The 135,349-nt window shown below is 32.5% G+C and overlaps 5 protein-coding genes and 1 long non-coding RNA gene across 14 annotated transcripts; 3 read left to right on the forward strand and 3 right to left on the reverse strand.

Annotated features, from left to right (window-relative positions):
* Positions 1-11,707: 11,707 nt before the first annotated feature.
* Positions 11,708-18,098, forward strand: LOC112285804 (synaptotagmin-5). Of its 7 annotated transcripts, XM_024526978.3 has the most exons (16): positions 11,708-11,839; positions 12,081-12,464; positions 12,761-12,865; positions 13,182-13,232; positions 13,395-13,515; positions 13,940-14,061; positions 14,183-14,284; positions 14,648-14,722; positions 14,939-15,033; positions 15,145-15,343; positions 15,639-15,782; positions 15,881-15,976; positions 16,444-16,568; positions 16,807-16,966; positions 17,101-17,214; positions 17,541-18,098. In XM_024526978.3, exons 2-16 carry the CDS (start codon positions 12,132-12,134, stop codon positions 17,775-17,777), a joined length of 2,079 nt encoding a protein of 692 aa, XP_024382746.1. In that variant the 5' UTR covers positions 11,708-11,839; positions 12,081-12,131; the 3' UTR covers positions 17,778-18,098. The 7 variants fall into 7 exon arrangements, 5 of the variants coding, with proteins under 5 accessions (XP_024382746.1, XP_024382749.1, XP_024382745.1 ...); XR_002970837.3 differs by lacking the exon at positions 11,708-11,839 and having other exon boundaries at positions 11,987-12,464; positions 16,807-16,914; XR_002970838.3 differs by lacking the exon at positions 11,708-11,839 and having other exon boundaries at positions 11,987-12,464; positions 16,807-16,914; positions 17,101-17,235; positions 17,541-17,730.
* Positions 18,099-18,438: 340 nt separating this feature from the next.
* LOC112285805 (uncharacterized) lies at positions 18,439-20,653 on the reverse strand. Its single transcript, XM_024526984.3, has 4 exons — positions 20,342-20,653; positions 19,851-20,031; positions 19,392-19,533; positions 18,439-19,138 (listed from the first exon to the last, which is right to left on the reverse strand). The coding sequence occupies exons 1-4, from the start codon at positions 20,352-20,354 to the stop codon at positions 18,926-18,928; spliced, it is 549 nt and encodes a 182-aa protein (XP_024382752.1). The 5' UTR covers positions 20,355-20,653; the 3' UTR covers positions 18,439-18,925.
* Positions 20,654-20,792: 139 nt separating this feature from the next.
* On the forward strand, positions 20,793-28,436 carry LOC112285803 (putative DNA helicase MCM9). The gene is made up of 22 exons (XM_024526976.3): positions 20,793-21,218; positions 21,512-21,730; positions 22,002-22,104; positions 22,217-22,316; positions 22,512-22,650; positions 22,899-22,965; positions 23,099-23,276; positions 23,386-23,485; positions 23,661-23,758; positions 23,956-24,021; positions 24,437-24,529; positions 24,845-24,961; positions 25,053-25,125; positions 25,393-25,459; positions 25,725-25,806; positions 25,922-26,043; positions 26,304-26,374; positions 26,630-26,739; positions 27,123-27,170; positions 27,421-27,573; positions 27,769-28,032; positions 28,165-28,436. Exons 2-22 carry the CDS (start codon positions 21,561-21,563, stop codon positions 28,371-28,373), a joined length of 2,430 nt encoding a protein of 809 aa, XP_024382744.1. The 5' UTR covers positions 20,793-21,218; positions 21,512-21,560; the 3' UTR covers positions 28,374-28,436.
* A 21,828-nt stretch (positions 28,437-50,264) lies between these two features.
* LOC112285662 (GDSL esterase/lipase At4g10955) lies at positions 50,265-51,371 on the reverse strand. Its single transcript, XM_024526647.2, has one exon. It carries the CDS (start codon positions 51,369-51,371, stop codon positions 50,265-50,267), a length of 1,107 nt encoding a protein of 368 aa, XP_024382415.1.
* An 18,052-nt stretch (positions 51,372-69,423) lies between these two features.
* Positions 69,424-71,912, reverse strand: LOC149988411 (uncharacterized). Its single transcript, XR_016504629.1, has 2 exons — positions 71,225-71,912; positions 69,424-70,807 (listed from the first exon to the last, which is right to left on the reverse strand). It is a non-coding gene; the product is annotated as an uncharacterized LOC149988411 (long non-coding RNA).
* A 30,368-nt stretch (positions 71,913-102,280) lies between these two features.
* Positions 102,281-113,264, forward strand: LOC112286136 (uncharacterized). Of its 3 annotated transcripts, none has more exons than XM_090252292.1 (4): positions 102,281-103,112; positions 104,942-105,110; positions 105,342-112,573; positions 112,672-113,264. In XM_090252292.1, exon 3 carries the CDS (start codon positions 108,394-108,396, stop codon positions 110,566-110,568), a length of 2,175 nt encoding a protein of 724 aa, XP_090108418.1. In that variant the 5' UTR covers positions 102,281-103,112; positions 104,942-105,110; positions 105,342-108,393; the 3' UTR covers positions 110,569-112,573; positions 112,672-113,264. The 3 variants fall into 3 exon arrangements, with proteins under 3 accessions (XP_090108418.1, XP_090108416.1, XP_090108417.1); XM_090252291.1 differs by having other exon boundaries at positions 102,284-103,112; positions 104,942-106,643; positions 106,838-112,573; XM_090252290.1 differs by having other exon boundaries at positions 102,283-103,112; positions 104,942-112,573.
* Positions 113,265-135,349: the final 22,085 nt, after the last annotated feature.

Below are 135,349 nucleotides of genomic sequence, written 5' to 3' on the forward strand. Positions count from 1 at the left end.
TCTTGTATTGCATCAACTTTTCTAAGCCATTCTTTATAAAAATAAATGTATTGAACTTTGCTTTAGATGTTGTATTATCACAAATAGGAATAAATAACAAACTTCACTTAATGGTTTTTCATTCAAAAAACTTTTCAACAATGAAAATCAATTTCAAGATTCATAACAAAAAAATTCTTGCAATTATGGATTCATTTCAAGAATGGCATTATTATTTAGAAGATACTTCTAGTTCAATCAACATATATACGGATCACAAGAACCTTAAATATTTTATATCAATATGTGTTTTGAATCATCACCAAATCTATTGGAGCATATCTTTGTGAAGATTTGATTTTAAAATCACATATTAATCAAGAAACCAATAAGATATTTCAAATACTCTTTTTAGACAACCTTATTTTGTGTCAAAAGAAAAAAATATAGCTTTTGATTAAGAACAAACTATTTTCTTGAAGTTAGAGCAATTTTATCTTAGAGTAATAAAATCAACACTAACTTTTGATTCAACTTTTTAAAAACAATTTTAATCAATTATGTGCTATAATTCTTTTGTTTGATATTAAAAAAAATTCCAAAATCTCATGATACTTTTAAATTTAAGTTCAAAAAAAATCTATACTATTTCAAGGAATGCTTATATATTCTAGAAGACAAAGTAAAATTAAATATTCTTCAAGCTCGTCACAACTTTCCAAGTATATGACATTTTAGATACAACAAGACTTTGGAGCTAATATTTAGAAATTTTTAGTCACTTCAAATGTAGAAGGCAGTTAAAGACTTTGTACAATCATGTGATGTTTATTTAAGATCAAAAATTCTTTGTCATTAATTTTATGGATTCGTTTAACCATTGCCTATTCTAAAACATCAATTGTCTTTTGTTTCCATAGATTTTATTATAAATCTTTTAATTTTAGATTCTTATGATACTATATTTGTGATAATAGATTATTTCGCTAAGATGGCATATTTTTTATCATATATAAAATCTATTACAGGTGAAGAAACAATTAAGTTCTTTATTGATAACATCTATTACCATCATGAATTATTCAAGAATATTATATTTAATAGAGAGACTTACTTTGTATCAAGATTTTAGAGAATTAAATTTAATATTTTAAAAATATATATAAAACTATCTTTGGCTTTTTATCCCCAAATTAATAAATAAATAAAGCACATTAATCAAGTTTTAGAATAATATTTGAAGTATACCATTAACTACCAATAAAAAAATTAAACAAATATTTTGTTATTAGTAAAGTTTTTCTATAATAATACAATATATATTTCTATTCAATAAATATATTTCTTTACTAATTATGGTTACCATCCATAACTTGATACTTTTGACATTTCAAAAGTTAATAATCTTATGATAAAATATTTGGTGAATTGTTTATTTGAGCTATATACAATAATGAAGGCACAATTAAAAGAAGCTTAAGAACAATAAAAGATCATCGTGGATGCATATTATAAGGAACAACCTCAATTCCACATTCGCAATAAGGTATAGTTATTTTATTATAATATCAAGACTACTCGCTCTTATGACAAGTTGGATTATCATATACTTCGACCATTTTCTATAAAACAAGACTAGACTAACTCAAAAATCCAAGATCTTTTCAATCCACAACAAGATAGGGCCTCTTCACAAGGTAGGACAAAACAAATGAGAACAAAACTAAACGAAACCAAACAAAATAAGACACAAGAGATAAAATTGAGCAATCAAAAATAGAATAGAATAGATCTAAATAGAAAGATGTAAATCCAAACTTAATAAGAAAAAGGTTTTAAATGCCTCAAAAGGTCATAGACAATCCTATTTATATCTTGTCCTATTATCCTAGACTTTCTAGAATGTTCCTAAGTGGTAGACTCTATCTAAATAATTATCTTAAGTCTTTTTTAGAAGGTTCTATGGTAGATCCCATGTAGTCTACTAACCTAATTCCAATTCTAAAACTTTCATAGTTCTAAATATCTAATTATTATTTTTTTATATCTTGTTACAATTAATCTCCCTCTACTAATGCAAAATGTCCTCATTTTACTCTCGATGGTATTTCCAAATTGTCTCTTAGCAATGGATGAGGTTTTGTGTAGGTTTTCGTATTACATCATAAATAAGATAACCTTTCTAAAGAATTTGTATTGAAGTTGTGGATGTCCACTATCACAACGAAAGTAGCAATGCTCCAAAAAGCTCTCTACTTTATATTCTTGTTAGTCATCAACTATAATTGGTGGTGGTGGTGAATGGTGTCGATCTGAAAAGTGCTTAGGCCTGGTATGAAATTCCTTCAGTTGCAAAACATTGAAGATTGGATGGACTCAAATATGTGGTGGAAGCTTGAGGTGATATGCGACATCAAAAATTAATACAAAAATATAGAAAGGTCCAAGCCATCGTAATACTAGTTTACAGATTTAGGTTGATGTAGCAAGTCGCAAGTTGGCGTTGAGAAGTAACACCTAATCACCCTCTCAAAAGGTCTTATATTATCGATGATTATCTGCATACTTTTTTTTTTTTTTATTCTTTATAGTAAAGAGGTGGTGACGTGCTACTTGTAAGGTTGTTGTAAGCTGTTGTATAAACTCCCCCATTATCGAATTTTTGGTATTAATGCCATGATAGAGAGTTGCTGGTATAATCAGATGTTGACCAATATTAAGAAAAAATAGTAAATGACTAGTACTTGCTTGAATACTATCATTATAAGCAAATTCCAATGGTGTCAAGTATTCATCTCAATCATTATGATGACCTGTCACAAATGCCTGCAACATATCTTTCAAGGTCCAATTTGCATGCTTTATTTGCTCATTTATTTGAAGATGGAAGGTTGTAGACATAACAAGTCAAGAGTCTAGTAGCTTCAATAAGACTTACCAAAAACTTCTCAAAAAGCATGGATCCCGATTTGAAATGATGACACGAGATAATCTATGGTGACAAAAGATGGTATCAAAGAAGACTAGTACAAGCATTGGAATGTCAATATTCAAGCCTATTATAGCCAAGTGAAGTTGCTTTGAGAATTGATCTTTAAAGATGACAATTGTAGTATGATTATGAGGTATCTATGATGAATATGTAATGAGATCCATAGTCACCTATTCTCAATGTGCCATAGATAGCAGAATTGGTTGCAATAGTCCAAGAGATACTACATTACGTGCTTTGTTATATTGACATGATTCGTAAGAGCATATAAAGGCTCAAATATCATAATCCAAATTTATCCAAAATCATATCCTTAAGATTTGTTCTAGGGTCTTTTTTCATCCCAGATGTCCAAATATTGGAATGGCATGTCTCCCTTAAAGTATGTGCATCCAGAATTTAGTATTGTCAAATATATAAATTTACTTCTTAAAATAAAGCAAGCCTTTACTAAGAGTATACTCTTAATATCATATATCATCCACCTTCAACTGATCGCTAATCATCTTGATATAAGTATCTTATCATGTAGCTTCTTTTCATTCTACTTCTTTGGTTAGATTTGAAATCATGCTACTAATGGTAGCGACTTCTATCTTGTCTTCCAATTTGTCCTTCAAGTCTAGTCTTCGTGATAAACTATCTAACATAATATTTTGTTGCCCTTGTTTGTACTCAAGGTGGATATCAAAAAATTGTAATTATTCTTTTCAACAATGATATTACAATTTCATATTTTCTAAATGCAAATCATGTAATAAAGGTCAATGGTCAGTTTGAACAACCACTGGCTTTTCCAATAAATAGTGTCACGACATCTTTATAGTGTATACAATCCCTAATTGCTCCCAATCACGTGTAGAATAATTGTACTCTGTCCTTTTGAGCTTGCATGATTCATAGGCCACAAGTTAAAGGCTCCTACCAAAGTCTTATTGAAAGACCCTTCTAATAGCAAAGTTGAAAGCATCAATGTCAAGCATAGAAGGGAGATTAAGATCATATAGTTGCAATATTGGAGTGATAATGAGTGCTTCCTTTAACTTATCAAAGGCATTTTGCAGCTCTAGTTTTCATTCAAATGGAGCACCCTTCTTCAATAGATTTATCAATGAGGCATCAATGTGAGTAAATTGCCAAATAAAACAATAATAGTATCCAACAAGGCCTAAAAATGAGTGAACTTCAAAAGCATCTTTGAAGATTGGCCAATCCTCTTTTACTTTTATCTTATCTTTTTCCATACATATACCTACGAAAGACACCATATGCTCCAAAAAGATGACTTTTGACTTCCAAAATTCACATTTTGATTGCTTGCAATAAAAGCGACTCTCTTGCAGTTGGCATAGTACCTCTCATAGGTATTGCTCATGGTCTTTAGGAATTTTATTATATACAAGGATATCATCAATGAAGATGACTACATACTTGTCTAAAAGGTTTTGAAATAATTTTTTGATATGAACCATGAAAGAGGTTGGAGCATTGATGAGGCCAAAGGATAAAACCACCCATTCAAAATATTCATAGCATATACAAAATACCATCTTTTTTGCATCTTCTCTTGCAATAGGTATTTACTAATATCTGCTTTGAAGATCTAATTTACTAAAGATGATTGCATCTCAAAGCTAGTCAAGAAGATCATCCATGCATTGACGTATTATGTATTTTTTTGTTTAGGAATGCACCGGGCACCTAGTTGTGGAAGGTAAGGTTGTATTTCACAAGTATCCAAAAAATCCTAATAGATTTTATCCATATGAGAAGAATACAATCCAAATTTTAATTCAAAAGTTCTAAAAAATACTCTTTTTAGTAGCCTTAATCATACATAAATCCCAATTACCTTGTTACTTTCATATTTAAGCAATTTAGATTTTTCTAATAAGGTCCAATCCTAATCAGTGAGCTTTAACAAGCTGTAACTTCTAATCTGACTGTCTACTTGATATAAAATTTTGCAAGAAATTTTCAATGTAAGTCTTCTATATACTTTAGAATTTTTAGTTCAATCCAACTTACAAATTGTGAGAAAACTTCCAAAAATTACACTGATATCACATGGCTATCAACTTGAAAAGTAAAGCAAAAATCCTAGCACTATTTTCTTCTTCTCCAATTATTAACTTTGATTCAAAATTGGTATGTAGCTTTATCTTTAAGTCCTTCAAGACCGTGCCAAATTTCACCTTGATCCAAATAGTAGATCTCCAAATAACACAAAATCCTATTCAACCTCAAACTACCAACTCTCAAAATCCTCTTGTACTAAAAACCAAATATCTCTAAACCATACTATTAGATTATTACAAAAAAATTTATACACTTAGCACATCCAATAATCCAAATAGTATCAAATTTTGAACTACAGATGTTACACCAATTGTACGAATTAGCCAAAATTACTAGCCCTAGTTATATTATATAAAATCCAAATCACCAATACAAACCTTGATTTTGAATAATAATTTCTAAGTTTTCAAAAATCCTACAAAAACAATCCTTGTGCCTTTAGAAAGAGCTTTAAGCTAGCTCTCAAATTTTAACCTTTGAACTTCAAATGAAATCCTAATTTGACCTAGGCAGTTGTTTTAGTGATCAAAGGTCTGATTTCGACCCTGTCTCACAAATGGTCGACCCTTAGATATCAATCTAATCTATCCTAAGGATTTTTTTAACCCAATCCTATTCTCAACTTGATCTTAGTATCAACCATATCAACCATTTATCTCTTCTATCCTGATTTTATTAATTTATGGCCTTTTTAAGGCAATAAAAGAGTTTCTATATCCTAGAAGGTAAAAATACTAACTAACTTTTATCTACTTGCTATTAAGACAAGAAAATAGGCTAAGAAGCCTTCATAAAAGCCTTATTAAAATACTTTGAATTCTTGTTGAACTAATATAATAAAATATTAATTAAAAAAATATTTTTAGTTATATTTTCACCAACATATCGTGTCACAACATGATAATATAGAAGTGGATATGCATTTTTAATAATTTGCTTATTGAGACCTTGATAGTCGATGCAAAGGCAAAGTCCACCATCTTTTTTAGATGCAAAGAATATAGATACTCTCCATGGTGATGTACTTTCTCAAATAAGGTCTTTCTCGAAGAATTTGTCTAATGTTTTCTACAGTTCTTCAATTTCTTTTGGTGCTAGGCAATAAATTGGTCAACTTGCTTATTTGGCTCTATACAATAGTTCTATTTGAAAGGAGGCATGTCAATCAAGAAATACACCACTAGATAGATTGGTTGAAAAGACATCATGATATACTCATATGAGTTGCTCTGCCCATTCTACCCCTTTGGATGTCTTTCCTACCACTAACGCAAGATTTGGAACCACCATATATACTAGTTGCTTATGTTGTAGTTGCTTCTTCATAAAGGTCATTCCTACAAATAAGTCTTTGATTGCAGATTATTTTTTTTGTTCACTTGATGTGGAGGTACAAAGAATTACCTTGCATCTTCCATCTTTAAAAGAGATTGTCATTGCTATCCAATCAACTTATTTATTTCTCATTTCTAATCATGGCATATCAAGGATAACATCATACCTTAGCTTGATTACCTTGAATCTCTCTTTTAAGATATAGGTGTCCGTTAATTTCAAGATTTCTTCTTCACATATCTCATTCAATATGTTCTCTTAGTCATCTATAAGGTATATACTTCTTTCTTTGATTTTCTTGATTTTAATTCTAAGTTGGTTGGCAATTTCAATTGAGATGTAATTTTTTGTAGAACCACAATCTACAAGCTCTCAACATAGTTGTCCTCTTAGAAGTCCAATTAGAAGTATCAGCCGACCTTTTTTATAGTTATCTAAAGCTATTCCATTTATCTCTGATAGACAATAGCTACTCCCAATATTAGCTCCAAGTGCCTTTATTAAAGAGCCTCATTTTTTTGTTTTGACTCATTATCTGCTTGGTGAGTTTTGAAATTGTGAACCTCCCTTGTCCTGCTAGTACTTACACTTTGACATTTTGGACAAGCTCTAATCTAATGGCTTAGCTTTTGAGAATAGAAACACAATCCTTTTTGCACCAATATTTGTCATCTTTGTAGTATCAATGATCCTTGTAAGACATCAATTTCTATTGGCATTGGTTGTTGTGCCATAATATTAGATGGAAGTATAGGACTTTGTACTGTAGGTCATATTCCACAATTTCTGAAATCCATAGCATCAGCCCTCTCTCCAATCCAAATTGCCTCTTCAAATGTTTGTGGATCTCTTAACTCCACTTCTCATTAGATTACAAGTTTTAAACCTCGAAGGAATTGATCCATCATCTCCGCCTCTAAAACATTGTCAATTTAGAGACATAGAAAGTTGAATTAAGAGATATAATCTTGCACCAATCTAGCTTGTGTAAGATTTACCAACTGATCACACACTATCTTTTTCGCATTGATGGGCCAAAATTGATTCCTAAACTTGCTTTCAAACTCCTCCTAGTTACAGAATTCACCTTGAATTCTACAACTTTGAATTCAATGTTGCCACCAAATAGTTTCTGCATCTCTCAAATAACTAACTACATATATTATTCCTTTAGTGGTATTTGTCCTAGATAGTTTGATGTATTGTTGCATATTGAAGAGCCATTGACATACATCTTCCTGTCTTAAAGTTCTAAAGTATGTACTAAACGTACTCAATTTCAACCTAGTAGATATTGACTCTCTTGTCCTTGAGGCTTCTATTTACCTTTGCAAAGTAGCTCTTTGGCTTAAGAAGTATTGTATTTGAGCTTCCATCTAGGATTGCTCTGCCATATCTCCCATACTATAATTTCTCTCCTGGACTCCACTATTGTAATGTCTTTCACCTCTCAATTGACTTTTTAAGAGTAGCTTGTGATAGCCTCAAGATAGTATCCAATGTGACCTCAACAATTGACCTTAGACTATATGATGACTATTAATATGCTACTAAAAGTAAATAGTCTAATACTTGCTCAAATATCAATGAAACAGAACTAGACTAAGTCAAAAATCTAAGATCCTTCCAATCCACAACAACATAAGGCCTCTTCATAAAGTAGGACAAAACAAATGAGAATAAAATTGAATGGAATTAAATAAAATAAGACATGAAAGAAAAAATTGAGCAAATAAAAATAAAACAAAAAAAAAAATCTAAATAAAAAGATGCAGAACCAAACTTTACTAAGAGAAAAGATTTGAAGCCATATTTGACTAGATGCCCCAAAAGGCCTTGGTCAGCCCTATTTATACCTTAACCTACTACCTTAGACTTTCTAGATTGTTCCTAGGTAGTAGATCTTACCTAGATAATTTCCTTAAATTCTTTTTCTAGAAGTTTCTATGATAGGCATCACTTGATTCATTAAACTAATCTTAATTCTAGAAACTTCCATGGTTCTAACTATCTGTATAATTATTTTTTTCTATACCTTGTTACATTCTATTTGTAAATCAATCAATCTAGTTGCTTATTGATTATATCTATTGGAATCTATGAAGATCCATCTCATATTTTATGTATTTTTTTTTAGCCATACAAGATAGTAAATATCTAAGAAAGAAGAAAAATATCATTGCCTCTTATAAAAGTGGATAATAATCAAGAATTTGAGATGGAAGAAGTCTTAGATTCAAGGCAGCACTAACTTAGGTTAGAATATCTTGTTTACTAGCATAGATATAATACTAGTAAATGGACATGGAAGCCAACAAAGAATATTAAAAATACAGCAGAGAAAGTTAAAGCTTTTTATGAATAACATTCCTTAAAACGAAGATAAAGAATCAAGTATTTTTTTGCTATGAAAGAAAAGATGTTCAATGAAGATGATATTCTATTTTTTATTCTTTATTATAATTTTTTGTATTACAGGCACTAACAAGACAAAAATTAATAACTGGCATATTCAACTCAAAAGTTATTATTTGTTGAATTACTGAACAAGACATTGTAATTTTTACAACCTTCAAAATAATTTAATTAAGATAAAGATCCTTAAGAATAATATATACTTCTTCAAATAGATGACAAGATAGAATGTATTTGATATCACTACTTTAGAAGAGACTCTTGATGTTTGGTGATTTTATTAGAGGTAGAAACAACTTTTGATGGTATGATAAATAGTTTATTTAAGAAAAGTTATAAAGGCCTTAACAATTCTCAAATATCAAAATTCTCTACTTATCTTAAAATGGAACATTATCAATGATTGAAAGGACCTATCAATTATTTTTAAAGGAAACAAAGATCAGAATATGTGAGAAATATAATTTGTTGCATCTTAGATTTTACAAACATAGAATCACCATTTTTTATGGAAATAATTTTTAAAAAGAAGAATAATATCATGAACATATATATTAATTCTAATAATTATCTAATTAAAATATAGATAGATAGAAGAAGATAAATATAAATTAATTTGATAATATCTTGTAAAGTTACTTCTTACAAGCATCATAGATATAATTTCATCTTTATATGCATCTATAAATAATTGATAGGTTGAACACTTGGCCAAAAAGTTAGTCATATATTGCACAAGTTGGTAGTTTGTGGTATAAGCTAACTATAAAATATACATATAAAAAAACTTATTTTGCAGGTTAAGACAAGTATCTTGCAAATTGGACACATGTTGGAGGACTTATAGAATGTTGTCATGTAGCTCTTAATTAGATAATATATATGAATGCAAGTGTGAAGCCTTCTTCATTCTTGTCAATTCTTTTCTTGCTTCTAGTCTAGTTTCAAGAATTTGTAGATTTCTACTCTTTGGCAATAGCTATTCCAATTTTTTCTTGAATATATATACCTTCTTAATATTATTTTGTCATATCTCATTTTTTTACATATCTTTCTTAAGTTCTTGTCTTTGATACCATGTGGTCTTCTATTAATAATTCAAATAATTCAAACTAACAAAGAAGATATCTCTTACTTTTTTTTATATGTGATACCTTTTTAACACTATAATTACTATTAATTTGGATAGTTATGAATATAAATCACGTTATATGCCTCTACTTTTAACATACACAATCTACAACCAAATTAGTACTTTATTCTAAGATCTTTACCTAATTGTAAGGTATTAGACTTGAGTAGAGTTTGAATTAGCTTGCTTTGTTAATACCACCAAGAATCTTACTTTGACCACTTTCTTAATTGATAGTATGTCAATGCCATGTTTGGTGGTGCATGCTTAATTTAATTTTAAGACATTGCTAATTCAATGAAATGGATATGCATTACTTCTTTTACTTCTAAAAAAGCACATAAGTCACTTTGAGCTCCATCAAGTATAAAGATAAAGTTAATTTTGATTGATAAGAAAAAATAATATAAAACATTTGCTCATTTGCATACCTACAATATTAAGATCTCCTATTGTGGTATTTATATAAATCTAATCTATCTTTGGCTACTTGGTTTTTTTTCAAAATTAAATAAAATCCTATTATATTGGTAAAGTTATTAAAGACAACAATCTCTAATTTATCACCTTTTTTTATAATAAATACTAATTTGGCATCTATCCTATATTCTTTTGAGGTCCATCTACATCTTCTTATGAATGTTAGATGAGTCTAATGTTTTAAATTCTTATACGTAGTCTTTGTATTGCTTCAATATTCTTACTTTTGTGTAGTAAATTGGCATTTTTCTATCTCAATTTAGGTTTAAAAATCCAATCCAACATTAAATGGAGTAAGAATGAATTTTAATTTGAATCAAATTGTGATCTTCACAACTCAATATTCTTATCATTTTTATGGATTTTTAATCTTTCATATTCTCCTTATTCATGTATGTGTCTAATTTTTAACATGCATGTTGAAATAATGAAGATTTTTTTTTTTTTTTTTTTTTTTTTTTTTTTTTCTATTAGTTTTTTTTGTAGCCAATTAAGTTTCTTTTTAGATCTTTACTATCTAAGTTTATGTTTGTTATTCAAAATATAAGATAAGTTATGGCATGTAAATATCAAAATATAATTAAAATTAAATATAAGTGTTGTTTTGTATTTAGAAGAGTTATTGTTTGCATTAAAGATTAAATTCTATAAACAATTTTAAAGGTAGCATATGGTATGCATATCTCTGGTGTAATAATTTTTTAAATATTATTGTTTGCAGTATACTATGATTAAATCTGACCAAGGTTCTATTTCTATAGACTAGATTGTAGAAATTGGTGAATTGATGTTAAATGTTATGTTGTATGCAAATTTTTGTACATATATTTGAAGTATTTTTTTTGTAATTTTTGGAATATATAAATAAGATGTTTTTATTTCTGTAATTTTTATAAGATACCTTTATATTGTAAAAAAATGACAAAATCACAAAGTTGGGTTGTAAAATATCCAGACATATGTATTTTGTACAATTATTTATAAAGATAGGAAAAAAGAAACAAAACGAAAAAAAAAAAAAAAAAAAAAAATGCTTGATGTTTCTGTTGGCATGACTCATAATATTGACATATTACAACCAAGTAAATAATCAAATACATTGTTATATCATATTCTGCTTGGTATTTGAAATGCATATGAGGATTTCAGACAATAGATTCATTAGTATGCAAAATCCATTGAATACCTGTACATGAATTGGATTAAGTGCACTGAAGTAATATTCACACATAGGATTAATGTAAAGTGATGAACAATTTCATCATCTAAAAATTCAATTGGTTTTAGACACGAGGGTAAAAAAACCAGTGTATTTTCAAAAATCTTGTGTTGGTGTATTCAAGTTTTCAGTAAAATTGTTTTACAACAAAGAACGTTTCATCAAAAATAGTTTCAAACAGTTGAGAGAACATCCGCACACTGATTAGGTAATAATATAATTGCAAAAACCAAGACTTGTTGAGGAATTAAAATTGGAAGGATCAAAATCAATCCTCTAGGCTTTTATTTGACATACATAGTTTCAAGATTGTAATATTTTATTCACGGATGTGGAGCAGTTTTGCGGTTGCGGACTGAGTTTGAGCAGCTTCTGCTTCTTCTTCTTCGGTTGCCAATTGCGTTGGATATGAAGTGGCTGAATGGCTTGCACTATGATGATTCTTGCAGCTTTGGCGACCAATCTCTGGTAAGCTTTGGAGAAAGCACGGCGTGCATGACATGGATTACATGTACCCCTGCCGAGATTTCATTGCACGGGTGATCGATCTTCTGAACCAAGCCACAGAAACAGTCTGTGTTTCTTTGCCAGCATACTTCCTGCAAGGGTGGGAGAGTTTCCAAACCGCGCCTCAAAGGAATGTGGGGCCCGGCGAGAAGGTTGAACGTGAAGCAACTTCATTGTTCCTTGTTGAAACGGTTCCGAGTTTCGTAGCTGGGACTGCATCCGTGACATCAGTAATTGGTATTGTTGTTGGGTTTATTGCTGGCTTGGGAATAATTCTGGCATTCGGCTATGCCCAAAGGAAACGGTCAAGTGAACGTCGAATGAAGGTCTGTTTTAAACCAAGCAGTTAGAATACTACTTTCTATTCTGCATTGTTGAAGTGGATAGAGTCGTTTTATTTATTTATTTATTTATTTTTATTTTTTTGCTATGGTTCAATTACCGTTTCTGCTTAAATGGTCGTCTTAGATTGTTTTGATTGGTTGCATTCATTTAGCGACTTGTCAGAACCTTTCGTGCATTGTTGTAGAGCTTCACCCTTTTTCTTTGTGCGTTCGCATCATTTAGCATGGACACCCGTGTGGTGCAGATTCTGATGTTGATGTCAACGACATGGTAACAGGCAGGCCTTATTCATTTGATTTCCGAAATGAAGAGGAGTGACTACCGGTCTGTGTTCCCCAAATCCCATCTTCCTCGATGGATTGTTAACCGTGAGCTTGAGAAGGTTTCTTGTGCCTCCAACCTTTGAGAAAACTGAGAATTGAATTGGGTACAACTAGGAACATGACGGCACCCATAGCTTAAGATACCGAGCCAATTCTAACTCGCTAATTTCATCATTCTTGGTTTGTTCAGACTGGGGCGCAAAGTAACTTGCATCCTTTTGTAGTATAATGCATATTTTTTCACCTGCAACATCATTGTTACAATCAATTTTTCTCTCTTTACATATATAGTGTAGCTGTTGTTCTTGGTGTCATTGTCCTATGTCTTGGTAACCTAAAAAGCTTTGCCAATCCAGTTGTCGGCAATTTTGGCAGGTTGATTGGATGAATATTATTTTGAGAAAATTGTGGCCCTTCTTCAATGAGGTACAAACTTCTCAAAAAACGACGGTTGTGTACGTGCAGTTTACAAGTGATTTTCTGTACAAGTTTGAGTGCATTTCTTGCTTGGGTAAATCACTTTCAATTATCTTTTAGTCGCTTGTACTGGAAGGTCATTTGACGCCTTTTGCGAAAGTGATGAGACAGGCCTACTCAAAGATTTTACTGAAGGATTGGGAGCATCGTCTTGAGACGTTTAAGCCTGCCTTTGCCAATTCAGTCAGAGTCCAGGAGCTTACGCTTGGCTCCGTTGCCCCCAACTTGGAAGGTAAGTTGTCTTCAATTCTTTTAATCCATGTTATTCCTCTTCATTTCCGATATCTTGGCGCAGGCTGCCGCTGCAAATGCGGTTATGAACTTTGATGTCTATTGTATTAATATCTGTTTGATTCCCTAGATGTTTATTATTTGGTCCTTGTCTGCAGACCAGCTTTCGATGGCCTATCTGCTTTTGTGATTCTGTTTTATTTTATTACATTTGATTATTTTGTTTAATTTTCAGACTGTGAATTGTACTTGTGTGTGGATCATGAACTTCGTATTGCAGGTTGCTTTTATTGGCTTCGACATGATTGTCGAATAATTCTTTAATATCTTATACCTTATCAACGTTTTAATGTCGTTAAGCCGTAAGAATATCTACGCATATACAGAATCAATCAGTTCAAACGTCAGTTCTACCTAAAATTCAGGACTTCGAATGCTGGAATTGGAGCCGAAAGGGATTTCAATGGATGTGGACACGCGGTGGATTGGGAACGCTAGCTGCGTATTGGAAGTGTCATCGATAGTGGGCGTATCTTTTCCTGTACAGGTAAGAACTTTCCCCTTCCTAGAACAGTTCAGAAAATAGTTTGGATTTGGTGGTCACAATTTTTTCTCTCTTGACGGATATAGGGCTGCAGCTGCTAGTTGTGTGTGTTCTTTAATTGTAGGTTAAAGACATACATTCAAAGATGGTATTTCGGTTCATTTTCAAGCCTTTGGTAGACGAGCTGCCTGGATTTGGAGCTTTTACCTTATCAATTAGGAAAATGGTATGCTGAATTTTTTCAGATTCTCTGATGTTCTGCAGAATTTGCCTATCATATCCCTTCTGACATTCTTGACAGCATTTTATCTCTGGTTTTAGGTATAACTAGGGTTTATCTTCTCATAGTTACTCCGGTCCAACCTCACGCAGGTGTAGTGACTCAGTTATTCTGCTACTTGCACGGTTCACTGTTGCAGTAGCAAAGCATTAACATGTTGCAAGATAACCTGTAGTACAAGAAGCATACTCAGCTCTCAGAATCAGTGCTGGAAATGTTTCAGAAGTGAAAAGTTTTTTCAGAAAAGACATACGTCTGTGTTCAATCTCGACTTTCCTATTGGCTGATTTTTCTTCATGCTTGGACCAGAAAAAATTCGACTTCACCCTGAAAGTTGTCGGAGGAGACGTTTCGAGCATTCCTGGTGTGACGGAGAAGCTGAACGTAAGATCTGGTTGAGAATATCTTCTGGCAATGCATTATGTTGACAATTCAAGCATTAATTGTTGACATTCAAGGATATTTCTCAAACGTTGAATGAAAATGACATCGTATTCTAGCTTATGTAAACTTTGTATGGAACCATTCCCTCAGCAAAGCATATTTTCTGCAAATCTCCATGTCTCTATTGTTCTACACTGGGTGTTGGACTTGTTACAGGAAATGATACACAACGCGGTATTAGAGTCCTTAAGCTGGCCTATGCGGATCTGCATACAAATAATTTCAACACCTGCAGATAGCAACACGACTAGGTACGGTCGTCTTGTATGATTCTGACTCGTTCAAACCATAAGAAGTTGCCTAAACTTCACGAAGGACTGTAATACATTTAGACCCTTTACACTCCTTTTTCCATCCATCAGGCTGAATCGCCATATGTTCCCGCGAAGAAACGCGGCCATATTTGCAGCAACGGGTTCGGAAGGAAAACCACCAGTCGGTATCTTGGACGTAAAATTGGTGCAGGGAAGGGACTTATGGGATACAGGAAAGCCCCCCGACCCCTTTGCACTGTTATACATTCATGCTACTCCGGGGCAAATAAGGAGGAGCACGACCATAGTAAGGAACATGTAACGCCCCAACCCTTACATCGATGATTTCTGTATGCTATAACTTTGTGAGGAACCAAGCACAAGTATTGAAACTTGGTAAGCGATTCACGAAGTTTGCATCTCTCTTTTTTTGCTCCGACGAAGTATGTATGAAAACTTTTAAACCCTTCGAGCAGGCACTTTCTTTCTAAATAGGTCCAGTAATTCACGATTTGAAGCACGTTTATAGCACATGATGAACCGGATCTTGTAATAGGTGAATTAAATGCTGCAATCCCTTTTTTTTTTTCCTTTTGTCACAGAGGCAAAACAATAATCCAATATGGAATGAGTTTTTTGAACTAGAGTTTAATGACCTGAAAGAAGAAAAAATTGTGATTGTTTTGTTCGACAATGCGGCTCCTCAAGAATTTCAGGTGTTGGGCTACTGCCAATTTTACTTGCAGGTGAGAATCACCTGGGATTATCCCTACAGCTTCATTTGCAAGTATGGCAAAATCCTACTGTGATTCCGAGACACGGTTAACCTAGGAGTGATTTGCAGGGACTTGACGACAGGCGGGTCACAGAGCGATGGCTTAAAGTTTTTAAGGATGCGCGTTGTCTTGGAAATTTGGATGAAACCAAGTATAGGGGACAGGTAAGAAGCCATCGTCGCCTTTATCTTACACCATCAGGTCCTCTCTAACTCATCTGATCGATGCTTCTGCCGCAGTAGATTTTCTGAGCATGACTTTGTTTGAATATTGAGTAGTAGGTTTCAAAATTTTCATCTGAAGTTGCATTTATATTGATGTTCTATTTATGTTTTGCAAGTCCTCATTTTTAGTGTCCTCTAGCTTTCAAAGCAGATGTTAGACATGATTATTGGGAATTCAATAGAAGGGCGGATTTTTGCTGTGGCTCACCTACAGTAGTGTTAAACTTGTGATGAATGAATGTCGATCTTTTAGCTGACATCAGTATCGAAAAGTCCCAATCTATGTGAGTAACGCATGGTTTCAGCTTATTACGCCAAGTTCCTCAATTTACTAGGCAGAGTCGAGGATAACCTTCAAGTGTTCGAACGCGCTTCCCACTCACTTTTGATTAGATTCTTGTTGAAAGGTGAATATTGAGCTGCTGCATCGATATTATGACGAGCAAGAACTTCAAGGCTTTCAGCAAGTCGCATCAAGTTCTCTGGATTTGGGGAATTGGCACAGAAGGAGAAGCACCTGTTTAAGTGACAGGTGAGCGAAAAGATAATTTTATCACACAATCACATTGGATGTTGATGAACAATTATGTGCTAGACATTGTGTTGATACCATTGTTTATTTGTTAGTAATGTCATTCCTAGTATTAGATTTTAACCCACACATGGCATTTTTCTCTTCAGTTCCATCTGATAGCTCAAATACAATGAATTATGCAAGATGCTGGACATGCGGGTATTGTTCCTCAACTAACTGGAGGTTTGTCTGCAAGGTTCTCTCGCAAGGGAAACTTGTGGGAATTGATTCGTGGGATATTGACGATCACAGTGGCGCGCGCTGAAAACCTTCTTCCTGCCGATTTCCAGGGCAGGAGTCATCCGTACGTGGCCCTTCACATGATGAAGCAAAAAAGATTGAAGAAAAAGACCTCGGCATGATAATCTTGTCTCACAAACTCCGATTTGAAACAGATGTGTCATCGTGTATGTTGTTTCAATATTTTCTTTCATAATGAATGTAACGGAACATGGGTATTATGATGATATGCAGCATTTGGACGTTGCAGGTTAAGCAGAGCACCTTGAATCCAATCTGGCATGAAACATTTGATTTTCATGTTCAAGACGCCCGCCAAGATATGCTCATCGCAGAAGTTTGGAACGACGAAATTATTGGCAGGGTCGTTTCTTATCCTTGAGCCGTATGTCGTGTGTTGGACTCACTAACTTATCTATTCACCCCCTTAAATTACGCTGCAAAAGTGATTAGACGGCTTAAAAATCCCCTGGACTTGTAAATTCGCCAATATTTCAATAATCTTTGCATTTAAAGGAATACAACTTGACGTCATGTGGTTAACGAAAATAATAACGTGACTTCAGTAATTCAATACGTAACTTGCACAAATAAATTAAAGTAAACAACTAGTATTGTTTCAGAAATTTCAATGAACCAATTTTAAAGAAATTGATAGATTTACTAAGTATTCCGAGAATGTCACTGCAGGATTATCTAGGGTCGACAGCCACAACGTTGACCCGAGTGTTGCAGGAATATGCCTTTGAAGAAAAGTTCAGACTTGTTGGGGTACCCAGTGGAAGATTGTATCTCCGACTCTCATGGGAAAATAGTATAGGGACGTCTGTCATTTCAGATAAACCTTCACTTCTTTCTCCTAGTGAGCATTTCCCATCTTCACATGGCCTCCTACAACTGTTCCCGATGGATGTTTCCCCGAACTGAGGACGTTTCCTCGAATTACCCCCCGCCCAGGCGGACAAGTGGAACACAGAATCTAAATCATGGATCAAGGTGAGCCCCTACCAAATCAGTAATATAGACACTATAATCTCTTCACTATAAACATGCTCTTAACTCATGAAGGCTGATTAGACTTGCAATATATTGTGTCAAACCTGGCATAATCTTTACCGTAGTTTCCCTATGTTTGAATCGAGTTCGACATCCAAGTATAGACAAAGAGATATAACATTGCTAAGATGTTGCTACTGGAGCTTGAGAGTACAATATTAAATAAAATACGGTGGAAGATATTGAAAAGTATTATTTCCTACTCATTTTTCGGCAATTCAACGTGAACAATCTAATAGATTTTAACTTAGTAAAGAGAACGACCCACCATTTTTAACTATTGAATCTACCTCACGAGTTCACAGTGCAAAACCTTAATCCTAAGAGAAACCGATATGTCATGTCCCTTGGGTATAAGTTTCTAACTTGTTAGGGTAGTTCTCACAGTGGAATCTTCTGGAAAATATTACACAGGCTCTTAGGATACCACATACGATATAATTAATGGGTAGAGATAAAATTAGAAACATTCAAAGTGCACTCTGTTTGCACCCAACTTCCCGTAGTCAACAAAGCTTCAGACAATAGTGAGTTCAAGCATAATATTGAGCTCATGGGATGAGTTTGCCACTCCTTGCATTGCAGACGAAGCTACATATTGTGAACTGAGAGAACTTGAAACTGGTTCAAGCTATGGTGGTGCAAAGCATTATCTTCTGTCACACGTGAACAGAAAAAATAGATCAACGTAGTTCTCCTGAAGAATAATCCAATAACCTTCCCACCGGTAGAGTTTCACTTGCTTTTCTAACCTAGACAACTGTATTGTACAATTTGTCTTTTGAATACTGTAACACAGAACCAAGAGGTACTAGAGATATGTCCCAGGGATAAAAAGAATGAACCATGTCTAAATTTCGCTGTTTAAACCGTTAGAAGATTCCTTTACATTTAAAGAGGAAGTAACCCTTGTCTAGTTGCTGTGCGTAAACCAAGAAGAACATATTTGTCGAACCACCGGGACCATTGTGCTGAGGAGATGCACGATCAGAACCACTTAGCACCTTCTCAATCGATGTTTACACATCACTTAGTGATACAGAAGATCCAAGTGATGCTTGAGTTGCAATAACATCATCGGATATTGCTTGACCTGTGAGAGCAAGAACAATCTCATCTGCTGGCCGAAAGTTGGCATCCTCTCGCATCTCCTTCACGCACAGTTTGTACGTGCTTTCTGCAATAACAATATGGTCTTGCAGCCGCTTGATATACTCCTCCACGTTTTCGACCTACATAGGTGAACATCACCCACATTTTTCAGATGGAAGTGATTATTTGGCATCCTAAATGAATCCTGAATCTCGCTCTAACCTATTGATAGTCGGTTGAACATTTATTCAAAACGAAAATTTTGATACATACTTGACTCTGGTCGAAATTTAAGCGATTCCAATTCATCCATACGTTACCCTCGATAACCGTTTTGAGTCTAGGTCATTTCTAAAAATAATGTGTGCGTGAGAATGAATATAGACATGATACCTCAATTTTAAGTTCTTTCAAAAACTCAGCATGTAGATCATGTTCAGGACTTGAAGGTGACTTTTCTGAAGAAGGCTCATCAGGAACGGGCGGTGCAGCAGCTTCTTCTAGTTTCTTCCAAGCCTCTAACTCGGCTTCATACCTGCACCGAGTTAACCACGTTCATCAAAACTTCCGTATTGGCATAACACGGTATTTGTTTATTACAATTTTTAGAAAGTAACTAGGCTCTGTCATTTGAGATCCTTTCCTGAGACCCGGACAGTCTGTAAAGGCAAAACCATATACAGAGCAGAACCCAGATGTTGGAACGAAACAAACTGTTTGTCTTCTTATGCCGTATTCTGAAATGTAGAGGTGACACAATATATAGTAAAAAAACATTCCGGTCAACATTCTCTGGAAGAGCCAAAGGACCATTCATGGAACGATCAAAGAATGAAATGAAGATAATCTTACATCGCTTTGAGTGTCATCAACCTCTTTGCTTTCTTCTCCAACTTTACAGATTGTTCCTCAACAGGTTCCTGATCCTCATGACGCTGCCCTTCCTTCACAGCCAGAGGTTTAACATTTATCTCCTCTAAACGCCTCTTGCGAACCTTAAAAACAAACCCATCATCATTGACCGTCTCGAATTCTGCACAGGGTCCAACAGTCACTCCTCAGCATGGAAAAAACCTCACTAAAATTTCATGCACTCAAGGTGTAACAACGCATTTTTCTTGAAAAAATTGGTTCTCCCTAACCATTATTTAGCTTATCCCACGAAAACGCACCACCAACCAGTTACCGGCAGTATTCTCACACCAAGCCTTACAAAACTGCTAGAGCGACTCAAAAAAACCCCTAGCAATGCGACTGATTTTGTATCTTATCTTCTTGGAAATTTCAAATCTGAGAACACTGCTATAGACAAGCTCGATTCGTAGGGCAAGTCAATTACATACCTGAGGCTGCCATGGACCCTAAGGAATGCTGCTACCAATGCTATCCCCCGACCCCTACACAAACTTAGACAAAACTGAAACGAACTCTACGCTCATGCACGCTCTCATCACCATCGTAAATCCGTCAATGCAGCCACTAAACCCCAAACTCATCGCAAAGAGGGTCCAATCTCGTCTCTGATTCACTTCCATTACAATCACTCTGCAAGAAATTTTAAGACATGGGGTACATGAAACACTCGCTCCCGCTAGAAAAGTGCCGCATACACCCAACGAAGGTTAAAACCTGCTCATGAACAGTTCCACCAATACACTTCAAACTGAAGATTCGAATCACTCTGTAGGTCGAGCATTCAAGGAATTCAAGGAAAGCCTCACCATCGTCTCGTGGATGAACGAAGAATGGGCTTCATCCTTTGGGTCTTTCCCGCCACCGCTCAGGTTTGTGCTTCAGTGTCACTGACACCGCCGAAGCCCTGGATTTTCACTCAAATCCCAGGTCTGGATGGGTTGTGGCAGTGATCTTTAGAAATCGCATATGATGATTGAGACTGGATTTTGCATTACTGGAGAAATTTTCGGCAAAACTTAATTTGAACAAGATTAGGAGTCTCTAGCTTGTTTGTAAGTGTACCTGCGAGTGCGGCAGACCGCGAAGGTGTTGTCTGATGATGAACCCTTTAGCTTATTCTCATGGGAGAATTAGAAGAAGTTTCTTGTTCGATCTTTCGTCGATGTGTGAGCTCAGAGGATGTTTGAGTTCAAAAGGAAATGCTCGAAGATTTATCGGTGGGTATTGCGTCGAAATTTGCTAGGTGACGAATGAAGCGGAATTCTACTTGTTGTGATGAGAGGTTCTATGCGATATGGCCATCAGGTGAGAAGTCGTTCATTTGCAGAGAAGGATTGGTTGATACGTGCTTGATTTAGCTTCATAGGATGTTGTGAAGTGAGGCTATGTGAAAATATGGAACCAAGTTATTGTGGAGGCGAGTTTGCGAGTTTTGAATTCATAGTTCTTACGAGGAGAATCGCAGATACATGTCACATTTGAGATTCATCTGGAGTAAAGCCGCAATTATTGTCTTCAAAGATTTACATTTATCCTTTGTCATCACGCTGTTTCTATGTGGGTCCGAAATGTTCATGAATCAGGCTGTTTCTGTGCAGAATAAGACGATTCGATGCACCGTCTGGTGACTTTGATAAACGTTAACCGATGGGAAAGCACAAAGATGTTTTTCTCAGCTTGCCGGAAGAGGCTGGATCTTGGCCCGATGTTGAGTACGTACGAACGTTTCAGCTGTTCCTTGAAAATTACCATGGAGATGCTATAGAAGCTCTTCTGTTTGCTGAAGATGCGGCCCTTCATTATTCCCTCGTTGTGCAGTAAGTTGAACTTTTCTAGCACTAGTTTTTTCAATTTATCCACTCATGAGTCAGCTGCCCCTGAAGTACGTGACTGAGCACGAAATGGTCATCTTGTATGTACTAAATTAATTTAAGTGTCTCATCATGTCGAAAGGGATGTGAGATGTGATGAAAGTATTTTCTGAAAGTTCTGAGTGAAGTTTGCATTACAAAATTTTGTATGGAACTAGAAGAAAGTCTTTGTGGTGAATTGTGTTTGCTTGACTTTTTACTGGTTTTCTTGCTGCAGATTTGCTGAATTTCTGGATGCATGTCCAGTTGTGGCCAATCATCTTTTCTTCCTACCACACAAACTCCTCTCTCTCTTTGATGATGGAGTTCGTGAGGCACAGGTCAGGATAAGTTCGCAGATCTTTCGATTATTCTGAAAAGTTCGAGGCACGCTCTTCTCTTTGCCTATTCTTGGTAATTGATTTCATAGGATACTTGATTTTTCTGGGGCAGATAGCTGCATTTGAGGCTCATAAGCAGAAACGGAGTATGACAGTGAAAGAGAACACGCATATAAGATTGAACGTGCATGGTTCAGCCTTCGAGTGCCCTGGTATGCATCCGACGAAGTGTTATCATTGAAAGTTTGCCAGAAGAATAGGTTCGTACGAAGATAGCCTCAATCCAAGCAATATGAGGGAAGCCATCAACCAGATATTTGTATTGTAATTGATAGTCTCAGATGTTAACTTCTTAGCAGGTCTATTCTTACTCGTTTCTGCTCTTGATTCGACATGATGTGTTTCAGAGACAAAGCCTAATATTGGACGCGTTCGGGTTAAGGATGTTGGAAGGCTCCTCACACTTAAAGGAACTGTAATACGATCAGGTGCAGTAAAAATACTAGAAGGAGAGCAAGAATATGAGTGTGGCAAGTGCAAATTCAGGTGTGGATACTGTGTGCTACATTTGTTCAATTAGAAACATTGTTAAAGAATATAATGCCTTGGTTTTTAATTATAGAGTTCATAAACCTGCAGTGACCACCTCAAGCAGAACCACAGGCCATTTGGCCTAGGTTATGAACCATTTGATCTTTTCTAGCCTTCATGGTTCATCATCTAATTTCACATGAAAGAGTTATTGGAAACTTCTGAGTTGGATTGTTAATGATTTATCACTTTCTTATTCTCAGATTTAAGGTGGAACCCGAGCTAGACTTGGGAAATACTGTCCAGCTTCCACCAATCTGCCCGTCAGAGGTCAGTAATTTATTCACTCTCTAAATAGACTTCGTTCTAAGCCATGAACATTTGAAATTAAAAACTCAGATAGCCCTATCTGTTAATGAGATCAAAAAGATTGATGTGTTAGAATTGTGATTGTGTGTTACAGAAGCATAAAGCTTGTCCTGGGACAAAGTTCAAACTGGTTGAAGGCACCATGTCGGTTTGCCATGATTATCAAGAAATCAAGATTCAAGAAAGTATGCAGACGCTAGGAATGGGTTCAATTCCACGTTCAATTGTGGTTGTTCTTGAGGACGATCTGGCGGATACTGTAAAGGCCGGTGGTAAGTTGAAATATCTTTTTAAAATGCAAGATGCAAAAATGTGTTAGTATTTCAAAATCCTAAAATGCCTCATTGACGTTGCTCGTCAAATATGCCATGTGATGCGCAGATGAGGTTATGGTGACTGGTCCACTCTTTGCGAAGTGGCGCACACCCGCACCAGATGCACGCTGTGACTTGGAGCTCATGCTCCTTGCCAATTACATCAGGTTGTTCTTAAGGAATTTCTTTTGAGTGGTTGCAAGCGACTCTTTTAGCTTGTCACTGATGCAATATAATGAGAGGCGTACCTAATGCTTGTGCGACAGAAGTCTCGAAACTGGTGCCAGTTTAGTTACAATGAAGATGGAATTGTATATTCACTTGTGTATTGGTGGTTTTTAGAAAAGCCAACGAGTTGAAGACAACTGTGGAAGTGTCTCCGCACATGATTCAGCAATTTAAGGACTTTTGGCAACGTTTTTCAGACAACCCTTTTAAAGGTCGACATGATTTCCTGGCCAGTTTGGATAATTATGCATGATATTGGAGTTAGACGGTGATGGTTATTGAGATGTGGATGTAACAAATTCTTTGGACATTGGTTACCTTGAGTAGCCAATTCATGAAAATACAAGGATCTTTCCGGTTACTGCAAGACAGTAAGCATTGGTTTCTAATAATTTTTCGTTGACTGCAGGTCGTAACACTATTTTGCAGAACATTTGCCCTCAAGTGTATGGACTATTCACTGTCAAGCTCGCCGGTAAGTGCATACCCAAGCGAAGGAATGTTCTTTTACTGCTTAGAACGACTTGTAGTAGAAACAAATTTGATGTTTTAGTTATTGAAGAAAATAGGTGAAGTAGGAAGAATTGCAACTGTATGCGTGTATGTGTGTGTGTCTGCGTCTCTCTCTCTCTCTCTCTCTCTCTCTCTCTCTCGCTCTCTCTCTCTCTATATATATATATATATATATATATATATATATATCAGAAAAGGGAGAGGGAGAGAGGGAACGATCCGTTTGTGGTGCGCTCGCGCGTATGTGTCCTATATCTTCAACTTTTAGTCTGGCAAATACTCGTCGCATTTGCAGTTTTAGTTACCCTTTGATTTTTGTGTATATTTAAAATCTTACTCACGTTATTGACTCCTTAACCTCCAAGCATTTTTTGCAGTTGCTTTGACACTTATAGGCGGGGTACAACATATAGACGCATCTGGTACAAGAGTTCGAGGAGAGTCACATCTACTTCTTGTGGGTGACCCAGGTTTGTCATAAAATTTGGTGACTTTATTGAACTTGTTGAATTGTCGCTTGTTGAAAATGTTCGGCTTTGAATCAGTGCATTCGTGCAGCATCTATGGGAAGCAACCACAGATTACCACAAACACCTATTTATTATTTCACAAGCAATTGAGGACGTTGTAACCGGCGTATTGCACATGTGACTGTTAAATCGCTGAAGGTCTGCGCTTAGGTTTTGAATCAACGATGAGTGAAGTAAAGCAACTCCTGCCTATGATGGGTAATACTATCTAGTACGTGTACTGAATGGCCATGGGTCTCGTTCTATGTTATGCAGGAACAGGTAAATCACAGTTCCTTAAGTATGCGGCGAAACTGAGTCATCGGTCAATTATGACCACAGGCCTGGGTAGTACTAGTGCTGGACTTACAGTGACTGCTGTCAAGGATGGAGGTAAATTCGCATGAAGACTGCTTTATTGTAGCAATGCAGCAGCATCCAAGCCAACCAATTATATATTCATCTATTTTGTGGCAATGAGCAGGAGATTGGATGCTGGAAGCGGGGGCTCTTGTGCTAGCTGATGGAGGCCTTTGTTGTATAGACGAATTCGACAGGTACGCATTTTGGTATGCTTGTAACCACATGCTTCTCTCTCTCTCTCTCTCTCTCTCTCTCTCTCTCTCTCTCTCTCTTCGATGTAAATATGTGTATGTGTGAATGCGCGCGCGCGCGCACAACACTCTACTGTCTCAACTCTTTGTGTGCAGTTCTGCACTTTTTCTATGCACGAGTGAGTGGTTTCAAGTAGGTTAGGATATAAATCTTTCAAGCAGTCTTGGCCTCTGACAATTTGTGTTGATAAATTCCAATTGTCTTTTCAGTATTCGAGAGGCTGACAGAGCTACTATTCATGAAGCTATGGAGCAGCAAACATTGAGTGTGGCCAAGGTATCACGTTCTCTTGATCGCATATAGCATGTACACTGCCTAGAGAATGTGCGTGGATCACATTCAAACAATTATCTTGCTACTAGTGATTTGCTGATGTAGATGGTAATGAGCAGTTGAAAGCCCACGGCAGCCTTAGTCCAGATTGATCGAACAAGAGTAGTTGAAAAGGTTGTAGCATGGTTGCGGGAAGTTTTTGCGTCTTGTACCCTTGATTGACCTTTTTTGGTATACTTGTAACCACATGTATTCACTTGACTTTCAGGCAGGGCTTGTGACTACTCTCAACACACGAACAACCGTGTTTGGTGTCACCAACCCGAAAGGTCATTACGATCCATCGCAACGTATCCTCATTGCTGGTACTAGGGAGTATGTTACAGGCTGATGAGGATTTCAATGTGTGGGAATCATTTTTTTTTGTCACTTGCATTTCACGGACATTTCCTTAATTAGAAACAGCCCTAACTGTTAACACAACATTGTCTGGACCGCTTCTGAGTCGTTTTGATGTCGTTCTGGTTCTTTTGGACACAAAGAATCCTGAGTGGGACAAGATTGTCTCATCTCACATACTCGCAGAGGTAACCTTTTCTTTTTGTTTTTCTTTCCCACAATGTTACACTATGCTTTCTAAGGACTTGCTTTAAAAACATTGCTATTTATTTTAACAAGGTGCTACTGCCGCTGACTATGTTATAGTCAATTTCTGATCACATCTTAGTTATTTTTAAAACTACCTTTACATCGAGTTTTTAAAACTATCTTCCTATTCATACTTCAAGTAAGGGCGTCTATCAAATTGACTTCCTGACAATGAGTTTTTGTGGATCTGTTTGGCCAGCACACAAAAGTAGATGAATCAGACAGCAGCAATGGTAGCTCTGACATCTGGACAATGGCCATGTTGCGGAGGTAATTCTTGCTTATCTTTCAATTAAAAATGCACAAATCTTTCACATATGAAGAGATGAAAATCGATGTTGTCCGTCTATAGAGATATAATGATTATTTATTTGTAATGCTATACTAATGAATCAGTAATTGCCACTGAGTTGCGGTCATTAGTGAAAAGAGGCAGTGATTCAGTTATTAGGAAGAGTTTACTCTTGGAAATCCTGTAAAGCCAATCACATAACAGTAAAGTCTCCAATTTTCACTGTTTCACAGCTATATCCGATACGTACGGGAAGAGTTCAAACCATCTCTTACACCTGAAGCTAGCCGTGTTATTTCCAGCTATTACCAGCTGCAGCGGCGTTCCGCTTCTACAAATGCAGGTATGCTTTCATAAATTCATTCATTTTCTTTGTCAGGGCTTGTAACAAAGTAAGAATGCCTGAATTCACCACATACCCCATGTCTAATACACCAATATAATTTGAATATACCCTAAGGTTCCTAATGTTTGAGGGTCAAAACCTGTGGTGCACCGGATTGCATGCTGCCGTGTATCACTAACATAAGCATGTGTTGGTGGAGCTTTTGCATGTTCCTTACAAGTATAGCTGTCAAGTTCCTAATCTACACATGTGTTCACATTTTAAACAACTCTTTGGATTTTGGTTTATTAGCAGCAAGTACTGTCTTGATGCTATTAATGTCAACTGTAACGTTGGTCGACTTCTGATGAAGTCCAGTTGTCGGCATTGAGTGGTTGCAGCTAGGACAACAATACGAATGCTTGAAAGTTTGATTAGACTAGCACAAGGTAAGCTCATTCTGAAACTCTGTAATTATACCTCAAGAATAAACTCACCATTTAGAGTTAAGTGTATTCTTCTATTCGCAGGTTCGTTTTACTTTAATTTGATGCTTGTCATCGCCTCTGAGGTTGTGTGTAGGGGTCAGTATGAAGTTGCATATTGATGAACGTTTTACATCAACAATGTTGGACTACAGTTCCACTCTGTATGGTTTTTACTGATAATCCCAGTTCGCATTTGTGGCTACAAGAACAGCACATGCGAGGCTCATGTTCAGGGGAGAGGTCATTCAAGAAGATGCCATAGCAGCAGTTATTTGTGTGGAATCTTCAATGACGACGTCCGCTATCCTGGATGGAATGGGCAATGCCCTCCATTCCAGCTTTGCAGATAACCCTGATGAGGAATGTATCCTTGCTTCATTCACCTTGATTTGTTTCCTAAGATTTGTATTATTTTCGTTGATCTTGCATGACCTCTCTTCCAAAGTAGATAGACAATTCAGGATTATCTGTATCCTATCTTACATTGTCTAGCACCAATTTTCACCTTCCTACGCAGGAGTTAATATCTATCGACTGGATTTCCTATGCTGTAAGACAGATGCGAAACAGGAGCGAGAAATTTTGTCTAAACTCGGCTTGCTTATAAATACTCCATCGAACGGGCCTCCCGGGGATTCCACAAACAATTTCCAAGTTCCCCAAAGGCGGGCGCCACGGAGTTACTACGATGCAGGCGTAACTAGTGCTGGTAACGAGGATCCTATCACCACTCAACAGCGGCAACCATATGTTAGTGCTCTTAATACGAGCGGCCTCGCCCTCAGCCGCCTAAGAAAGGTTCCGCCTACAGAGAATCTGTCAGGTACTTCCGCTTTGACTGTGTTTTTGTTTTTTTATACTGGGTCCTCAACTTCTTCTCTTTATTTGACTATAAAGCATGCATTCTTCTAGTCCTGGTTATACTTTCTGTCTCAACGTGTTTATATTGGTGAAGGTTCGCAAGCCAAACGACCAAAAGATACTCAAGCTGCTGCGCCTAGTGGTGAAGCTGGTGGGTTACAGTCTCGGTCGGTACTGAATAAGCTGCGAAATCCTTTTGCGAGCACTAATGGCCAGACTCAACCCACCACATTGATAGCTCCTACTCAAACAGAGGAGGGTTTGCTGCTAGGCACTCAACGCCAAGCTGAAGATCCTCGCTGATCTACCAAAGTTGTAGCATTTCTTGAATACTTTCATTCAATAAATGTTTGTATTCGTTCCCAAGCCTGTGTTACACTATAAGAGAATTATGTATCATCACGTTATTACATGATCTGTGCTTGTGGAAATGCTTATGTGGTTATGTGTAGACGCTGAAGAAGATGTGATGTTATTGTAGGCGTTCAGTAGTTATTTTATGTAGTTGAAAAATGCATATCAATGAGTATAATAAATATAAGAGTTTTTAAATCGTTTCTACCATAGATTGCGCGCTAACCGGGTTGCTTTTCAAATGAGCAATGTTGGAGCTTGTTGACTTAGCGCTTTAGGCATTGTCGTCAGGAGAGGAATGGTTGTACCTGGTTGACGTTTGTTTTTTGTTTTATTTATTTATTTACTCAAAACAGGTGAAACTGACGTATTAATTAGTTGTGGTGATAACTAACAAGGCATCCAAAGGCCAACACCTTGCTTGTGTCACGGACATACATATAATTACCTATATGAATAGATAAAAGTATGTAAAAGTAGATAAAAGTAGGTTAATTGTGTAATATCTTCTAGAGAAGCTTCTTAGAAGCTTCATAGACGCTGCTTTGACTTTATAGGAGTCTATAGTTGACTTTTAGGCTAGAAACTTGGTCAACAAGTTAGCCATGTGCCACACATGTTGGAAGCTTAAAGAATAAGCTAACTACGTGGTCCATCCATAGAAAACTTGCCTTGCAAGCAAAGGCATGTGGCCTAGAAAGTCAACATATATTGGAGGTCTTATAGAACATCGCCATGTGGCTTCTAGTTAGATAGTATATATAGAGGCAAGAGTGAAGCCCTCTTCACTCTTGTCAACTCCTTTCTTGCTTCTAGTCTAGTTTCAAGGGTCTCTAGTTTTCTTGTATTTTGGCAATAGCCATTCTAATTTCTTTCTTAATATACATATTTCTATTTTGTCCTATTTCTTTGAGAAAAGTCTCACTTACTCTTTAGCTTTCATCGAGTTCTTGTCCTTGACAGATTGACAAGAGTACACTTACAATATGAGAGCTTTGTCTTTTCTTGATTAAGAGTGGATTACCCCTTTTTCTTGATAAGACATAAGCGCATTAGAAGTTGCGGATTACCTTCTTTTAAACTGATATTGTTCTTAGTATTTTCTTTGTTATCAATTCCTCTCTTCTATTTGTTTTGAGCGTTATTAGACATCTTCTCTTTTCTAAGTGCTACTATGGCAGAGCTTGTTGAAATGAAGAGTGCAATGGCACAGATGCAAGAACAATTGAGGGAGTTAATGCTTGCGATGCATCAACTCAATTTACCACCACAAGGAGCAACAAGAATGGTAGGAAGTGAAGATATAGAGATGATTGGAGCTGCTTCAACATCTGCACCAAACCATGTCCCTTCTCCCAGAATGGAACACCCTTCGAGTGTTAGAGAACCGAGAGTGGCCTTGCCCGAGAAGTTTGATGGTACCAGATCCAAGTTTCGAGGATTCATCAATCAGGTCCAATTAGTGATTGAACTTCAACCCCAGAGCTATCCAACTCCAGGGTCACAAGTTAGATTCATTGGTACACTTCTTTCAGGTTCAGCATTGTCATGGTTTTCATCTTTTCTTGAACGACGAGATCCAATATTGGATAATCTGGAGGCTTTTTTGGCGGAGTTTCGATCCATGTTTGGAGAACATGATGCAATTCGTGTTGCAACCAACAAGATCCGTATTTTGCGACAAGGCAATCGATCAGTAACATTATATGCTTCGCAATTTCGACAACTTGCAACTGATATCAAGTGGGATGATGCCGCACTTGTGAGTCAATTTCTCTACGGATTACAATATGAGGTAAAGAAATTGATGCTTAATTTACCTGATCCTCAAACATTGAGTCAAGCAATTGACTTTGCTGTGAAGTGCGACAATCGACTTTTTGAATTTCGATCCGAGAGTCGCACAAGTAGGCCTCAACGTTACTACAATTCAATGGCAACACCGACGTCTCCTCAACACATACCTTCAGAAGTAGAGGATATGCAAATTGATGCGGTACGTTTGAAACCTCTTACTGAGCAAGAAAAGTCTCGTCGTCGACAAGAAGGATTGTGCTTATATTGTGGAGAACCTAAGCACACTGCTCAACATTGTCCAAAGAAACGACGTAACTACAAAATGAGGAGTACGGCTGTCAAAGAAGACAGTATGTCAGAAAACGAGTACGTCCAGCTACAATAGGGACCGTGCGGCTGGAATCTTGTACAACTTCTAATGAAGGTCCTATCCTCTCCTCAGAACCATCTCCTTGTTTTATAATAGATGTGCGTTTAGGACCTAATAATTACAAAGCCTCTGCCTTGATAGATTCAGGAGCCTCAGCTTGTTTTTTAGATGAAGAATTTGCTAGATGTCATAGAATATCATTAATACAAAAAACTAAACCTGTACACGTAGAAGTCATAGATGGTCGTCCGTTGTCTTCTGGAGATGTAACTCACGAAACACTTCCTGTAGATGTAGTAATAAATGGTCATAGTAGTTGCGTAATTTTTAATATAATTAGATCTCCCTCTAATCCAATAATTTTAGGCTTATCATGGTTAGAAAAGTATAATCCTCGAATAGATTGGATTTCTCGTAAACTTGATTTTCCTCGGAGCATTAGTAACAGTTCTATTAATCAAGTAAAAAACCATGAGTCTAGTATAGTAAAACCCGCACTTATAGGTGCAAAAGCATTTATACACGCAGCAAAAGAAGGATCAACTTTTGCTATTTATGCTGCACCTATTTCTGAAAGCGTAAAGACTTCAAGTGGCATTCCAAGTCAATATCAAGATTATCAAGACGTTTTTGAGAAAAAGAATGCAGATATTCTTCCTGAGCATCGCCCATACGATTGTTCAATCGATCTCAAGGAAGGAACTCAGCCACCATTTGGACCAATTTACAGTTTATCGCAAGATGAGTTGGCTGAACTCAAGACATATATTGACGAGAATTTAGCGAAGAATTTCATACGCCATTCAAAATCTCCAGCAGGAGCTCCAATTTTATTCGTAAAGAAAAAAGATGGATCTTTACGAATGTGTGTTGACTATCGAGGACTCAACAAGATCACAATCAAGAACAGGTATCCATTCCCTTTGATATCAGGACTCCTTGACCAGTTAAATCAAGCTAAGATCTATACAAAAATAGATCTAAGAGGAGCATATAATCTAGTACGGATCAAAGAAGGAGATGAATGGAAGACTGCGTTTCGAACCAGGTACGGACACTTTGAATACAATGTCATGCCTTTTGGACTCACGAATGCACCAGCTGCTTTTCAACATCTCATGAATGATGTATTTCGTGAATTCTTAGACAATTTTGTCGTCTGCTACCTAGACGATATCCTGATTTATTCTAAGAATGTTGAAGAACATGAAATACATGTTCGTCAAGTATTGCAAAAACTTAGAGATGCAGGATTGTACGCCAAGATAGAAAAGTGTGTATTTCACACTACTCAAGTTGACTTTTTAGGATACATCATTTCAAATGATGGTCTTATAATGGATTCTAAGAAAGTCCAAACAATCATGGATTGGAAGATTCCAAAGACTGTAAGAGATGTCCAATGTTTCTTGGGATTTGCCAATTACTATCAGATCTTCATCAAAGACTTCTCACGAGTTGCAGCTCCACTTACACGCTTGACTAGTAAAGATAAATTCCAATGGAATCAAGAAGCGGAAGCAGCATTTGAAGCCTTGAAGACATCGTTTGTCTCTGCACCAGTCTTATATCGTGTTGACTTTTCCAAGGTATTTTTTATGGAAACAGACGCATCGGATTTTGCCTTGGGTGCAGTTTTATCACAAATGGGAACAGATGACAAACTTCATCCGATAGCTTTTCATTCAAGAAAATTCTCAGCAGCCGAGATCAATTATGAGATCCACGATAAAGAACTTCTTGCAATCGTGGATTCTTTTCAAGAATGGCGTCATTATCTAGAAGGTGCTTCTAGTCCAGTCACTCTGTATACAGATCACAAGAACCTCGAGTATTTCATGTCAGCACGCGTGTTGAATCGTCGTCAAGCTCGTTGGAGTATGTCTTTGTCAAGATTCGACTTCATTATCACTTATCGGCCAGGAAAACAACAAGGTTTGTCCGATGCCCTGTCTAGACGTTCTTATTTTGCACCAAAAGAAGGAGATGCAGCTTTTGAGCAACAAAGAACGGTCCTCTTGAAACCGGAGCAATTTCATCTCCGAGCAGTGAAATCAACACTGACTGTTGATTCAACTTTTCTCAAGCAAATCCAGTCCAGTATGTCCTCAGACCCTCTTGTTCATGATATCGAGAATAATTCTTCCAAGTCTCATGATTCTTCTAAGTTCGAGTTCAAGAATAATCTATTATATTTTGAAGGACGCCTATATGTTCCAGAAGGAAAAGCACGTTTGCGTGTTCTTCAAGCACATCATGACTTTCCAGCAGCAGGTCACTTTGGATATAATAAGACTCTGGAACTCATATCAAGAGATTTTTGGTGGCCACAAATGTGGAAGTCAGTCAAAGACTTTGTACAATCATGTGATATTTATTCAAGATCAAAAATTCCTCGACATCGACCTTACGGACTTCTTCAGCCATTACCTATACCAGAACAACCATGGTCTTCTGTTTCTATGGATTTCATCACAGATCTTCCAAACTCAAGATCTTATGATTCTATATTTGTGATAGTAGATCGTTTCACCAAGATGGCACATTTTATGCCATGTACAAAATCTATCACAGGTGAAGAAACAGCTAAGCTTTTCATTGATAATATCTATCGCTATCATGGATTACCTAAAGATATCATATCGGATAGGGGAACTCAATTTGTGTCGAGATTCTGGAGGACTCTTTTCAAGATTTTAAAAGTGGACATAAAGCTATCTTCAGCTTTCCATCCTCAAACTGATGGACAAACAGAGCGCGTAAACCAAGTCTTGGAACAATATTTAAGGTGTACCATCAACTACCAACAAGATGATTGGACAATCCTTCTGCCATTGGCAGAGTTTGCTTATAATAATACAGTACATTCTTCCACGCAACAAACACCTTTCTTTGTCAATTATGGCTATCATCCACGACTTGATACTTTTGATTTTTTAAAAGTTGATAATCCTGCAGCAGAAGATATGGCAAATCGGTTGTCAGAGTTACATGCAATAATGAAGGCGCAGTTGAAGAAAGCTCAAGAACGACAAAAGATAAATGCAGATGTATATCGTAAAGAGCAACCACAACTCAACGTGGGTGATAAGGTATGGCTACTTCGTCGCAATATCAAGACCACTCGACCTTGTGACAAATTGGACTATCGTAGGCTTGGCCCCTTTTCTGTTTCTGAACAGATCAACCCAGTTGCATATCGGTTACATCTACCGGAGTCAATGAAGATCCATCCTGCATTCCACGTGTCTCTTCTTGAACCATATAAGACAGTGGATATACAAGGAAGAAGACAAATGCCACCGCCTCCTATAGAAGTAGATAATAATGAAGAATTTGAGGTGGAAGAGATATTAGACTCAAGGCGGCGCCGAAATAAGCTGGAATATCTTGTTCATTGGCGCGGATATGATATTAGTGAGCGCACATGGGAGCCATCCAGGAATCTAGCAAATGCATCAGCTAAAGTCAAAGTTTTTCATCAACGACATCCATCAAAACCAAGATGAAAACCTCTCTTATAAAAGAGACAAGATTGAGGCAAGATAACATTCAATTTCCTATCCTTGTTTGTAACTTCTTTGCATTTGTGACGCTAATTAGATGGAGAGCCAACAACCAGCGGATTCAACTCAAGAACCTTCGTTTGCTGACTTACCGGATGAGACATTGCGATTGTCACAACCTTCAAGACGACGCAACCGAGATGAAGACCCTCAAGAACGACATGTTCTTCCTCGAATAGATGGTGAGATACAACGCATTTGGTATCACGACCTTGGAAGAGATTCTCGATGTTTGGTGATATTATTGGAGATAGGAACGACTCCTGATGGTGTTTCAAATGTATTATTTGAAGGAAGTTATGAAGGCCTCAACAGTGATCAAATAACAGGGTGGTCTTCTCGCCTTGGAATGGGACACTATCGATGGCTAAGAGGACCCATCAACTATCTTCGAAGAGAACAAAGATCAGAGTATGTAGCAAATACAATTCGTCGCATATTAGATTTTCTCAATATATAATCACCACTCCTCGTGGAACTCGTCCCTAGAAGGGGGGGTAATGTCACGGACATACATATAATTACCTATATGAATAGATAAAAGTATGTAAAAGTAGATAAAAGTAGGTTAATTGTGTAATATCTTCTAGAGAAGCTTCTTAGAAGCTTCATAGACGCTGCTTTGACTTTATAGGAGTCTATAGTTGACTTTTAGGCTAGAAACTTGGTCAACAAGTTAGCCATGTGCCACACATGTTGGAAGCTTAAAGAATAAGCTAACTACGTGGTCCATCCATAGAAAACTTGCCTTGCAAGCAAAGGCATGTGGCCTAGAAAGTCAACATATATTGGAGGTCTTATAGAACATCGCCATGTGGCTTCTAGTTAGATAGTATATATAGAGGCAAGAGTGAAGCCCTCTTCACTCTTGTCAACTCCTTTCTTGCTTCTAGTCTAGTTTCAAGGGTCTCTAGTTTTCTTGTATTTTGGCAATAGCCATTCTAATTTCTTTCTTAATATACATATTTCTATTTTGTCCTATTTTTTTGAGAAAATTCTCACTTACTCTTTAGCTTTCATCGAGTTCTTGTCCTTGACAGCTTGTTGGTTAGACTTTGAAGCCCATCTTAACTATCTCTGGCATGTTAATGTTAGTTTTATTTATTTATTTCTGAACAATCAATTTATTTTGTGGACTTTCATTTTTCACCAAATTTTTATGTCAATTTTTGCAATTAGCATCCTTTAATACATGCAAGATCTATTCTAATTATGAAGAAATGTTTTATAGTTATTTAGTTGTTTCTTTATTTTATTTTGAGTATTTGTTTACATCATTTGTTTAAATTCTCTATGGTTGGATTAAAAGCCAATTCTTGATTTCAATTTCTATTTGTAATTAAGAAAAAAAAACCAAAAAAAACCAAGTCTTTATCTTCTAAATATTGTAGAAGATGTAAGTATGAATCTTTGTTCTTAAGAATGTGACAATATTTGATTCACTTTTCAACTAAATTTTTTTATCTATTGAATTTTGAGGGTTTTTTTTGTATCCACAATAAGCTAGTAATTTGAAACACTTTATCTTAAAAACTAGATTTATACTAATTTTTCTAATAATATATGCAATCTAAGACTTTAAAGCTTTATTTTTTTTGTGGTTAATATAGATTTATCTACATATTACCTTTATATTAACTTTTCTTCTCTTAATAGTAATTTGATACTCAAAATATTATATTCTTATAATTATTCTTAAGTTGCAACATTTAAGACAAGAGTGAGATGGGTATCATTCTTCTCTCCATATATACTATCTAACTAAAGATCCTTGTAACATCTTATAGGCCATGAAACATATATTCAATTTGTATGACATGTATCTAATTTGTATGTTAAGTTTCTAATATGTGCTCCACATCACCAACTTATAATACACATGGTCAACATGTGAAACATATATCTAATTTGTTGGCTAAATATCAACTTATCAATAAGCTACAAACATTTATAAAGCCAAATCTACATCTAAAAAGCTTCTAAGAAGCTTTCTAATAAGATAATATCAATTTAATCTACTTTTTCTTACTTCTACCTAATTTTATTTATCCAAGTAAATAAAGTGGTAAATATGGATGTATATAATATTTATTATATTCACAACCTATCTCTCCATTCTAAAATATTACTAAATAATTTTTTTTACTAAATTTATAAAAAAATATCTTTAAAAAATATCATAGAAAGTATGTAAAAATAATATTTTTAACTATTATATTAAGACTTCTTAAAAAATTTATACTCTATTCTATTTATTATTGATATTTATCTTTTATCTTTTGTGTCTTTAATTACTTGACGAAGTTCTTTTGTATTGAGATAAAGTTTTTTTGATAAAAAAATCTTTGCAAAATTCTTTTCTTCTGATATTTTGAAGCCTCATAGAATGTTAAAAAATTATTGAAAGTTTAAAATAATTGAATGTAGAATTTTTTATAATTATATTTTAATTTACATTAGTTTTATTTTATTTTATTTTATTTTAATAATTATAAAATTCTAAGTTATAGAAATAAAGATTTTTGAAATAAAATTTTAAAGATATTAAAATATATATTTTTATGGAATTTTTACTTTATTCTAGATTTTATTTTATAATTTCTTGTCTCCTCTTGTTAGGGACATAATCCTTAGAACCTTCTAGAGACAAGTTTCTAGAACCTTCTAGAAGCAAGTCTCTGGAACCTTCTAGAAGCTTCTTAGTTGGTAGAAGATATTAGAGACATAGTCCTTAGAACCTTCTAGAGATAAGTTTCTAGAACCTTCTAGAAGCAAGTCTCTGGAACCTTCTAGAAGCTTCCTAGTTGATAGAAGTTGCTTGAAAAGCTTCCTAAATAGAAGTATATATTGGAATCGAGGCTGAAGAGTTCTTCAGTCTCGACAACACATTTCTTGGAGTTCTAGCTCACTTCTCTGGTGTTGTTCTCATATAATTAATCTAGTTCTTGCCAGTTCTTCCTAAAATTCTTGTTAGATCTCAAGTCTGTATTTCTGTGTCTGTGACACATCTCTCCAAAAAATATGTATTAATAATTATATATATATATATATATATATATATATATAATCTTGTATAAATTTCTACTTAAGAGACCTTTAGTCTTTTTTACAATATATAGTGGTTTAAAAGTTTTTATTTCTTTAAAATATAAAGATAAGAGTAGAAATTGGTCTTATCAATTGTAATCTAAATAACTCAAAAGGAATATTTTTCAAAGAAGAAAAAATTCTTGAGTTAATTTATAGTCATCTCATGGAAACTTTTCATTATTTTTTTTGGATCGATTAATATCTATTATGATATTAGCCAATGATTTTTTCAAAGAATATAAGTCTTTCTTCCTGAAAACAAAAGATATAATCATTTAAAAAGTTCATGATCTTCAAAGAGAGTGTAGATATAGAGACATAGTAAAAGATTGAGATATTAAGAATAAATAAATAAATAAAAGTTTCCTTCAATAGAGGTTATAGAATATCTAAAAAAAAGGGAATGAAGAAATACCTTACTTAAGTAGGTACACCTCAACAAAATGAAATAGTACAAAGAAAGAATAGATTCATTGTAGAAAAAATGATTAATTTGATATGTGCAAGCAAAGCATCCAAATATTTGAAGACTAAGGTTGTGAATACAAAAAAATTACTTAATTGAAAAAAGATCAATATATGCAAATAAAGATATCAAACAAATATGTCAAACAAATGATTATAGGGTGTATTTATCAAACAAGAGAAATACTGTGATTAATTAAGATATTACTTTTCATGAAGACAAACTTGATCTTTAGTATAATTCAAAACCAAAAGAAGTTGATAGTAGAAGAATATTGGTTTTAAAAGTTAAACAAATAGAATACAAGGATCTTGCATGATGTCACGGATATATTCATGTAAGCTAGTAATTACATATATAATTAGATAGAAGTAAATAAAAGTAGATAAAAGTAAGTTAATTCTATATTATTTGATATGGAAGCTTCCTAGAAGCTTTATAGACATTGTTTTGACTTCATAGGTGTCTTTAATTGACTTTTTGGATTAGAAACGTGGTCAACAAGTTGGCCATATACCACACATGTTTTTAGCTTGAAGACCAAGCTCACTATGTGACCCACACGTAGAAAAACTTGCCTTGTAAGTCAAGGCATGTGTCCTACAAAGTCAACATATATTGAAGGTCTTATAAAATTTTGCCACGTAGCCCCTAGTTAGATAGTATATATAGACACAAGAGTGAAGCCTTCTTCACTCTTGTCAACTCCTTTCTTGCTTCCAGTCTAGTTTCAAGAGTCTTCATGTTTTTTAGTCTTTGGCAATAGCCATTCCAGTTTTTCTTTCAATATACATACTTGTTTATTTATATTTTTTTACCTTTCTTTCAATAAAAGCTCACTTGTTTGAATTACTTTTCATCGAGTTCTTGTCCTTGACAGATTGACAAGAGTACACTTACAATATCAGAGCTTTGTCTTATCTTGATTAAGAGTGGATTGGCCTTTTTTCTTGATAAGACACAAGCATATTAGAAGTTACGGATTACCCTCTTCTAAACTGATATTGTCCTTAGTATTTTCTTTGTTCTCAAGTTCTCTCTTCTATTTGTCTTCGGTGATATTTGACATCTTTTCTTTTCTAAGTGTTATCATGACAGAACTTGCTGAAAAAAGAGTGCAATGGCACAAATGTAAGAGCAATTGAGGGAGTTAATGCTTGCGATGCATCAACTCAATTTACCACTACAAGGAGCAACAAGATTGGAAGGAAGTGAAGATATAGAAATGGTTGGAGCTGCTTCAACATCTGCACCAAATCATGTCCCTTCTCCTATGGTAGAATGTCCTTCTAGTGTTAGAGAACTAAAAATTGCCCTACCCAAGAAGTTTGATGGCACTAGATCCAAGTTTTGAAGATTTATCAATCAAGTGCAACTTGTGATTGAACTTCAACCCCAAAGCTATCCAACTCCAAGATCGCAAGTTAGATTCATTAGTACGCTTCTTTCAGGTTCAGCACTATCATGGTTTTCATCTCTTCTTGAATGACGAGATCCAATAATGGATAATCTAGAGATTTTTCTAGTGGAGTTTTGATCCATGTATAGAGAACATGATGCAATTTGTATTGCAACCAATAAGATCTGTATTTTACAACAAGGTAATCGATCAATAACGTTGTACACTTTATAATTTCGACAACTTGCAATTAATATCAAGTGGGATGATGCTGCACTTATTAGCCAATTTCTCTACGGATTATAATATGAGGTAAAAAAATTAATGCTCAACTTACCTGATCCTCAAACATTGAGTCAAAGAATTGACTTTGTTGTGAAGTGCGACAATCACCTTTTTGAATTTCGATCTGAGAACCGTACAAGTCGACCTCAACGTTACTATAATTCAAAGGCAACACCAACACCTCTTCAACACATACATTCGAAAGTAGAGGATATGCAAATTGATATAGTACGTTTCAAACCTCTTACTGAGCAAGAAAAGACTCGTCGTCATCAAGAAGGATTATGTTTATATTGTGGAGAACCAAAGCACATTGCTCAACATTGTCCAAAGAAACGACGTAATCATAAAATGAGAAGTATGGCTGTGAAAGAAGACAATATGTCGAAAAACAAGTTTATCCAACTACAATAGGGATCGTGCGGCTAAAACCTTGCACAACATCTAGTAAAGGTCTTATTCTCTCCTCAGAGCCCTCTCCTTGTTTTACATTAAATGTTATTTTAGGACCTAAATATTACAAAGTCTCTGCCTTGTTAGATTCAGGAGCCTCAGCGTATTTTTTAGATGAAGAATTTACTAAAAGACATAGCATATCTTTAGTAAAGAAAACTAAACCTGTTCATGTAGAAGTCATAGATGGTCGTCCATTGTCTTCTGGAGATATTACTCACAAAACCCTTCTTATAGAAGTAATAATCAATGGTCATAATAGTTTTGTAGTATTTAATATCATTAGATCTCCCTCTAATCTAGTCATTTTAGGTTTATCGTGGTTAGAAAAATACAACCCTCAAATAGATTGGATTTTCTGAACTCTTACTTTCTCTAAAAGTATAACTAACAGTGTAGTTAATCAAGTAGAGAGTCATAAGTCTAGTTCAATTAAACCCATATTTATAGGTGCAAAAGCTTTCTTGTATGCTGCTATGAAAGAATCACCATATATTATTTATGCCACACCTGTTTTTACCAGTGAAAAGACTTCAAATGGCATTCCAAGCCAATATCAAGAATTTCAAGATGTATTCAAAAAAAAAAAAATGCGGATACACTCCCGAAACATCATCCCTATGATTGCTCAATTGACCTTCAAGAAGGAGCACAACTGCCATTCGGACCAATCTACAGTTTATCACAAAATGAGTTGACTGAACTCAAGGAGTATATTGAAGAAAAACTAGCCAAGAATTTCATATGCCATTCTAAATCTCCGGCAGGAGCTCCAATTCTATTTGTGAAGAAAAAAGATGGATCATTGCAGATGTGTGTTGATTATTGAGGACTCAACAAGATTACCATCAAGAATAGGTATCCACTACCTTTAATATCTAGACTTCTTGATCAACTGAATCAAGCTAAGATCTATACAAAAATAGATCTTCGGAGAATATACAATCTAGTATGCATCAAAGAAGGAGATGAATAGAAGACTACATTTCAAACTAGGCATGGATATTTTGAATACAACGTCATATCTTTTGGACTTACAAATGCACCAGCAGCTTTTCAACATCTAATGAATGATGTTTTTTGAGAGTTTTTGGACGATTTTGTGGTCTGTTATCTAGACGACATCTTGATCTATTCTAAGAATCTAGAAGAACATGAACTTCATGTTTGTCGTGTGTTACAAAAATTAAGAGATGCAAGACTCTATGCCAAGATAGAAAAGTGTGTATTCTACACTACTTAAGTCGATTTCTTATGTTACATCATTTCAAATGATGGACTTATGATAGATCCTAAGAAAGTTCAAACTATTATAGATTAAAAGATCCCAAAAACGGTAAGAGATGTCTAATACTTTTTGGGATTTGCCAACTACTATCGGATCTTCATCAAAGACTTCTCTCGAGTTGCAGCTCCACTTACACGTTTGACTTGTAAAGACAAACTCCAATGGAATCAAGAAGCGAAAGTTGCTTTTGAATCTTTGAAGACAGCATTTGTTTCTGCACCAATCTTGTATTGTGTTGATTTTTCTAAAGCATTCTTTATGGAAACAGATGCATCAGACTTTGCTCTGGGTGCGGTTTAATCACAAATTGGAATAGATAAAAAACTTCATGCAGTAGTCTTTCATTTAAGAAAATTTTCAGCAACAAAAATCAATTATGAAATCCATGACAAAGAACTTCTTGCAATTGTAGATTCTTTTCAAGAATGGCATCTTTATCTATAAGGCGCTTCTAGTCCAATCACTGTGTATACAGATCACAAGAACCTGGAATATTTCATATCAGCACACATATTAAATCATCGTCAAGCTCGTTAGGGTATGTCTTTATCAAGATTCGAGTTCATCATCACTTATTGGCCAGAAAAACAATAAGGTTTGTCTGATGCCTTGTCTAGACGTACTTATCTTGCACCAAAATAAGGAGCTCTTGAACAACAAAAAATGGTTCTCTTGAAGCCAGAGCAATTTCATCTTCGAACAATAAAATCAACATTGACTGTTGATTTAACTTTTCTCAAGCAAGTCCAGTTAAGTATGTCTTCAGATCTTTTTGTTCATGATATCAAGAATAATTCTTCTAAATATCATGATCCCTCTAAATTCGAGTTCAAGAATAACCTTCTTTATTTCGAAGGACACCTATATGTTCCAAAAGAAAAAGCATATTTACGTATTCTTCAAGCTCGTCACGACTTCCCAACAGTATGATATTTTGGATACAATAAGACTTTGGAGCTGATATCTAGGGATTTTTGGTGGCCTCAAATGTGGAAGGCAGTCAAAGATTTTGTACAATCATGTGATGTTTGCTCAAGATGAAAAACTCCTCGTCATAAATCTTTTGGACTTCTTCAGCCATTATCCATTTCAGAACAATCATGGTCTTCTATTTCTATGGACTTCATCACGGATCTTCCAATCTCAGGTTCTTATGACTCTATATTCGTGATAGTAGATCGTTTTATCAAGATGGCACATTTTGTATCATGTACAAAATCTATCACAGGTGAAAAAACAGCTGATCTCTTTCTTGACAATATCTATCGCTATTATGGATTATCCAAGGATATTATATCAAATAGGAGAACTCAATTTGTATCAAGATTTTGGCGTACTCTTTTCAAGATTTTAAAAGTAGATATAAAACTATCTTTGGCATTCCATCCCCAAATTGATAGACAAACGGAGCGTGCTAATAAAGTTTTGGAGCAATATTTAAGATGTACCATTAACTACCAACAAGATGATTGGACAACTCTTTTGCCATTGGTAGAATTTGCTTACAATAATACAATACATTCTTCTACAAAATAAACACCTTTCTTTGCTAATCATGGTTATCATCCACGACTTGATACTTTTGACTTTTCAAAAGTTGATAATCTCGCTACGAAAGATTTGGCGATTCATTTGTCAGAGCTACATACAATGATGAAGGCACAATTAAAAGAAGCTCAAGAACAACAAAATATCAATGCAGATGTCTATCGAAAGGAACAACCACCATTCCACTTGGGTGATAAGGTATGGCTATTTTGTCACAATATCAAGGCCACTCGTCCTTGTGACAAGTTGGACTATCGAAGGCTTGCACCATTTTCTATTTCTGCACAAATCAATCCAGTTGCATATCGTTTAGATCTACCAGAGTTAATGAAAATCCATCCAATATTCCACGTGTCTCTTCTTGAATTATACAAGATAGTGGACATACCAAGAAGACGACAAGCTCTACCTCCTCCTGTAGAAGTGGACAATAATGAAGAGTTTGAAATAGAAGAAGTCTTAGATTCAAGGCGGCATCAAAATAAATTAGAATATCTTGTCCATTGGCGCGGATATGATATTAGTGAACGCACATAGGAGCCAATAAAGAATCTTACAAATGCAACAAAGGCGACGGAGGCTTTTCATCGACGACATCCATCAAAATCAAGATGAAAATCTTCCTTATAAAAGAAACAACATCTAGGCAAGATAACATTCTACTTTCAATCCTTGTTTGTAGTTTCTTTGTAGTTGTGACACTCAAGAGATGGAGAACCAACAACCAACAGATTCGACAGAAGAGCCTTCATTTGCTGACTTGCCAGAGGAGACATTATGATTGTCACAACCTTCAAGACGACGCAATCGAGATGAAGATCTTCAAGAACGACATGTTCTTCCTTGAATAGATGGCGAGATACAATGCATTTGGTATCATGACTTGGGAAGGGACTCCCGATGTTTGGTGATTTTACTAGAGGTAGAAACAACTCCTGATGGTGTTTCAAATGTTCTATTCGAAGGAAGTTATGAAGGCCTCAACAATGATCAAATAACTGGGTGGTCTTTCTGCCCTAGTATGGGACATTATCGATGGTTGAGATGCCCTATCAATCATCTTCGAAGAGAACAAAGATCAGAGTATGTGGCAAATACAATTCGTCGCATCATAAATTTCCTCAACATATGATGACCGCTCCTCATGGAACTCATCCCTAGAAGAGGGATAATGTCATGGACATACTCATGTAACTAGTAATTATATTTATAAATAAGTAGAAATAAATAAAAGTAGATAAAAGTAAGTTAATTCTATGATATTTGATATGGAAGCTTCTTAGAAGCCTCATAGACACTGCTTTGGCTTCAGAGGTGTCTTTAATTGACTTTTTGGATTAGAAATGTGGTCAATACTTTGGCCATGTCCCACACATGTTATTAGCTTGAAGACCAAGCTAATTATGTGGCCTACACGTAGAAAAACTTGCCTTGTAAGTCAAGGCATGTGTCCTACAAAGTCAATACATATTGAAGATCCTATAAAACGTCACCATGTAGCTTCTAGTTAGATAGTATATATAGAGACAAGAGTGAAGCCTTCTTCACTCTTGTCAACTCCTTTCTTGCTTCCAATCTAGTTTCAAGAGTCTTCATGTTTTTTAGTCTTTGGCAATAGCCATTCCAGTTTCTCTTTCAATATACATACTTGTTTATTTATATTTTGTTACCTTTCTTTCAGTGAAGGCTCACATGTGTGAATTGCTTTTCATCGAGTTCTTGTTCTTGACACTTAAACAACAAAAAAATCTAATCAAAAAAAAGTCTAGGTAATTACTTCATCTATAAATTATTAAAAGTCAAAAATAAAAAGAATAACTTTAAGTATAAAAAGAGAGACTTAAATTTGAGATAATTAATCAACATCCAACAAATCATAAATACTCTAAAAGACATAGATTTTTTTAAATAAGGTTTAAGAAATTTTATTCATATTGAGTTAAGATAGACAATAGTAAGCGAATGAGTTTTTATTGAAGCTAGTAAGTAAAAAAGTTGGATCAAAGTTATGCATTAAGATATAGATTTATTTAACAAGAATAAGACTTGTAAGTACACAGACTTGCTATTATGAAAGGATGCTATAACAACCAATTAGGTATATCAAATCAAAAAAGATTCATTAAGATATATACAAAAATTAAAGACTAGAGTCGTAGCAGAAGAACTTGAATTGAAGCTAAGAATTAATTTTTATGATACAATTGTTCTTGTGGTTTTTTGGTCAACAATTAGAATTGTGTTAGTTTTACTAGCAAATCAAAGTTAAAAGACGTAAAAACTGTATTTGTTAAAGAAAAAGTATTATGCAAATACCTCAAAAATTTTAATCTTTTAAAAAAAGAGGAAAGGTCCGAGGATTGAAAAAAGCACTTTATGGTTTGCATCAAGATCTCAGAGCTTAGTCTTCAAGAATAGACTAATATATAAATAACTTAAACCTTTAAAAAAGCAAGATTGAACTAAACATATAATATGTTAATATAACGTTAAGTAATATAATCATGTATATGTATATATATATATATATATATTTTCTTCTTTTCATAGAACTGTGTGTAAGTTTGCACCAACAGATAAAATGGAATAACAAGCAGTTGATGCTGTACCTTCATCATCCATGTCGGCGAATACAGAACGCAAATTGCTTTGATTGTCATCAATAGCACAGGCACGAGATGACGAGCATGAGACACTGATCATTTTTCCTCCTTTAGGTCACCTATTACCTGAAGAACTTAGTCAGGATTTGGACGCTGCACATGAGGTTCTCCTTCGCCATTCTCCACGCACTGACAAAGATGTTCCGCCGCCAAGGTGTGACACGCTTAACATGGCTGCCTAGTATGTGTTTAATCACACATTGACTCGTCTTCTCTACTGTTTCTCTTCCGTCCTGCATTCTCCAGCCGTATTGGAGGATCCACACATCCACAAGGAGACACTGGCTCGCAGTGATGCTCATAAGTGGCGTGAAGCTGAGCAGCTTGAACTCAATCATTTCCGCAAACCACGTGTTGGTCGTCTAACGCCGTTGCCACCCGGAGTTTGCTTGTCACCGCAAGCAATCTTGCATCTATAAAGCTTAATTTGTTGCACGAGGTGATAAGCAGAGACCAGGAGAAGACTGCCAAGAAACTTTTGCCTTTGTTGTTAGGCCCGAGGTTTTCCGTTTTCTCATGGCAATAATTTTAAACAAATGGTCTTGAAGCTCACTGCTGGGATATTGTTCCAGCGTTTTTACATGCTCTTCTCAACAATCCTACGCCATTTTATGCGCGTCCTCCAATCGAGTATGAAAAGTATGACTCTTGGAGCCAACTTCTAGTTTTCTTACTCTTGCGCGCTCTCTATGGTCTCAATCAGTCGCCTAGACTGTAGTATGAAGACATCACCACTTTTCTTGCCAAAAATGGTTTTCCTCCGTTACTTTCGGATCCTTTCTTTCGACTACATACAAATAGTAACTAATGGTGCTTCGGATTGACAACATGATTTCTGTCTCTGCTACTAATGCTGGCATCAATCAAATGCGCGACTTACTACTGTCTATATGTGAGATTTGAGACACGGGAGAGTTACAGGAGCACCAGGGCCTGCACATTCAACAATATTGGGCCTCGTACTCGATGACAGTAGATCAATCAAAGTACGCGTTCAAGATTCTCAAGACGTTTTATTTGGAAAACGTTCTACCTATAAAATAACAGGCGGCATCTACTACTCCTGCACCTGTTAGTTCTACTCAAGCAACGGCAGAAGAACACTTTCTATCAAGTTATGCTTGGCTCCTTGATGTGGCTTTCTGTTTAGACACGTCCAGATTTAGCTGAAAGATGTTCTCGCCTTAGTCAACATTGTCACAATCCTTCCGTAGAGCATTAGAGAGGTATCCGCAATGTGTTTGCATATCTAGTAGGCACCATAAATTTCGGTCTCTGCTATCACCGCCAGGCGCCACCAAGTCTAGAAATTTATTCCCGTGATTTCCACGATTAATTTGATGCAATCTTTGCGGATCACCATCAGGACAAGAAATCGACTAGCGGGTATCTCCTCAAACTATCCATGGGACAGGTTCTTGAAAATCGAGAAAACAAACTCTCACGGCGACTTCATCGACAGAGGAAGAATACGTTGCGTATTCTATTACATGCATGGACCCACTTTGATTACGGACTTTACTTCAGCAATTGTGCTATAGATCGCCTGCTGTTTAGAAAGTAGTGCTTTACAGTGATAATCAGCCTGCCATTTCGCTCACATTGAATCCAGAGCATCATACGCTCACTTAACGTATCGACATCCAATGACGTTCTGTCAAGGAGCAAGTCCAGAAAGGTTTGATCACTGTTCGCTATCTCTCCACTTAGGACATGCTTGCCGACGGTTTTAAAAAGCCACTTCTTGCTACAAAATTTCAAATTTTGGTTTTGGTCCTCCGTCTCCACAAGGTTTAGCTATTGCAAGGGATTCTTGCTGCCGCGACGGTCGTCTCTCGTTAACGTTCCTCAGTATGCTGTTGTGGGCGGTGTCTCAAGAGTTGTTCAATCTTGGTCGACTTGATCAGCTGACACTAGTTCTGCTGACGTTGTGCCCTAACGGCAAGAAGTTTCTTCGCATCTGGGCAAGCTGTCCGTTCAGGCCGCGCTGAATCAGACTAGTCAAATTTGAATAGCCAATCAGAAAAGTAGCGCTATATAGTCTAGCGACGATGTACTCTGCTGACGGAGAGGATCATTCATTTTTCATGATATTACTGGGATACATTCTCAACATTCTGCGTACACTTCTTGTGTTCTTCGTCTGTTATGTTTTTAGTGTCTCCACGAGATTGCACAAATACAGTTCCCCAGCTGTTTATTTTCGTTCGCAACAGTTTCTCTACATGCTTTTAATGCTGTTCAAATAAAATCAGCACTCCCCGTTTACATCATCATAAATAGCATTTGCGCCTCCTTCAAAACAAGACGGGACAGGCTACAGTTCAATGCGAAGCAATGACATTGGAACGTCTCATTCGAAATTGGGGTGAATTAAAATCTAATTGTTGGGACGTTAAAATCTCACAAGCGTATCCTATGGAACGCTCACTAAATTAGCAGGATGAGAACTAGTGTCAGCTGATCAAGTGACTTCTAGTTCTCAACCTGATCAGCTGACACAAGTCTCATTAGTTCAGGCCATCGCAAAACCTTGAATTGACTTCATCGACTGCGAATATGAACTTATAATAGTGAGTAGCAGCGCTAATGACAATGTTGCTGGTCTCAAAAATTAGAGACAAAAAAATTCCAGTTGTTCTACCTATTGCATCCACTAACCCCACACCAACCTAAGCCAGCTGATGAACGTTGTATGTCACCTGGAAGGCAGCGCATACGTACTATCATCGAACTTCTTGCGAGGCACCCTCTGAACCTCTAATCTACCATCGATTTCGCTCACGTCGATGCTCTCGAAATCAACGCAGTCGTCTGAGTTGATAACGACCTTGAGTTCATCTTCACCGGCCTCCAACGTGAACTCCCGGTACGTCCAGTGAATATCCACCTTAATATTGTGCCCCCCCCCCCCCCCCCCCCCCCCCCGATTTGTAGGTTAGCAAGCTTTACTGAAGATCTCTAACTCCCAACGCTCAGGACGAAGACGTGGCTGGTCACAGTAGTGAGCTTCGAGCAGGCCACAACATGCCGAAAGGTGAACCAAATCGATACGAATAGTGGAAGAAGAGGAAGCACCAAACTTAGTCACTGAAACTTCAGAGACTTGTTCGATTGGTAACTATATGATGTGAAGTGTCAGAGGGCACCGACGCTTTATTCTAGCTGAACTTCAATAAACTCTCTCAGTTTGTGCGCCTCGGTACAGACAAGGCTGCAACTGGCCGGACGCTGGCACCGACTAGTCAGGCGAATGGAGTGAACCTGGTTGACAAAGTGACGTATTTATTTCTGGCATTGCTCCAGACCCACAAAGAGTACATGTGCTTCATGGAGGTCCAAGAGCTTGACGGCAACGCGATGTAGGCGGAAGAGAGGAAGGGACGGATGGAGATTTCAAAGAGGAAATACCAGTGACAAACGGTTTCTTTCCATGCAACCACAAGCACCACATCTTTGAACATGCCTTTCAAAGCAGCGCACTCGAAGAGCCCACCTGTGCTCACCATGGACCTACGTGAAACCCGGAATAAAATTTAATTTGTCCAATGTAGGACAGTGCCCTTCCGTGAAAACAAACGCCGACTCCCTAGGAGCACGGTCACCTATAAAGCAAATGCAGATTCCTGATCTCCAGACCGTCAGCCTGCGTCCCCGATGTTGGATTGTAGCAGGGTCGATACTTCGCACCCATCGAGAGCTTGAACAAGACTAGATCTCAGGACCAGTGGAGTGAATAGTTCCTGTTCTTTTTCGTTCAAAATTGTGGCTGCATTACGAGCCGATGGACGGCTCAATTCCACATATGCACAGAGCTCATGGTAATGACCAAAACATCTCATGCTCCTCGACTCGTTTCTACCTCTCTCTCTGCAACAAAGTCGCATTTAATTGCAGGGGTGTGGATGAGAGGGTGGGTGGCAGACCATGTCTGTTGTCGGTGTGAGCAAAATTTAATTTCCAACAAATACTTGGCTATCAAAATTGGTAGGAATAAATGCGCAAAATATGTGGATCTTGGATAGAGGACTTAAAATTGCCCTATTCAAAATTTTCATTCTAGTCTTGTGATTATTGTCACTCTTTTTATTCTTTCTTTTTCTACCTCTTCTTACTTCTCTTACAATCAACTTTTCTCATTAATTAATATTTTATTTAAGTATTTTTTTTTAGTTTACTTAATTTCTAAATATTATAATTTCTAAGTTCAAATTAAATAAATAAATTTTTTGAAAGACAATTTTTGTATAAGTCAAGGATCCTTACATGCAGGATTAAAGCGGTTTTTACAAAAATTCAAGTTAAGGGTGGTCTACTACCTTAGTACACTAGATCATCTAAATATTTAAAAGTTGGATGAAATTCCTGAATAAATAAAAATTGAAAAAAAATATAAATACAAAATACGAAATAAAAATAAAAATAAATCATAATCAATGAATAAATAATCAATCAAAAGTAAATATATTAGGAAATATTAAATATAATAGAGATTAATTAATCAAATGCTAATTAATAAGCTGATAATAATCTAAATAATAAATCTAATAATAAAATATAATTAATTAATTAAATTTCAAATTATTACATATTAATTTTTTATTTCTATTTAATTAATTACGTAATTGCTAATTTTTTAATAATATAATTACTAAAAATAACCATAAAATATAAACACTTAAGCTTTTTATGATAATATAGAATAAATTAAGAATTCATAATCAACAATTTAATTTCATGTATAACTGCATACTCATACTAAGTAGTTGCATGTTTAGTCAGATTCAATGCAAAATTGCTTAATAGAGATTTTCTTGTAGCATGCCACAATGAAATTCAATATTCTTGCTTTGAATCACTTACATATCTGCGGATCTCAACACACTCTAGTCTATTTTTATTTAATTATTTATTTTTATCTACGACTGTGGCAAAGCAGGCGAGCCCTTCGAAACTCAAGCTTGATATGTTCAGGGGTGTACTTATGCCACTGTCGAAGACTATGCGCAAGTCTACGCTTCTCTTGTTTCCAGGTACTGACGTAAACATCCGCTGAAGGCACTGCATCATTGAAGTATTTTGCGTTTGGGGTGAAGAGGCCACTGAGGACGGCTTGCGGGGAGATGAGGTCTGTGGGGTTTTCTACACACCTCCCTTGCCTGTAGAACTTGATGTACTGGTAGCAGATTGCATCTCCAGGGTTGAGGTAAAAGTGAGGAACCCAGTTCTGCAACTTCTTGAACTGTTCCCATTCGTTATGCAGCGCTGATTTGTTCCTAACCAACAGGTCTTTCAACTGCGAGAACTTCACTTCCAGTGCTGGAACAAGATCATCTCCTTCGACATTTTCTGGAGCTTTTGGTTTGGGTATAGCCTTTCCATTGATAACATCCACCACCGTCATCAAAGGAGGGTTAAACAGATGTGTGTCGATCTTGATGTCGTGAGCAGAATGCAAAAGCCCGCCGACAATGAGAGCAATCGCTGCCCCGAGCGAGTGCCCGGCGATGCAGATTTTCCCATTTGGGTTCTGGTTTCGGAAGTCCTTCACCACCTCCAAAATGATTTCCACGGTATCAAGAACTCGAGCGGATTTGTTCAGGGTCTCCACGGCAATCTTCAAATCCGCCAATATGTCCCATATTAAAGTGGGTATAGTACCCCGCAGCACGATTGCCAAATCTGGGGCTACGGGATTGCAATGTGAGGGCTTACGGAGGAAGAACGCCAGACCCAATTCTTTGAGGACCGACTCGGTTGCATGGCACCGATACGGTTCCCAATGCTCCTTCCCGTATTTCTTAGCTCGATCGTTCGTGTAGTCCATGACCCAAGCCCCGGCAGTTGTCAGGATATTCAAGTCCCGAAAGTAGGTGCAGTGCACCAGCATCGACATCACAGACCGCAGCGGCATATGTTCGTAATCTTCCTTGGCTAATTTCTCGTCGCCTTCTCGTTCAATGCGCACTTTGTGACCTAAGACACCGATAGCTCCAGCTATGAATAACTCCCCGCCCACCATTGTTGGTAGAACGTCTCTCGTACTCAACCCGGCCGGAATGCAATACGATGCTACCACTCAAATTAAGCGCAGATGAGGGACCGGAAGGAGATCACAGAAGAAGCTGCAGTTGAGCGGGGGAAAACATCAGCAACGGGTGTGAAGGCACAAACCGCAGCAGAAACCTTACACACAGCAATGCAGGAAGAGAATGGAGATGCGATCGTCAGGTGCGGTCATTTGCCACTCTTATTCAGTTTCCCTCAATGTTAGTTACCTGCGCCATTGGTTTGAAAATAGCATCCACTGTCCAACTTTGGAGAATCCAAGGCTCTGGATGCAAACGCATGCTTCTATATTATAGAGTTTTAGGTTGACGAGTGAGTTTTCCCTTCATGTATCAGACCGATTTTGGTGTATTATTTTTCTCTCCATTCAACCCGATTACATATTATAATATTTTTTAAGTCCTGTCGGCAAGCATTGGTCGTCATGAGATTCACCTCGTTGCAATGTACAACAGGCTTGTTGATAAGAACTAGGAATACCTCAACGCAGCATCTTTGAACTCCGGCACGTGCAATATTTTAAATTAGCCTTGTTGAATTGCTGGTGGTCAATATGCTGAGATCTGGGGAATGCTTTGCTCAGCTAGAACCATCCATAAGTCGATAGGTTGGCCTTGTCTTACCATCTACGTAATCCAAGAAATTCACAAATAAATATTTATTAACACATGCATATAAATGTAAGAATATATTCTAATAAAATCTAAAATTCTTAATTCAAGCAACCTTGTAATTTAGACTAAGAGATGAATCTTACAGTCTTTTTTTCTTGTTTTACCTCTCCACGCAAATAAAAGAAGGCTATTATTAATGTTGTAAAGTGAGCAATTTGACCTAAGATTTTTGGTGTAGAATTGTTCATATGTTGCTAAATTATGGAACTATACTTGTAAGCATATTTTACTATAGGATTAATCATTCTAAAGAATGATATTAAAACTCCTTTGAAAACCATTATTGTGCAAAAACTAGGATCTAGTTTTTGTACAATATTATCATCCTTGTTCAACAATAATCATAAATATTAGATAAGAGAGTTGTCTATAGATTCAAAAAAAATCTTTGGAACTTAAAATAATAAAATGCCAATTGGAATTCTAGCCAAATTTTGGATGAATCTGATTTGTTTGGGTTGAATATCAATAAATAAATATATGTATATATATATATATATATATGAACTCTAACCTGCTTGTTTTTGTGAAGTAGATCTTGACCAAAAACAAATCCATTTTAACACAGATTTAACATATAGATTCGCGTTTCATGCACACTTTACATGTGTGTTCTTGTCATTCAATACCATTAATAAACTTGTGCTTACCAAACTTTGGAACACAAAAAAAAATTGGACTAAACTTTCTAAAGATACCCCAAATGAACACTCCAAAATCGTGTCGACCTACGGTACAAACTAAATAGGACAGATCGATGCTTCACTTTCTCCACATCGAGGATGTCTCCCACAAGCAAACGCTTCTGCATGTCAATTGTAAATTCTTGAAAGTTTGAGAAATCTTTTTATGCATCAGTGCGCTGCTTCACGCACGCGCATCAGTTGCCTACTTTGTGACGATTATAGCATTCAACGTGCTATCATCTCTTTCACATGCAATTAAATTCAATCACTTCATGACAGTGCTTACACTGCACATCTACAATTAGTTTCACATTTAAATTCATGTATGTCGATCGAAGCCCAGTCCCAAAGTTCAAATCACAGCAGCTACATGTCTATTCAACGCACCGACTGAGTTTATCAGTATCCCGAGGCATGTGCGCCATCGAAGCATCCAATTACGAATCTAATGTTGAAGATCGAACACATGCCCACTTGGTCCATTATTCTGGATCGAATCAAGTACATGCCCATTTTGTCCATTACAACAGATGGAAGTCAATTCCATGTTGGACAGATGTATTTATCCACCTTCCGGTCCACTACAACAGATGGAAGTCAATTCCATGTTGGACAGATGTATTTACTTACCTACCTAGATCAGTGCAGAAAGTTATGGATCTGATCTCATCAAGCTCACGAGGCTGTGCCTTAGTTCTCTTGTTTTTTGACTGTTTCATTTTACTACACTATTAAACTATTCTGTGTAGGATTGTTGTTGTATTCCTGCTGTTATCCATTCACATTCAAGTCGTGAAAAACACGAGTCTAACACTGCTATCTTACACTAAACCCTCAAACTCAGCAGGTGGACCTAGGACAGTCCGAACCTCGACTAGTCGGAGTCAGAGGCCCAGCAAAATCTAGACAAAAGGTTGACATAGTTTACATACTGAAATAGTTCATTTTGCAGATTCTTCACACTAGCACAATGAAATTCATCATAAAACTTAACCACTTCCATCACTACTAACATGTAAATATATACAATAATTTGATGCCTGCAACATGCAACTCTTCGATTATTTGGGAGCTGTGATTGAATGTAGAACAATGTGTTCATTTTGGAAAATGAATTCTAGCCCTACTTGATTCTAAGTGGGAAATTGTGAATACCTTCATGAACTGTCGCAATAGTGCCTTCAATTCTGCATGACGCTATTGATTTTTACATATACATGAGGTGAAATGTATATGGTCACTGAAATTGAAAACTAGTCATGTATTAAATAATTCCAACTATATTGAGAAATAATATAGTACAATTTAATCGTGCTCCTTTCATTCAAATGTAATCTGGAAGTTGTTGGCAAAAAGAAAATGAACAGAAAATCGACATGAAATATGAAATAGAACAAAGTATTGGGAATATGAAAGTGTATAGAAGTAATATGAGTGATATATATATATATATATATATATATATATATTTTACCATACTAATTTTTTTTTAGTTAAAATTTAATATTTATACCACTTTTTTTTAATTGAGAATCCCATTGAAAGTAAAACTTAGATAGTTTTAAAAATCAAATTAAATAATTATTTGAAATTACAAATATGAAAACATATTATATTGTATTATATTTTATATATTTAATTACTAAATTTATATATATAATTAAAATCTAAATTTAGAATCTTTTATAATCATTTTGATCCTAATTTTGGCCTTCTTTTTTCAAGTACCTAACATCTTTTCCTTTCCATCTCATTTGTATCAAAGTGTGGTTTTCCTCCTATTTGTGAAAGTAGATAAAAATTAGATTTCTTTTCTTCCTTTCAAAAAAATTAGAATAATGTCTTAGGCTTTGTCTTCTATTTCAACTACTAGATTTCTAAAAATCCTAGATCGGCAATTGGATTGACTATATTGCTATTTTTTAGTATTAATATATATAAATGACAAATCTAATACACACTCAAATTCCATGGATCATCTCTTTGTAAACATATTACATCAACTATTTATAATTCTTTTAAGTATGGATTTTTTTATTATTTATAAATTCTTCATATATTTTATAATATTTTCTTTTAGAATCAACTACACCTAGCTTCTTTCGTTTGGCTTCTAAAAGACCATCTTCCAAACAATCTTAGCAAACCTTTCAATCTCTTTTAACTAGATTTCCATCTTTTATAATTTTCATCCAATCTTCATCAATTTAGTTTTCATCCATCTTATCTTTATATAGCACATTCTTCATCTATCTTATCTTTTTATAGTACATTCTTCATCCATCCTACCTTCATTTAATGTAATCTTCATTCTTGTTACTCAGTTTGATGAATCTTTAGTTAACATTATCGTTCTTTTAGTTCACATCCTTGCTTTTAGATATTTTGGAATGATTTGGAGGTTTTTATAAATAAATAAAAATATTACAAGAAAATTTAAAAACTTTAAAAACTTCCAAAAAAATACAAATTATTATTGATTTGATAGATCTATCTTATGAATAATTTTTAGCCACCAATTATTGCAACAATTGAAATAAGAATTTGAGGTTGTTTAATTGCTCTATAGGATCTTTTTTTTCTTGTTTGTCATCCATCTAATAAACAAATAATGGATAAGCTTTGACAAATCAAATCAAGTACCAAGATTGCTTTTCTTTATTTTTCTTAAAGGTAATAATCATATTCAATATTTTCCTATTGGAGGTAGCTAATAGATGCTTAACTAGTCTCTAACGGGCATCTAAAGTACTAACTTCTAAAATTTCTACTCTTTGTTTATTTAGCAATCAATATTTAATTTTTATTATTTAACAATGAATACTCAATTCTATATAGTCCAAACCATCTACTTTTAAATTTATTAATGTATTCCTTAAGCTCTTTTGGATACCATAATATATAGTCACTAATATAGAAATCTTTTTGTTTTTATATTTTTTGTTACTCCATAGTAATTTATTTCATTCTTTGGTCCCTGCTACCTCTTTGGCTTCATTTTTTATACTATCTTTTTGCTCAAAGTCATCCACTTTGGTTATTAAGATCCAAGTCCGTGTATAGTCAATTCTCCCCTTTTCTTTGCCTAATCAAAATGATATATTCTATGAACATCAATGGATGCAATTTATATACGAGCTGAAAAGGAGTATAATCAATACTCACTTTGTAAGTTTTTTGATATGAATCATATTATATAGAAGTGATAATTCCAATTATTTTTTTTTCTTTTTTGACTACTTTACTTAGTAATTGGCCAATAACTTTGTCAATTGATCTTACTTACTTGTTACTTCTCAAAGATAAGAACTTAGAAGACAAATAAATAAATGAAACTTTTTTCAAAGAAAAATAATAAAATAAAGATAAATGAATATGTATATTCAAATAGAAACTTGAATGGCTATTGCAAGAAGACTAATAAATTAAAGATCCTTGAAACAAGACTAGAAACAAGAAAAGAATTTATAAAAGTGAAGAAGGTTTTACTATTATCTCTATACATATTATTTAACTAAGAGCTACGTTGTGACATTCTACAAAACCTCTGACATGTATTCAATTTGTGAAATATGTGTCTTAACTTGTAAGACAAGTTTTCTATATGTGGGTCATATAGTTAACTTGTACCATAAGCTATTAATACATATAATACATGGCTAACTCGTTGGCCAAGTATTCAACCTAGCAAATACCTATAAACATGTATAAAGATGAAACTGCTATCATATTGGAAAGTAATATAATATATAAACATAAGATAAAATATCATAATAAAAAAATAGAAAAAAATAAAATAAAAAATAAAAAAATAAACGATATAGATATTGATAGTTTATCTCTAAAGATAAGTCAAGATATGTTGGTATGGAATTGAAATGGACTAATATGGTACTAAGGTAAAGAGACATGGGATGAAGTAGAGTCACATGGGCTTGTGTTGACTTCTGGACCTCTTTTTCCTTCTTCTTTACTTGTGTTTTCTCCCCTTAGATACAGCTAGCTATTCTTTGGAGGTTTTTTCAAAGTATTTTTATTATTTTATTTGGAGATTTAGAAGAATAGTTCTAGTCTTAGTTAGCTTTTCAAAAAACTCTCATTCGCTTTAAGAAGAGTTATTTTAAAGACGGAGTGTATTTATGAGTAATGAAAAAACTAGCCATTCTTTAGAATCTTTTTTAGGATTTTTTTCTATAGTTTTTTTATAATATTATTTAGTATTTTATTTGGAGATTTTAAATAGTTGTTTCTTTCTCTATCAACTTTTTAAAAAGCTCTCACTTATTCTAAAAAGAATTAGTATGAAGATAGAATGAGTTTTTAGATTAAAAAAAATCAACTGCTTATGTTAATATAATAATTAGATTTATTTGTTTACAAAATATGTTATAAAAAATTTACAATATAAAATATAATTTATCTATATAAATAAATTAAGTTGCTTTCTAAAAAGTCATTATATATTCAAATCTAATGATATATTGAGCTAACGCACTTAATTGAGTGAAGAAGGGATGACAACTCTCACATATTATTAAGAATATAGAGTAATAGAATTCATTTGAATGAAAAGTACTATTTGACCATATCTTATTTGAGCTATAAATCTTGTGTTTTTATAAAGAGAATATTCTTATCTTGATATTTTGGTGCTTTTATTAAGAGCCACTTTAGGACTACCGGTATTATTATCTTCAAAGAAGGCACAATTAGAGATGCTACAACAGATCAACTTTTGGCTTTAAGAAATTGATGGAAGATAGGTTAGAAAGAAGCAACTCTTTATATAATAAGAAGATAGAGACTTTTACCATAGAAGTTGAGAACAACAAGATGAAAACCTATATATATATATATATATATATATATATATTTAAAGAAGTGATCGTAAGAAGAACACAAGTTATTAGAAGACTAACTAGATGAAATGATCTAGTTGACGCAACTTCTATTGAAGCCTATTGATAAATGAGTATGGTGAGAAAGAACTCTATGATACATTAGTGGAAGTCAAGAGAGACAAAATTGATAAAGAAGAAGAGGTAGAAGACCCAATTAATAAAAAAAAATCCTTAAGCGGTAGAAAGACTGTTCCAAGAGGTAGACTAGCAAGCAACATAAGGTAAGAAGCATGGCTTTTTTTTTGCATGCAAGAACTGGTATTCTACTTCTAAAAGAAAAGTGACAGGAGAAGATGAGCAATACCAAGGACAAAGAGAAAGAAGATAATATCAAGGAAAAGAATAAAGATCTATCCTATAAACTTCAATCTAATATTGAATCTTCAATTCAAATATAGGGCATTTTAGAAGAGAGGATTTTGAATGTCGAGATTGAGTTTACTTTGGAAAAAACTCTTGATATTGCTAAGAAAGATTTTGATGAATTCATCATAGATGTGATCAAGAAAAAGAGGCAAATTATAGCTAAAATAGTAATGGCAAGGACAATAGATACTTTGATGACTAAATAAGATGAAGAAGTGATTGGATAAGTATTTGTCTTGATATGTAATAATGTAGGCAATGATGACCAAAGTGAAAAATATGGAATCATTTTTGATAAGACTCAAAATATAAAAGTTGAAGTTATAGATGAAGTTTTATAAAATGAGATAGAAGATGAAGTGTTGCAAATGTTTTTATTTGATGGATTGGCAAACATCAAGATAAAAATGAATAGTAGCAAGAATCAAAAAGAAGAGATTGTAATAGAGGCCAAAGTATCACAATATAGAACTACCAACTATGGAGGAATAATTTGAAGCTTTGACAACCTATATTCATTCGTTTTAGACAAGAGCTACTACAAAGATATGTGTAAAGATTAGAGGTCTTAAAGAACCAATCTTAGTATTATTGGATTATGATTCGAAGATCAATATCTTATCCAAAAAGGTTTATAAAAAAGACAAATAGCCAATTGATTCCAACCATAGATGGATGTTATGAGCTGTCAACAACAAAAAAGTAACTTTTATAGAACATGTCTAGCAATAGACATTAAAATTGATGAAATGGAAGTAGAACAAAATTTCTTTGTGTAAAATCAAAGAATTAATTGAATGATTTTGGGACAGCCATATATCACTATAACAAGAATGGAAATTAATGTATTGGATGAGGATTCATACTATGTTAGGGTGCATAGCCATGATGATAAGAGGTCAATGCAATTTCTCATAATAATGCTAAATCATGAAAAGTATAGAAATCAACTTAGAAGAACTTTTATGAACTATGAACATGATGATTTTTTGATTTTCTAGATTACACACATGGAGTATGAGGTACTGTAGGTATAAAACAAATCATCTACTATTGTATGTCCTTATATATAAAAGAATAGGCATAGGATATGGAATTTAATAAAAGAAGTGTTTGTAAGTTTTCAAAAGGTTGAAGATTTAAATTATAAGCATAGAAGATTAATTAAGAAGATTAAATTATGTATAATGAATTAAATTTTGAATAATGAATTTATTTTTTAAGTTGTTGAAGAAAAAGGATTTTCAAATAATATATTATAAATTTTGAAGACTTTATAAGAGGAGGTTATTGTATCTAGTGATGTAATGATAGAGATTCACTCAAGAAATTTATATGAAGAGATATTAAAAATAACTTTTGAACTAAGGTTGGTTGGAAGTTACAACTTAGAAATTGAAGCAATGATAAATATCAAGTATAAGATTGTAGAAAAGAAGGTAAAGCTAATGGCAATACAATTGTCATTGGACTATGAAGATCTTATTAAAAAAGTTGAAGAAGACTTTGGATTGCATGAAATAAGAAAGATTGGATACAATTTCATAGGAGAAACATTAGCCATGCTAAAGATTAAAAGAGGTGAGTTCTTAAAAAAACTTGAAAAGAAAATATTTTAAAGAATGATTTCCAAACATAGTAAGATTTTTACCTCTTTATTATATAAGATTGGTTGTGTTAATCAAAAGGTTGTTGTTTCAATGGTCGTTTTCATTATTCTATATGTAGCCTTGGATTTGAAGCCAATTCTTGTGCTAAAAGCTTTGCTCCCTAAATTGATAAATCTATTGCAAGAAAAGATATATATGATGATACTTAAACCATTAATTGCTCTATATTCCAATTAATGGTTCATAGTGCCAAAGAAGTTTGTAATCTTTGAGATTCATCCAAGACATGCAATCAACCAACAAGATGACAATAAAAAATAAAGGATTAGAATTGATTGTTGATGAGGTTGCTCAAGCTTTTGTAAGACATGCCATCTATTCTATTAAAGATCTTTATTCTAATTATGATTAGTTTCAATATGCATCAAAAAGTAGAAATTTGACAACTATGAAGACTCCATTCAAACTTATGAAGGTGTACACTTAGCTTCAAAGTACACAAAAACTTAGTGGTTCATATGCAAAGTACCATAAATCAAATCTTGAGGGAATTGTGCTTGAGAAGATTATTTTTTTTGTGAATGATATACCTATCAAAGGTTGTAGAGAGGAGGTTAAAGACTTAACATTGGATGCTAATAGATGTAAAAGATTTGTGAAGGATCACATTGAAGATATAGATGAGATTTTAAAAAAGCTTAACAAAGTGAATCTATATTAAAGACAAGAACTTGATAAAAATAAATAAATATATGAAACTTCTCTCAAAGAAAGAGGACAAAATAGAAATAACTTGATATGTATATTAAAAAAGAAACTAGAATGACTATTACAAAAACCAAGAAAACTAGAGATCCTTGAAACTAGACTGAAAGCAAGAAAAGAATTGACAAGAAAGAAGAAGGCTTCACTCTTCTCTATATATATATTATGTAACTAAGGGCTACGTGGCAATATTCTATAGGACCTCGAATATGTGTTGACTTTGTATGATACATGCCTTGACCTACAAGGTAAGTTTCTCTACATATGGGCCACATAGTTAGCTTGGTCTTTAAGCTAACAATATGTGTGGCACATGGTCAACTTGTTGACCACGTTTCTAATCCAAAAAGTCAATTAAAGACACCTATAAAGTCAAAGCAATATCTATAAAGCTTCTAAGAAGCTTCTATAATAAATATTATAAAAATAACTTACCTTTACCTACTTTTACTTACTTCTACCTATTTATACATGTAATTATTGGCTTACATGTATATATTTGTGATAATCTAAGCCTCTCCATTAATAAGTTCAAGTTTGGAGTAGATGAAATTGTAGTAGTTGGACACTTATGTAGGAGGTATGATAGAAAATTTAACCTTGAGAAGGTTGACGCTATTACTAGGATGAAAGTATGTAGTAGCATCACTGAAGTAAGAAGATTTTTGGGAGCTTGTGTCTTCTATCAAATTTAGATTTCTCACTTTGCTTACATAGCAAAGTTATTATAATTTATTGAAAAGTGGACTAATTTCAAATAGAATCAAAAGCAAGAGCTACCTATGGAGGGTCTACAAGAGATTTTGAAGTCACTACCAATCTTAAGACAAGTTAACTATGATTATAATAGACCAATTTTTGTTATTGTTGATACAAGTCTAATTGCTATTGGCAAGACTATTCATCAATATTATATAAAAAGGACATGATTTGCCAACAAGTTTGGGACAAGAATTCTTATAAATAGACAAAGAACATATCTACAAATAAAAAAAAAGCTTTTGGAAGCATTTATAGCTATAAAAGCAAAAATAAATAAATAAATAAATACTTAATTGAAGCCAATGTGGTATTTAAAATTGATTGTTTATCATTGTTAAATATGATTGCCAATTGTTCTACTCCTGATATTGTCATACTGAAGTAGATAGCCTATATTAGATTACTCAATCTTATATTGATATATATTTTTAGTAAAAAGAATATTGTGGTAGATATACCATCTAAAGTTAAATATATTTATAAAGAAGAGAAGGAAGTAGAAGAGATTGGTGAAGATGATGAAGATGAAGAGTATAGCTATATGTTAGTTATTAATAGGAGAAACATATGTAATAAAGATCATTATTTTAAAGAAGATCTTTATAGAAGTAAGTTGAGAGATATTGGCATCTATTTGAAAATGATGATGAGACAAGAAAATTAATCAAACAAGGCTTTCAAAGACATCAGACATTAGTCTTATGGCTATATTTTAAGAGATAGTTCCTTGAGAAAGAGGCTAAAGAAGAAGGATGAAATATCATTGAGAGTGGTGGATGATACAAAGAAAAAGAATCAAGTTTTCAAGAAATTTTATGATACATTTTGGACAGGCTACAGAGGAATTTAGACTACCTATCATAAAAACAAGGAATGATATTGATAGAAGGGTCTGTATAAAGATGTCGAAGCTTTTATGGCTTCATGAATTGAATGCCTATGAATAATTGAAATGACTCATTTAGATATTAAGTATAAAAAAGATACTTATTATGCTTTAAATTATAATTTTTGTGAATTAGTGGAAGAATTCTTAAGTAAATAAAAAAAAGATTGCTAATAGCAGATATGCAACCTGAGATAGAATTTATTGAAACAAATTTTAAAAATGAATAATTTTTCTTTAAGTTATCTAATATTAGATAATAGTCTAATAAAAGTATTTCTTGTTATCATGAAGTCTTAATTAAAATAAGAAGCTAAAAAAAAATTAGTTTAAATTAATTAAAAAAAACCTTTAATTATTAATAATTATATATATAATAGAAAAATAAATAAAGAAAATTATAAATTAGAAGAAAATAAAATAATAAAAAAATATAATAAAAATATATAATAAAAAAAGAAAAAATTTTAAAAATAAAAAAAGAAAAGAAAAAAGAAAAAAGAAAAAAGAAAATTAAAAAATAAAAATAAAAGTAAAAAATTATAGCAAAAGAGATGAGAAGATTATGAAGAGGGCCAAAGATTGCCTAGAAATAGTGGCAGCCTTTCGTTGATAGGGATCAGACCACCCAAATCCATGCCTCTTGTTTTTTGATTTTTGTTTGAATTTTGGTGAATGCCCCAAACTTCATCCTTGTGTCTTTTTTTAGTTATATTTTGTATGTGTAGTTAAGATATTCCTTCCATTTTATTGAGTGGTACCCAATAGAAGTGTATTGATTTGTGATATTCATAATTATCATCTAATTAGTTTTTTTTTTTTTTTTTTTTTTCTCGCTAGCTGAGCGGTCACTGTATAGCGGGATTTCAAGGTGGCGCAGCTAGCTCTCAAGCTCTAGATTCTAGCTACGGTGTTGCATTAAGGACCAAAATCATATTGGTGTAAATCTATGTAGAGCTTTGGAACTAAGAGAGTAGTAGCAGTAGTGTCAAATTTGTCTGATTTGTAATTTGAGAGACTAGATTTAAGGCTTCTACCAACACTCGTCATTTGGATCAAGTATTGCAGTCAATGTAGGATCTCTAAGAACCATAGTAAGATTTAGGGGAAGTTTTATGAGCGGTAGCATATTGCTCAACATGTGTAATGTAAAGCTTAAGTAGCGGCTCGTGTCGGTGATAGCATTGACAATTGGATCTTCCATGTGGAAGCCACTACCATTGTCAACAACTAAATAGATTGCATAAAGATGAAGAAATTTCATTGGAGAAACTAAAAGTTGTGAAGTTAAGCAATAAAAAAAGGTTTGACCAAATTCACCATTTGAGATTCAAAACAATTAAACTTGGAGATTAGATGTTAGTATTTGATAGTAGTTTGGAGCATCAATATGGCACTCTTAGAAAGTTTGTTCAAAGATGGTTTATTCCATATGTAGTGGTGTCAATATATAATAATATCACCTATTATCTTTGGAATTTAGATAGCACAAGGCTAAACATACTTATTGCTAAAAAATAGATAAAGGCATTTGAAAAGAGAAATAATAGATTTAATCCAAATGATCTTACAAATTTTGAGAACCTAGATCTGGACCAATTAGAAGATGTAAAGGCATTTGAAGAAGATGAAAAAAAGAAGATACTTATATTGGCACATATCAAAAGATGTGCAAATTTTGAAGGGATGGATATTGTACTTGGAAGAGATATAATATATTAAAATAAAATAAACTATTATAAAATATTATTTATAATAAAGAAATTAAAAAACTAAAATGATAAAAATAAAATAAAATAAAATAATAGTTATAGATATTGATAATTTATCTCCAAAAATAAGTCAAGATAGGTTGGTATGGACCTGAGATGGAGTGGTATGGTACTAAGATAAAGACACATGCACTGAAGTAGAGTGACATGGGCTGAGGTGGAGTGACATGGGCTTATATTAAATTATAGACCCCTCTCTCTTAGGCTTTCTCCCCTTAGATATAGCCTACCATTCTTTCCAGGTTTTCTCAAAGTAATTTTAGTATTTCTTTTTTGAAAATTTTGAAAAGTTGTTCTTGTCTTTGTTAGCTTTTCAAAAGGCTTATATTTTCTTTGAGAAGAATTATTATGAAGATGGAGTACCTTCATGAATAAAAGAGAGAGCTAGCTATTCTTAAGGATCTTCTTTAGTGTTTTCTTTGGCAATTTTTTCATAGTATTTTTTGATATTTTATTTAAAGATTTTAAAGAATGGTTTCTCTCTTTTTTAGCTTTTTAAAAAGCTCTTACTTGCTTTGAGAAGAATTAGCATAAAGATGGACTATATTTTAGAATAAAAAATAAAGCTAATTACTCTTTAGAATCTTCTTTAGAGTTTTCTTTCATGGTTTTCTCCTAGTTTTCTTAGTATTTTGATTGAAGATTTTAAAGAGTGATTTTTTTTTTTTTTTTTTTTTTTTTAGCTTTTCAAAAAGCTCTCACTTTCTTAGAAAAAAGTTAGTATAAAGATAGAGTGAATTTTTGGATAAAAAGAAGTCAACTACCTCTTGTTATTATAATTATTAGCTTTATTCATAAAATATGTTATAAATAATTTTAAGAAGTAAAATTTAATATGTGTATCTATGGATTGAGTAGCTTTCCAAAGAATCATTACATGCTCAAATCTAATGAACTATGGAGCTATGGTGCATAATTTAGTGAAGAAGAGATGACAACTCTCACATATTACCAAGAATATGAAGTAATAGAGTTTATTTGAATGAAAGATATTATTTGACCATATTTAGTTGCAATCATGAATCCTATATTTTTCTAAAGCAAATACTCTTATTCCAATACCATTTCTATGAAGCTTCTAAAAAGTATTTTTACAAGATATTATCAAATTTATCTATTTTTACCTATTTCTATCTATTCATATTATCTAAGTAATTATTAGAATAAATATGTATGTCCATCATATTATCTTCTAGATTGACTATTATAGATGTCATATACTAAAATATAAAATAATCAATCAAGTATTTTATTGCTTTATTCAAAAAATATAAGCCTTGATCATTAATTAGTATCAAAGAACACCTAAATGTAGTGAGTACTTATTCATACAAAAACTTAACCATTATTGCTGCCAAATTTGTCATTAATATTTAAGCCTCTATTCACTTGATAGTATAGTTTGTGCCTACTAATATATAACAATTATCTATTTATAAAGCCATTGTTTTAATATGATCAAAAATATTTAAACCTCATTTTATGAATGGCTCTATCAATAGACTATATAAATATCTAGGCCAGTGTTAGTCATATCTTCAATTCTTTAGCATCAATTACATGCTCAATAATACTTTGACACATTCTTCTATAGAGCATGCCATCAATATCTTGTATTCAATAATTTTTTGGTGGTAATGTCTTATAAAAAATGACCACTATTTATTCTATTGTATATCTCCTTCATCATTATTTTAGCCTGATTTGGATCTAATACTTGCCAAAGAACTAAGTCTTGGCCACTTTTATACAATATTACATTTTATAGGATATGTGGCAATAATTTTGAGATTAACCTCTATTGATCTTTTTTTAATATGTTGGATTGATAAATACTTATTTTTAGATAATTTGTGATGTTAGTCGATCACTCAAGTTCTATGCAAAAGAAAAGAAAACTTATTTTATCTAATCTTCAACAACTATTGTTTGCTTGCCATTAGACATTCAAGACAATGCATCTATCACTCCATTATTCTACTCAGGTTTGTGAACCATTATAAAGTTGTACTACTATAATAGTAGCAATCACGTATCAATATAGTCACACATTTAGGATTTATTAATGAGGTAAACCAAAGCCATGTGATTTATATAAAAAATAAATTTATTGCCTAGAAAATAATACATATATTTATTTAATGCATATACCATTGCAAAAGCCTCTTATTTATTAGCTTTAGAATTCCTTTTGGTTGACTTCAATAGTTTAGAAGTATAGAAAATTGGTTGATCACATATTTTTGTCAAATTTTATATTAATATTATATCCACTACTATGTTAGAAGCATTAATATGCAAATGGAATTTTAGGTCCCACCTAGGAGAAATCAAAATTGAAGAATTTTGGTATTGTTCTTTAATCTCTTCCTAGGTTGCTTTATATTTGGCTGAGCACTTGAATTCTTCTTTTATCATGATAAACTTTGTGATGATTCCATAATATAAGCATAGAATTTAATATAGCACCAAATAAATTAGACAAACATATTAAATATATGGACATCTTTTGATTTTTATTTTTATTTTTATCTTGACATATTATTTAATGAAATCTATTATTTTTGGATCTAAAAACCTACCATCTTTGAATACTACATGGCCAAGTATGATATCCAAATATACCAATAAAGAATATTTTTTTAAGTTTAGGCTTATGCCATACTCTTGACATTTTTTCAAAATACAATTGTAGTTTGGCTAAATAAGTAATCACATCACTATAAATCCTAAAATCATTGAAAAATAGTTTCATGAATTCATTGATGAAATTGTAAAAAGCCTTGATTATTGCCCACTAGTATGTTGGTGGTGCATTCTTTAGCTCAAAAGGCATGACTATCCATACAAACACCTCCTAATTTATTACAAATGCAATCTTATACTAGTCTTTTGGTACAATTTGAATTTGGTTGTATCTAAAATATCCATTCAAGAATAAATACATCTCATGCTTGGCCACTATATCTATAAAAAAATTACAAATGGAATTGAATATAGATCTTTTTTAATTACAAGCATAAATCTAAGAAAAATTGCTATGACAAAATATAAAAAATATAATATTTGGATATGCTATACTTGAGAAGGTGTGTACCACTCTCTTATTAAATACTCCTCCAAGTATCAAGAATGTTATTTCAAGAAAATCAATCCTACAAATATTATGAGGTTAAATTTGTAACTTCACTACAACTTCTAATAGCTTATGTGCAATGGCAAATATTTGGACACCATTTCTCTAAATCTAATTCTAAAGCTAAAATACTTTTGTATCACCACAACATCTAAGAACTTTTATATAAAACCTAAAACTTTGTGCTTATTGGTAATTTTTTAGAAAATTGTATAAAATTCTACAGCAATACTTGAAGTTGTTGTAGTACAAACTATATTTAACTAAATGTGGGTGGTAGTGCTAAATGGGCTCTAGAATTATAGATTGACTTTGTAGTTAATAACAAAGAGAAACACTAAGTACCACTCATTGAATACAATCTCCTATTGCTTCTTGAGAGTTGTAATGGCAAAAGCTACATCTTGATCAATTTGATTTGTTGCTATTTACTATGATTTGAAGAGGAAGTTAAAGAAAGGCTTGCTTGCAAATATATTTGCACATAAATGCCCCATTTGGAACCTCATTTCACCAACTATATTCATTTGTGTCATTGCTAAGTTAGCTCCTTCATATTAAAAGCAAGCCTATTGTCTAAGCTAACATATAATTTTCCTTGAGAATGATCCATTACTTTTGTTTTGCAAAAATAGATCTTTGTGGCTTAATTTTCTATGTTTTAATTTATTTTTAAATCTAAATAACATTTCATAGAATGGAATTTAATAGAACAATATATTAACAATCTTTGCTCCAACTACTTATATTATTTTATGTGTTGAAAGAGGAACTCATAACAATCTCACTTTATTTTATTTTTTATTCATTATGTTTTTTTTTTTTTTTTTTTTTTTGTTTTATGAGTGTTCTTCACCTTTGAACAATTATGCATATGATTTGATTTCCTCCCCCTCCCATCTTAATTAATTAACTTATTTTCTCTTGGTATGCAAACACAACACTAATCATGTGATGTAAAGTCATATTCATTGCATTATTCAAAGCCATTTACTTGTCATACTTCTTTGTCTATTTTAGTCAAAAAATTATTTATAACAAAAAAAAGTCATTCTCAAGTCCACATTTAATTTGTATCAGTATTTTAAAAACTTTGATATTATATGATATTAACCATTATTTTTAAAGGATAATATATTATAAGAAAATAATTATATATATATATATATATATATATATGTATTGAATATGAAACAAAATTGAAAAATTAGGTATAAAAACTCAAAAAAAAATGAGACAGAAATATAAAAACTTTCAATCATATTCATAAATAAAAATTGCTCTTTAAAATCATTACAGTGTGTTGAAAAAATAGAAATTACATGACATGTGTTTTAGTATGTACATATTCTAAAGTATACTTGGCTTTGAAACAATTCTTGAAAGTACTAAAAAAAAAAGTTATTGCTTTAAGTTTTAAGTCCTCCAATCAACACAAAAAAGAAAAATATGAATAGTACTTTTGTAGAAAAGCAAATGATCATCCACAAACGAATGAATTTTCGCACATCCAATCCAAAGTTATAAAACATGGCCATGGGCACAGTCTCCTTCCAAAACGCTGAGGTGTGAAATCCTTTTGAGGGTAATGCTACCAGTTCCACCTAGCAGTGGAGCATTAATGTTTGGTGCTGGACACCAATCTCGTGGTTAGAGTGAGCGGGATGGACCACGAGCGGTGTTTTGGCATAGGCGGCAGCAAGAATGCAGACAAATCCAAATTTGTGGCTGTTGTTGGAGTGTGAGAGCAAGTGAGAGAGAGCAGATTCTTGTGGATTGCACTCTCTTGATGGGTTAGGTTTTTAGGCTGGATTTTGTTAAATATTGTTGTGGGAAGGAGATGAAGGCGTGGATGCAATCGGGTCTACAGAGAGGCGGAAACATAGAGTGTCGGGACAGATTCTGGCCTTTATAGTGTCTGTGTGCTTTAATCTAAATCAAGTGTTCTAAGAATAGAAAATTTAAAATCCAAAACAACGATTCAATATGTCAATTAACACTCTTGTATTTATATACTACTTAGTTGGCTACTTTCTAACATAAGCACAAAAAGTGATTATACTATTCAAAAAATGTTGTAAATTACTCCAGTTCTAGTATAACTAAAGTTCACAGATGTAATATTTGAGTAAAAAACACATAAATAGTATTTTTACAAGCAAAAAAAATTACATTAATGAAACTATTTTGTTTCAAGAATCGACAAAGATGTACAATGCTGTGCATGAAGAAAACATATAAGATTGCATTCTAGATGCAGAAGTCAAATTGAAATTCAACACGAGAACTTTTATTTTCATTCTTATTTTTTATTATTATATATTAAGACATCTTACACTATGGTTCTCACTAGAACATTGTGCTAGACCTTTGATATTAGGTATGACAAAAAAAATATGATTATAACTAATATTTACATGTTACACTTTACTTATTTTAGCTTAAAATTTTTAAAAAATCATGATTACTATATTAGTAAAAAGTCTTTACAACAGTTTCAGTAGAACAAATAACAAAAATAATTTAAGCGAGGTAATCTAAAAATGCTAGAAAATAATAATTTTTTGAAAATATTTCTTTGTTCAAACACATGTTGATAAAATATGTTTTGGAAAGATTTAACGACATGAGTTCATTAATATTAAAGTATGAACAAGAAAAAAACTTCCATTGTGAAAATAGTGAGCTTTTGAAACTGTTTTGTAGTTTTATGAACAAACTTATGATTACTGTGGCTAGGTTTGAAGTTTTATTCTTAAGGGCAATGCATACTTGTACAGTAATAAAGCTGCTGTTGTTACAAGATATGATGTTGGTGTCATTAGTTGAAAAAATGTTTACTAAATTTGTTAGTATTTATTTTCCTGAACATCATTTGATAATGCTGCCATTTGAGCATTCACAACTATCAAAATCAATTATAATGACGAGGGTGGGATAGTTGAGTACCATTTGAATCTATTATTAGGGGCACTTAATGCAAGTACTTGAGCCGTTGAAAATCCCATTCCTTTCCATGATCACACAGAAGAAGGAATACAACAATAATAATAATAATAATAGTAACCTTGAGCATTGATAGTTGATCCCGTTTATATCAATCAACTCATTTTTCCCTCACTTTGAAAAAGTCAAAAAAATGAGCCTTATATCAGGAAATAAAAATCCACGTATTGGTGTTTTATTCGTTCAGTACAATTCCCCCAAATACCGACTGCAGTCACAGCCTGGTCAGTAAATAAATATCAAACCCAGTCAATGCCAATTCTTCTGCACACATAAATTGAACTTAAAATTATTCACAAACACACATACACGTATATATATATATATATATATATATAATAAGAATCACTTTTCTTTTCTTCTCGTTTTGAAGAAAGAGATGAATTAGTTCCTCATAATAGAGGTAGAGCAAACCCATAAACAGTTCTTTACTAAGGAGTGGATTGTTGGTTACTGTTTCTTTTGCAAAAATAAACATATTTTCTCCCAGTCTTAATACAAAAAAACATAATTGAGTTATTTACTTGAGCTGCTAGCTATTGGTAGCCCTTACTCAAACAAAATATTTTAGGTTTAACAAATTGGATTCAATGAGTTGGCACAAGATGCGGAGAAATTGTGGGAGAAATTAAGGCAAGGAAACCCATGTTGCCTAAGAATCAGCAACTTTCATTTGCCACCTTTTGACTATCCTACACCACCTCTTATTAGAAAAATATAGAATATTGATATTGATAAACAATGAAGACATTGTCAAGGATTGCTTGATTCTCACCAATGTTCTTGATGCATTCAACTCAACGTAGAAAAATTAGTCAAAGGATTCTGTGCACCAAAACCCAATGCAAATATTAATATATGCATTTTGCACTTTGACCACTTTTTGATATTGGAGATTGAAAAGCATTGCCTTTCAAAGAGTATTATAGAACTTTGAAAGGCAATGCTACAAATTTATGGAAGAAGATGTACACATAAAAGAAAATAAATAAATAAATAAATAAATAAATAAAGAGTGATTTGTTTACATGATAATCAAAAGTTAATTGTTTTTATTGCAAAAAACAGCATTCATGTAAAGGAGGATATGCTATTTTCTTGAAGGGTTAATATAGACAACTATAATGACCACATTGCATTGCAAACCATAAAATTGTGAGGAGAATTCAAGGTTGAAACCAATTAGACACAAAACTAATCTGAAATCCATGTTGTCTGAAGAGAATGAATCCAGAATTTTACATTTTTCTTATTACTATTCAATATTTGATCACATTAAATGTTTCAAATTTTGAAGAATGAGGTAAGAAGCCCCAAATTTTAAATCTTTTAATTGGTTCAAACTAAAAAGTCTCACTTAGTTGGCTTTATACTTAGAAAATTCAATACAAATCCTTTACAATAAAATTATTGGGGTGGGGTGCATTGGTTTTGTGCATAATAAGAATAGTGTTGTCCTTCAAATTTTTCATTGGATCCATCTTAAAAAGTGACATTTAAAAGAATTTAAGAAGCCATGTCTATCATTACTCAAAATAACTTATTAGAATCAAGGTATGAATTGGCACATTTTAACTTGTAAAAATAAATAAATGATTTGGTCAATTTCACAACTTTTTTCTTCTTATGCGCTGTATCCAATGTCTAAGGCTTTTAAAAGAGAGTTCATTTCTACCAAAATTCAAGACCTTGATACAGCTTTTAAAACATTGCCTTTCAAAGTGGACTTCTGGTTATAAAGATTTCTTTAATACTTATAAACAATTGTATACATAACTTTGGTTGTTATAAAAATAAACCGTTTCATGTAGAAATTGTATATATTTAAAATTTGATGCAATAATAATCATACATTGAGAGATAGACAATTGATACTTATGGAACAGTTAATAGTGATAGGCATTTGTGAACAATAAATACTAATAGTATCTAATATACATATATATATATATATATATATACATATATTTGAAGGATATAGATTCCATCTCTATTATTGCATTCTAACATCTAAAAATTACATCCATATAACTACAAATTTTTGTGCCACATAATTGTTATAATAATTTAGATTGATGTAGAACTTGAAAATTTATATATAAAAAAAAAAAAAAAAAAAAAAATGTGAGAATAAAAATTTGACATACAATGGTTATAAGTAACAAGATGTTTTGGAATGCAAAAGACACAAGCCTGTATGGATGTATGTATGTATACATATATAGATTAGGTATGTTTGTAATAAAGATACAGACACCAAAGATTACACTTTGTTTTAATAATTGTATCAACTTATTTACGGTTTTTAAACAAAACAAAACAAACTGAAGAAACAATCTTAGTGAATTTATAATAATACATATTAATATATTTTGATTTTTTTACTATACTGTAGGCAACACACATTAAATTATTGCAAAGCACGGCATTTGAATCAATATATAGATTCAAATGTTTATTAGTTATTTATTCATTTATTGTTTGTTTGTGTGGGAGAAGATCATTATGTACCATAATTTGTAAATTAATAGTAAACTGCCACTTTACTATTTCTATTTTAGTTAGTGTGTTCAAAAACACCGTTTCAATCAAAAATAATACAGAAAAAGTAATACTGTAACATGAAATAAATGCACCCATGGAGAACACAAACAATGATGTTGTCTATATAATATCAAAAATTTTAAATAAATAAAAAATCGGAATTATTATTGTATTTACAAGTTTACATTAAAAGAAATTTGTTAAAATTCTCATCAAATAGAAGCAATATTTTTTCAAGAAACAAAAAATGAACTTAGGATTCATGTTATGCAATTTGACTTTGGACCAAGTTGCTTGCTTATCACCATTGTTTTTGTTTATATATATATATATATATATATATATATATATTTTGATTTTTTGAATTTTTGTATCATCTTCTTTTTCTTCTTAGTGAAGGTAATTTCCACTGTTCAAAATTTCATAAAACGTGTTTAATTAAAATATTTTGTTTTACATGTTTTTCTTTAAATTTTTTGATTTTATTGATTACAAAACAAAGGTAATTCTAAAACAAAATACACCATACCAACAATTTTAAGTAGTTTGCATCATTTTGAAAATACGTCATACATTTTTAGTGCATGGAACACAAATCTCAAATCCTAAATTTGATGTTTAGCATTTGTTGTTAATCTTTATAAAGTTTTGTTACCACATATCATACCAAAATACATTTGTACTATGCTGTAATGATGCCTGAAACAATTATGCATTCATACTACAGAATTTAATATTCAATTAATTATATATTTATATGAGTAAGTAAAATTAATATAAATAATTTTTAATTAAAAATATTATTCAATATGTAACATAGATGTTCAAACAACTTTTTCAGAGTCATAATTGAAAATATGATTTTTTGATTTTTTTGATTATTTACTTCAGACCAAAAAATCACAATAATAATATGACTGTGGAATTCAAATCACTGATTTTAAATCTTTGACCCCTCATCAACTTTTAAAATATTCATTTCAAAATTTCAATATAATCAATAAATTAATTAATAGTTATTTTTTTTGATATGTATCTTATTAAATATGTTTTTCAATGCAACAAATTGAATGAAAGAGTATGTTGAAAAAATTAAATATTTTGAGAGTTTGATTTACATAATTTTAGAAAAATTTGATTTTCTTAAAATTGTATACATACTGAAAATGCGTGTGTAATGTGAATTTCTGAAATACTGTAATTTTTTTACCCAAGATATTCCTGTAGGTTTATTATTGCCTTCAAAAGGTTTGGAAAAATTACTCTCCTTACCCGCCTCGTAGGATTTAAGTTGCATCAAAACAAAGTCATCTTTGACCTAAAATTAATTCAAAAACAAAATCAACACACACTCCTTGGCACACTCAAATTCAATGGAATTTCAAATCTCATGAGTTTTTATAAAAAATTGAAGAAGACCGATCTAGTGGGTAGGAACAAATCATGATGGCAAACATTAGCATGGGTCTATTGAGAATGTTTAGAAAGACACAAGAGTAGTAGTAAATAATACATATACAAGAGAGTTTCTAAGGAAAGAAAGAGCTTCATACAAAAATCTATTGATCTAGTTGTGTCTTATATACAAAAAGAGAAGGGGAGAGGATAAACAGTTTCTTTCTACTATATTCCAAATATTGTAGCTATAATATTTATTGTAGACTATAGTAAATATCATGGAGAGCACCAACTACATTTAATGCTCTCAAAACTCCTCCTCGCTCATCATAATATTTACATAATATAAAATTTATATAGAATTTTAATCTATACTTTTCTATAATCTCGCAAGATCAATAATTGTTGTCTCATTAAAACCTTATCTAACAAAACCTTATTGTATTCAAGAGCAAAATCATAGATGAAGGAAAAAGAGTACAACATCATTTTTCCTAATTATTTAAAGAGTTCATTAACTTTCATACTCAAGAAAAGTAAGTCGCCGTATACCAATGCCATAAATAAGTCGGTGATGGTTGTACAATGGGAAAGCTTTGGTGAAGAGATCAATAAGGTTATTCTCAAATTCAATTTTCTTAATTATAAGTGCTTGATCAATAATCAAGACATGGATATAACTAAAATACTTTAAATCAATATTTTTTATCTTGTCCTCTTCAATGAAACCAATTTGCATGTGTATAAAATAAGCACTATTATCTTCATACAAGATAGTTGGAGAATCATCATATAAAAATCCACAGGTTGTTTCAATGAGTTTATCAATTGATGGCAACGAAATACATTCTTCAGATGCTTCATAAAAGGCAATAATTTTTGCATGCTTGAATGAAGTTGTAGTTATAGTTTGTTTCATTGATTTCCATGATATTGTAACTCCGTGTCTTAAAAATACATATCTTATTTGAGATTTAGCTATTGTACTATCAGATTTATATCTCGCATCATAATATCTAATCAATTTTGAATTTACAGATTGTGTATATTTGTTAAGAACATGAACTAAAAGATGATGCATAAACCAATGAAATCTATATCAAAGAAAGAGTAAAAAAAATAGAAATAAGAAAGTACGTATATTGAAAAGAAACTGGAATGGCTTATTGCCAAAAGACAAAGAAACTTGAGACTCTTGAAACTAGACTAGAAGCAAGAAAGGAATTGACAAGAGTGAAGAGGGCTTCACTCTTGTCTCTATACTTACTACATAACTGGGGGCTATGTGGCAATATTCTATAAGACCTCCAATATGTGTTGACTTTGTAGGACACATGCCTTGACTTACAAGATAAGTTTTTTTATGTGTGAGCTACATAATTAGCTTGGTCTTTAAGCTAACAACATGTGTGGTACATGACCAACTTGTTGACCACTTTTCAAGCCCAGAAAATAAATTATAGATACCTATAAAGTCAAAGCAATATCTATGAAGCTTTTAAGAAGCTTTTATAGAAGATATTATAGAATTAACTTACTTTTATCTACTTCTATTTACTTTTACATATTTATATAGATAATTATTGGCTTATATGTGTATGTCCATGACATTACCTCTCCTTTTAGGGACGAGTTCCACAAGGAACGATTATCATATGTTGAAGAAATCTACGATGTGACGAATTATATTTGCCACATATTCAGATCTTTGTTCTCTTCAAAGATGGTTGATAGGGCCTCTCAACCGTCGATAGTGTCCCATACTAGGATGAAAAGACCACCTTGTTATTTGATCGTTGTTGACGCCTTCATAACTTCCTTCAAATAAAATATTTGGAACACTGCCAAGAGTTGTTCCTACCTCTAATAAAATTACCTAACATTGGGAGTCTCTTCTAAGGTCGAGATATCAAACGAGTTGTATCTCACCATCTATTTAAGAAAAAATATGTCATTCTTGAGGATCTTCATTTCGATTGCATCGTCTTAAAGGTTGTAAAAATCGTAATGTCTTATCTCATAGGTTAGCAAATAGAGGCTCTTCAGTAGAATCCACTAGTTGTTAGTTCTCCATCTCCTTAGTATCACAACTACAAAGCAGCTACAAACAAGAATTGAAAATAGAATGTTATCTTGTCTAGATCTTGTTTCTTTTATACAGAAGGTTTTTTATCTTGATTTTAATAGATGTCATTAATGAAAAGCCTCCATTGTCTTTGTTGTATTTGCAAGATTTTTTACTAGCTCTCATGAGTGTTCACTAATATCATATCTATACCAATGGATAAGATATTCTAATTTATTTTGGTGCCACCTTGAATCTAGGACTTCTTCCACTTTGAATTCTTCATTATTGTCCACTTTTATAGGAGGAGGTAGAACTTGTCTTCTTCTTGATATGTCCACTATCTTGTATGGTTCAAGAAGAGATACATGGAATACTGAATGAATTTTCATTGACTCCAATAGGTATAAATAATATGCAACTAGATTGATTTGTGCAAAAATAGGAAATGGTCCAAGCCTACGATAGTCCAACTTGTCAGAAGGACAAGTGGTCTTGATATTATGACAAAATAATCATACTTTATTATCCATGTAGAATAGTGGTTGTTCCTTTTGATAGACATCGACATTGATCTTTTGTTGTTCTTCAGCTTCTTTTAACTATGCCTTCATTGTTGCATGTAGCTTTGATAAATGATTTGCTAAATCTTGTGCCATAGGATTATTAACTTTTGAAAAGTCAAAAGCATCAAGTCATGGATGATAACCATAATTGACAAAGAAAGATGTTTATTTTGTAGAAAAATATACCGTGTTATTATAAGCAAACTCTGCCAATGGCAAAAGACTTATCAAATTATCTTATTGGTAGTTGATGGTATATCTTAAATATTGTTCCAAAACTTAATTAACATGCTCCGTTTATCCATCAATTTGAGGATGGAATGCCAAAGATAATTTTATATCTACTTTTAAAATCTTAAAAAGATTCTACCAAAATCTTAATACAAATTGAATTTTCCTAATGGATATAATATCCTTGGATAATCTATGATAGTGATAGATATTTTCAAGAAATATTTTAGTTATTTCTTCACCTATGATAGATTTTGTACATGGTACAAAATGTACCATCTTGGTAAAATGATCTACTATCACGAATATAGAGTCATAAGAACCTGAGATTATAAGATCTGTGATAAAATCCATAGAAATAAAAGACCATGGTTGTTCTAGGATAGGTAATGGTTGAAGAAGTCTGTAAGATCAATAGCAAGGAGTTTTTGATCTTGAATAAATATCACATGATTCAGCAAAGTCTTTCACATCCTTCTACATTTGTGGCCACCAAAAATCTCTAAATATAAGCTCCAAAGTCTTGTTATATCCAAAATGTCCTACTGCTAGAAAGTCATGACATGGTTGAAGAACACATAATCATGCTTCTCTTTTTAGAACATATAATCGACTTTCAAAATAGAGTAGGTTGTTTTTGAACTCAAATTTAGAAGTATCTTGGAACTTAAAAAAAAGATTCTTGATATTGTGAATAGGAGGATCAGAAGACATACTTGATTGGATTTGTTTCACAAGGATCAAATCAATAGTCAATGTTGATTTCATTACTAGAAGATGAAAATATTTTGGCTTCCAGAGAATTATTCTTTGCTGATTAAAAGTTGCATCTCCTTCTTTTGGTACAAGATAAGAACATCTAAAAAGAGTGTCTGACAAACCTTCTTGTTTTTCGAGTCAATATGTGTTTTTGAAATCAAATATTGATAAAGACATGCTGCAATGGTATTGTGATGTAATACGACTATATAGTGAAATTATAATCAAAATTGAATTTCTAATTAATATCTAATTATTTTAGTTTAATTATAATTTGAGGTATCTAAATATGGCTTTTATAAAAATCTCTTAGGTTATTTTCTTATCTTAATAATTAGTAGGTTGAAGGTTAGTTAGTAATTTTACCTTTTAGGTTATAGAGACTCTTCTACTACCTTAGAAAGATCATAAATTGATGAAATCGGATTAGAAGAGGTAAATAATTAGTATAGTTGGTACTAGGATTAAGTTGAGAGTAGGATTGGGCTAAAAAATCCTTAGGATATGATAGATTGATACCCGGGGGTTGACCATTTGTAAGACAAGGTTGAAATCAGACCTCTGGCCACTAAAAGACAGCCTAGGACAAAATAGGAGGTCATTCAAAGATTAGAGGTTAGGATTTGAGAGCTAGCTTGAAGTTCTTTCCAGAAACATAAGAATTTTTTTGAGGAAGTTTTGGAGGACTTAGCAATTGTTGTTCAAAGTTGAGGTTTATATTAGTGATTTGGATTTTATATAATATAATTAGTGCTAGCAATTTTGGCTAGTTTGTGCAATTGGCAAGACATCTATAGTTAAAAATTTGATAATATTTGGATTATTGGGTGTGCTAAGTGTATACAAAATTTTGTGATAATCTAACGGCTTGGTTTAGAGATATCTAGTTTTTAGCATAAGAGGATTTCAAAAGGTGGCAGTTTGAAGTTGGATAGGGTTTCTATAATATTTAAAGATCTATTAGTCGGATTAAGGTAGAAATTAGCATGGTGTTGAAAGACTTAAAGATCAAGCTACACACTAATTTTGAAAAAAAGTTAACGGTTGGAGAAGAAGAAATCATTGTTGGGATTTCTACTTCACTTTTCAAGTTGGCAGCCGAGTGACATTGGTGCAATTTTTGGAGGTTTTTTCACAATTTGTAAGTTGGATTGGGCTAAAAATTCTTGAGCATTTAGAAGACTTGCATTGACAATTGCATGCAAAATTCCACATAAAGTGGATAGTTGGATTAAATGTTAAAGCTTGTTAAAGCTCACTAATTAAGATTGGGATTTATAAGAAAAATCTAAATTGCTTAAATATGAAAGTAACAAGACTACTAAGAAGAGTGTTTTAAGCACTTTTGGATTGAAATTTAGATTATATTTTTTTTGCATGGATAAAACCTATTAGGATTTCTTGCCTACTTGTAAAACATAATCTCACCTTCTACAGCTAAATGCCTAGTGCATTCTTGAGCAAAACAACACATAATACAACAACGGACTTGGCAATGATTTAAAACACAAGCTGACATGAAATACTCAAGATTTTTGTGATCTATATATATGGTGACTGGATTAGAAGCGCCTTCTAGATGATGACACCATTCTTGAAATGAATCCATGATTGCAAGAAGTTCTTTGTTGTGGATTTCATAGTTAATCTAGGCTTCTGAAAAGTTTTTGGAATGAAAAGCTATTAGGTAGAGTTTATCATCTGTTTCCATTTGTGATAATACGACACCCAAAGCAAAGTCTAATGCATCTATTTCCATAAAAAATGCCTTTGAAATGTTGACATGATACAAGATTGGTGCAGAAATAAAGGTTGACTTCAAAGTTTTAAAAGATTCTTTAGCTTCTTTGCTCTTCTCAAGTTTGTCTTTACAAGTCAAATGTGTAAGTCGAGCTACAACTCAAGAGAAGTCTTTGATGAAGATCCAATAATAATTGACAATGCCCAAAAAGTATTCTATATCTCTTACCGTTTTTGAAATCTTTCAATCCATAATCATTTAAATTTTCTTATGATCCATCATAAGTCCATTATTTGAAATGATGTATCCTAATAAGTCGACTTGAATAGTATGGAATATACACTTTTCTATCTTGGCATAGAATCCTGCATCTCTTAATTTTTGTAACATACGACAAATATGAAATTTATCTTCATCTATGTTGTTAGAATAGATCAAGATGTCATCCAGATAACAGACAACAAAATCATCTAAAAACTCTCAAAAATCATCATTCATTAGATGTTGAAAAGATGTCAGTGCATTTATAAGTCCAAAAGGCATGATATTATATTTAAAATGCCTATATCTAGGTCAAAATATAATTTTTTATTCATCTCCTTCTTTAATACATATTAGATTTTATGCACTCCATAGATCTATTTTTATATAGATCTTAGCTTGCTTCAGTTGATCGAGAAGTCTGGATATCAAAGGTAGAGGATACTTATTCTTAATGGTGATCTTGTTGAGTCCTCAATAATCAACATATATCCGCAATGATTCATCTTTCTTCTTCATAAATAAGATTGGAGCTCTTGTTGGTGATTTGGAATGGCATATGAAATTCTTGGCCAGATTTTCTTTAATATATTCCTTGAATTCAACTAATTCATTTTGTGATAAATTAAAGATTGGTCCAAATGGCGGTTGTGATCCTTCTTGAAGGTCAATTGAGCAGTCATAGGGACAATGTTTTGAAAGAGTATCTATATTTTTCTTCTCAAATACATCTTGAAATTCTTGATATTGGCTAGGAATGCTACTTGAAGTCTTCGTATCATTAGAAATATATGTGATATAAATGATACATGGTGATTATTCTTTTATAGCATATAAGAAAGCTTTTCTATCTATAAATATAGGTTTAATTGTATTAGACTTATGACTTTCTACTGCATTAATTTTACTCTTAATTATGCTTTTAGAAAAATAAAATGACTAGATTAGAGGGAGATCTAATTATATTAAAGATTATGAAACTTTATAACTATTTATTGCTACATCTATAGGAATTGTTCCATGAGTATCATCTCCAAAAGAGAACAGACGACCATCTATGACTTTTACATGAACAAGTTTGGATTTTTGTACTAATGGTATTTTATAACTTTTAACAAATTTTACGTCTAAGAAATAAGCTGAGGCTCTTGAATCTATTAAGGCAAAGGCTTTATAATTATTAGGTCCTAAATATACATCTATTATAAAATAAAGAGGATTTTGAAGAGAGGATATGACCTTTATTAAAAATTATATAAGATTCTAGCTGCATGATTCCTATTCTAGCTAAACAAATTTGTTTTCTAACATATTATCTTTTTTGATAGATGTGCTCTTCATTTTGTCACTTCTTTGGATAATATTGAGCAATGTATTTAGGTTCTCTACAATACAAGTAGAATCCTTCTTGATGGTGATAAGTCTTTTCTTGCTCAATAAGAGGTTTAAAATGTACTGCATCAATTTGCATATCCTCTACTTTTGAATATATGTGTTGAGGAGATGTTGGTATTGCCATCAAATTGTAGTAATGTTGAGATCTATTTGTATGACTTTCAAATCAAAATTCAAAAATTTGATTATTACATTTTATAACAAAGTCAATTGCTTGACTCGATGTTTGAGGATCAAGAAAGTTGAGCATCAATTTTTTTACTTCGTATTGTAATCCATAGAAAAATTGGTTAATAAGTGTAGCATCATCCCACTTGATATTAGTTACAAGTTGTCAAAATTGTGAAGTATATTATAGATTGATTGCCTTGTCGTAAAATACGGATCTTATTGGTTGCAATATGAGTTGCATCATATTCTCCATACATGTACAGGAATTCTACCAAAAATGCCTCTAGATTATTCAATATTGGATCTTGTCATTCAAAAAAAGATAAAAACCACGACAGTATTGAATCTGAAAGAAATATATCAATGAATCAAAATTGTGATCTTGGAGTTGGATAGCTTTGAGGTTGAAGTTCAATCACAAGTTGTACTTGATTGATAAATCCTCAAAATTTGGATCTTGTACCATCAAACTTCTTGGACAAAGTAACTCTTGATTCTCTAACACTTGAAGGATGTTCTACTATGGATGGAGGGATATGATTTGATGTAGATATTGAAGCAGATCTAATCATCTCTATATCCTCACTTCATGTCATTCTTCTTGATCCTTGTAGTGGAAAGCTAAGTTGATACATTGCAAGCATCAATTCTTTCAATTGCTCTTATATTTGTGCCATTGCATTCTTCATTTCAACAAGCTTTGCTATAATAATACTTAGAAAAATATCTAATACCATTGAAGACAAATAGAAGAAACAACTTGAAGATAAAAAAAATATTAAGAATAATAACAATTTAGATGAGGATAATCCATAACTTCTAATGTGCTTATGTCTTATCATAAGAAAGAGTTAATACACTTTTAATTAAGATAAGATAAAGCTTTCATATTGTAAGTATATTCTTGTCAATCTATCAAAGATATGAACTAAAATACGATGCATAAACCAATGAAAACTATATTAAATAAAGAGTAATAAAATAAAAATAAGGAATTATGTATATTGAAAAGAAACTAGAATGGCTTATTGCTAAAAGGCAAGGAAACTTGAGACTCTTGAAACTAGACTAGAAGTAAGAAAAGAATTGACAAGAGTGAAGAAGGCTTCATTCTTGTCTCTATATATACTATCTAACTAGGGACTACGTGGCAATGTTCTATAGGACTTTCAATATGTATTGACTTTGTAGGACACATGTCTTGACTTATAAGATAAGTTTTTCTATGTGTGGACCACATAATTAGCTTGGTCTTCAAGCTAACAACATGTGTGGTACTTGGCCAACTTATTGACCACTTTTTTAATCTAGAAAATTAATTATAGACACCTATAAAGTCAAAGCAACATCTATGAAGCTTCTATAGAAGATATTATAAAATTAATTTATTTTTACTTACTTCTACTTACTTCTACCTATTTATATAGATAATTATTGACTTACATGTATATGTCTATGATAGTAGTATAATTCCAAATCTTAAATACCTTTTAAATAATATAATAAATATTTGATGCTATTCCAATGTTGTAATGTTGGATGTGCATTGTGTCTTGTAAGAATACTAACTACAAATGCAATATTTGATCTAGTAGATGTGGCTAAATATAAAAGTGTTCTAGTTACTCTAAGATATAGATATTACTCTCTTAATATTTCCTCTTCTTCCTTGCACGGATGGTATGCATCATAACCATCATGATGACGTCCAATCATTGGCACGGATAATTAGATAAGCATCAATCATATTGAATCTCTATAATATTCATCTAATATATGTTAGTTGATAGACGATAATACTACTATTTATAAGATGCATAATCTAAAGACCAATACAAATAGTTATTTTTCCTAGCATTTTCATCTCAAATTGTCGTATAAGTAGGTTAGTAGCTACAACACATGCAAATTTAGTACCTACTAGGTTAAGATCATCAACATATACAATAAAAATCATAAAACCAATTTTATCTTATTTGATAAATAAACAAGAGATTAGTGGATTACTTACAAACTTATTTATAATTTAATAATCTTAGAGATGTTGATATCACATGCATCCAATTATTTTAGACTATATAGGGCCTTCTGTAATTTAATACCACAATATCATCCTAAAGTAGGTGCTTTTGGAATTCTTGTTTTCAAACCAGGTGGAACTTTCATATAAATATCTATATCAAGTGAACCATACAAATACATAGTACCACATCGATTAGACATATTTCAAAGGTGGCATAAATTGCCATTCCAATAGTATATCAAAATGTAATTGAATCCATGACTAGAGAATATATGGATTCATAATCAATGCCAAATCGTTGGATAAATCCTTGAGCAATAAAAAGAACTTTATAGAGGATTATTTGAACTTTAGTATCTCGTTTGCATATTAATATCATCTTATATCTCATAGGGTGAGAAGCAAGAGTATCCACAATTGGACCAAAGACTTTCTTCTTATACAAAGAAGCATACTCCTCCTTGATGGTAGTTTTCCATTTTAATCAATCACAGTAATGCATCGCTTCCTTGATGGTTTGAGATTCAAGATCATCTTCCTCACAAGAAAGACCTTCTATAATCATACATGCAAATGATTCATCTACTGTAATAGATGGTCTATCCCAAATATCATCTATAGTACAATACATAATAGATAATTCTTTACTCAACTTGATCTTATTCCTTCTAATTCCAAGATTGTTTTTCACAGGAATTGAAGGTATATTATGCATAGATATATTATCATGAATTGATGATCTCATAGGATGAGTGAGAATTTCTTGAAAAATAAGGCCAAGATTAGTCAATATTATAGCTTTTTTTCTTACTTAGTTGCTTATCTAGTCCACAAATTCTTTTAGGTGTTGTTTTTCTAATTTGTTGTTGTTGTTGGTATTGATGTTGAAGTATTCTAGTCAGTGGCACTGCAATCTGAGCAGGTATATTTTGAGCCTCATTAATAGGAACTCTTGTAATTCTAGGTATAGCATTGAAGCTATTAAGTGTTTCATCTATGATCCATTTTAGATGCAAAATCTTAGCAACTTCAGTTTCAGCCAAAGATGTCCTAAGTTTGGGATTCATTGTAAACATTTTCAGTACTTTAAATACAAGTACTTTATTTCTTTTTTGATTGGATACTCTTTTTTGAAGAAATAGGAATACATTCTCTTCAAAATGGTAATTTTATAAACGTGCATGTAATAATATGCCAGTTGATGGATCAACAATACAAATAATGCTTAATAAATCAAAACCAACATATATGCCTTATCATCGATGAGCTCTAATAGTATGCCATTGAGGTTCTGATATTGGAATCTAAGTACGACAACCAAATATTCATAAGTGAAATACATTTAGAACATGACCTAAAATAAGATCATATAGTGAAACAATTTTAAGAAAAGAAGGGCGGAGATGTATTAATGTTACAGCATGTAAAATTATATGACCTCACATAGATGTAGGTAAATTTGCATGAAGGAAGAGTAGCCAGATAATGAGTTATATACGCTTTATAAATGACTCTATAAGTCCATTTTGAGCATGTTTATATAGAACAAAATATGTCAACTCAATTCATGTTGTAATACAATAGTCTTCAAAAGACTTTGATGCAAATTCTTTTGTATTATCCATACGCAATGTTTTTATAAGATAATTAGGAAAATATTCCTGAAAACAAATAAGTATAGATATAAGATTGGCAAACACCATGTTTTAGATTGATAATAATGAAACATGTGATTATTTACATGATGCATGAATAAGGACCAAAAAATAATAAAATGGTCCTGATATTGGATTAATAGGACCACAAATATCACCATGCAACCTTTTAAGCATTGGTGGTAATTATTATGGGAGTTTCCAAATTAAAGGTGAAATAATCATCTTGCCTTACACGCATGCACAATATAATTCTATAGAGTCTATATCTATAGGCTTTAAATTGTGTCTAGTTATATATGTAATGATCTTTCTAAATAATATAGATCTTGAATGTCTCAATCGTCCATGCCAGAGAGAAGCACGACTCTCTATGATAGATGATGTAAAATTAAATATAATAGGTAAATGATGTAAATTTTAATTTGGTATAAACCATTTTCTATAACAAAAGCTTTTTCAACAACTTTATGGTTCTTCACAAGAACCAAAACCTCTTTTTTATTAAAAATGGTAGTCAAGAGGTGATAACCATTGATATGCATATCTCAGTAGCTTATCAGACTTTAAGGTGCTGAGGGTGCAAAAATTGCATGTTTATATTTTATGATGGAACCTGTAGGTAATTTTACCATTATTGTTTCTTCTTAGAAACAAAAAACATTTGCTCCAGTCATAGTCGTTATATTTTTAGTTTGTCAAGTTGAAGATTTTTCAATAAAAAATTATCTATTTCGCATGATAGTATATGTTATTGCAAAATCAATGAACGCATTATTTGATTCATCATTAGAAGTTTTGTCATTCATATAAGCTTCTAAATCATCAACACCAATTGAATCTATAGATGCATCCATGGTATGAACTTCACGAGCATCAATTCACAGTTTTTTATTTTCTTTGAATATTTTAATAAAATATTTTGAAATATAGCACGTATGTGCTAAATATCTAATTATTCCATATTTAGGCAAGAACATATCTCTTATTTTTGTTTTTTACTATAATTAATAGTAGAACATTTATTCTTTTCATATGAGTAGAAATAGTCATGAATATGACTGCCCTGATGCTTATGAGCACCTTTTCCATGTTTATATAATTTTTTCTTAGACTTGAAATATTAAGAGCATGAGATTCTAGAATTGTGCTTCTAATAGGATGAGCTTTCGTATTGTGTAAGAGTAGCTCATTTTGCTTCTCCGAAAGAAGTAGATAGGACATGAAATTAGAATGACTCTGAAATTTCATATTCCTATATTGTTGTGCAAGCTTAGCAGATACATGTAGAAATATAGAGAGAATTTTTTCAATCATTTCTTCTTCAAAGATGCTTTGTTGATATAATCATAATTGTGAGATAATACTATATATTTTACTATTAAAAGCATTTAAATTTAGAAAATCCAAGACACTTAAATGTGTCCAATTATGACATGCACGTGGAAGGAAAATAATCTTTCAATGATCAAACCTGGATTTAAGATTCTTTCAAAGTTTTGCAGGATCTTCCATTTCCAAATATTGATGTTGTAATGTATGTATAAGATGACAACGAAAGAAAAGAATTACTTTCCAACAAATATCAAGAGGAATAGAAGTACTTATTGTAGGAGACTTTTCAAATATAATGGCATTTGAGAGTCGTTCTACAAATAAATTTGCTTTTGCCATTTTTGTCCATAATAAATAATTATTTCTATCTATACTCAATGGTAGAAGTAGAAAAGCTTGAAAATATTGAAATATAGTGGTAATAATTGGAACCATAGTAGAAACAGTTAAAAATATTGAAGCACTCATAATAAATAAATTTGTAAAGAAAATATAAGATCAAGTAGAAAAGTTGAGTAAAATGTATCTTAAAATATAAAGTCAAATAAAATAATAAAGTTGAACTTGAAATCAAAAATATTAATTAATTAGTTAATTAATTAATATTTTTGAAAAAAGGTTGTAGATTGTGGCAACGGAGCAGCAAGAACAAGGTAATGGCAGTAGTAGTAGATAATGTCAGTAGCAGGGTTGGTAGTAGGGAGCAACATTTGTTTGGAGGCAGGCGTAGGATACAACATGGAGGTAGGATTAGAACAAATACTCTAAGCAAGCAAGTAAGGTAAAAAAACTAGTAAGCAGCTAAGGTATGAGGGGTCAACAAGAAATACAGCAAGATCATGAATCACACACCAAAGTAGTAAAAATCACACAAGGAGCAAGAATAGCAATAGGTTTGGAGAGTCCAGATTATAGCAAAAAATTGTGATAGTATATAGGGGCAAATCGTGGTGATAATGTGTTGAGAATGTTTAGAAAGACACAAGAGTAGTAGTAAGTAATACACCCACAAGAAAGTTTCTAAGAAGAGAGAGAGGTTCACACAAAAATTTATTGATCTAATTGTGTCTCGTATACAAAAGGAGAAGGGAAGAGAATAAACAGTTTCTCTCCACTACATTCCAACTAGTATAGCTATAGTATTTATTGTAGATTATAGTAAATATCATGGAAAGAAACTACTACATTTAATGCTCTCAACAGGGTGAAAGTACTTGCTGCATCACACATTGATCACCTAGAGAAGGCAGCAAGCAATCTCTCAGAAATGAAAGACAATGAATGAGATGGCGAGTCTAGAATCTTTGTTTGTATTTTCCTTTCATTTCATCTTAAAAATTAGTGACAACGTGGCCTGCGTAGAATGTGTGCAGAGTGATCTGAACCCAAGCAATCAGAGAGGGTCACAAAGATTTCATTCCCGAAGTGTTCAGTTTCAAAATATGAAATTTTTTTTACCCCACGTTTTGAATTACATGTCACCTAGGCTACGAATGGGTCGATAACACGCAATTTGCATCGCGGAGTTATTTTAGTCCAACCATGGAATCGAGCTGGTTTCTGTTGAAATCATTAAATGTAGCCAACGCTATCTATAATATTTAATGTAGACTACAGTAATTACAGTAGCTACAGTATTTAGAGTCTAGTGGAGAAGTACTGTTCATCCTCTTATCTTCTCTCTTCTTGTATACGAGACACAATCAGATCAATAGATTTTTTGTGTGTGTGAAGCTCTCTCTCTTTAAAAACCCTCTTGTGTCTATGACTTACTACTACTCTTGTATGTGTATGACTTACTATTACTCTTGTGTCTTTTTAAACATTCTCAACACGTTATCAGCACGATTTTCTTTTACACACTATCACAATTTTTTTTACTCTAGTCTTTGATTCTTCAAACCTATTGCTACCCTTGCTTAGTGTCTGGGTCATGATTTTGTTCTTCTTGCTAGCCCCTCACACATTAGCTGCTTGTTTAGAGCACTTGTTCCACTCTCTGCCTTGCTTGCTCTGAATACTTGATCCAACCCAATTCCATCCTCTGCTTGCTCCTTGTTCTCTGTTGCGCCCCAAACTGCCGCCAAACAAACGCCAAACAGATGCCGAATTTGTCACTGCCACCATGTCACCGCTACCGCTGTCGCTGCCGCCTGCTGCCGTCACTGCCGTAACGCCACTACTGCCGTCGTCGTCGCCGCCGCTGTCCACTGTTGCCCACTATTGCCCACCGTTGCCCGCCGTTGCTAGCCGTTGCTATCCGCCGCTGCCCGCCGTTGCCACCCTGTCGCCCTACCACTACCTGCTGCCACCATTTTATTCCTATTGTGCTGCCTTAATTTACAATTCTTTCTTCATAAAAAAAATAAAAAAAATTATATATTTTAGTTTTTTCAAGTTCAAGTTTATCATTTTATTTGACTTTATATTTTAAGATACATTTTACTCAACTTTTCTACTTGATCTTGTATTTTCTTTACAGATTTATTTATAATGAGTGCTTCAACATCTTCAATTGATTCTACTATAGTTCCTACTATTACCAGTGCATCCTAACATTTTCAAGCTCTTTTATTTCCACCATTGATTGTAGATGGAAATAATTATCTATTATGGGCAAAAATAGCAAAAGCAAATTTATTTACAGAACAACTCTTGGATGCCATTATGTTTGAAGAATCTCCTACAACAAGTATTTTTATATCTCCTGCTATTTGTTGGAAAGCACTTCTTCTCCTTCGTCGTCATCTTATACCCGCATTACAACATCAATATTTGGAAATGGAAGACCCTGCAAAACTTTGGAAGAATCTTAAATCTAGGTTTGATCATCAAAAGACCATTTTTCTTCCACGTGCACATCATAATTGGACACATTTACGTGTCTTGGATTTTCCAAATTTAAATACTTTTAATAGTGAAATATATAGTATTGTCTCATAATTACGATTATGTAGATAAAGCATTTCTGAAGAAGAAATGATTGAGAAAATTCTCTCTACATTTCCTCCTGCATCTGTTGTGCTTGCACAACAATACAGGAACATGAAATTTTAGAGTCATTTTGATCTCATGTCCTATCTACTTCTTGCGGAGAAGCATAATGAGCTACTCTTACGCAATGCGAAAGCTCGTCCTATTGGAACTACAGTTCCTGAATCTCATGCACTTAATATTTCTAAGTCTAAGAAGAAATTATATAAACATGGGAAACGTACTCATAAGTATCAAGGTAATCATGGTCAAGACCATTTCTATCCATATGGAAAGAATAAACGTTCTACTATTAAATATAGTAGAAAACAAAAATCAAAGATACGTTCTTGCCATAAGTGTGGAATGATTGGACATTTAACACATGCATGCCATATTTCAAAATATTTTATTAAAATATTTCAAGAAAATAAGAAATTATGAGCTGAGGCTCGTAAAGTTCATACCATGGATGCGTCCATGGATTCAATTGGTGTTGATGACTTAGAGGCTTATATGACTGATAAAACCTCTAATGATGAATCAAATGATGTGTTCATTGATTCTGCAACAATACATACTATCTTGCGATTTTATTGAAAAATCTTCAACTTGGCAAACTAAAAATATGGTGATTATGGCTGGAACAAATGCATTTTGTTTCCAAGAGGGCACAGCGATGGTAAAATTACCTTCGGGTTCCATCATAAAATATAAACATGCGATGTTTGCACCCTCAGCACCTCGGAGTCTGATCAACTACCAAGATGTGTGTATTAATGGTTATCACCTCTCGACCGCTACTTTAAATAGAAAAGAAGTTTTGGTTCTTGCGAAGAATCATAAAGTTGTTGAAAAAGCTTTTGCTACAGAAAATGGTTTATACCGAATTATGATTCGGCCTCCCATTATATTTAATTTTGCATCATCTATCTCAGAGAGTCGTGTTTCTCTCTGGCATGGACGATTGGAACATCCAGGGTCCACATTATTTAGAAAGATCATTCCATGTATAACTAGGCACAATATAAAGCCTGCAGATGTAGACTCTATGGAATTATGTCATGCATGCATACAAGATAAAATGATTACTCGACTTTCAATTTTGAAACTTCCACAAGAATTATCACCAATGCTTGAAAGATTGCATGGTGATATTTGTGGTCCTATTAATCCAATATCAAGACCATTTTGTTATTTTTTGGTCCTTATTGATGCATCAGGTAAACAATCACATATTTCATTATTATCAACTCGAAACATGGTGTTTGCCAATCTTATATCTATGCTTATTTGCTTTTGGGCATATTTTCTTGATTATCCTATAAAAACATTGTGTATGGATAATCCAAAAGAATTTGCATTAAAGTCTTGTGAAGACTATTGTACTGCAACAAGAATCGAGTTGACATATTGTGTTCCATATGAACATGCTCAAAATGGACTTGCAGAGTCATTTATAAAGCGTATACAACTCATTACGCGGCCACTCCTCCTTCACGCAAATCTACTTACATCTATGTGGGATCATGCAGTTTTACATGTTGCAGCATTAATACGCCTCCGCCCTTCTTCTCTTGAAATTTTTTCACCACATGAGCTCATTTCGGGTCGTGTTCCAAATGTATCTCACTTACGAGTATTTGGTTGCCGTGCTTGGATTCCAGTACCAGAACCTCAATGGCGTACCATTGCAGCTCATCGATAAAAAGGCATATATGTTGGTTTTGATTCACCAAGCATTATTCGTATTGTTGATCCATCAACTAACACATTATTACGTGCACATTTACAAAATTGGTGTTTTGAAAAAATTGTATTTCCATCTCTTCAAGGAAGAGTATCCAATCAACAAAGAAATAAAGTACTCATATTTGAAGCACCAAAAACATTTACAATGAATCTCGATCCTAGGACATCTTTGGTAGAAACTGAAGTTGCTAAGATTTTGCATTTAAAACGGATTGCGGTGACATATTATGTGCTTTCCTGCTCGAGAACGTGCCGGACGTCTAGTTGTAGAAGGTAGTATGGAGATTCATCGATAGTCAAGCAGTCTATGAGTTTTGACTGCTGAAATATAAACGACTGCAACAACGTACCGTAAATCTACACGGATGCTCTTCGACTGCTTCTTGAAGTCCTTTTTGCCCCAGCTGGTAGGTCTCTAGACGTTACAGAGAACCCCGAACAATCCAAACTGTTAATCTTCAATATCGCTTTGTACTTACGATCTTGTATCCACTGACTGTCTTGTTAGATTAACCCAATAAATTTCATTCACTCCGCATACTCAATCCTATAGACGCCTTTTTAATCCTTCAATCACAGACGTAACTCGATTTCACAAAACAGTCAAGAATATTCAAACCCACTTCATTAAAAATTCCGATTCACCATTACAATACTGACTTCAGCAGCGATTACTTCCGCCTTCCCAAAACTCTACGAAGAAGAAAAATCCAAATTCTCTGTCTTTCCTTCCCCGACCCGAAGCATGAAGCTCCTCTCTCTAATTCCCTTGATTTTCAAAAACCTCCAATGAAAACCAAACTAGTAACCTTGCAAAAGCTTGAAAACTAGCTCCCCCCGATTTCCAGAGAAAAAAAAAAAAAAAAAAAAAAAAAAAAAAAAAAAAAAAAAACCCTCTTCAAAACTATATCCCCCCTAATCTTATCCTCTAAATTTCTTCAATCTTCTGTCTTAGATCCGGAATTGGCTCCCACCGTCAAGCTGGGATCCAAAATTGGCTCTCGTCGTCAGAGCTTTCTCCTCAGTTTTTACCTTTAAGAAATCCATTTACCGAAAACAACGTTCCCTGAAACAGCACAGAGAACAGGACAGCCCGAAACAGAATCGAAACCCCGTAATCGGGACCACATTGAGTCGCCCGACCAATTCAGGTCCCATATTGGGTAAGATGCCCGTAATAACCTGGATGTTCCCGTAATTGGGTCTGCATTGGGTTGCCCGACCAATTCAGGTCTCATATTGGATAAGAGGACCCGGATTGGATTCTCGAAATTGGGTTGACCGGACAATTCAGGTCTCATATTGGATAAGAGGATCCGGATTGGATTCTCGAAATTAGATCCAATTGGCTCTTTGAACCCGTCATAAGAATTGGTCCTTCTCTTCCTGCTGACTCCCGTTATTGGAATCGAATGGAGCATTTCAGTATGCCCCGGCTGACTATAACGGAGTGACTGAACCTGACCACTCAGTATTTGCACTGGAGTTGGTCAATGCTCCCAATATTCGAGGTAACTGAATATTAATAAAATTCTCTTTTCTTTTTATTTTCACTGTATACTCGTGTTACAACACGACATCTACCCCCTCTGAACCTGTGCATCCTCCGGTATGCACCAATTTACCCAATTGTCGTTTGATTCAGAATATATCCTCTACGTCTTTGTCCAGTTCGTCTTCGTCACCTTCATTATCCAAATCACTTTCATCTTCTTGCTACGGAATCTCTATACCTTCATTAAGGTCTTTCATATTCATCTCTACGTGTCTTCGTTTAAATATTTTTACTCGCTTCCCTGCAATTGGTATTTTCAATTTTGTACCATCTAACTCCCATAATGAGTAAGTCACATTATCATGAACAGTTGTTATCACATATGGTCCAAACCAACGTTTTGAGAATTTCCACAAAGTACTATGTTGATTATCCAGACTTTTGTCATAAAGAAGTACCTAGTCACCTTCCTCGATTGCTTTTGGTCTCAATCGATGTTGCTTATCGAATCGCGCCTTGTTTTGTAACCTTGCTCTTTTTAACCTTCTCAATGCTATCTGGACATCTTCCGTTCTTTGCTCCAATTGTCGAATCCTAATAGCCAGAAGTTCTTCTCTTGTCAATCCATCTTCCCATGGTAGCATACTCCAAGTAAGTACCTTTTCTTCAATCGACATAATTGGTTTTTGACCTGTCATAAGTTCTACTGGCATATATCCTGTCACCGAACTATGTATTGTTCGATCAGCCCATAATGCAAAGGACAATAGCCGTGGCCACTCTTTAACTTTCCCATTACAAGATTTAACCAATGCTTTCACAATCGGTGGGTGACCGCGTTCGCTTTTTGTATTCCCTTCTGGATTATAAGCAGTAATCAGTGATAGTTTAACTCCACATCTTTCAAAGAACTTACGAGCTTCTTGTGCATTTAATTCTCCACGATCTGCAGTGATTTTTCCTACACACCCGTAACGGCAAATGACATCTTCAAGCAAAAACCTACAAATCCCCTCTGTAGATTTTGTCCTCAATGCTCTTCCTTCTACTTGATTTGATAAATCTTCACGAGCTAAAACCAAATATCTCATTTGCCATAACCCAACCGGCATAATAACCAAATCAACAACCCATTTAAAATGAATAGCCAGAGGATACGTAGGATGAAGACCATCTCGATGTCGGATATTAGAATACGATTGACAGATTTCACATGACTCTACAAATGAGAGCACATCTCCATACATATTTTTCCACCAATATCATTCCTTGAGTTTAGCAAAAGTAGCCCAGATTCCTCTATGCCCTGCCCATAAACTATCATGAAACTCCTTTAATAATTTTAGTTTTTCTTCTCTTTTGCCTATCACTCGTTGTGGCATCCCAATTCCTTTCTTCGGTCTCTTCCATAAGAATCCATCTCGAAGTAAAAATCCATATGCTTTTATTCTTATTTGTTTGAATTTTTCTGTAGACCAATTTCCCTACTTAGTCAAGGTATTCAAATAATGACCAATATCCAGTAATTCTCCTTCATAAGATTCTTCAAGAAATAGCTTGTCTTCTCTGTTGAGATTTGATATTGAATAGAATTTCAATCCGACATCATCAATGTCTTCAATCATTTCGTCCTCCCTCTCGTATCTTGCTCGAGATAGCATGTTTGCTACTAAATTGTCCTTCCCAGTGATATGCTTAAATTTTGGATTTAGTGACTTATTATAAGCAATCCATCTCAACATTGCAATATCTGGCGTTGAACAGTTAATAATCATTCCAAGCAATGGCAAGCAATCTGTTTCAATTACTACTACTGCCCCAATCAAATAGTCCTTTTCAGCTTTCATAGCCAAAACGACTCCCCAAAGTTCTCTTTTGACTTGCGAATATGCACGCTGACGAATACTTAAAACTTTAGCCCCAAATCGAACTGCAAATCTACTCCCATAAGAATCATCTTGACCCAGAGTCCATCCAACGGCAATTGGACTAGCGTCTACAGTAAGAATCATTGGTCTATTGCACTTATAATCAACCTTCTTCAATATTGGAGGTGACATCAATAATTTCTTCAATCTTTGCATTGCCTGAATATGCCTTTTTTCCCATTTAAATTGGTAACCCTTGTGTAACAGTTCATATAATGGATCCACTATGTGAGCAAAATGAGGGATCCAGATTCGATAAAATACACATGCACCCAAAAACCTGCGAACCTCTGTTAAAGAATCACAATCCTCTTTCATCCTTCCAATTGCATCAACTTTAGTCGGATCTGGTTTTCTTCTGTAGGATCTACATAAATGTCCAACAATTACAACCTCTCGTACTCCAAATATGGACTTCATACCCGATAATGTAAGATGAACTTCTCCAAGCCAAGTTAAAATCTTTTCACAATCTTGTATATGATCAACAACATATTTGCGACACCCCCTCGTATCTAAAGTTTCATCCTTGTCTCCTTCTCTGCACCCTTTTATAGGAACATCATCCAGAAAAGGCATAGTCTTTTTCGGAATAAAATCTCTCAATACCTTATTCATCCTATTCATCATATGCGCAACTGAGTTGGTCGCGCCTTGAGGAAGAGTGCACATTTTAACCAATCCAAGTGGTGTCCTCATCATTGTCATATCTCTACTTCCTTCGGCAAGTTGAAATTGATCATAACCTGAATACAAATCACCCATTGAATATATCGCCTTTCCAGCAAATGCCTCAGCAAATTCATCCACAATAGGTCCAATTCCTGCATTCCTGACAGTTACTGCATTCACCAGTTGCATATCTTGAATAAACCATAGTGACCCATTCTTCTTAGGTACCGTAAACCATCGACTAGAATACGGCGCAAATGAAGGTTCCAATATTTTCATCTTTATCTTTTCTTTTAATAGTTCCACCAATTTAGGTAAATGTGCCCTCGGTACTGGAATCGGTCTTAGATTCCAAGGTACATGCGGTACAGTGAAGATAACCATAGGTGTTATAATATTTGGATCCACACACCCAATTTCATGAGATTCGAAGGCAAACGATCTACCTTGTTTAGCCAACATCTTTTTGAAACAAGTAATTTCCTCCAGCAATAAAGAACCATCAGAACCAATCTTCAATTCTTCAAAAGTCTCTTCAGTAAACTGATGTCCAATACTCATTGGATCTCTTAAACTTGCTTCTTTTGATGCTTCTCCCATTTGTTCTTTAGAATCCTCTAATAATGGTCCGACAACAGGTTTTACCTTCTTATCTGCCGTTTTATATCTCCTCTCTACAGTGACTTCTGGTGCTTGAAAAGATTCAAGCATGGTATAAACCTCTCTCGAATGAATATCAACAATCTTATCATTATCCCCTAACCCAATAGATGTAATCAATTCCAATGAATCTTCCAGTCCATTTTCTTCATAAACACCCAAAATCCTCTCATCATCTTGCAATGCACCTATCTTGCATAATTGTCCTTCAATATTATATAATCTTTTTCTTTCTTTTCTTTTAAAATCATCAACTTTCTTATACATAATATTTCCATTCTCCAATATACCAATAAAACTCGCATCAAAGGCACCTTCATCTCGCGAGAGTACCTCCTCTTTTGTACCTCCATAATCTCGCTTTACAGTGGTACCTCCCCAAAATCCTTAAATCCTTCAACAATCTTTGGCAATGGTTTCTCCCTCAACCTATCTCGATTCCGTTCATGGTTAAGAGGTACTGTTAGAAATTGTACAGCTTTCCTCCCATCTTCGCTCCGTATCCTTGCATAAGCAGAACCATCGTCAAGTACTTTTGTTTCCATCCGTGTTGCCATGATATAAGGTTGTCCTAAAATCAACGGATAAGACGTTGTATCTTGAACGAAGAAATGTTGCTCCGTCGCAACATCCCCAATCCGAATTTTGACATCTGGACAAGCTCCATATAATTCGCCCCGTGTGTTATTAGTTGATCGAATTGTCCATCCATGTTCCATATCAATTGGCCATTTTTGCTTCTTATAAAGATCTTTAGACATGAGATTTATTTCAGAACCATGGTCGACCAAAGCAACTATTGGTTCATCTATATCTCTTACCTTCACCAATACCTCAGTAGTTGCCCTGGCTCAATGCTTTCGAGTATAATGGCTCAAAGTTTCTATTTCCTTGTCACTAGAATCTTGAAAACGTACTCGCTGATTATACCCATTCTTTTCATTTGTTGGTTGCTTGTAACCAATATCAACCTCTTCTTCATTTCTACATATTCTTGCATCAATAGCATGACTCATTCCAGTTTCGCCCATTAATTGCCTCTTTCGCTTAATGCTGTCAATGATAACATCATGAAACTCCTTCTTTGCAATTCCCAAGACTTCTTTCAATGTGAATTCCACCTTAGCGTTTAATATACGTTCTTCCAACACCCCTTTCAAATTTGTTGCCGCTTCAATGTCAGAAAGTAGCTTATAAGCAATTGATTTGCCCTTATCTTTTGTCTCCGTTGTTTTTTCTCCCAATGATGATGAGGTATCCTTTACAGGCAATTCTTGTGAAGCTGCCTCCCGAGCCTTGTCTCCTCGAGTTTGCCTCTTAAAAGAATTTCCTTCTCTAGTATCATCAAAATTTCCTCGTCTCTTTTCTTCCATCAAAGCTTCATGTTGGCTCTTAGCAATATATGCATGAACTAAAAGAGACTCAACAGGATCCTTCCAACCTATTCTACCTCGTATTGTAGCTGCAGTTCTCAATAACGCTTCTCGAGGTAATTTTCCTTCTTGCATTGTAGAAACGGCAGAAGCCCAAAACTCACTAGTTTCCGTACTTCCACCAATTTCATCATCTACTCTAGCACCATAACTTGCACTTTCTCATGCTACTGTTTCATGCTCTTTTAAGTAATCTTGAACCAATGCTCTCATTCCTCCCTTGCCAAAATTGGTTTGAAGAAGATCCTCTCTATTTTTCAATGCTATCTTCCCATCTTTCCAGCAAATAATTCCGTGCCGTATCATATTATTAAATTCATTGCAATCTTTTCTAGTGTGTGAAGCATCATCACACCAAATGCATCTTTGTACATATCCTTGTTTTGAAACATTCTTCGAATTGTTTATAGAAGTATTCTCTTCAAGTCTTGCTAATTTGATTTGAAGATCTCACATTCCTCGTATAATTTCTTCCGTATCCATATCTGCTTTCTTTGACAAGGATGTCGAAGGTTGAACTGTAGGCATTGTTGGTGGTGTTGTACGTACTGGAGCTTTGGGTGCTTGTACTGTTTTCAGAATATTGCTCCTATCCTTCCTTCTTTCTTTTTTTGTAAGTAACCCCATCGCATCTTCAACGTTCTTCCACTTCGTTGTCAATCCTTCATCTTCTTCTTTGTCTTCAAGAAGGGGTTCTAATTTCTCTTCCAATTCTCCATCAGCAGCTTGAAGAAATAGATCAACTTTGTTCGGCTCCAATGTCAATTTTTCTACCTTCGATAATTGAGAGTACTGCCTCTCAAATTCCCTTAGTAGCTCTGTTGCTTGCAAATTCTTATTGGACCGTTCAATCCATCCCAAAAACAGCTTCTTAGTAATGCGATCAGCATCTTCCAAGAAATATTCGTCTTTCAATGCATGTGAAAAATCCTCCCATGAATTCCCATAATGATCTGTAATCGATGTAATGTGGTCTCTTATCTTTGGTATCGTGGCAAGTCCAAATAGTGCAACCATTTTCTTCTCAGAAACCCGATTTAATTCCATTTCACGAACATAACATCTTAAATACCTTGAAATATTCCTCCCATCAAATTGATCAATTTTATTGACCACTGCTTGCAATGCTTTGGTTGCCAAAGCTTCCTTTCGATCATTGCTTTGTTGTTGCTGCATTGACAATGAGAAGGCTTGAAACAAACTAGCAATAGACGGATCCATGTGTATACCTTGTCCTTTAGAAGACTCCCCACCAGAAACTCCTCCCAAAAATCCTTCAAAATTTTTATTTTCGTTTTCCATTAAAATAAAGATAAAATCAATCGAAATCCAATACCTTCTACCTCAAGCTTTCACGTCGAATTCACCACTTTTGTCATATTACGTGCTTTCCTGCTCGAGAACGCACCGAGCGTCTGGCTGTAGAAGGTAGTATGGAGATTCGTCGATAGTCAAGCAGTCTATCAGTTTTGACTGCTGGAATATAAACGACTGCAACAATGTACCGTAAATCTATATGGATGCTCTTCGATTGCTTCTCGAAGTCCTTTTTGCCCCAGCCAGTAGGTCTCTAGACGTTACAGAGAACCCCAAACAACCCAAACTGTTAATCTTCAATAATGCTTTGTACTTACGATCTTGTATCCACTGACTGTCTTGTTAGATTAACCCAATAAATTTCATTCACTCCGCATACTCAATCCTATAGACGCCCTTTTAATCCTTCAATCACAGACGTAACTCGATTTCACAAAACAGTCAAGAATATTCAAACCCACTTCATTAAAAATCCCGATTCACCATTACAATACTGACTTCAGCAGCGATTGCCTCCGCCTTCCCAAAACTCTACGAAGAAGAAAAATCCAAATTCTCTGTCTTTCCTTCCCCGACCCGAAGCATGAAGTTCCTCTCTCTAATCCCCTTGATCTTCAAAAACCTCCAATGAAAACCAAACTAGTAACCTTGCAAAAGCTTGAAAACTAGCTCCCCCCGATTTCCAGAGAAAAAAAAAAAAAAAAAAAAAAAAAAAAACCCTCTTCAAAACTATATCCCCCCTAACCTTATCGTCTAAATTTCTTCAATCTTCCGTCTTAGATCCGGAATTGGCTCCCACCGTCAAGCTTTGATCCGAAATTGGCTCTCGTCATCAGAGCTTTCTCCTCTGTTTTTATCTTTAAGAAATCCATTTACCGAAAACAACGTTCCTTGAAACAGCACAGAGAACAGGACAGCCCGAAACAGAATCGAAACCCCATCATCGGGACCACATTGAGTCGCTCGACCAATTCAGGTCCCATATTGGGTAAGATGCCCGTAATAACCTGGATGTTCCCGTAATTGGGTCTGCATTGGGTTGCCCGACCAATTCAGGTCTCATATTGGATAAGAGGACCCGGATTGGATTCTCGAAATTGGGTTGACTTGCCAATTCAGGTCTCATATTGGATAAGAAGACCCGGATTGGATTCTCGAAATTGGATCCAATTGGCTCTTTGAACCCGTCGTGTGAATTGGTCCTTCTCTTCCTGCTGACTCCCGTTATTGGAATCGAATGGAGCATTTCAGTATGCCCCGGCTGACTATAACGGAGTGACTGAACCTGACCACTCAGTATTTGCACTGGAGTTGGTCAATGCTCCCAATATTCGAGGTAACTAAATATTAATAAAATTCTCTTTTTTTTTTATTTTCACTGTATACTCGTATTACAACACGACAGCGGATGAAACACCTGATGGCTTCAATGATGCACCTAGAATTACAAGAGTTCCTATTAATGAGGCTCAGAATGCACCTGCTCAGATTACAGTGCCATTGACTACAATACCTCAAGTAATAACAACAACAACTAAAAGAACTCGTGCACCAGATAAACAACCACGTAAGAAGAAAGCTATAAAATTAACTAATCCTGGTATTATTTTTCAAGAAATTGCCACTCATCTTGCAGGACTACCAATTCATGATGATATATCCATGTATAATGTACCTTCAATTCTTATGAAAAACAATCTTGGAATTGGAAGGAATAAGAACAAGTTGAGTAAAGAATTATCTATTCTGTATTGTACTACAGATGATATTTGGGACAGACCATCTATTACGGTAGATGAATCATTTGCATATATGATTATAGAAGCCCTTTCTTGCGAGGAAAATGATCCTGAACCTCAAACCATCGAAGAGGCGATGTGTCGCTCTGATTGGTCAAAATGAAAAACTGCTATTAAGGAAGAGTATGCCTCTTTGCATAAGAGGAAAGTCTTTGGTCTAATTATAGACATTCTTACATCTCGCCCTGTGGGATATAAAATGGTATTAATATGCAAGCAAGATGCTCAAGGCCAAATAACCCGCTATAAAGCTCGTCTTGTTGCTCATGGATTTACTCAACGATTTGGCATTGATTATGAATCCACATATTCTCTAGTCATGGATTCAATTACATTTCGATATATTATTGGAATGATAGTTTATGCCACCCTTGAGATGCATCTGATGGATGTAGTTATTGCATATCTATATAGTTCTCTTGATGCAAATATTTATATGAAAGTTCCACCTGACTTAGAAACAAGAACTCCAAATCAACCCGCTCCAGGAAAATATCGTGGTATTAAATTATGTAAGGCCTTGTATGGTTTAAAAAAATCCGGATAAATGTGGTATCAACGTCTTCGAGATTATTTAATTAAAAATAATTTTATAAGTGATCCACTAATCTCTTGTTTGTTTATCAAACGAGATAAAATTGGTTTTGTGATCATCGCTGTATATATTGATGATCTTAATCTAGTGGGCACTACATCTACATGTGTTATAGCTACAAACCTACTTATACATGAATTTGAGATGAAAATGCTAGGAAAAACAACTTTCTGCATTGGTCTTTAGATTATGCATCTTACAGATGGTAGCATTTTTCTCTACCAATTAACGTATATTAGACGAATTTTACAAAGATTTAATATGAATGATGCTTATCCATTGTCTACACCAATGGTTGGACGTGGTCGTGATGGTCATGATCCATACCGTCTATGCGACGAAGAGGAGGAAATATTGGTAGACCAATATCCATACCTTACAGCGGTTGGAGCACTTTTGTATTTAGCTACATCTACAAGACCAGATATTGCATTTGCAGTTAGTGTTCTTGCAAGACATAGTGCACGTCCAATACTACAACATTAGAATGGCATCAAACATTTATTACGTTATTTAAAAGGTACTGAAGACTTTGGATTATATTACACAAAATCTGCAGATCCAAAATTGGTTGGATATTATGATGCAGGATTTAAATCTGATATTGCAATAGCTAAATCTTAAATAGGATATGTATTTTTAAGACATGGAGCTGCAATATCATGGAAATCAGTGAAACAAACAATAACTGCAACTTCATCCAACCATGCAGAAATTATTGCCTTACATGAAGCATCTCGAGAATGTATTTGGTTGCGATCAATTGATAAATTCATTCAAACAACCTGTCGATTTTCATATGATGATTCTCCAACTATCTTGCATGAAGATAATAGTGATTGTATTGCTTAGATGCAAGTTGGTTTCATTAAAGGCGATAGGACAAAGCATATTGATCCAAAGTATTTTAGTTATACTCATGACTTGATTAATGATCAAGCACTTATAATTAAGAAAATTGAATCTACAAATAACCTTGCTGATCTCTTCACCAAAGTTCTCCTATTAAGCAATCATCGTCGACTTACTTATGGCATTGGTATGCGGCGACTTGCTTTTCTTGAATAAGAAAGTTAATAAGCTCTTTAAATAATTAAAGAAAATGATATTGTACTCTTTTTCCTTCATCTATGGTTTTGTCCTTAAATAAAATAAGGTTTTCCTAGATAAGGTTTTAATGAGGCAACAATTTTTGATCTTACAAGATCACAGAAAAGTATAGATCATAAATCTATATAAATTTTATATTATGTAGATATTATGATGAGCGAGGAGGAGTGTTGAGATCATTAAATGTAGCCGACGCTCTCCATAATATTTTACTGTAGCTACAATATTTAGAGTCTAGTGGAGAAGTACTGTTCATCCTCTTATCTTCTCTCTTCTTGTGTACAAGACACAACCAGATCAATAGATTTTTTGTGTGTGTGAAGCTCTCTCTCCTTAGAAACCCTCTTGTGTGTATGACTTACTACTACTCGTGTGTGTGTATGACTTACTACTACTCGTGTGTGTATGACTTACTACTACTAGTGTGTGTGTATGACTTACTACTACTCGTGTGTGTATGACTTACTACTACTCGTGTGTGTATGACTTACTACTACTTGTGTGTGTATGACTTACTATTACTCTTGTGTCTTTCTAAACATTCTCAACAGTTTCAAGGGTTATCTCTCACGATGGAGCTGTGAGCACATCTCCGAACATTCTTGACTGGCTCCCTCGCAAGCGTGGAAGCCACAGAGGTCGGGGAGGGGCCACGACTTTTGTAACGCAGGATTGCCTTGGACGAAGAATGGAATCTGAAGGTGCGGAAGCGACGTGAAGTTTGTTACTGGAGCAGTTGAGGACGGCACGCCAGACTGGAGCTCAGCACTCGTCTCCGACTTCTGCTTAGGCAAGAGTCCAACAATGGTTTTTTTACGCCTTCACGAGATTCGGCTGGATAGGGAGAAGAAGCTGTGGATGGACGGAGGGAGTCGTCCATGTGGCTCGGGCTGGTACTTCTAGTGCAGCTGTCAAGATCATCTAGGGTTTGCGTGGCCAACGACCAGGGCAATGATCAGGAGCAACAGGGATAGAGGAATGCTTGAATCTGATCGCTGAGGGTTAGTCGGGCACCTCCTCGCGTGAGTGTTTTTTTCTTGCGGTTTTGCTGGTGTTTCGGGTGCAAGACCCGGGATTTTGGTTTTGGTTCTGGTCTCTCGTGTTTGGTGTTTTGTCGTGTCGGGGAGCGGGAAGATGGCAGATCGTGGTGAGAAGCCAGAGGAAACTGTGGATGGTCGGGGCTGTTTAGGTGGAATGTGACGTTGTTGCGTCGATTAGGAGGAGGACGGAGATTTTTGACATCGGCTGTGAGGTAGGGGAGCTACTTGACTTTTTTGGTGGCGGATGTGATGACATGCTGCAGAACGAGTGCTTCAACGTTTTTTTGTTTCCTTTGTTTGATGCTGTCGGGGCGGATAACAGATGTGCTGTATCTGGCGTGTTGTGTAGAAGTGGCGATCTAAGAAACTAAAAAAGAGTGAGTGAGTGAGAGAAAGAGGAACGGAATATTGTATGTGAGATCGTATGAGGGATATCACTGCTCCAGCAGCTCGGTTGAGCAGATTTTTTTTTTACCGTTCTGTCTCAGGAAGTAGGAAGGGATCAGAGATTTAGAACTCGAGGTTGCGGGATTGGTGTGTTGGAATAGGGTCCCTGTTGAGTTGGAGGTAGAGTTCACGGAGTGTTCTCAGCAGCGCCCAGGTCTCCTGGGGATAATCAGAAGATTCAAGAGAAGATCACCAGGGACCCTCAATTTATTTTTGGTTGGTGTTTCCGTGGACAACATTAGAGCTCTTGTCTGTTAGTGACATCAAGGGAAGGAAGAATCGAATCGAAATTGAAGGCTCTGTGAAAAAAGGAAAATGTGTTGTCGAGTTTCTGGTTTATCAACCACTTCTCCGTTGAGTTCGACCGTGCAAGTTTTGCAGGCTTTGGTTCAGCGTGTGTATAGTAAAGGCAGCTGTTTATCCTATTCTTTCTGTCAAGTCATTTGAATTCGCGTCTGCATGAATTTTGTCGAAATGTCTTGATTTCCCCGGTTGCGTGGCCGCATTTTACGCATCGATGTGGCAACCAAATGTAGTCATTAATGCAGATTTTGCTGATATTTTAAATCGTGAAAAAAGCTCGCTTACATTTTGGCGTATGGTTAGGATGAAGGAACGAATTGTGCAAGGCTTAGAGGCTAGCGGCCCACTAGTTATACTGCTTACTCTCTTTCCTAGAAGCACCATAAATGGGGTATTCTTTTGGAGCTCATTGAAGTGTGATATTACATGTAAAACGTTAATCTTGTGAGGATATTGGTAGTGTGCCTCCATCTTCACAAGCAATTCATCCGTTTTCTGACGTCTGAAGTGTGATCTTTTCTTTTCATTTCTTCTTTTTGTGCTTGAGGTATATTGAGGTATCTGTTTGTCCAAGTGCTGATACACTCAAAATGTTGAGCATGAAATGAGAGTTTCTCCTAATTCTGGGAGGCTTCGAGTGGCCCCACCCCAAAAAATTCCAAATCTCCTCAGCCTACAAAGCTGTGATCTCAGTTTATAATTTTGTCCCCATCTGTCTTCATCTTAGTACTTATTGCCCTTACAAATCATGAACTGCTTACCAGAAACTTTGCTCGTTAGATTAGAAATTCAAACACTGGCGTTAAGTGGAGTATCTGTCATGTGTAAATTTTGAGTTGCTATGAGTTTTGTCGCTTCTGATGATTTGATTGATGGTTTTAGGTTTTTTGATCCTATCTCGAATAGGAAGTAAAGTCCAGTAAACTCACAATCACAGCCTGTTGCAATTACCTCCATGTCCGAGAACTTGGTTGTGCTTCTCCATGTTTGAGTAGTAAAAACCTCTACAGTGGTACTCTTTTTCTGACTGTTTTGTGAGCAATGAAGAATCTCTTTGGGGAGACTTTGAACCCCATTATGCAAATGTGGGTGGTGGTGGGGTCGCCTGTGATCTCTCGACATTGTGATCTCTCGACATTGTGGTCGTCAGTAGAAGTCATTTAATGTTTTTGGATAATGATTTAAGATGAGTAATATTGGTATAAAAGTTGTCGGTACAAGTGAGGTTATAAAAAATATTTTTGAAATAACAAACAAATCTGATACAAATCTAACATGTAATTTTTTATAGGTGGTGGTGAGAAGGTGAAATTGGAAGCTATTTTTATAATCCATTATGGAGTATCTTTTGGAATTATTCAAGCGATATGTATTCATGGTGTGGAGCTATTTATATAGTTTTGTCATATCAAGATCTTCAAGCACTAAGGAACAACATGACAAAATATCAAATATGCAAGGTATTTGTGGAGATATTTGGGAAGGATCTGAATTCTATATTGGAGCATTTGAGGTTTTATTTAAGAAAAGCAACTTGTTGAATAGAAACCAATGTATTAATTTGTACAAGAAAATTGAACATGTTACAAAGATTTTTGACCAGCTAATGACTTGCACCAATGATGGATTACAGTTTGGACCTTTATTAAGTGAGTTATTTTTTATACTAAATAAATCTTATTGTCTTGTAGAAAATTGTGGAAACAAAAATTGGGGTAAAGAAGCTATCTTCCAATTGAATAACTAGGAGACTTTTAGAAAACTACTTTTGGAATTAAAATGTTGTTGTGATATAGCAATTGATGAGGTTTTGAAGCATTATCCCAAAAAAGTTGAAAAGAATACCTTTGCAACTTTTAATTTTACATCACATGATGAAGTGGAAGAGGATGTTGAATTTCTACAAAAGAAGTTGATCTATGTAAATGAAGAAGAATTTGAATACTTTGAAATAGCAAAGCATCTACTACAAAGGTTGGAAGACTTGTATTGCATAGGTGGAAAGTTGAGTGATTTAAAACTATTGTCAGATATGAAGAGTCTTGAAATCATAAAATGCATAAGTAAAGGAAGTTATGGTAAAGTTTATAAGTCAAAGTGGTTGGGACTTTTATGTGCAACTAAAAAGATGGATGTTGGATTTGATAAGATATTCATTAAAGAAATGAGCATTCTAGCAAGTTTGAGCCATCCTAACTTGATAACATATTATTTTGCAATGAAAGGAAATGCCAATGGAAGTATAGAATCTTTTGTAAGAGAAGATAAAAAAGAGTATTTATATATTGGAATGGAATTGTTGCAAAAAAATTTGAGCAATATGTTGAAAGAAGAAAATGATGTATCATATACTTTTCTTATTGATGTTATGCATCAAATTGCAAAAGGGATGTGTTACTTACATGACATGCATATTGCACATCGAGGTTTAAAGCCTGAGAATATTTTGGTTAATATGGTAGAATCAAAGATTATGAATAAGATTGATCGACATGCTATTGTGAAAGTGATTGACTTTGGAGTATCCAAGATTGAAGTTGGAAGAAATCCAAAAGCTATAGAGAATAATTACATTTATGGTAGTCTTGGATATATGGCTCCAGAGGCATTAAAAAATAAATTTCAAACAATGATAATGTGTCCTTTTGAAGCTGATGTTTATTCATTTGCAATGATATGTTCTAAGATTCTCTCAAAAGAAGATCCATTTAATGATGTTCATGACATAAAAAGAATATTAGAAAGAATTGAAAAAGGTGAAAGACCAAAGTTACCTTCAAATTGTGATGACTTAAATGAGCTAATCCAAGAATGTTGGAGGTTGAATCCTTTGCATCGGCCAAATTTTGCAAATATTTGTGAAAGATTGGAGTTACTACAAAAAAAATTATTTGATTGGAATTGGTGTAGAAAATGCTCCATATTTTAGAGCATCAAAAAATATTTGTTATCAAAATTTAGAATTGCAGCAAATACATAAAGAAGTGCCATTGGTAAGACTTATATTATAAATCATAGAGAGAATATATTGAATTAATTGTATTATAAACTTATATACACTCTTCTATGCCATAATGATGTATAGATGCCTTACTATGAGCTCAAGTTAGTAAGACTAGGTTTCAAATGTAGTATATATAATATTTTAATTTTGTTTTTAATTTATGGGTGAATTTTCTAATTGTAGGTTGATTTATGTAAAGAAGAAATATTTAGTAGAACACAATATTTATCACAAATAAGACAAGAATGTGAAAATAAAGTGAAGATATTGTATCTTGTTGGAGTGGGTGGAATAGGCAAGACCACAATAGCAAAGGCTATATTAACTAGTATAAAAGACATATACAATGCCTCATGCTTTATTGAGTGTATTGAAAGTGGTAGCGATAGTTATACAACTTCTTGCAATATTTTAGGACAACTTAAAGTGAAATCAAAACCAAAGGATATAAAAGAAGCTCAAGCAATGTTGAAATCATTCTTCATGGAGAACAAAACCATCTTGGTCTTTGACAATGTGAAGAATCAAAGTCAAATTGAAGATGTTGTGCCTATCGATGTCATATTTGCTAGCAATGGTAGCACATTGATTACAACAACTCGAGATTTAGAAGTAACAAAGAATGGAGGTGAAGAAGTTTGTAAAATAAATATTGAAGAACTTGATGAAGAAACAAGCATGAAGTTATTTGTCACTCATTCTTGTGGCTAAGAAAATCTACCTAATGAACTTGTTGAGGTTGGCAAAAAAATTGTAAGAGCTTGCAATGGCCTACCATTGAGTCTAAAAGTTATGTGAGCATTTTTGAGAGAGAACAAGAGATTAAGGTATTGGGAGTGAGCTTTACAAAAGTTAAAAAGGGAAGAGAGTTGTATGGAGATGAAAAGAATAGTAACTACAAAATTTGGAACATATTGAGAGTAAACTTTGACAATTTGAAAGTTGAAGAGAAGAATATGTTTTTGGACATATGTTGTTTCTTTTGTAGTGATGCATGTCCACGAGGCATGTCAAAAGAAAGAGCATTGCGAGTATGGACCAAAAGTGAAAAAAACATATTTGAATAAGATGTCAAATTTATATTGGATACATTAATTTATCAATCATTGGTCAAAATAGACAAAGATGGAATTATAAGAGTACATGATCAATTATGAGATATGGGTAGACACATTGTAGAACAAGAAATGGAGTATAAATATACAAGAATGTGGAACTTGAATGTAAATCCATTTCATGGATTATCAAACAAGATAAATTTACTTCACTAATATGTAAATGGGATGTGGAAAATTAATAATGATAAAAAAAAATTAGCATTTAAAGATATTTTTTTTATTTTGTTATATATATAATGTAATGTTTATTTTATTTTTTAGATGGATATTGACGTAAAGTTATTATGTAAGATAATTAATCTTATATTGTATTTAGATTTGCATGTTTATTAAAAATATTATTCATGTAAAAATTCTAATTTTATTATATTGGTTTACAATTGGAGGGAATTTTTTGCAACAACATATACAACAATACTATTAGTGAAATAAGGAATATTTTTTTTTCATCACTTCAAGTTTTAAGTTGTAATGTTGGTATTTTTGCTCCTAAAATTGTCATAAGAATACTAAGTATATTTTTTATGATGGTAAAACATTCTCTTAGATTAAAATACTTTCTATTAGATATGTTAGAGGGATACGACTTAAAAAGAAGAACTAGCAAAGAAAGCATTGCAAATGCTACATGACAAAGATGTTTGGAAAAAGTTTGAGAGTTTAAATGTCTTGCAATTGAAAAATTGTTCTTTTATAGAGAAATTTCCAAATTCATTCTTTAGAATTGTTACATTATTGAAACTTGACTTAGAAGGATGCTTTAATTTAATCATGCTACCAAATAAAATAGAGTATATGACTTCTTTGAAGATACTTAATTTAAAAGAATGTAGTAGATTAAGATTATTACCAACATCAATTAAAAATCTTCTTGCCTTGAGAAAACTTAATATAAGAGGGTGCTCAAGCTTAACATCATTGCCAAATGAATTGGGGAACCTCACATCTTTGACTATCTTGGATATAAGTGGATGCTCAAAGTTGACATCATTACCAAATGAATTGTACAATCTCTCATCTTTGACTATCTTAAATATAAGAAATTGCTCAAGTTTGATATCATTGCCAAAAGAATTGGGCAATCTCACATCTTTAACTACCTTGGATATAAGTAGGTGCTCAAACTTGACATCATTGCCAAATGAATTGTGCAATCTCATATCTTTGACTATCTTAAATATAAGTTGGTGCTCAAGATTGACATTATTGCCAAATGAATTGGACAACCTTATATCCTTGACTATCTTGATTATAGGAGGGTACTCAAGCATGACATCATTGCCTAATGAATTGGATGACCTCAAATCTTTGACTACCTTGTATATGTGGTGGTGTTCAAGCTTAACATCATTGCCAAATAAATTGAGAAACCTCACATCTTTGACTACCTTTGATATAAGCGGGTGCTCAAAGTTGATATCATTGTCAAATGAATTGGGCAACTTCATATCTTTGACTACCTTGAATATTAATAAGTGCTCAAGCTTGGTATTATTGCCAAATGAATTGGGCAACCTCTCATCTTTGACTACCTTGGATATATGTGAGTACTCAAGCTTGACATCATTGCCAAAAGAATTAGGCAACTTCACAACTTTGACTACCTTGGATATATGTGAGTGCTCAAGCTTGATATCATTGCCAAAAGAATTAGGCAATTTCATATCTTTGACTACCTTTGATATAAGTGGATGCTTAAACTTGATATCACTGCCAAATGAATTGAGCAACCTCACATCTTTAACTACCTTTGATATAAGTGTGTTCTCAAACTTGACATCAATTCCAAATGAATTGGGCAACCTTACATCTTTGATTACCTTCGATATAAGTGGATGCTCAAACTTGACATCATTGCCAAATGAATTGGGTAACCTCACATCTTTGACTACCTTGAATATGGGAAACTGCTCAAAATTGACATCATTGCCAAATGAATTAGGTGATCTCACATCTTTGACTACCTTGAATATAAGTAAATGTTCAAGCTTGGTATCATTGCCAAAAGAATTTGGCAATCTCACATCTTTGACTACTTTAGATATATGTGAGTGCTCAAGCTTGACATCATTGCCAAAAGAATTAGAAAATCTCATATCTTTGACTACTTTTGATATAAGTGGATGCTTAAACTTGACATCATTGCCAAATGAATTGAGCAACCTCACATCTTTAACTACCTTTGATATAAGTGTGTGCTCAAACTTGACATCAATTCCAAATGAATTGGGCAACCTTACATCTTTGATTACCTTCGATATAAGTGGATGCTCAAACTTGACATCATTGTCAAATGAATTGGGCAACCTCACATCTTTGACTACCTTGAATATGGGAAACTGCTCGAAATTGACATCATTGCCAAATGAATTGAGTGACCTCTCATCTTTGACTACCTTGAATTTAAGTAAATGCTCAAGCTTGGTATCATTGCCAAAAAAATTGGACAACCTCACATCTTTGACTATCTTGGATATATGTGAGAGCTCAAGTTTGACATCATTGTCAAAAGAATTGGGCAACCTCACATCTTTGACTATCTTAAATATGGAAAATCGCTTAAGATTGATATCATTGTCAAATGAAATAGGCAACCTTATATCTTTAACTACCTTGGATATATGTGAATGCTCAAGCTTGACATTATTGCCAAAAGAATTAGGCAATCTCACATCTTTGACTACCTTGAATATAAGTGGATGCTCAAGCTTGATATCATTGCCAAATGAATTAGGTAATCTCAAATCTTTGACTACCTTAAATAAAAGTAAGTGCTCAAGCTTGGTATCATTGTGAAATGAATTGGAAACCTCACATCTTTGACTACGTTAAATATAAAATTTACCTAAGAATATTATCATTGCCAAATGAATTAGACAATCTTATATCTTTGACTACCTTAAATATGAAAAATTACTCAAGATTGACATCATTGCCAAATGAAATGAGAAACCTCTCATCTTTGACTATTGTTGATATAAGTGGTTGCTCAAACTTGACATCATTGTCAAATTAATTGAGAATCCTCATATCTTTGACTACCTTTGATATAAATGGGTGCTCAAACTTGACACTTTTGCCAAATGAATTGGGCAACCTTAAGTCTTTTACTACTTTTGATATAAGTAGGTGCTCAAACTTGACATCATTATTAAATGAATTGGGTAACCTTACATTTTTGACTACCTTAAATATGAGAAGCTACTCAAGATTGACATCATTACCAAATGAATTGGGCAACCTTACATCTTTGACTACTTTCAATATAAGTAGGTACTCAAACTTGATATCATTGTCAAATGAATTAGATGACCTCACATCTTTGACTACCTTAAATATGAAAAACTGCTCAAGATTGACATCATTGCCAAATAAATTATGTGACTTCATATCTTTGACTACCTTGCATATGTGGTGGTGCTCAAGCTTAACATCATTGTTAATTGAATTGAACATCTTTACATCTTTGACTACCTTTTATATAAATAATTATTTAAGATTAACATTAATGCCAAGTAAATTTTATAACTTCACATCTTTGACTACCTTGAATATAGATGGGTACTCAAGCTTGACATCATTGCCAAATGAATTAGGCAATCTCACATCTTTGACTATCTTAAGTATGAGAAGTTGCTCAAGATTGACATCATTGCCAAATAAATTAGGCAAATTCACATATTTAACTACCTTTGATATAAGTGGGTGTTCAAGCTTGATATTATTACAAAATAAAGTTGAGAACTCTGCATTTTCAACTCCCTTTATTAGAAGTGAGTGCAAAAGCCTAATGTCATTGCCAAAAGATTTGGACATCATTAATTCTTTAACTACCTTAAAAAGAAGGTTCTTAAGTTTGACATCAATGCTAAATGAATTTTACAACCATTCATCTTTAATTATTCTTCATATAAATGAATGCAAAAATTTGATATTATTACCAAATGAATTGGCTAACCTCATCTCTCCAACTATCTTAAGAATAAGTGAGTAGTCAAACTTGATATCATTGCCTATTAAATTAGTCTAGCTTATAGCTTTAATAACTTTACAAATAAGTAAGTGCAAAAGCATAATATCTTTGTCAAATGAATCAGGTAACTTCATAGCTTTGACTACCTTAAGTATTTTGAGGTGCGAAAGCTTGACATCGTAGCCAATCGAATTGGGCAACTTTACAGCTCTTCCACCTGAAGAATCTCTACTACCTGAAGCAACCGTGACCACCTTCCACCCAACAAATCGTGCGTAGGAAGCCTCCAGCCGCATCGCCTGTACCAACACGATATCAATAGCAGGATGGAGATCTAGGTCCGGCAACCAGGTCGACGCTATTAACTAATGACGCCAGTTTACCCGCTTATCTGCTTAGCTACGCTATGAACAGAGTAAGAGTGAACAAAATCAGATAGTACTCCCATGAACAAGGAACCTTGATAAAGCACGAGCACATGAATAAACGTAAGCACATGGAAACAGGTGACTACTACAAGACACACTTTACTTAGTAAACAAAGATTAATTTATACAGATGATAGCCCCCTGTATCTGCCTGAGACCCGGTTGGTCTTGATACCCTCGAGGAACTAATGGCTTACGGGTTTTACTTAGTCTAGGTCTCGGGGTGTATCGTTCAACACTCCCCCTCACCCCAGAGACCCTTAGTCTATATTCTAGATTCAACTTTGCGAGATTTCCTAAAATTTCTCAAGGGTATTGATATTGCACTGTGATTCTATTTATGGCGGACTTGTGTTTGTGTCTGATGATGCAGAATGTGGAATACACCCCTGATTCTCCGGTACGCACTTTCTTCTTATTTATTTTCTCGATTTACTCTGTCTTCCTTCTGATTGATCTCGAGGATTGAGGTTTTCTGTTTTGTTTTGTGATTTTCAGTGTCGGGCTTTCTGTATGGTTGTGTGGGCACTATTAAAGTTCCTCGCAACCATATGTGACTGGTTGTCGACTCAATTAGAAAGAAGAATCCTTGCTTTTCGGCAAAATCCTTCCAGTTTGAGAGGTGAACAACGTCGCCCACGACACTTCCTCTGTTCCTGTTGATGATACTGCATGTTCGATTCTTCCGAAGAGTTCCTTATGCAAGATTTCCAGCTCCAGCGGATTACCTGTCACGTCTACTTTGCATGATCGTGATAAATGCTGTGCGATCCGTATTGACCGGCGTCTAGGAGTGTATGCTTCATGTGCTGAATGTGAGGCGAAAGTTAAAAGGTTTCAAGGGGCACAATATAGGTCCTTTCGGAGCAGAATTAAGGCTGAAGAGTATATATCAAGCTAGTTGTTTTTATTTTTTAGTTTTATTTAACACCGTATAGTACTAAGTGAGCTAAATAATAATAATAATAATAATAAGATTGAATTTTTCCCGAAATTTATCAAATAAGGACCTCCCTAGGGGTTTTGTAAAAATATCCGCCACTTGTTCTAAAGTGGGTACATATTGAAGCATAATTTCACCTGACTATATTTTTTCTTTGGTGAAATGATAGTGTGCCACAATGTGTCATGTTCTAGGATTCATCCCTGGATTCATGGCTATGTGTATACTGCCAGCATTGTCACAAAGGATGGTTGTGGGATGTTGTATTTCTAATTTTAGATCTTGAAGCAGTATCGTTAGTAAAGTAGCCTCTCTAGAGGCATCTACTAGCGGTCTGTATTTTTCTTTTAAGGAAGAAAGAGCAACAATTAGCTATTTCCTGATTGACCAAAAAATAAATGTTGTATCAATACTAAAAATAAAACTTGCATGTTTCATGTCTTTGATCCAATCAAAATCTACATAGTCAAAGAGATTTGATGTATTATTGGATTGATATAGTATACTATAGTCTTGTATATGTTTAATGAATTGTAAAATTCTTTTGGCTACAAGAAAATACGACTGTTGAGGCCTAGCCATAAATCAATTAATAACCCTAGTAGAAAACTAAATATTGAGGCGAATATGAGTCAAGTGAAGGCATTTCTCAACTATGCTCCTATATAGTGTTGGATCTACTTCATCTTCTTCCATATTTGCTTTAAGTTTTAATATTTTGTCTATAGGAGTGGTTGTATATATATAATTTTTCATACTAAATGTGGTTAAAATATTTTGAGCATATGCTTTTTGAGTCATAAAAATGCCTTTTCTAACTTGCATGCATTTTGTCTTTAGATAGAAAGTAACTTCACTTTCAAAGATATTTGACATCTCAAATTTTTTATATAGAGAAACTTTGAATTTTTTTATAATTTTGAAGCAACTTTTTATCATTAGAAGATCATCAACATATAGTGTAATAAAAATTATATGATCATTTATTTTTCTAACATATAGATTGTGATTACCATTATTTTATTGAAAATCAATTTCTTTTAAATAAAAATCGATTTTCTCATATCAAGCTCTAAATGCTTGTCTGAGTCTATATAAAGCTTTTTATAATATGCATATCATTTTTTATTTTTTTTTTAATATGGTGAATCCTTGAGTTTAGATAATGTACATCTCTTATTTTAAATCTCCATATAAAAATGCGGTTTGAATATCCATATGATATAATTTCTAATTTTTTAAGCTATTATAGATATTATGGCTTTGATTGTAGTCTATTTGACTACATGTATAAAAGTCTCTATATAATCAATTCTTGTCTTTTTTTCAAAAATTTGTGCAATAAGTCTAGCTTAATATTTTTTATAGAGAACCATTTGTATTTAATTTTTTCTTATAGACCCATTTGATAGAAATCATTGATTTTCTAAAAGAAAGATCTATTAGAAGCCATGTATTATTTTTGTAGATAGAATCTATTTTGTCCATCATATCTTATTTCTATTTTGGATGTTGAGCTACTTCATGATAGTTTGTTGATTCCAAATGTAATACTTCCATAAGACTTACAAAATATTTATTCATCTAAGTTGAAACCTTAGTTTTTCTTCCAACTCTTGTTTTGGTTGGTGTCAAGGATAAAAATTCAAAGAAGATATATAAACAAGTGAGAAATAAATCAAAAACAAATGACCAAATAAAAATAAGAAAGTAAATATATTTAATAAGAAATCCGAATGGCTATTGCCAAAGACTAAGAAGTTAGAGACTCTTGAAATTAGATTGGAAGCTAAAAAATAATTAATAAGAGTAAAGAAGGCTTCATTCTTGCTTCTATATGTACTATTTAATTTGTGAGACACATGTCTTAACTTGCAAGAAAAGTTTCTTATATATATGCCACATTATTAGCTTGTACCACAAGCCATTAAAATATGTAATATGTGACTAATAAGTTATTAGGCTAGAAACTTGACCAACAAGTATAAACATGTATAAAAGTGAAATTGCATCTATGAAGCTTTTAAGAAGCTTTTCTAAAAGATATTATCAAATTAACCTACTTTTACCTACTTCTATCTATTCATATTATCTAGATAATTATAAGTACATCTATGACATTATCTCCACTTCTAGAGACAAGTTCCACAATAAGGCCTTTGTAACTTCTTTCAAACAAAATATTTGTAATACCATGAAGAATCATTCTTACCTCCAATAAAATCACCAAACATTGGAAGTCTCTTCCAAGGTCATAATACCAAATACATTATATTTTGACATTTATTCAAGGAAGAACTTGTTGTTCTTGAAGATCTTCATTTTGATTATGTCATCTTAAAGGCTGTGAAAATTGTAATGTCATATGTGATAAGTCAGCAAATAATAGCTCTTGAGATAAATCTATTGATTATTGGTTCTCCATTTCCTTAGAACCACACATAAACTACAAACAAAGATAGAAGATAAAATGTAACTTTTTTTGAACTATATTTTTTTATAGCAAAGATTTATTATTTTTTATCTTAATTTAGATAGATGTAGTTAATATAAGCTATTATAACCTATTTTTGTGCTACCTTCAGTCTAAAACTTCTTTAGCTTAATGCTTTTCATTATTGTCTATTTCTATAGGATAAAATGATACTTGTTATCTTCTTGATATATCAATTATCTTGTATGGCTCAAACAGAGATATATAGAATACTAAATAGATTTTGATTGATTCATGTACGTGTAATCAATAAGTAACTAGATTGATTTGTTTGCAAATAAAAAAAAGTCTAAGCCTACAATAATCCAACTTATCATAAGAATGAATAATCTTAATATTACAACAAAGTAACCATACTTTGTCACCTACATTGAATTATGGTTGTTCCTTGTGATAAGTTTTGTTATTCTTGATCTTTTGTCATTCTTTAGCTTTTTTTAACTGTACATTTATTGTTGCATGTAACTTTGCTAAATAATTTGCTAAATCTTGTAACATAAGATTATCAACTTTTAAAAAGTTAAAAGTATCAAATTATGGATCATAACTATAATTGGCAAAAAAAAGATATTTTTTAAGTAAAAGAATGTACTAAATTATTAAACTCAAAATTTATCAATGGCAAAAGAATTATTCAATCATCTTCATAATAGTTGATGGTATGCCTCAAATATTGCTTCATAACTTAATTCACTTGTTTTATTTATCTATTAATTTGAAGATAAAAGGTCAAATATAATTTTATATCTACCTCTAATATCTTAAAAAAAAATTCTTCAAAATCTTCATACAAATTGTGTCTATCTATTTGATATAATATTTTTTATTAATCTATGATAGCGATAGATATTGTTAAAAAAAAAAGCTTCGCTGTTTCTTTTATTTGAAATAGATTTTATATATGGTACAAAATATGTCATTTTGGTGAAACAATCTACAATCTTAAATATAGAATTATATAAATTTTAACTTAAAAGATCCATAATAAAATCCATAAAAATAAAAGATCATAATTATTCTAATATATGCAATGGTTGGAGAAGTGTATATGATCAATGATCAGGAGTTTTTGACCTTGAATAAATATCACATGAGTGTACAAAGTCTTTTACAACCTTTTATATTTGAAAACACCAAAACTTTTTAGATATAAGCTCTAAAGACTTGTTGTATTCAAAATATCCTACTGTTGCAAAATCATGACAAGCTTAAAGAACACATAAATATACTTTTTTTTTAGAATATATAGGCAACTTTTGAAATACAGTAGGTTGTTTTTAAATTCAAACTTACAAGTATCAAGAGACTTAGAAGAAGTATTCTTGATATCATAAACAAGAGAATTAGAGAAAATACTTGATTGAATTTGCTTGAGAAAGGTTAAAGCAATAGTCAATGTTGATTTTATTGCTTTAAGATGAAATTACTCAAGCTTCCAAAAGACCATTCATTGTTGATCAAAAGTTGCATTTCTTTTTTTTGATGCAAGATAAGAATATCTAAGTAATCACAAAATAAAGAACATAATTGTTAGAGAAGACAATGTGTCGAAAAATAAGTTTCTCCAACTATAATAGAGACTATGGAGCTCGAATCATATGCAACATCTAATAAAGGTCTTGTTCTCTCTTCAAATCTCACCTTATTTTACAATAGATGTCTATTCAGGACCAAAAAATCATAAAGTCTTTATATTATTAGATTTATGAGCCTCAACTTCTTTTATAGATGAAGACTTTGACAAAAAACAAGAAATATCTTTAATTAAGAAAGATAAATCCGTACACATAGAAGCCATAAATAGTCACTTGTTATTTTTTGGAGATGTTATTTATGAGATTATTTTATTAGATATAACAATTAAAGATCATAATGGTGTAATAATATTTAATATAATAAGATCTTTTTTTAACCCAATTATTTTAGAATTATCATAATTAAAAAAATATAATTCTTAGATAAATTGAATTTCTTATAATCTTGACTTTTCTTATACTTTAATCTAAAATTCTATTAGTCAAGTAGAAATACATAAGTTTAATACATCCAAATCTCTAGTAGTAGATACAAGAGCTTTTATGCATGCATAAAAAAAATAGTCTTCTTTTGCTATATATGCCACGTTCATTTCTAGTAGAAGAAAGATATCAAGTGGTATCTCTAATCAATATCAAGATTTTTAAGATGTTTTTGAAAAGAAGAATGCAAATATTCTTTCATAGCATCGGTCTTATGATTGTTTAATTGATCTTCAAGAAGGAGTTCAACCATTATTTGGACCAATCTATTACTTATCTTAGAATGAATTGGCTGCATTAAAAGAATACATTGACGAAAATTTAATCAAGAATTTCATATGCCATTCAAAATATCTAACAAGAGATTGTATTTTATTTATAAAGAAAAAATATGAATCTCTATGAATGTACATTGACTACCAAGGACTTAATAAAATTATCATCAAGAATAGGTATTCTTTACTTCTAATTTCATGACTTTTTGACCAACTCAATGAAGCAAAGATTTGTAAAAAAAATAGATTTATGAAGAACATACAACTTGGTCTGCATTAAAAAAAGAGATGAATAGAAGACTTTTTTTTGAATTAGGTATGGATATTCAAATATAATGACATGCCTTTTTGATTCACAAATGCACCAATTGCTTTTCAACATCTTATAAATGATATTTTTTATAAGTTCTTTGATGATTTTATTATCTATTAATTAGATGACATTCTAATCTCTTCTAAGAACATAGAAGAATATGAACTTTATATTCATTTTATGTTACAAAACCTTAGAAATGCAAGATTACATACTAAGATAAATATATATATATATATATATATATATTTCATACTATTTAAATTAATTTCTTGAAATATATCATTTCTAATAAAGGCCTTATGATAGATCCTAGGACATTAATTGTTGTAAAAAAATGTATTATTTATGTCTAATAATTAAAAAATAATTTAAAATTAAATTCTATTTGTGAATGAATTTTTACACAAAAATGAATTTATATATAGAAATAATTTTTTATCTATAAATAAAAAGTCATCCATTTTTTATATTTATCTATTTTTAAATTTTATACACCTAAATTTTATCTATGATTCAAATTCAATTAATCATTGATTCAATTATAAACTTCTTGTCTTACAAATAATTGATCGAAAAATTCCTACAAAATGTAAAAAGAGTTGATGGCAAGTTTGGACAAAGGTTATAAAACATCTCCAATCTGGATTAATCTTGGATCTCTATTTTGATAATGCACAAGAACTAGCAAACGTCCAAGTTTGGATATAGTCCAATAAATTACATATTAATGAGGAAGTTGATTATTAAAGTTCAAACATTCAAATTAATGATCCTATCAATTATCTATTTGGATTTTTGATAGGCTTTTGTAAATTAGAAGCAAATTACAAAACAATTTTAGTTCTAAGTTCACCTAAGAAAATATCATGAATATACATATTAACTCTAATAATTACTTATACGATTAGGTAGAAATAAATAAAAGAAGCTTAAAATAGATTAATTTCATAATATCTTCTAAAATAGCTTTTAAGAAGCTTCATACTTACAATTTTGACTTTATACATATTTATAGTTGATTTTTAGGTTAGTAACATGCTCAACAAGTTAGCCATATGCCACACATTCTTGTGATGTACCACGACTAATAAGTAAAAGAGATGAAGAATCTATTATATTATAAAAGATCTTAGTTCAAATATTGTTACAAATTATCTTAGAAAATAGATAGTAGTCTAAAAGAAAGTAGAATTAAAGATTTAAATGCTATCTTTTTACAAAGTAGGCTTCTACTTACTTTATAAGGCCATAAATAAAAATAAATAAATAAATAAATAATAGATTAAAAAATAAAGAATATGAACATATATAAAAAAAATTTAGAAATTGATTTGAATAAAAATTTATTCAAAAGAGTAAAATTTGATACTTGGAGAATACCGGTTATCAACCTGGGTAGAAAACAAACTCCGAGGCACAAAACCAAGCACGGACAACAGTTAGGAAGTTCTTTGGCAGATTTGACAATTTGATTTGAAAGCAAACTTGATGAGATTTCTTTGAGCATTGATTTTGAAAGAATTAAGTGTGTAATGACTTTGCAAGAGCTTTGCAAAGTTACAAATGTTTTAGGTGACTTTGGAATTTGTGAAATAAAAGAGGTGTAACATTTTAGAGAATTTTGTGAGTTCGGTAGTAGATCTATAGTTCAAATTTTGAAGAATAATGAAAATAATTGTCTAAAGTATATATTGTAAGTTTGAGCTTGATCAAAAAATTTAATTGAAGATTATTGAATTTCAAGTAGGTTGAGATCTCAAAAATTAGACTTTAAGAGGTAGTTGGGATTTCTAAGATCTTTAGCAATCTACTAATTGGATTAGAATAAAATTTATATGTGACGATATTAGAGTTAATTTTCTACACATGTGAAATTTAAGAAAAATTAAATAATTTGAAAAGGAGATATTGGTGTTGGAAGTTCAATATTCAGCTTGGAGTAAGAAGCTGGCCAACACGTAAGTAGATTTTAGGATTTTTCTTTCATTTGGTATGTGCAATTATATTCAAATTTTGTGTGCTTGTTGCCAACTTAGTTTTTGAAAAGTATGTAAATTTTTAATTAAGATCAATAGTTTAATAGATAGATATTGAGGTTCTAAATTATACTAGGATTAGATTGAATTGATTAGGATTTGTCTAGGATTTGGTTTAGGATTTAGGATTTGTCTAAGATTTGGTTCATGGTTTAGGATTTTTTTTAGGATTTAGTTTAGGATTTAGGATTTTTTTAGGATTTGATTTAGAATTTATGATTTTTTTAGGATTTGGTTTAGGATTTAGGATTTGTCTGGGATTTAATTTATAATTTAGAATTTGTTTAGGATTTAATTTAGGATTTTTTTAGGATTTGATTTATAATTTATAATTTTTTTAGGATTTAATTTAGGATTTGTCTATGTTTTGATTTAGGATTTAGGATTTGTCTAGGATTTGATTTAGGATTAGGATTTGATTTAGGATTTAGGATTTGTCTAGGGTTTGATTGAAGTCCATTAGGATTTCAACTAGGATTAAATTAGAAATTGGCTGAAATTTATTTAAGATATATTTGTGACTATTCTAATATTTTTTTAGGATTTCTTAAGGATTCTTTTAAGGTTTATTATGGATTTTCTTTGAATTCTTTTAAGATTTCTTATTGTTTTTTTTGTAATTTCTTTAAGATTTCTTTTTAATTCGATTAAAACTTGTTTAATATTATTAAGATTTAATTAGAGTTTATTTAATATTCTATTAGAGTTAGGATTTTGTTGTTGTAATTTCCATTTTACCTTCCACAACCAGGTACCCAATGCATTCTTGAGTAAGACTTCATGTAATATGACAATATATGGATAACTTGTGGAACAAACTAACTTTGTAATACTTACAAAGAAAATTTCCCTTACAAATAAAAACATGTGGCTTGTAAAGTCAACACATGTTGGAAGTCCTATAGAACATTGCCACATAGCTTCTAAGTGGATAATATATATAGAGGCAAGAGTGAAGGCTTCTTCACTATTATCAACTCTTTTCTTGCTTCTACTTTAGTTTTAATAATTTTTAATTTTCTTGTCTTTTGGCAATAGCCATTCTAATTTTTATTTAATTTATATACTTTCTTATTTATATTTTTTTATATTTCTTTGAAAAAGTTTCACTTATTTACTTGCTTTCATTGAGTTCTTATTATTCACCAATTGATAAGAATTTATTTAAAATATCAAAGATATAGCTTTTTTTTAAATTAAAAGTAGATTATTCCTTTCTTTTAATAAGACATAAGCATATTAAAAGTTATAAATTATCCTCTTTTAAACTAATTATATCTTTAGTATTTTTTTTATTTTCAAATCTTCTCTTCTATTTATCTTAAGCAATATTAGATATCTTCTCTTCTCTAAGTATTATCACGACAGAGCTTCTTAAAATGAAGTATGTAATGGCTCAAATGTAAGAGCAATTGAAGAAGTTAATGCTTGCAATACATCAATTCAATTTACCATTACAAGAAACAACAAGAATGGCAAGGAGCAAAGATATAGAGATGATTGGAGCTACTTCAATATTTGTACCAAATCATGTTCTTTCTTCTATGATAGAACATCCTTTTAATATTAAAGAATCAAGAGTTGTAGTGCCCAAGAAGTTTGATGGTACAAGATTTAAGTTTCAAGGATTTATCAATCAAGTATAAGTTGTGATTGAACTTCAATCCTAAAGCTATCTAATTCTAGGATTGTAAGTTAAATTAATTGATACATTTTTTTTAAGTTCAGCATTATTATGGTTTTCATCTTTTTTTGAACAACAAGATCCAATATTGGATAATCTTGAGATTTTTTTAATAGAATTTTGATCCATGTATAAAAAACATGATGTAATTTGTATTGCAACTAATAAAATCCGTATTTTACAATAAGTCAATTGATTAATAATATTATATGCTTCATAATTTTGATAACTTGTAATTGATATCAAGTGGAATGATGTTACTTTTGTTAATTAATTTTTCTAAAAATTATAATATAAGATAAAAAAATTGATGCTCAATTTACTTGACCTTCAAACATTGAATTAAGCAATTGACTTTGCTATGAAGTATGACAATCAACTTTTTGAATTTTGATTTGAAAGTCGCATAAGTACACCTCAATGTTATCATAATTCAATGGCAACACCAATATCTCTTCAACACACATTTGAAAGTAGAAGATATGTAAATTGATGCAATATGTTTCAAATCTCTTATTGAGCAAGAAATGATTTATTGTTGTCAAGAAGGATTGTGTTTGTATTGTAGAGAACTTAATTACACAACTCAACATTATCCAAAGAAGTGATGTAACAACAAAATAAAAAACTGTCAAAGAAGATAGTATATTGAGAAATGAATTTGACAAGCTACAATAGGAATTGTGCAATTAGAACCTTATATAATACTTAGTGAAGGTCTTATTCTCTCATCATAACCTTCTCTTTGTTTTACAATAAATTTTATTTTAGGGCCTAAACATCAAAATGTCTCTCTCTTGTTAAGTTCACTAGCTTCAATATAAAGAATTTGTTAAAAGACATAGCATATCTTTAGTGAAAAAAATTAAACCTATTCTTGTAGAAGTCATAGATAGTCATCTATTTTCTTCAAGAAATGTTATTTATGAAATTCTTCCTATAGAAGTAATAACTAATAGTAATAGTAGCTTTATAATATTTAATATCATTAGGTCTTTTTTTAATCTAGTTATATTAGATTTATCATGACTAAAAATATATAATTCTAAAATATATTGAATTTTTTGTAGTCTTAAATTTTTTGAAAGTATAACTAAGAATATAGTTAATTAAATAGAAAGTTATAAGTCTAGTATAACTAAATCTATATTTGTAGATGCAAGAGCTTCTTTGCATGCTACAAAAAGATGATTATCTTGTGTCATTTATGCCACATCTATTTTTAATGGAAGAAAGACTTCAAGTAGCATTTTAAACTAATATTAAGATTTTCAAGATGTATTTGAGAAAAAAAATATGAATACTCTTCCAAAATATCATTCTTATGACTACTCAATAGACCTTCAAAAAAGAATTCAACTACCATTTAGACCAATTTATAATTTATCACAAAATGAGTTGATTGAACTTAAAGAATATAATGAAAAAAATCTTCCCAAGAATTTCATATGCCATTTGAAAACTCCAACAAGAGCTCCAATATTATTTGTAAAGAAAAAAGATAGATCATTGCAAATTTATGTTGATTATTAACGACTTGACAAAATCACCATCAAGAACATGTACCTACTACTTTTAATATTTGAATTTCTTGATCAACTGAATCCAACTAAAATCTATACAAAAATAGATCTACAAAGAGCATACAAATTGGTACACATCAAAGAAAGAGACAAATAGAAGACTCCATTTCAAACTAAATGTAGACATTTCAAATATAATGACATTTCTTTTAGACTTACAAATTCACCATCAACTTTTCAACATCTCATGAATGATATTTTTTGAGAGTTTTTAGATGATTTTTTTGTCTTTATTTATATAATATTTTAATCTATTTTAATAACATATAAGAACAAAAACTTCATCTTTGTCATATATTACAAAAATTAAGAGATGATATGTTAATATAAAAAAGTACATATTTTACACTATTCAAGTCAATTACTTAGGATATATCATTTCAAATGATAGACTTATGATGGATCTTAAGAAAATTCAAACTATTATGGATTGAAAGATTCCAAAAATAATAAGAGATGTCCAATACTTTTTAGGATTTATTAACTACTATCATATCTTTATGAAGGACTTCTTTCAAGTTATAATTCCATTTACATATTTAACTTGTAAAGACAAACTTCAATGGAATCAAAAAGTGAAAGTAATATTTGAAGTTTTAAAGATAATCTTTATTTTTACAACAATCTTATATCGCATCAACTTTTTTAAACTATTTTTTATAGAAATAGATGCATCAAACTTTTTTTTAAATGTCATATCATCAAAAATAAAAATAGATGATAAAATTAACTTAGAAGATTTTTATTTAAGAAAAATTTTAGTAGCTAAGATCAATTATAAGATTCACAATAAAGAACTTCTTGTAATTGTGGATTTGTTTCAAGAATAGTGCCATTATCTAGAAGGCACTTCTAATCACTCACTGTTTATGCAAACCACAAGAATCTTTAATATTTTATGTTGGCACATGTTTTGAATTAGTGCTAATCTTGTTGGAGCATGTCTTTGTCAAGATTTGATTTCAAGATCACTTATTGATCCAAAAAATAACAAGGTTTGTTAAACATCCTTTTTAGATGTTTTTATCTTGTATCAAAAGAAAGAGACTTATCTTTTGATCAACAAAGAATGATTTTTTTGAAGCTAGAGCATTTTCATCTTTTATCAATAAAATCAACATTGATTGTTGATTCAATCTTTGACAAACAAATTCAATCAAGTATATCTTTTGATCTTTTTATTTATGATATCAAGAATCTTTCTTCTAAATTTCACAATTCTTCCAAGTTCAAGTTTAAGAACAATCCACTCTATTTCAAAAGACACCTATATATTCCATAAAAAAAAGTACGATTATATGTTCTTCAAGCATGTCATGACTTTCCAACTACCAGATATTTTGGATACAACAAGACCTTGGAACTTATATCTAGAGATTTTTGGTGGCTGTAAATGAAGAAGGTAGTGAAAGACTTTGTCAAGTGATGTAACATCTGTTTAAGATCAAAAAATCCTCATCACCAATCCTATGGACTTTTTCAACCATTGCCCATACTCAAACAACCATGATCTTCTATTTCTATAGATTTTATCACAAATCTTTTAATCTCAAGTTTATATGATTCTATATTTGTGATAGTAGATTGTTTCACCAAGATGGCACATTTTGTACTATGTATAAAATCTATCACATGTGAAAAATAACTTAATTTTTTCTTGAAATCATTTATTACTATCATAGATTATTCAAAGATATTATATTGAATAAGAGGACTTATTTTATATCAAGATTTTAAAAAATCCTTTTTAAGATTTTAAAGATAGATATAAAATTAACTTTAGCCTTTCATCCTTAAACTAATAGATAAATAAAGCATATTAATCAAGTTTTAGAGTAATATTTGAGATGTACCATCAAGTACTAATAAGATGATTAGATGACTCTTTTTCTATTGACAGAGTTTACTTATAATAATATGGTATATTTTTCTACTTATCAAATATCTTTTTTTATTAAATATAGTTATTATCCATAATTTGATGCTTTTAACTTTTTAAGAATTGATAATCTTGTGATGAAAGATTTGGAAAATTATTTGTCAAAGCTAAATGTAATAATAAAAGTATAATTAAAAAAAGACAAACATAGATATCTATTACAAAGAACAACAATAATTCAATGAAAATAACAGAGTATGGTTACTTTGTTGTAATACCAAGATTACTTTTTCTTGTGATAAATTGGACTATCATAAGTTTAGACTATTTTCTATTTGTAAGCAAATCAATCTAGTTGCTTATTGATTATACCTACCAAAGTTAATGAAGATCCATCTTGTATTCTAGGTATATCTTCTTAAATCATACAAGGCAATGAATATACCTAGAAGAAAATAGGTGCCACTTCCTTCTATAGAACTAGATAATAATAAAAAATTTAAGGTGGAAAAAGTCTTAAATTCAAAGCAGTACGAAAATTGGTTGAAATATCTTATTCATTGGTGCAGATATAATATTAGTGAATACACATGGAAGCTAGCAAAGAAACTTACAAATACAGCAAAGAAAGTAGAAGCTTTTTATTAACAACATCCTTCAAAACTTACATGAAGAATAATAAATCTTTACTATAAAAGAAATAAGATCAAAAAAAGATAATATTCTACCTTTTATCCTTATTTGTAGCTTCTATGTATATTATGGTGCTAAAAAGAACCAACAACCATTGGATTCAATTCAAGAGTTATCAATTATTTGCTTGTCAAATGAGACATTGCAATTATTTAAACCTTCAAGATGATATAATTGAGATGAAGTTCTTCAAGAACAACATATTTTTTTTCAAATAAATCACAAGATACAATGTATTTGATATCACGACCTTAGAAGAGAGTCCTGATATTTGGTGATTTTATTAGAAGTAGGAACAATTTCTGATGATATTTCAAATGTTTTATTTAAGAAGAAGTTATAAAGGCTTCAACAATGATCAAATAATAGGGTAGTCTTCTTGGCCTAATATGAGACATTATCAATGGCTGGGAGGATCTATCAACCATCTTCAAAGAGAACAAAGATCAAGATATGTGATAAACATAATTTGTTGCATCTTAGATTTTTTCAACATATGATGATTGCACCTTGTGGAACTCATCCCTAGAAGAGGGAGTAATATCATAGACATACATATTTATTCTAATAATTACTTATATGATTAGGTAGAAATACATAAAAATAAATAAAAGTAAATTAATTTGATAATATCTTCTAAAAAAGCTTTTTAAAAGCTTTATAGATATGGTTTTGATTTTATAAATATTTATAGTTGATTTTTAGATTAAAAACTTAGTCAAAAAATTAGCAATGTATCATTTGTGTAAGTAGCTTTGGAATAAGTAAACTATATGGCTCACACATAGAAAACTTGCCTTGCAAGTTAAGACATGTAGCTTACAAAGTCAACATATGTTGGAAATCTTATAAAATATCACCACATTGTCGTGATGTAAATACATTCATATATAGAAACCTTGCTTGACTTATTTTTCTTTGAACTTTTATTAAGTTCTTTTTTCTTCTTATCAATCTAGTTTTTTTATAGTTTTGGAAAAATATTACCACTTTTTTCTTTTTTTTTTTCTAAAATTTTGGCTAAATTTAATTTTATCTTTAACATAAATTTTATCTTTGGTTTAGCTTTGAAAAATTCTTTTATTCCTTTTACTTTCTTTCTAACCTTTGATTTCAATGGATTCAGAGTTATATTTGTAGATGTAAGAAGAACTTTGACTTTGAGGTTGTATTTAGGTTTTTATTAAGGAAAAATGGGAGTTTGAATAGCATTAGTCTATTGCCATTAGTATTGTTGACTTCGAGGATTAGATTTGGTGTTTGTTTAACTTTAAACTATTAGTTTTTGACTTGAACTTTGAAGACCTTGGCTGTGACTTCTTTGACGAGTTCGGAAGTAAGGAAAATCTTTTTTTTGGCAAGTAAGAAAGAAGTATTCAAAGAGAGGAGCTTTTTGGCATGGGTTTAGGTGGAAAAAAAGCATAAATTGGAGCTTGGATGAGAGAGTTATGCTTGTTTAAATGTAGGTTGCTTATTTGATATCTACTATCACTTTTCCATACATATTATAAGTTTTAAGATTTTAAAAAGAAATTGAAGAATAGGATTGAAAACTAGACTTCAAGCTAAACATTTCACATCCAAAGATCAATAGAATTAAGTCTAAAATAAATGAGATATAGCTAGTTAAAACCAACAAACTAAAACTAGGATTTTGAAGAAATTAGAGAAATAGAAGGTTTTGGTTTTAAGCTAGAACTTGAGCTTCAAGGCAAATTTGAAGCTCATTTTTTGTATACATATCACTTATGATATAAAGAGCCTATATCTAAAATCTCATGTCAATTGAAACTTGACTTCAGAGAAATGGTAAAATTTATTTTCAGATATCTAGGATTTTGACTTTCAAAGGCATCTGCTACGGTTTTGGTGATATCAGACAATTGATAATAAATTTGTGGCTAAAAATTTGTATAATAATGATCAAAGATGTAAGTTTTGTACTCCCAAATTTTGAACTTATTTGAATGGCTGGATCTTGGAATCTGAATTTTCAAGTTTCTAGTTTGGTTTTGACTTACAAAAGTATTTACTAAGATTTTGTCGATATTAGATGATCAGTAACAAATTTGTAGCTGAAAATTTGCATAATGATGATCAAAAATTTTAGTTTTTTACTTCCAAATTTTAAGCTTATTTGAATGGCTCGATCTTGGAATATGAATTTTTAAGTTTCTAATTTGGCTTTGACCTTCAAAAGTACCTTCTAAGGTTTTGGTGATATCAGACGATTGATAACAAATTTGTAGCCAAGAATTTGTGTGATAATGCTTAAAGATTTAAATTTAGTATTCCTAAATTTTAAACTTATTTGAATGGCTAGATCTTGGATTATGAATTTTTAAGCTTCAAGTTTGTTGGTTTATTACAAACATAATTTTGTAAATACTCAAAGAGAAATTTAAGAAGGTTTTGTGCATATTGGACCTAACTTGAATGCAAAGAGGGACCCTATGTCTATCCAAAGTAGACTCTTGCTACAACAATGTAGCTCTTAGGTAGATAGTATATATAAAAGAAAGAATGAAGCTTTCTTCATTCTTCTCAATTCTTTTTTTGCTTCTAGTCTAATTTCAAGGGTTTCTATTTTTCTTCTCTTTTGGTGATAGACATTCCAATTTCTTTTTAATATAAATACTTTTTTATTTTTATTTTATCATATTTTTAAAAAAAAATCATACTTATTTATTTGCTTTCATCAAATCCTTGTCTTTGACCAAAAATTTCAACTACTCTTATAATTTAGGACTTCATCAAATTGCCAATCTTTGTGTCAATAGATCATCTATCCTAACTACTAATAGACCTAAAAAATTGATAATACTTTATATGAATGCAACCTTGGAATTATTAAAAATATGTGATATGATTCAATTAAACTTGCATTGTAGGAATAATATACCCTTTTGTGGTGCCACTAAATTAGCTAACATTCTTTAGAGTTTTTTTCCTCCACAAATACACCAGTACATCAAAAGCGCATAGTGAAGGCACTTGTAGTAAAATTACACCAAAATAGATATAAAAAATAGGAAATGCTCAACTAATTCAGTTAAGGAGTGGCACAAATACATGCCTTCTTGCTCAATTTAGCTTGTTATCCATGATTCTCTCTAATCTTGGATTTTAATTCTCCACAAGATCCTCTTTGAACTTACACTTACGTTGCTTTATATAACAACTAGTAAGGTGAAGATTAGATAATAAAGTAATGAATTTAAAAATAAAAATCTCTTTTATTATTTATACTCATGTACTTACTTATTCATTGGATTCAACTTTTACAACTCTTGGAATTTACAAAGTAACATTGAATGACTCAATAAAGATGAATTAATTGATGTTCTTTACTTTATTTTGTCTTAACATCCAAATCTTCAGCTTATGGCTAATTCTTATGTTACTATCACTTCTTCATTCTTTCAATGATAGAATTCATAAAGAAAAAGCCAACACAGATTTGCTTGAGAGAGTTATATCAAGTTGTTATTTTTGCTATTCTATCTATATAAAGATTGATCCTTCTTTATCACATGGCTATTAACCACTATTCTAGAATAATATATCAATTATAAATCCATCTAAATATTTTTATATCAATTCTAAATTTAGGCTTTTATTGTAGCTCCAATGGTATTTAGAACAATCCGCAAGCTACTTTACAAGTAAGTTGCATCTTGCTTTTTTCCTCTACTCTAATATCTTGTGAAGATACAAAAGATAGAATTAAATGCAAATCAATTAGCTTAAGAGGATTAAGTCCCATCAAAGCCAATCTAACACTCAACAAAACAATCAAAATAAAATTAAAAGAAGAAAGAAGCAGATAGTTCTACGGCAAAACTTTCATTGAATATGATAAGAATACAACTAAAATTAAATTATCAATTATAAATGATTGATCAAAAATATTTGATTGAATTCAATTAAATAACAAATGATATTAAATAATCACAATACTAACCAAAATAAAGACTATTGGTGCTAATACAAGCTTATAAGAGAATCATTGCTCAACAAGCTAATCTCAAAGATTCAAATCTATTATTAATAATAACAACCATATGCAAAAAAAATTAAAAAATATAAAAATATAAAAAATACAAAACTAATAACAATTCTTTTATGATCTATATTAGTGTGATTATAAGAAAAAAAAAAAAAAAAAAAAAAAAAAAAAAAAAAAAAAAAAAAAACTACACATTACACATTGGAAGAAATAATGTAATTCTAATACTCTAGAATTCTATTATAGTATGCCACAATTAGTTATTACAACTACAACAAAAACAATGTAAAGATGAATGCTATAAGAATTCAAACAACCTCATTGTTGTTACTGCTCCGTAATATGCATAACACTTTGCTTGAAATTGCTCTTGGAAGTAATACAAGAGCCTTGATTAAATTGTACTACAACATAGAAATTACTTGTTGTTGCCACCATTACCTTCTACACAAACAATTCCAATAAGTAGCTGTACACTATTACATCTTAATCTAAATAAGAGGAAAAGAACTGGATCTAGTGCACTCTATATCTTTACTACATAAGCAATGCATACTATACATTGGAAGCATAATCAAAGCTCTTTGCTATAGCTGTAAACAAAAGAAGAAGGAGAACAACCACTTTACTATAGCTTATTGAGCCATCAACAACTAACACCGCAACAAGAGAAAGAATACTATCTATATATATATATATATATATATATATATATATATATGTCATATATGTATCCAATACTATATCCACTATTATACAATATTTTATATAACATCTCATATAATATTTAATTTGTGGTATATAATTTATCATATACTATATGATATTTGAATCTCTATAATATAAGAATTTTGACTATTTTAGATTCTTTTTAGATGTTCTAAAGTTGCTAAATTAATACCTTTAAGTTTCTTTTTAAATTAAAAATTTCTATTAGATTTTCTATTCTAAATTATATTTTCTTTATTAAAACTATTTTTTTCTTATTTAAACTCTTTTAAATTAACATTCTTCTAATAGTTACAATTTGTCACTCTAAATGCATTCTTTTATTCTAAAATAATGAGTAAGTCAATTTGTAAATTCACAATAATTTTCAATAGTGTACTTAGATTCTCCACAATATAAGTACAATTATTCTTGTCAATATGTCTGTTTTTGCTCAATAAGATGTTTAAAATATATCATGTCAATTTACAAATCTTCTACTTTCAATGTAAGTATTGAAAAGACGTTGGTATTACTATTGATTTTTAAAAACATTGAGGTCCATTTATGCAATTCTTAGATCAAAATTCAAAAATCCAATTATCACATTTCATAGCAAAGTCAATTATTTGATTAAATATCTGAGGATTAAGTAAGTTGAGCATCAATTTCTTTACCTCATATTATAATTAGTAGAAAATTTAGCTAATAAATGTAGTATTATCTTATTTAATATCAATTATATGTTATTAAAATTATGAAGCATATAATACTACAAATTGATTGTCTTATTGTAAAATACTGATCTTATTGGTTTCAACATGAATTGCATCATATTTTCCATGCATAGATAAAAAAAAATCAAAATAAAAAAAAATGTCAAAAAGGCTTTTAAATTACCCAATATTAAATCTTCTTATTTAAAAATAAATAAAAACTATGATAATAATAAATTTGAAAGAAGTATTTCAATGAACTTGACTTGTGATCCTAAAGTTGGATAGCTTTCAGATTGAAGTTCAATCACAAGTTATACTTGATTGATGAATCTTCAAAACTTTGATTTTGTACCATCAAATTTCTTAAATATGATAACTCTTGGTATTCTAACATTCAAGGCATATTCCACTATATGAAAAGAAACGTGATTTGGTACAAATATTGAAGTAGCTCCAATCATCTCTATATCTTTACTTTCTGTCAATCTCGTTGCTTCCTATAGTGATAAATCGAGTTGATGCATTACAAGCATTAATTCTTTTAAATATTCTTATATATGTGTTATTACATTTTTCATTTCAATAAGCTCTACTAAGATAATATTAGGAAAAAAAAAAGATATCTAATATTGCTCAAGTTAAATAAAAGAGAGGGCTTGACAGTAAAGAAAAAAAAATACAAAGAATAATGTTAATTTAAAAGAAGATAATCTATAATTTTTAATAGATTTATGTCTTATCAAGAAAAAGGAATAATCCATTCTTAATCAAGAAAAGATAAAGTTATAATATTGTAAATGGACTCTTCTGGATCTACCAAGGACAAAAACTTGATGAAGGCAAATAAACACATGAGACTTTTTTCAAAAAAAGTTGATAAGATAAAAATAAGTAAATATATATATTCAAAAAAAAATTAAAATGGCTATAGCCAAAAGACAAGAAAATTAGAAACCTTTAAAACTAAACTAGAAACAAAAAAGAAGTTGATAAGAATAAAGAAGGCTTTACTCTTGTCTCTATATATATTATTTATCTAAGAGCTACATTGCAATATTCTTCAGGTTCTCCAATATGTGTCTAATTTGTAAAACTTGTGTCTTAACTTACAAGATAAATTTTTTATATGTGCGTTACATGATTAGCTTATACCATAAGCTATCAACACTTGTGATATATGGCTAATTTTTTGGCTAAATGTTTAATCTATCAATCACCTATAGACATGTATAAAAATAAAATCATGTCTATAAAGCTTTTAAAAAAATATTCTATAAGATATTATTAACTTAATCTATTTTTACCTACTTCTAATTATTCATATTATTTAGATAAATATTAGAATATATATATATATATATATATATATATGATACCAACAAGTTGGCTATTGTTATGCATATTAATAATTTATTGTACAAGTTGGCTATTATTATGTATATTAACAATTTGTTCTATAAGTTGGCTATATGAGACACATATTAATTTCTTGTTGTACAAATTGACCATGTAGCGCATATCTTAAAAACTTACTAATAAATTAAATACATGTTTTACATATTGAATATGTATCAATAACCTATAGAACATTGTTCAGTAAGTCTTTAGTTAGATATTATATATGGAGAAAAGAATGAGGCTTTCTTCATTCTTGTCAACACATTTTTTATATTCTTTCTTTTCTTCTTTAGTTTTATTATATTTTATAATAATTATTTTATTTCTATGTAGTATTTTTCTTTGATTTTCATATATATTTTTTTGAATGTCATAAGAATATTTTGCTTCTTTAAAGTTTTTTTTTATTTATGTTCTTGCAAAGTATATAATAAAAGGATTTTTACCATAAAAAATACAAGCAAATTATTTATTGTGGTAAAAATCAAAATTTTAAGTATAATGTTATGAATTGTGGAGGTTCTACATATCAATATAAATAGATGTTTTACCAAGTATTGAAGGTCTTTCCTAATAGCTTCTTTATAATTGTTTTTTTTTTAATATTAAATTTATCTTAACATTATTGATGTAGTACTATCTTCTATAAGTGCTTATGATTTTAGATCCTTTTTATAGATAATGTATTCTATGAAAGTACTTTAAAAATAATTTTTTCATGTAAGTTTTTTTATGTTATTTTAAATTTTAAATTGATATATAAATCAATAATATTTTTTATTTACATATATATATATATATATATATATATATATATATATATATATTCATATTTAGCATATAAATTATATCATCTTCTAATTCTTTACAAGATATATTTGTTTTATTGACTTCATCAGTTCTAATTTTTAGACTAATGCTTTATTTTTGAAAGTAGTTTCTTTTTATTTTCTTACTAATATTTTATAATTTTATTAAATTATTTGCTTTAGCCTTATGATATTTATATTTATATTATATTATTTTTCTTTTCTAGTTATTAATTATTTATAATATTTAGTATTAGACTTTATATTTGGTTGATATATTGCAATAATAAAATAAAAATTCCATGTTATAGTTCCTTCTTTTTTTTCTTTTTAATTTAAATATTATGTATTTGTAAGATGACCATTAGATCTACTTGCAAGCTATGTATTGAGATGCTTTTCTTGATCTCTAGATATTTTTCTATTTTCATGTTACATGTTATTTAATTTTTTTAAAAAATATTGATAATATATAAGAAATTCATATTATATGATTTATTATTAGTAAAACCAATACTTAATAGAAAGATTTTTTTATTTCTTTGTGACTAACACTTACCATTAATTGAATGTTAAAGTTGTATAAAATCAAGGTTATTTAATTTTTTACTATACAAATTAAAACTTTTTATTCCTCTTAAATTAAGTGCAATATATAGAGTTATCTTGTAGAACTTAAATAATAATATTTTTTTCCACAATCCAAATTAGTGTTTTTAAATTATAAATATTAATTAAAATCTAACTTCTATAGGAATTTTAGATTAAATTTTGAATTACATAGTTGAAATAAGGCTATTTTGACTAATATTGTAAGTAGAGACAAAACTAAAAATTTCTTCATTGAATTTTTTTAATATATTTCTAATTTTAAAATATATTTTTCAAACAATTTGTAATTCTTTCTTTCTTTCTTTCTTTTTCTTTTCTTTTTTCTTTTTTTTGAATATAGCACAATCAAGTACCAATTTTTTTTTGAAAGGATTTTTCCTTGGCTAAACAAACAATCACCATGTACCTCTCTAAAAAACCCATTCTTGTCCAAACATTCTTATGGTCCACAAATTATTACTCTAGGCTTTGTTTTCATTAAAAACAATTACACAGCTACGAAAGAATTGAAATAGAAGTTTATCACCCAAATTTTGTTTCATTAGATGTGACTTTCTATTTTATTTATAAACTCCCAAACCCTCAAAATATTGTGTTCTTCATTGGAATTAAATAGACTGTTGGTGTTTCTAAGGGCTGTGTTAGACTTGATGCCGTGAAAATTCCTTATTCCCCGTTGCTCCTTCCCTTCCCCCCTAGAGCGCACAACTTATGCACAATTCCATCTACTAAACTAGTAATTAAAATCCTATTATTTGATTTCCTTGTCGAAAATCTTCCACTTTACAATCCTTCAGCAAGTAACAAGATTTACTCTCACAATATCTCTATACTATTTTCAGTACCATTCAACCCTCCGACTTAGCTCCTAAAATAAGGATCGTTCCGCCCGCATGGATCTCCATAGATTGGCAGTTACTAATGAAGAAAACGAACTTTTTCAGTCTTTGACCACGATCATGTGCATGTGCTCTTGCCCATTCATCTAGCAGTTCAGGAT

Source organism: Physcomitrium patens, chromosome 8 (assembly GCF_059467195.1).
Source record: "Physcomitrium patens ecotype Gransden chromosome 8, ASM5946719v1, whole genome shotgun sequence".
In the NCBI taxonomy this organism is placed as follows: domain Eukaryota; kingdom Viridiplantae; phylum Streptophyta; class Bryopsida; order Funariales; family Funariaceae; genus Physcomitrium; species Physcomitrium patens.

Coding starts and splice junctions, on each gene's coding strand:
- LOC112285804 (XM_024526978.3), top strand. CDS start 12,132: ATGGATTACATGTACCCCTGCCGAGATTTCATTGCACGGGTGATCGAT. Junction 12,465..12,760: donor CAAGTGAACGTCGAATGAAG/GTCTGTTTTAAA, acceptor ACATGGTAACAG/GCAGGCCTTATTCATTTGAT. Junction 14,723..14,938: donor GTGTGACGGAGAAGCTGAAC/GTAAGATCTGGT, acceptor GACTTGTTACAG/GAAATGATACACAACGCGGT.
- LOC112285805 (XM_024526984.3), bottom strand. Junction 19,534..19,850: donor TTGATGACACTCAAAGCGAT/GTAAGATTATCT, acceptor AACTCGGTGCAG/GTATGAAGCCGAGTTAGAGG. Junction 19,139..19,391: donor TGAAAGAACTTAAAATTGAG/GTATCATGTCTA, acceptor TCACCTATGTAG/GTCGAAAACGTGGAGGAGTA.
- LOC112285803 (XM_024526976.3), top strand. CDS start 21,561: ATGGGAAAGCACAAAGATGTTTTTCTCAGCTTGCCGGAAGAGGCTGGA. Junction 24,022..24,436: donor ATTCACTGTCAAGCTCGCCG/GTAAGTGCATAC, acceptor CATTTTTTGCAG/TTGCTTTGACACTTATAGGC. Junction 28,033..28,164: donor GCCTACAGAGAATCTGTCAG/GTACTTCCGCTT, acceptor ATATTGGTGAAG/GTTCGCAAGCCAAACGACCA.
- LOC112285662 (XM_024526647.2), bottom strand. CDS start 51,371: ATGGTGGGCGGGGAGTTATTCATAGCTGGAGCTATCGGTGTCTTAGGT.
- LOC112286136 (XM_090252292.1), top strand. CDS start 108,394: ATGCTACATGACAAAGATGTTTGGAAAAAGTTTGAGAGTTTAAATGTC.